At 39.5% G+C, this 144,179-nt stretch overlaps 2 protein-coding genes across 7 annotated transcripts; one reads left to right on the top strand and one right to left on the bottom strand.

Moving 5' to 3' along the window:
* The first annotated feature begins 28,619 nt into the window (after positions 1-28,619).
* Positions 28,620-68,463, top strand: adcyap1r1b (adenylate cyclase activating polypeptide 1b (pituitary) receptor type I). Of its 4 annotated transcripts, none has more exons than XM_040004077.1 (15): positions 28,620-28,967; positions 31,222-31,290; positions 50,195-50,334; positions 54,356-55,832; positions 58,151-58,264; positions 58,376-58,479; positions 58,580-58,677; positions 59,443-59,575; positions 59,693-59,846; positions 59,928-59,988; positions 60,075-60,144; positions 60,228-60,319; positions 61,484-61,613; positions 62,396-62,437; positions 63,471-68,463. In XM_040004077.1, exons 4-15 carry the CDS (start codon positions 55,775-55,777, stop codon positions 63,861-63,863), a joined length of 1,449 nt encoding a protein of 482 aa, XP_039860011.1. In that variant the 5' UTR covers positions 28,620-28,967; positions 31,222-31,290; positions 50,195-50,334; positions 54,356-55,774; the 3' UTR covers positions 63,864-68,463. The 4 variants fall into 4 exon arrangements, with proteins under 4 accessions (XP_039860011.1, XP_039860010.1, XP_039860008.1 ...); XM_040004076.1 differs by having other exon boundaries at positions 28,621-28,967; positions 55,736-55,832; XM_040004074.1 differs by lacking the exon at positions 31,222-31,290 and having other exon boundaries at positions 28,621-28,967; positions 55,736-55,832.
* Positions 68,464-68,847: 384 nt separating this feature from the next.
* Positions 68,848-139,877, bottom strand: ghrhrb (growth hormone releasing hormone receptor b). Of its 3 annotated transcripts, none has more exons than XM_040004079.1 (13): positions 139,467-139,877; positions 119,413-119,521; positions 98,189-98,299; positions 91,039-91,139; positions 87,791-87,888; positions 87,533-87,665; positions 80,865-81,018; positions 80,672-80,732; positions 79,091-79,160; positions 74,310-74,401; positions 74,065-74,194; positions 73,921-73,962; positions 68,848-72,677 (listed from the first exon to the last, which is right to left on the bottom strand). In XM_040004079.1, exons 1-13 carry the CDS (start codon positions 139,566-139,568, stop codon positions 72,471-72,473), a joined length of 1,410 nt encoding a protein of 469 aa, XP_039860013.1. In that variant the 5' UTR covers positions 139,569-139,877; the 3' UTR covers positions 68,848-72,470. The 3 variants fall into 3 exon arrangements, with proteins under 3 accessions (XP_039860013.1, XP_039860014.1, XP_039860015.1); XM_040004080.1 differs by lacking the exon at positions 139,467-139,877 and adding an exon at positions 119,902-120,398; XM_040004081.1 differs by having other exon boundaries at positions 72,603-72,677; positions 74,033-74,194.
* Between the last annotated feature and the right edge of the window lie 4,302 nt (positions 139,878-144,179).

Below are 144,179 nucleotides of genomic sequence, written 5' to 3'. Positions count from 1 at the left end.
ATGTATTGAGCAAGACACGCTTGCCGTAAAAACAGAGTTAATTCTGTCCTTGCAACTGCGGCATACACACGCTCCCTTAAGATTATGCAATGCACTGTGTGGCACACATAGTACATATCAAACTCATCAGTAGATTTTCACTGCAGACCGAGTCCTCCTCCTGCTGCTGCTGTCATGGGAACAAAAGCTTAGTCTGAATTGTTTTTGGTTTCCAGGCTTATGAAACCTTGAATGCTTGCTGTTAATTTATCTCTGCTCTTACCTGGTCTTATCACAGTCATTTCACTTTAAGAGGTATTTAAAGCAAACGTGCCAATATGTTATTATTGCTCCTGGGTAGTAAATAACACAATATAGCTTAAAAATAGGATAAAAAAAGAAGCTGATTTCAATTCTTTTGACATAAATAACCACAGACTAGTTCACAATTTAGTAAATTTAATCCTCAGTTTTTCTTAATGACAGATGCAATTTAGAAATGGAAAAAGAAAACCTTTCAAATGCTGTGCTATGTGTATTGTACAAATATTTTCAATGATTCCTGGCTGAATAGGTTGGCAGATTGTGAACTGATTGCAGTGAAATTCATAATACAGTTTTTCTTTGCTGGCAATCCGTAACATGGAAAGAATACATGGTGATGACGTGCAGCGAGAGACTACAATTGTGGTTAAGTTCATGCCTATTTGACCATCTTGATAAGACTTTCACTGTATGCTATATTCCTCACATCTAACTGCTCACATTAAATATGCTCTTGTTTCTCTGTCTCTCTCTCCCCTTCTCTGTCTTTGGTGTGTTTGAATAACACTGAAATTAGTTGAAATTAGTTGTCATTTCGTGATTGTCCCGGCCACATGTTTTAATGTCCTGTATTTCTTAAACAGTAAGTGTTGTTTGCACCCCCACTAAATTTCCTGCAAACATTTCAAGGTTTTTGGAGACCATTTGACTTCAGCATACCCAGAACTTTGACGGAGGTGAGACATCTAACAAGCCAGATGGTTCTGCACTCTCTTGGAAGAGACTATGATTCCAAGTTGATCAGTGGAAGTGAACTTCATAATCCAGCACCAGACAATTAGCCCTCCTTCACCTCCTTGACAGGTCTAAATTGATGGACTTCCCACAGTTCTGAGTAAAAGACTTCCTGCCTCCTCTGTCCACTGCTTCCTGAAAGTGGTTTTAAAAAGAGTTTTGAAAGGTTCAAAATTTCTGAAGTCTTGCTAAAATGAAGCTAAGAGCCATTTATTGATGATACAACTTGGTTTTTACCAACAGAGTATTACCAAAAAATTGATCACCTAAGTTTCTTGTCATAAAATGTGGAAAATGCTGTCAGACATAAAACAAAAAGTCCTTTGCCTCTATTAACCACACTCTGACAAATGTGTTTTTTATAGAAAACCCAACGTATGGACACCAGGACTCATCCATCTATCCATGTTCTTGTGCTCATGCAGATTTTGTAAATTATACTTAATTTAAAAAGTCTCAGAGTCATGTTTCCTATAGAGGAAAAATAATAATCACATCAGGACTAATCAAAACTGTGATATATTCGGATCACCATCAGTTATTAATATTAATTCAAGAAGATGGTCATAGCTAGCCAATGTTAGATATTATACTGGGTTTTGTATGTAGGATATATGGACCACACAGTATTGCAGATTTTAAACATGTAGCAGTGAGAAAAGCAAACATTCTCTCTGTTCTAATTGAAATGGGTGTCAGTGGGGCCTCTTTGTCTATGCTGTTTCAGTCTACCATGCAGCTTCAACAAGCCCCACAGAGAGTAGGTACAGTAGCAGTAAAGCAATCAACTAGACTGGAGCTCAGGGCTTGACAGGCACATCATCATATGGAACAGCATCGTCACTGGGGTGTGAAATCAACGCTATGTTGATTCTTCTGTTTAAGCGAGAAGAATTTCAGCGAGTAGAGAGTGCCCTTTAGTGATTCACTGGATCATTTTATTTTAGTCACTCTTCATACAGAAAACAGAACATATGTATGCAGAAAAAATAAAAACACTCTGCATGATAGCCTCCCTGACAAGTGTATTAAACATTATCTGGATGCTACTGTCACATGATCAGACATGATCACATGATTTATCCTGACCTATGTGTTTAGCCTGTCGCTTTTTTAAAACTTCTCTCTCTCCACCTGGGATTCTTAAATATTAATAATGTATATTATAATTATGTTAGTTTGAAATTTTCTCTCTGTTCATTTGCGACTTTGTTTATAGTTAGATTCCTTTCACGTCACCTATCTCTCTCCCACTTTATTCTGTTTCACCAGAATGACTCGTCACTGCAGCATCTCCTTAATTTAATTTGCACTCGTCACTGACCTCTCAGCTTTCTTTCGCCGCTCTAGTCTATGTTCACTGAAGGCACTTTACATTTAAGTGTCATGTCTGAAATTCATGTTCTCAGCCACGGGGCTTTGAGCTTGGTCTGTCCCTGCCGACGGACAGCACAGCCAATTTCATTAATCAAACAATCCACGAGAAAATGACCCCAGCCCAGAGGTACCTGAGTGAGAGGAGACGGTATCGAAACATAAACTGAGTACAACCGACTCAACTCAGACAAAACGACCATTTCTTTTCGTATAAAACTCTAAATTAGACTCTTTGTAATTATGAATCATTCAGTTAATCATAAGCCTTTGGTAGATATTTTAGAAATTGCACCCTTTGTTTCAACATATGCTTCACACTCATTATTGTACTATTAAATATAATTATTAGTCATGTCAAAGAGACATTTCTTTGCACTTTAAGATTCAATTCTTACATATTGTAAGTGTGGCACATGCTGTAGACACTATTTTGAGGACGTGGAACACGACAAGCCACAATCCTCCTCAAACCTGTTGTTTATTGAAATGCCAGCGAGTCAACATGCACTACCTGACATTTCCAGTGGCCGGTTCAGAGCATGTGGAGAGGAGGTTACAGCAGTGTCATCTTTCATGTAAAGTGGCCTTTGATGACCAAGGAAAGGCTGTGGATTTACAGCCATAGTGTTCACAGCGAGAGAGCTCATCCTTTTTCTCTGACCAAGCATGACTCTTGAGAAACCTTTTGTGTGTTAGAGATCAATTTCTATCCTGTCATTAAAGAGTTTCTACTTAAACACGGCTCAGTGTCTTGTTGTATTAGTTTATCCTGTTACAGCTTTTGCACATTTAATCTCATTGATAGTATTTTATAACGATAATGGTCACAAATCTCTCCTAACTGACTTACAAGACAGAAAGACTGAAAGCATTCTGCACAGTCCATTATTCCAATGAGATCAGAACAAAGACAAAGTCAAAACAAGACAGCGCAGGCAGCCTCTGCAACCAAGCAGACTGACAGATTATGTGTTTCATAATGTGCTGCATGTGATTTGAAGGAAATGTACCAGGAAGTTTAAGTTTGCATTAATGGATCAGTCACACTAAAGCATAAATAGGAAAAATCTGTTATTGTCTGGGGAGTGTACAAATTTTTGTTTTGCAATTTGCAAATTATTGCAAGTAGATGTGGTGAGCAACAGTTTTTTTTTTTTACTTTATTTTGCCACATTCTATTGCAAGGGGAGTGCACAGATCACATGATGGGAGGCAATCTGTCTTCTACTGTCTGTGCTGATGAGTGTGAAGCATTTTTGATGTATGTTTTTGGAGCAGGGGACTCAACTTGTAATATGGATATATATAAAATAAAATTGCTGAGCACCAATGTCATTTTGCAATTTAGTTATCATCCTGTGAATTTCTGTTTAATGTGGTTTCAGACAGACGGCAACTGATTTGTGACTTTCACAATCACAATTAATCATAATTAATTGGAATATTATCACAAACATATTGCATGTAATTGCCTACTCGCGTAGTCTAACAGCACACTAACATCTCATTGCTGTTTTATGAATGTCTTGATGCCAAAGTGGCTTTGAAGATGGCAACTAACTGCACATGGTTGTACACTTCTCCATCTGTAAAATGAGCATCTCAAATGCAACAAGAACGCATGTTCATTGCACACAGTTACAATGATTTTTGGTGTTTTCCCTAGTGTGACTGTGGCATTATCTATAGTGTGCTGTGATGTGCTGTGTTTTTTTTTTTAATTACATACATATTTGAATATTAGACATCATGCACCATTATTTCCTGAATGAGATACTAACTGATCCGGACATTCTAAAGATTACTTGGCCTTAAGTCTGTTTGGACTAGAGTTTAGAGAACTGGTGCATCACCTGAGGATGAGCTTCTTTGGGCAAATGGTTAGACCCTTTGTTGTTAGCAGTGCAGGACTGTTTTGTGCCTCGGGTTTCTCATTGGCTCACACTCTTATGCAGCCATAGCACGCACATGAATGAGAGGCGGAAGGCGATTGTAGTTCCTATTAACTGGGTATTGCTGACTATCCCACTAATTGCTGAGTTTACTTTTGTCTGTATGTCATATTTACAATTAAAAAAAAAAAAAATATATTAATCAAGTTGAATATTGATTGCTTTTCATATGGGAATTGATCCTGCAACATGAAATTTTGTATTGGAAGCATCGATATTTCAGGATCGCTCTGCACATCACTACCCCTCAGTCAGTGAGTGAGATGGTAGACAGTGGTGAAGAGGAGAGTTTGAGAGTGTCGCAAAAACGCATAGATATGACTGACACCTGTAAACGAAGCAGCATCTGGCTAAGAGGAGAACCTGCATCAGCCCATCCAAGCTGAATGTCAACTTCCCATCACTACTACGCAACACAGAAATACCTTAAACCTGTGTCTTATTAGCCAGCAGCGGTATAACTACTATAGTTACAAAGACGTCCAGCTTTATATAAGTTTACTGCCTGTTCCTTGGTTTCTCAATCAGAACCTAAGATGGTGGCAAAACTGCTCTGCTCAAGACTTCAAAGGTAAGACTTAAATAACCAATGGACAAAGTCCATTTTTATATACATTATATTACTGATAAAAATGTTTTCATTGAAGAGTTTCTGTCATACAGGTCCTGATGCATATATTCCAGATTGCTGGAGGTGATACTCAGGATGTAAGGCCACATCAATCTAAATGAAGATGGTAAATACAGCTGTACCTATCCTATATTGTTGTGACCATTACGGGGACATCAATCAAAAACACCAGGCCATTAAATGTCAGGGGACCAAGGTCATAGCATTCTTTAACCTTTGTCAGATGGTTCGCATGACAACAGTAACTGAAATAAACAGGAATTCAACACACAACCTAGACCTAGACTCATGTAGACACTGAGTGGAATTCCAGGTGTGCCATTGGTATGCAGTGTGTTTGGTTTGGTGAGGTGTGCTCACTTTAGCCCATTACAGTGGGGAATGAGACACAGGCATCACCCATCATTACTGTAATTGGTTAAATTGTGGCTACACATACAAGTATTGCTCTCCACCTGCTGCCAATTTAAAAAGAACATCCGATGGATTAAAAAAAAAAATCAGCATTTTAAATAAAAGTGTAAGTGGTAGAAGCATATGTTTATGTTCCACCTCCTAGAATGATAAACTTTGACAGCGTGTGCACTAGAAAAATGTGCTCCAGTATAACCCCAAAAATACGACTACTAGAGTAAAAAGTTAAAGGAACAACTTAAACATTTTTAACTTTGAGTTTCTGGTGTGATTTTGAGTACAGCCCTCAAAGAGTGGATGATTTTAGTTAACACTGTTCCTTTGTTTTGTTCTTTTGTTCTCAACAAATTAACAACAGTGTATTATAAATATAGACTATTTTATAATTGTGTAATTATATACAATTATAATTTTTGAATAACTGTCAATGTGTATTTTAAGCGTCCCTTTAATTACTATTATGTTACATATACGATGCTGACACAGGAGAACATGAAAGATAATAACAATTTAAAAACACGACTGAAGGAGACCATACATAATACAGGAATCATTAAAAAACTAAAACATTCCTCTTTATGTTTACTTAATATTTTAGTGCTTCTACCACAAACAACATAGGCTTCTGACATTATAGGAAAGAGAAAAAAAACATAGAAAGTTTGATATGCTCCTTTGAAAATCAAAACATTAGCCAACAGACCAAGACTACAAACCTACACAGTCAATATAGCTTTTGCACTTAAGAAAAAAATCAAAGCAGAACATTTCTGCATGCATTTAACTAAAGTAAACAATCAGTTTAGTGCATACACACACTCACTACTTCACACTTTTCCTCCCACTTGTAGGGCTTCTTCTCACCCATTGCGAGAAGTATGGGATCAGAACGATGCCACCTTGAAATGAAACCGAAAAAAAATTGTAACTGAAATAAATGTACTGAAAAATCTTGTATTGAAACTGAAAAAAAAAATTGTGGGATATATTGTGGGACAAAACACGCAATAAGAGGCTCGCGCTGGGATTCCGACCCGCATGTATTTGCATACATTATAGAGGCTACTAGTGCTGACTGTTAGGATGCCTGGGTCGTCGACCCAGGGTTTTTGAGTTTATGATATTATTTATACTGTCTAGTTTTTGGTTTCTTTGAGTTCTGTCTTATGGCTTAGGTCTCTGTCTTCTTTAGTTGCTCTGTCTCCCCTATCACCTGCATCCCCTTGTCTAGTTCGCGTCTATGTGTATCTTTAGTTCCTATATCCCCGTGTTCAGTCAGTGTTTTGTGTCTGCCCTGTTCCCACGTCTCTGTTCCCTTTGTAGTGCCTGCATGTGAGTCTGTGTCTTTGTTCAGTCTGTGTTATGCGTTTCCTGTTTTACTTTGAAGGTCTGTGTCTTATCTCAATGTGTTCAGTTTACGTTTCTTTGGTCTCGTCAGTTCTGATTTGTCCCAGCTGTGTTTCCCTCCTGTTACCCATTCCCTGATTGCTCCTTCTGTGTATTTAAGCCCAGTGTTTCTCTGTGTCTGTGTCGCGATCTACCGTTTATTTTGCTGTGTGTTTTGCCTGTCCACCGGTGTTAGTTTATTTTTGACATTTTCCAGTTATGCCATGTTTGCGTTCAGCATTAAAGCTGTTTTTGTTTAAGTTCTGTCTCCGGAGTCTGCACCTTGGGTCCTTTTCCTGTCTGCACACAGCCACACCTAACACTGACCAAGCTGCCATCTTTCTCTCTTCCCGTCTTTCAATGGCTGCTTCAATTGCTTGACCCTCTAAACCGCAGGTAAGTAATCATTTTTTGTCATCTTTCCTTGCTGTCGCTCTGGACTGGACATTAGTTTAGTTTTTTTAGCTACATCTGGTGAAGTTGTGGTAAAATGCTGGTATTAGCCTATTCGTCGTAGCAAGCTAGCCTAAAGCTAATATTTGCTAAATTTAGGGATACCCGTGTCTCTTTAGGAGTTGGAGGCCGTTGTTTTAGGAGCGGCACAAGATCTCATCAACAGGCAGTGTTGGGGAGTAGCGTAATACATGCACCGGCATTAGGTATTCAAAATACAAAATATGAGTAAATGTATCCGTTACAGTTACTGTTCAATAGATGATATTGAGAACACAGTTACTTTGTTGAAATAAATGGATTACATGGCGGTATTTTCCTGTTTCATATGTTAGGCCAGACCTACCCAAAGTGTGGGGCCGGGGGGGGGCGCAGAGCCATTGCAGGGGGGGCCCGGCATGAAAAGGGAAAAAAACAAAAAACAAAGCTTGGACACTGCTAGCACGGGGCGCCCACACAAACGCAAAGCAGGAGATGAAGCATCGCTGAATACGTTTCCAAACCAACTTCATTTTAAGCCAAAGACTAGAAAATATGGTGAAGCAAATCTTCCCTTTGGTTTCACCTGCACAAGTGCCGAGGTAGGTCTCCCCTGCAGAATTGGTTTTCCCTTCATCGGGAGCAGCGCTGGGCTCTTCAAATCACGGACAAACAGTATCCCACATTCTTGATTTTTAGTTCACAAACACTTGTTGTAATGACTAACTACTCCTGACATTTTGGAGATGTTAGCTCTTTATACAGTAAAGTTACAGCGGGATACAAATAACAGCAGGCTGATCCTGCCACAATTTGTTCCCTCGGTTCAAATCACGGACAAACAGTATCCCACAGCTGTTTAAGTTTTTAAACCCATTTTGCACAGAGAGGCCTTTTTTGAAAAATGTATTGATAGCAATGTTGAATATTATTACACAGGAAAAAAACAACTACAAGTAAAATAATTACACCGTGACGCCTCTGCCTTTGTAAATGGAGGGACAGTAACTGTGTGTGTAAATGTAAGCGTGCAAAACCTGAAGATAGAGACACTGTTACTGTTAATCTGACTATCTGCCATTCTGCAATTCATCTCATGTAAACAATAACGTGGCGCACAGCGTGACGTGAAAAAAGGCACATACCTTTGACGTTGCGTTGCCTGTATTCCTCATCCACACATAAACGCAAAAAATGAGTTTTAAAAGATCTCCGTTTTCGGTGATTCCAAACGCCGTTTACGTGTGGACGAAACAGCTGCGTTTTCAAAATCACCCGTGTACGTGCAGACGCAGCATAAAAGAGTTAGTAGTTTATTTTCTTACTACCTGCAGATTACTTGTATTTGCTTAATTGTTTACTAAATGTTTGAGGTGGGAAATAAACTGGAATGGAGCAAAATATGGGTGTGTGTGGTTGGAGGATGTGTGCGTGTGTGTGTGTGTGCACGCGCGAAGGGCGGGGTGGGGGTGGGGGGCAAATATTTTTCTTGTAAAACAAAGGGGGGCCCAGCAAAAAAAGTTTGGGAACCACTGTGTTAGGCTATGGTCTCTCTATTTTTGGTAATTCCACGCCGGTGGAAACCCAAACAATGCACACAATAAGAGGCTCTAAAAATTATTATACAAAAATGATTTAATATGAAGGCAATAGCAGAGTGTTACAGGCATCACCCTAAACAATGTAGCCTGATGGGCAGTGTAGTCCGTGCTGCAGGGAGAATGGACTGCCATACCCGTTATGTGTCTGTGAGCGAGGGAGGCAGAGAAAGGAAAAGTATGAGCTGTCACGGAGCAGAAACGGGAGCTGGAAGCATGTAAATATAATAATAACCACTGCAGCCAAAAAGAGTGCCTGACGAGCCCAGCTCTAAGTAAGCTATTAAGACTCGACTGTACACCGTGTTATTCCAAAACAGTAAGTTCCGTTGGAGCAGCCTTTCAACGCCTCTCTCTGTCTCTCTCTAGCAAAGCTGACCCAGACAACAAAGTAAAGCTAGTTTTCAGCCCAACACGGACCCGACGTATTAGCCAGAGGTCCCTTTACTACGGTTCGGAGCCGCGGACCTGTTTTATATACGCATGGAATAGTTTTCTATACGAGATCGCTGCAAAAAGTGCAGCTTTACCTAATGTCCACCTACTGTTACTCATTTATATTAAGATTTAAACATCTAGTTGGTGTTGGTATGGCGAGTAGCCTTCAGTAATAGTAATAAATCACACAGCAATAGTACATTCATGTAGTTGTAAAGTATTCAGAATACATTTCTTCTATAATCTTTGGTGGAATACATTTTAAAATTAACCTTCCCAACACTGTCAACAGGTTAGCACCTCATACCACAGTGCAGCAAAGCAGTCTCATGAGCGCTGGGAAGGACGAGCCCAGAGCCCAAAACAGACAGTGCAGGAGATGACAAGGTTAGTAATTGTATGGTGAAAATTATACTTTTAGTTATCTTGATTGGCAAAAGAAAAGTAAATACAAAATCTGCTTCTCACATATAGGACATTTCCAAGATTTTTTTTCAAAACTTCTTCAATTTCTTTCATTACAGCTGTCCTGTGCCAGATGTTCTGTTGACCCACAGTGAGAGGCATCATTTCAGAAACACCAGGAAGACTGAAACTCATCGCCGGGATCAAGCAGGGCTCGTGATCTTCACCAGCAGCTCCCTCACAAGAAGGATAAACCCAGCATTTCATGAACACTGATGGAGACCTTTGCTTTGTGTAATGTTAGAAGTACTCAGATAATCCTCAGAGGGTCTGGACTTTTACATAATATAATAGCTTTAAGTCCTGTAGAAAGTTAAATATATGTTGTGCTCTCTGGTTACTCTGGTATGAATGACTCTGAATTACTTTATGATAAATAACACACTATTGTCAAAAAACAGTGAAAGAATTCCAGATCACAAGTTTTTAGTTCAAATACAAGTAACAACCTTAAAAACAAAATTAATTTCAATTAATTGTTTTTCACTATCATTTTTTTTTTCAGTTTCAATACAAGATTTTTCAGTACATTTATTTCAGTTACAATATTTTTTTTTGGTTTCATTTCAAGGTGGCATCGTTCTGATCCGATACAAAGAGGTTAAGAATCTGTAGTGTTCTCACCCCTCCTCTGCTCTGGATTGATTTTATGTAGCGTTCCAAGAGGAGAGCGAGATAATGAGATCGCAGCATGCATTTTTCATGGACAGGATGAAAGTGCAACAGTCACGGTTCCGAATCTACATTTCAAATAAAACTGCAGCCCACGTCCCTCCCAGAAGAACCTTTGCCTCCGAAAATGAACTTATCCTTCAGCGTTCGGCCTCCAAAGTGAAGACAGTGATCTTTGCCAATGGCAGGACAAAGGCTGGAAGAGACAATGCTGAGAAACTAAGAAAATCCTTGTTTTTCTTTAAAATGGCTTGATTCGTAACATACAGGACAGAAAAGAAAAGATGTGACGCCAGTGCTAGCATGAGGAATGCAGATCTGACAATGCTTTATCCTCTAGAATGTAATGATCTAAATCCTTAACTAAGAACATGGGAATGTAATCCTCAGAGAGCCAATGATCAACATTTTGCCGGTGAAATAGTTTCATTTGTCTGTTTCTGAGGATCAGTTTAGACTATTCAAACAGAGAGTTCTAACCTGCAAGCTGCCATCTGTAGGCAGCCTAAAAATTGACTTGCCAACATTTCCTCTTGCTGTGTGACAGTGCAAAGGAGACGCACAATAACAGTGATTACATTCTGATAAAGGCAGTAATTTCATTGCAGTGGGCAAGGGCTGCTTTGTGTGTCGGAGCAGAGAGCATGTTTCAAAATCATCAGATGCCTTGATCTAAAGGTACGTCTCAGCACAGAGACACAGAGTGTGGAATCAGTCAAAGTTCACACAATTCTGCTTGTAGGCTTCACACTCCTCTCATGTAAGGATCTCAGCCAAACTGAAGCCTTTTACCCTTTTCAGTAAAAATGGGGAAACACAGTGACAGCTGCTTCTCCTTGTACATGTTTGCTGTGTACAAGAATACATGACAGCTGCTGAAGGATTTATGAGGTTTTTTACCTTTAGAGCTCCGGCAGTTGCTGAGCACTGATATAGTGCTTTATTTATCAGTTATTTCATATACATACACAACATATTTAAACTATTTTTTGTATTTTTCTTCACATCTCTCTGATGGTTCTGATGAAAAACTTGACAGGACCAACAAGAAACAACCAAAAATGTCGATTTCTATTTACATTTTTTGCAGTGGTTTATCACAGTAAGATTGATGAAATTGTAACAAGAAGAAACATCCTTTCATATAAGTAAAAGTAATTGTTTTTTAAAGAATCTGTGGTGGACTGTTACCATTACAGCTACATGTGCTGAAATAAATTTCCCAGCTTCTCATTTGCTTTGCTTATTCCCCCCCTTCTTTTTTTTTTTTTTTACAGAGATCATGATATTCTGGTCTCATATATCCTGAGTGATGGCTGACACATTTGTCTGTGCATTGCAAATTGCATATGGACATATTTTAAAAGCTAGAGTTTATAAGAATAGTAAATTACACAGGGATTAAATAGCTGAGAAAACAAACACACACACACACACACAGACAAATTAACTCTGGTGCCACGCGTTTCTCATTTCTCACTCTGGCCTGTCAAGCTGGGAGATCAGCTCTTAATGGAAATGTTGACTGTTTTATTTAAGTGCCAAATGCTCTTCTCTTTGTTTGGACTGTTAATGTCTAACTCTTCACTCCGCTTTGCTCTGACAATGTCTATGAAAGGTTTTCTCTTTTCTTTTAATCCAGTGTTTTAGCTTGTTTCCCATTATTGTGGTGCATTGGCTTTCTTCAAGTCACAGCATGAAGATGCACCAGATCTACACCCTAAGCAATTAAGAGTTATGGCCATACCAGTGAGGCAGACTTTGACCAGTACAGGGAGTGCAGAATTATTAGGCCAATGAGTATTTTGTCCACATCATCCTCTTCATGCATGTTGTCTTACTCCAAGCTGTATAGGCTCGAAAGCCTACTACCAATTAAGCATATTAGGTGATGTGCATCTCTGTAATGAGAAGGGGTGTGGTCTAATGACATCAACACCCTATATCAGGTGTGCATAATTATTAGGCAACGTCCTTTCCTTTGGCAAAATGGGTCAAAAGAAGGACTTGACAGGCTCAGAAAAGTCAAAAATAGTGAGATATCTTGCAGAGGGATGCAGCAGTCTCAAAATTGCAAAGCTTTCGAAGCGTGATCATCGAACAATCAAGCGTTTCATTCAAAATAGTCAACAGGGTCGCAAGAAGCGTGTGGAAAAACCAAGGCGCAAAATAACTGCCCATGAACTGAGAAAAGTCAAGCGTGCAGCTGCCAAGATGCCACTTGCCACCAGTTTGGCCATATTTCAGAGCTGCAACATCACTGGAGTGCCCAAAAGCACAAGGTGTGCAATACTCAGAGACACGGCCAAGGTAAGAAAGGCTGAAAGACGACCACCACTGAACAAGACACACAAGCTGAAACGTCAAGACTGGGCCAAGAAATATCTCAAGACTGATTTTTCTAAGGTTTTATGGACTGATGAAATGAGAGTGAGTCTTGATGGGCCAGATGGATGGGCCCGTGGCTGGATTGGTAAAGGGCAGAGAGCTCCAGTCCGACTCAGACGCCAGCAAGGTGGAGGTGGAGTACTGGTTTGGGCTGGTATCATCAAAGATGAGCTTGTGGGGCCTTTTCGGGTTGAGGATGGAGTCAAGCTCAACTCCCAGTCCTACTGCCAGTTTCTGGAAGACACCTTCTTCAAGCAGTGGTACAGGAAGAAGTCTGCATCCTTCAAGAAAAACATGATTTCCATGCAGGACAATGCTCCATCACACGCGTCCAAGTACTCCACAGCATGGCTGGCAAGAAAGGGTATGAAAGAAGAAAAACTAATGACATGGCCACCTTGTTCACCTGATCTGAACCCCATTGGGAACCTGTGGTCCATCATCAAATGTGAGATTTACAAGGAGGGAAAACAGTACACCTCTCTGAACAGTGTCTGGGAGGCTGTGGTTGCTGCTGCACGCAATGTTGATGGTGAACAGATCAAAACACTGACAGAATCCATGGATGGCAGGCTTTTGAGTGTCCTTGCAAAGAAAGGTGGCTATATTGGTCGCTGATTTGTTTTTGTTTTGTCTTTGAATGTCAGAAATGTATATTTGTGAATGTGGAGATGTTATATTGGTTTCACTGGTAAAAATAAATAATTGAAATGGGTATATATTTGTTTTTTGTTAAGTTGTCTAATAATTATGCACAGTAATAGTCACCTGCACACACAGATATCCCCCTAAAATAGCTAAAACTAAAAACAAACTAAAAACTACTTCCAAAAACATTCAGCTTTGATATTAATGAGTTTTTTGGGTTCATTGAGAACATGGTTGTTGTTCAATAATAAAATTATTCCTCAAAAATACAACTTGCCTAATAATTCTGCACTCCCTGTAGACTCTAATCCTTGAGTGAAGGTGAACGTGAGATCATGCGTTCATGGAAATGCTGACTGTGTTACATATCACGAAAGTGTTGCAGTAAAGGTATCCCATATGGAAAAGATATATATAAATTTTATAAAGTTTGTATCTGTCTTGTGTGAAACTTGTATGAAAAGCATATAAGAGTAAAAACAGATATAAGATCCCTTGAAAAATTATATAATGAAACTTGTATGTTTTGGATACTTACTAAAACAATGTATGAAAGTAATGAGAACGTGGCCACTTTCATGAGTAATCACATATAAGTTTATACTATTTCTTTTCCATATGGGATATGTCGTCATGTACTAGCAACTTGAGTTGATGGTGAGTGATAAGTTTTTGAAGTAGCATTTGTAGTTCACTCCATCCTCAATAACCTCTGTGCACAATACACCTCAGCGTTGCTAACTTTCTGCGGAGTCAATTGCTACAAATTTCAAAAAATTGAGTCCAACTCTTGTGACTCATTTTACAGTGGCTATGCTTATCCTATACATTGGGCATTGTAATACCCAGACCGTATCAAACTATTAGGTTATCTCAGACTGCCCATCTGAAGTCAATGGGTTGATTCAAACAGAATTAAGCATACATTATACAGCTTGTCCCTTTCAACCAATACTTGTTCCATAAAATGCCCAACAGAGTGGTTTTTGTGTTTTTTGTTATATTTTTTTGGGGGGTAAGACTTTAAGCACCATTTGGGTGCTTACAAAGTGGTTTTACACAAAAATATAGTGCAGCCCTTCTTCAACTTCAGTTGAAATATCTTCACCACAGTGCATAGAGATTCAAATAAGTGTTAGAAACAATACTTATTTCTTTAAATTCTGTTAATATCTTATTTTAACTTCAAAAGATTTTAAACTCTTTGCAAACTCTGAGTTTTACAACAAGTATATAAAGATGAAACAATGAAGATGAAAAATGGGAAGTGTCTTCTTACTACAGATGCCATTTTTAGGATATTTTCTTTCTATCTACCATAAATAAATTGCTGTTGAGTTTAATCTGAGTGACTGGTATAATCAGGAGTTCAATCTAGTTGGTTTAAATTTGTGAATGTGTTGCACACTGTTCCAAAAAATAGTAATGTCAAATTATTTTACTGTGTATTTTACAGTTGTGAGCTGTTTTTCTAGAATATCATTACATTTACATAAGTAGACTGTGATCTGACACATCAAATGTAAAATAAATTAACATCACTGTAAATGTAATAAAACACAATTTACTTGTTTGTTAAATATATTTTGTTGTACATATGCATATTTAGCCTACCAGCTTGGGGTTAAATAACAAGCTCAATCTCTTTCTGTGAGCTTCTTTGTTAAGATTTCTCTGCATGCCACAATGTAAAACATTGCACGGACACGCTGTGCTAATTATATATTTTGAAAAAGAAATAGTAGAGGTAGGAATTGCAATTAATATAAATAACATGACGCTAAGCATCGGCCAATGAATGTGAACTAACAACAAGGTCGCGGGTAACGCTGCGACCGTAGGAAAAAAAACCCTAATATGAAGGTATTTTACTGTGCATTTTACAGTAATGTTCTGCTCTTCTAGAGTATCATTAAAGTTACGTAAATAGACGTTGACTTCATGAAAGAAATCTCCGTCCCGGGTCATCCGTGGATCGGGTTTTCCTCCGAGGCGTGGGCACCTATAAGCAGAGTTTTGTCTTTACCCTATAAGATTCAAAATTATTAAAAGTAACACTCAGGTATGCCGTTCAGCAGGTTAGTTACAGCGCCGGGAGTAGCTTGGGAGAACAAGGAAACACAGACTGCCTCAGGTTGCTTTCCCAAAATCAACTCAAAGGTTTATTCATCATACAACAGTTTATATAGAGGAAAAAGGTTCGTGTGTCAGCAGATTCTCAGTTCAAACCGGTACAGATCAAATAAGGAAGCGTCTTCCTGCCCTCTGAGCAAAGAAGTATCCTTTGTATAGTTTATCAGTTCAGCTACAATTTATGATTATCCCAGCGAAATACACTCCTAGACATAGAATACAGAGTTCTTTCATTAGTGAATTCTGAAACAAACCACCTGGCCTTTAACAAGCCTTTTTCTAAGAGATAAAGAAGGGAGGATGGGAGTAAGGAAGTGATCTCTGTGGTATTTTCGACCTTGAGGTACCAGCCTGTGATTCTTACACATTAATTCTTGGGTCACAGAGAAAGAGAAAAACAACTAGTAAATGGGCCTTATTGAGTAACAGTTTTCCTGTATAATATCACTATAAAACAATATCCTGTAAATGCTACCATGGTATCAAAATATCACAACACTTCACATTTTGAATGTAAATTAACGTTTAATCACTGTAATGTAATACAACATAATTGTCATGATTATTAAATGTATCTGTCTGTACATATGCATATTTAGATTGTTAAAATACATTCACAAATGTATCATGATTTCACAAATATCTGTCCGTTATTTGAAAGATTGAACTGTTGAATTCAAATGTAATGCTATGGAAAAGTATATAACATGATCCCTATAAGCTTGTGTTACATCACATAAGTATTATTATCGTTGCCGGTTTGCGCCCCGGCTCGGACACTTTCCGTCGTTGTGTCCGTGGTCAGGACTCTTCACCTACCACCTACTAGTGATGGCCAAAGGGGCCGATGGTGCGATATGGCAGCCTCGCCTCTGTCCCAGGGCATGCAATCAATTATTATTTAAACCAACTGTTAACTGTATATTTCTGTACATTTACGTATTATGATTCATATTTCCACATTCAGTGACCTTGTTTATAGGTAATTTCATTGTTTGATCGCGTAAAAATGTTCCTAATTTAATGTCTAAAAGCACTTGGAAAAGGCAGAATCCCATGTCAAATTAGCGCAACAAACTCTATTTTCATTACTGAAAATAACCGTATTTTTATGGGACAGCTATTTTCTGTTATTTTACGGTCGTATTTTGGCGCCCCAGCTGCCGGAATATTACCGGTTTTTTAAGATGTTTTTTTCCCCTATTTATAGATGATTTCATTGTTTAATCACATTAACATGTTCCTGATTTAATGTTTAGCGGCACTTGAAAAAGGCGAGATCCCATGTCAAATTAGCGCAACTAATTGTATTTTCATTACTGGAAATAACCGTATTTTTATGGGACAGTTATTTTCTGTTATTTCACGGTCGTATTTTGGCGCCCCAGCTGCCGGAAGATTACCGTTGTTTTAGGATGTTTTTTTTAACAGTGCATATAATCTTTTGTCTTGTATAACCACTACAAAAATGATGAACCTTGTATGTTAAAACTGGCCTACTGGAGCAATCTGGAGATATCTGTTGGGTTCACCTGTTGCTGGCTGTATTTTATTACATTTGGGGACAAAAAAAGTTTGTCTTGTCAGGTTTGATAATTATTGTACAGTACCCCTCCTGTTTAGCTGGGCACAGTCACCCTGTTTTCCCCCTCCTTTGCACTGTGCAAACTTGTCCAAAGCCAGTTACCCACCACACACTGAGGAAAATGAAAGCCAACTAAAGTTTAGGACTTTTTTCAACGAGCCCAAAACACAAGAGATACAGGCAAGGAATTATGGGTAAAGGACTAAATAATAAAGGGGGGAAAGTATTTGATTTGTTAATTTTCATTTTGAATCACTGTGTATGCTTGTTCACTGGGAAGCATTGCATGTTTCTGACAAGTACCACCATGCAGCAAGACTGCTCATTAGAGTCTCCATGGCAATTGGGGGAGTGAGGAGGAAGAGTGGGGAGGCTTGTGAGGACCCATGCGGAGATCTCCATTGATCTGGACGAGACTAGCTGGAGAGGATGATTCACTCACTCGCTCAAAAAAGAAAACAAGACCACAGAGTGGTGAGAGATTATAAGCACAGCCCGGAGAACATTCTTTAAAGAAAACAGAGCCATGACTTTCTCAAATTCACACTTCAAATCACAGCTTTGTAACTGAAGACCTGACTGTGAAAGAGCCTGCTAATGAGACAGAAGGGCCATTTTATTAACACACTGGGTCAGTGTTCTTGTGCCATCCATACACAAGTTTATATGCATAAAGACAAAAAGTATCATTAGCAGCTATATTTTTAACAGGGACTTGACTATCAAATCATAAGATGTAAGGCTTCATGAATAGACACAAGCCTCCCAAAACTATTCACTTGTCTGTCTCAGCCTCTACATCTTCTTGTTATTGAATTTTAAATCCTTCTCATCATATTCATGGTCTTGAATAATGAGTCCCCGTCGTATTTTGAAGAAATCATTGTACTTCAGGTGAAACCAAACCATCCCTTGATACAATGTGCACTGGATGCTGGGAGCTTCCCATGATGCACTGTCTTTTCTCTACTCCCTCTTTTCACTCTTCATTCAATCATGAGCTATTATTAATCTCTGACTCTCTTCCACAGTGTGTCTTTTGTCCTGTCTCCCTCCCCTCACCCAAAATCCAATGCAGTAGATGGCCGCCCCTCCCTGAGCCTGGTTCTACTGGATGTGTCTTCCAGTTAAAAGAGTGTTTTTCCTTCCCACTGTTGCCAAGTGCTTGCTCATAGGAGCTTATCTGATTGTTGGGATTTTCTCAGTGTTATTGTAGGGTCTTTACCTTAAAATATAAAGTGATTTGAGACAACTGTGTGTGTGATTTGGTGCTACATAAACAAAATAGATTTGAACTGAAAATTTTGTTGAAAATTGTCATCTCAAACCTTCTCTTGGCTCAGATTTTGGTTTCCATTTTTGGTGTCTTCTTTCTGACACATGATAGCATTTATCTCTGCTAATCATCGACCCTATGTGTTTTTATTCTGAACAATTCAACCCCCATTTTCCATGTGCTAATGTATTTATATTTGCTTAACTACACTTCTACAGGAAGCTATGAGGTAGTTCAACTTCACTATCCCACCAAAATGTGGTAGGAATTCATCTATTAATTTATTTTTATTTTCACTTCTGTCCAATGTTGTAGCAATACTGCATATCATTTTTCCTTTAAAAATACCTGTCTGTTAGCCTTGGTGTCATCCTAGACAGCTTACTGTTCTATAAATCTCACATCAATGATCTCACCCGTTCTGCCTATTTCCATCTATGCAACAACATCCTTCTTTTTCCACCCAGTCTGCATCAATTCTTGTTCGTAGGCTCGGTACCGCTCACATTGACTATTGTGCTTCTCTCTTGCATGGTCTCCCTCAAAAATGACCTCCAAAAATGACCTCCGTAAGCTTCAACTGGTTCAAAACTCTGCTGCTCGCATTATTACCAGTAACCCCTTCACCAGCACATCACCCCTCTCCTTCAGGAATTTCACTGGCTTTCACTGGCTCACCCAGTTTAAATCTCAACTCAAAACATTTAAGTCTGCATATTCACTGTGATCGTATTGTTCATTTTATCTTGTGCACTTTTAAATAAAATGTATTATTTATTTATTTATTTTTTAAGGTTTCTCCCAACTAAACACTGGACCTTGGATAGATCATGTCTATATTTATCTGTTGGTCCAGCACCAATTCTGGACATCTATACGATATCCAAACTAGAAGCCTGCTCCATCTTGGAGATGTCTGCTGATCACTCTTCAACTGTCCAAAAATGACTAATGAACAACATCACCCTGTGCAGTGGTTAAACTTCGGAACCAAATATCATGTGTCCAGACTAACTAGCTGACCGAGGTGTTGTTGAAAGTTTCTGGTTGTCTTGATAACCCTACCTTTACCACTCTCATTGGTAATACAGTGGTCCTTCGCTATAACACGGTTCACCTTTCGTTGCCTCGCTGTTTCGTGGATTTTTTTTGTGCAATTTTGTATGCTTTTTGTTTGTTTGTTTGTTTTTTACAGCGCATTGTGTTCTGCATCCTGGTTGGCTGTAGACCATTGTCAATCAATCTCCTCCTTGTCGTGTCTCCTGTCCAGCACAGAATGCGTTCATTTTGTCAAATTTACATAAATCTTCGATCGCTAGCAGTGTGACTCTGCAGTGCTGTACTGTATGTTTGTAAGTTTTCTCCCCAACAAACACAACAAGGTCGACAAAACGTTTCGCACCGTCAAAGACACCTGCAGTAGCAACAAAAAGGCAGAGGAAGATGCTAAACATTGCACAAAAAGTTGGACTTCTGGACATGCTAAAGGAAGGTAGAAGTTACTGTATTTTCCAGATTACAAGGCTCATTAAGTGAAACAAAACAGTCAGATATGTCAAACTTTACTCAACTCATTCTTCTTGCTTCTTCTACTTCCATACCATTGATCCATTAATGTTTAATTCTCTGGCAGCTGCTCTATTCTCATGTTCTGGACCTGAAAACAGGGTTTGATCTTTGGTTTCATTCTATAATACTGGACTTATTTTTTTCTATGAAGGCTTGAGGGTATTTAAACAAGAGACAAAAGTGTGAAAATGTTCATACCTGTCTGAGAAAAGTGTATAAAGTGTGTAGTGAGGGGTTTTACAGCCTTAAAACATCTATAATAATTGTAAAAAATAAAGCTGGCTACTTCACTTTTACCCATCGTGAGTTATTTTTAGAACATAACTCCCTTGATTAACGAGGGACCACTGTAACTGAAATTGTGGAAAGTTTATTTTGGGTCACGTTTCTGCATGTTGCAAATAGTGTGGCTGTGAGGCTATAAAATTGACTTTAAAGTTTAAGACATCTTAAACAATCACAAGTCATCAGTGGTTCAGAACAGTGAGAGAACTGCATGGATGCAGTTAAAGCTTTTCTCAGTATTAGCATCAACAATGCGTGCTCTTGTAATCACAAGTCAAACTAAGCATATATCACACTAAACAAATAGCAGTATGTGCACCATGCCTTTAGAAAATATTGCATGTGAGCGATGATGTTAATGATAATTGGCCTACTTATATACTAAAGAATTTGAAAAAAAAAGTGATAATGATAATGATGCATCATTAATGGTATAAGTTTTCTTTTTTATATAGCAAGCCAATGTTACATTAACTGTTTCCTACACTTGTATCCATTTCTATTTAAGAGTTTAAGTGGAAGTACGTGGAAGAATGATCAAATATTTTGCTTTCTCATGGCCCATATGGAAACTATTAAAGAGATGCATCAATTCTTTTGGGAGAAGGCCATAAAATGAACACATACTACTACTACTACTACTAATAGTCTAATAGTTATAGACAAACAACAGAGGCAATCAGAGAAATGTATGAAGTACGCAGAGATTACCAGTTTTACTTAAGAGGATAAGTTATCTTTTGGTCGGAAATCTAAATTGTTTAGTTAAAAAAATATGTAAGAATGTCGGTTCCTGGCCATTTTCCAAAAACAGGGCACAACAGAAAACAGTTTTGGAAACACTGCTCTGGAATGACTCTCTCCAGAGGCACTCACTTATGTAGGTCTTTTATTCACATTGTTATTTAAAGGATTGGATATCAAGAAAGCATTATGTCTAGAATGAATATACCCAATGTAATAAAATACCTTTCTTCACAGGATCATATTATAGTAACTTTAGGATCTTGGTCAAATAATTATTTTATACATTTATTAGCGTGAGAATGAAAGCATAGCAGACAGAGACAGAGAGACAGGCGAGGACACTGAAGGAATTTTGCTGAAAGCTGCCTGGCCTTAAATGCCTCTGATCTTTTCAGCGTGGGAAACGGACATGTTGGAGATATTCCTTCCCAGACCTTCATAAATAACGGTGGATTATAACGCTCTATTTTTGTTCCATTTCTCTCTCCTTCTTCTTAGAGCTTCTCCTCAGACTCCCTTTCAGGCAGAAACTCTGTTGCTATGGTGATTTCAATCGCTGTTATTGCTACAGCATGATGAGGGGGATATGCTGGTGGAGCGGGAGATGCAATATATTTATATTCTCGAGCATTTACAAGCAGATGTCTCAGCCAGCATTTATTCTTCTGCTCTCTCTATAATTGCAACATTCCAGATCAGACATCAACACTGCAGGATGTAGAAATGAATAGGTAAAAAGAATATTAACCTATTCTCTAAGACATGAATTCATAAAACACTGGCCCTGCAACAAACTGTGGCAACCACTGTTGGGGTTGGTAAATTACTCAAAAAAAGAAATTACACATTATTCGTTACTTTTCTTAAAATACAGTAAGCTACTTAATTATTCACCAGAGAAAGTAATTTGTTACATTACTTGCTACATTACTTGTTACATACTTTGACCGGAAATGCATTGTCTCATAATACCACATACCAAAAAATAATAGCTTTATTTTAGGCTTTACTTATCAATACAACGCAAAGTTGACAACTAGCCAAAAGAGGCTTTAAAGTGTTCACCTCAATGATTCTACTTTAGAAACATGAAAAGGTACAAAATTCCACCTAAGATTCTACAAAGCTGACTGTTGTTGTGTTAGCAACACAATGCAGTTGTTTCTGTCCTGGATACAGTTTGCTTCTTGCCATTCTGCTCTCATCCTTTTGTGTAATAAAAAGAAGTAATTTCCATATCCACTCTATAGACTGTGCCATTATTTTCCTCCTCTGACATCTGAACTGAAATCTGCTGACTGTGGTGCTAGTGCAAGTGGAATTAATAAGTGGAACCGATAAGCAAGCAGACTAACAAAACCAAAGAATTGAACTAGTGGGAACTGTTTTCTACAAGAACTGGTTCTTGATTCCCATCCCTACACACCAGTCAAGAATTATGTCCCAAATACCCCCTTCCCAAGATAAGGACAAAATTTGTGATGCTATTCTACATGCACATAACTACGTGAGAAAGTGATTTTACTATTACTAAAGTGATATTATTAAAATATGTGATCAATACATAGAATAAGGGAATTTGCCACTTGTCACACTTGTAACAAAAGGTAATTAGCCATCAAGACACTCTGGCCCTTTGTTTCAGCCAACCCCTCATTGTCACAAGGTGTGGGGTAGGTTGGCCCTGTAGTTATCAATGAGGTTTCACAAAGAAAAATGTAATAAAAAACCACAAAAACAACTATTTCTTTTTTTCAGATCAGAGAAACCATACGATGCTTAAAGAATACAATATTATCAACATTACTCTGACTTGGTCTCTGTTTTAAGTCTTGATGCTTGCTCGATAATACAGTTATGGAAAGTTTCTGAGGTCTCCATTTTCAAGTTTCTAATCTTGATCTAGAAACCCTGTACCTCACTTACAAGTCACTTATGACAAATGCATACGCCTGGATTGCCAGGGGTATAATCTTTGCAAGATAAGTTTGTTAGAAGACACATGGAAGCCATACTTCCTTGGGCTGGCTGTTGGTTTATGGCTCAAAACAAACCATTCTGACCACTGAGACAACCATCCCCAAAAGCAAAGGAAAAGGCTGATCCGTGACACTGTGCACTGATTTACTGATGTAATAGTGGCTCTTTTAATTTAGAGAGGTCAATAAATGGGTACATGGGGTGTTTGTTCTTCTTGTGGATGTGTGTGACCTTTGGGTTTGCAGAAAGGTATGAGGTCAATTCAGTAGCTTCCAGCTGAAGGAAGCCTTGTGATTGATCCAAATCTCACTAGCTCTGTCTCCGTAATTTTATCACCAGCATGAGTATAAGTAGATTTGTTTCTCTGAGCAAACCAGCTCTTCCCCTCTCCTCTTTATATTACATCACACTGCAGTGATGGAGTTTTATCAGTTCTTTATACTGTACAATGCGGCATTCCTCTTGCTCTAAACTATTTCATTCCTCTTTGGAAACTCACAACCACCTTTCTGTTCACACATATTGAAATAGCCGCTACCAAATTTTTCCCACCCCAGCATCCTGACTTACCCCCAACATCCAGCAGCACTCCACATCCCCTTGCAATGAAGTGGCCCAGTTTCCATGGCAACCCCATACATCAGCATATTATTCCCCTTTCAGAACTCAAAAGAGGATCAATTAGTGATGATGTCATTGCGTCAAGAGAAACACTCAAAGCCCGATCTCGATTGCCTGAGAGCAGCCAGTCCCAGCCTCTGTGTGTGTGTGTGTGTGTGTGTGTGTGTGTGTGTGTGTGTGTGTGTGTGTGTGTGTGTGTGTGTGTGTGTGTGTGTGTGTGTATGTGTGTGTGAGAGAGAGAGAGAGAGAGAGAGAGAGAGGTTTTAATGGTACATAGTAATTTAAGTGTAAATAACGGTTAAAAAAATAAAAAATAAAAAGCAAGGTTAGATTCTTCCCTTTGCAGCTCAGGCTGGAAGATGAAGGCAGACTTGGGGTGCCTGAGTCACCACCACTACACACTGTGTGGGAGGCCTGGATGGCAGCAGAATGGAGAACAGGAGCAGAATGAAATCCACTGATTATCAGCATGAGGGTTAGATGAAAACGAGACATGGAACGAAGTAGGAAGCAACATGTCAGGTGCAAGTATCACATTTCTCCTCAAGGAAAAAGTAGCACAAAAATGTGCTCCACATCAACTAGAGACCTTGCTCTGCCATTTTTCTGATAGTACAAATTGATAAAATAACTCCCATCATAATCTTATAACTCTGCAGCAGCTCTTGCACCTTTTTCTTTCCAACACAAGAACAGAGAATACTGAGGAGATCTTTGGTGAGTTCATTGCACCAGTGAAACCAATAAGCCATGCTAACAGTGCGTGATTCCAGGTTATACATGTATTTTTTATTTCTCTCTTGAACTGGATTTGGGTTTGGACTCTTTCTTTTTCCAGTGGACTGACATTTCTGCTTGTTTTTCCATTTTTTGGCAGATGAGCAGAGTTTTACAACAACTGCACTGGGCAAGCCAGTAAACTTGAACAAATATACTTTTAGAGACACTCTTCTAAAGGCTCACTGTGGTGGAGGTGGGGTCTCTGGCTCTGCTACAGTGGAGGGGTGGTGAAGTGGGCTTGAGGGGCAGTGCCAGGGTGGCTGGCAGGGCAGCTGCTGCCACTCAGTAATCAGACTCTCCCTTTTCAGTGATGCTGGGGCTTGAGAGAGGAGCTGAGTGTGGACTGGAGAAGCAGCTGAAAAGAATTCCTAATGTCAGGAAAAAGGAAAAAATATTGTGGCAATAAACACCACAAAACTGTCACCTGAGGCTACGTAGGGTCTATTCATTTCACACTCCCCCTTCTACCTCCAAATGTCATTAGTAAGGAAACTGGATTCCCAAAGGCGTACATAACTGTGTTTTGCAAAATGGATTGGATATTGATTGTGATGTGCAAAAGTAGTCAGCGTCAGGCTTCTGGCTTTTTGATTTTTTTCAATAATTAAGTCTGTCTCTAATCATTGCCAAATAGAGGAATGTTTGTGCTGTGGCAAGGTACAACATTTGACCGTCACATGGTTAAAAGCAAAGCATAGAGTGTGATCATGAGACTGATCCCCACACTGTTCCACAAACTTATTAAACTGAGGTCAGTCCATCCCTTATAGCAAAGGCAACCTACTGCTTACAAGGCACATCTGGTTCTTTTGCTGCATGCAGCTTACGAGCCACAGGTTAGAATTAGAGTTAACCATACATATATACTTTTTTTGTTAGTTTTCACTAGCAGTCAAAAACTAATGTGTACACTTATGTCTGCATTTTTATTTTGTTAAATACGAACAAAATTATTGCAGAAGCTCCCGTGTGTCTGGCCAGAAAGAGAATACCAATGTGTTTGGCAGAAAATGTCTCTTTTGATGTTGAATATTGCAAAGGCCTGCCTTAAAGGGTGTGCAAGGCAGGAGCTAATCACAGCCTCAATTCTATGGATTTGCTCACCCATTCAAACATAAGTGTCAAAGACTGGTTGAAGAAAAAGAAAATGTGCCATCTGTGCAGCAAGTACAGTCGTGAAATTTCCTCACTACAAAATATTCCACAGTCAACTGTTAGTGTTATTATATCTGTGGAGGAGTGCGGTCTGTGGGTCCGCTACAGAGGGAGGGGTGGTGAAATAAGTTCAGAGGGCAGTGTCTGGCAGAGCAGCTGGGACCAATTCCCTAATCATGCTCTGCCTATTTCAGTTACGCCAATGGGGACAGAGGAAGAGCTGAGATGGAGAACAATTTTTGTTGTGTAATCACACTGAAAATAATCCATCACTTCCCTGCAAACACAGGCTCTGCTTGTGTGTATATGTGTATGTGTGTGTGTGTGTGTGTGTGTGTGTTGTATTATGTCTGTAACACAATTGTGTTACAGTAACAAAGTGGAAGCAATTGGGAACGACAGCAAAGCAGCCATGAAGTGGTAGGCCACCTATAATCACAGAGCAGGGTCAGCAATGCTGAGGTGCATAGTACACAGAGGTCAAGAACTTTCTGCAGAGTTCATTGCCAGATACCTCCAAACTTCCTGTAGCCTTGAGATTAGCAAAAGAACAGTGCATACTCAAAATGTGCTCATCTAATGCAGCACAGATAACATCTTGGAGAAGCTCAGAGCGGTCGTGAGTACTCAGACTATGCTCTTTGAACGCAAAATTGATAACATCTCGTAGAAGCTCACAGCTCTCCAACATTTAGATCGTAGTTTCTTAGTTTCAGTAAAAGAAACATAATTTTTCACTGTACCAAAACATTTTGGACGATTTCATGCTTCCAACTGTATGTGAAAAGTTTGGGGAGGGGTCTTCCTTTTCCAACATGACTGCCCACCAGTGGACAAAGCATGGCCCATAAAGACCTGGGTAAGTGAGTTTGGTGTGGAAGAACTTGACTGGCCTGCACAGAGTCCTGACCTCAAGCCAATAGAACAACTTTGAGATGGATTAGAGCAGAGATGGCCAGCCATGCCTTGCCATTCTCCAAGAATGTATATCACCTATCTCCAGCTTCTTGATTAAGGTAACCAGGTGAAGCAGAGTGGTGGGCCTAGGCAAGGTCCAAGGTTTTCCATTTCCTGGATGTGCTGCTCGACCTAGGCCTGCAGTACCGTGCCTCCAGCTGCCTCCAGTCATCTGTTTCTGGTGCATTGTGGACAGCTCTGCCACCATCTGTGTCAGTGCTTGCAATGGCTGTTATAGGCTGTGTTGGGCACCAGTGCAGTATTTTTGTGTCAGTGTGGGTTCCCTAACACAGACAGTCAGACACAACACTTTTGTTATACTTTTATTTATTACATTACACACTATCTTTAATGATTTTTTTAGACAATGCACAGTTCACTCAGTGTTATCCGTTGTTGCAGCTTCCCTGGCTGCCAGTCCAAGTGGATGTTGCACACCTCAGTTCTGGTGCACTACTACATGAATAGAAGTAATTAGACAATAGCTGGAAGCTGTGCCTTCCTTTGTCTCCTAGCAATGCCCCCTGTTCCTCTGTTCCACCCCTCCCCTTTAGCTGAGGCAAAACCACACCCTGCCACCAATAAATTAAAAAAACAAAACAAAACAGAAAGATCCTCTTTAAATATTGGCCTAAGAGAGGAGGTTTTGCAATCATCATCTGTTGCAGCAACCATTCTTTAGACACTGAGGCCTCAGAGGTGTGTGTCTTGTGTGGAATTTGCTTCCTCCGTCTCATTATGTCTCATTTTTCGAGCCTATCTCTCCTTGTTATAATGAGAGTGTATATATTCTCTCTGTCTCTCTCTGTTTATTTTTCCTTCGTCCTTTATGTCTTTGTGAACCCCAGCTTTATATCTTCCCACTCTGACGTCCCCAACAAATCTGTATCTCGTGGCTTTTCTTTGTGTTTTTGATTCACTTACTCAGTTCCATGTTTGCTGTAACATTTTGGACTATCAGCATTAAATGCTCATTTTGAGTTCAACTCGTGCCTTCTGTCCTTTTGGGTTCAGAATTACCAGCTCACACAGCCAATACATAACCCAATGTGGGAAAGGTCAACAAACATACAAAAAAGACATGTTAATTCTGTTTATAATTGAGGGGGTCCTTCTGAAATAACCACAGCATACTCATCTATATGTGTGGAGTTGTATCTAAATAAAATGCAAAACAGGTAAATCACCTTCACAGAGTGTGCAGTGCACAATCAGTATCAGAGAGGATTAACAGGGTAATAAGGCACAGAGAATGCCAGTCAGACACTGACGAGGGTGGGAAAAGAACAAAAGAGGGAAATAAAAACAGAGAAAATTATATGAAGAACAGGTCTTCAATTAAAACAGGAATCAAACTGAAAGAGGTGCCAAGAAAAAGCTGATGAGGCAAACTGAGAAACACACAAAAAATGGGAGAAGCCATTAAAAGCTACTGCCATTGTCTTTGCCAGTGTTCATCAAATGACTATCGTAATGCCACACCACCTCCTCCCAGTAAACACACCTTATAATCTTGGAATGGGAGACATAATTAGCCTGTTGCAGGAAAGGCAGCCAGTTACATATAATATAAAATGTCTTGAGCAGCTACACATAGTGTACTAACACACAGTGTCTAAAATCATCTTACAGATTATATGACAATTTCTCAAAAAATTAAGAGGATAGACTTTCCAAGATAATTTCCTCCAGACATTTTATAACGTGCAGATTTGTAAATGGACTTTTATTAGCACAGCTGCTCACCTGCATCACACTTTGATACATTTATATTAAAATGATCACGGTCGCTGTCCGGGGTTCTGATCTCTTTTGTTTGAGCTCTTTGACCCGTTCTGATGCCTCAGGAATAACACACACACACACACACACACACACACACACACACACACACACACACACACACACACTTTCTTCATGTTCCACCACATCTCTGTGTCTCTGTGTAGAATCAGATGAGACTAGATAATTTAACACACCCCGTTTATTCACATCCATCATGTAGAATTGGATTTCAGCTTCCTTGCGCGCATGTGTGAGAGTGTTTGTGCATGGATAAGAGAGAGTGAGAGAGAGAGGGAAGGGGGGGTTGATAGCGAGTGGACTAGTTGAAATGCGCGGCGCATTCTTATGTGGAAGACGAGACGAGCAGGCAGCAGTCCTTGGGCCAAGCGACATATCAGCACTTAATAACCGAACAATCTCCACGCACGGCACGGGAAACCTCGTTTCATTCCTTAATCTTAAAGCAAAATTACCGCATTCTTCCAAGCGGTAATTCTGCAACAAACCCAAACTGCACACCGGCTGGAAGTTGCATCGCCTGGAGCCACCGGGGAATCTTGTACCTTTACAGCTCCGCCAGGCTTGATTTGTCTCCTGTGGTGTGCGCGAAGGGGCCGCGGCGCAGGAGTTCTATTTGGAGCAAATTGATAAAATGGTAAGATTTGCGGGGGGAATTCGCAAGTTTTAAGCCGCATTTTAAGTGGTTAAACCTGCATGTAAAGGGAGGAGAATGGAAGTGAGCGTGCCGGGATCTTGCGGCATGTGTCGGATGATCTCAGTGAGGAGGTTGCTTCCTATCAGTGGCTGCCGGCAGCGCGCAGTTTGCACACTGCAAAGGAGAAGGACCATCACTAAGCAATGAATATGAGAAAACAGAAAGACAGGATATTGGAGCAGAAAAGCACCTATGTACAAAATAGCGCATTGTCTATATATTCGTCTGTGAACATGAGGAGTCTTTAATATATTCTGATTAAGTAATTCTTAAAATCAGAATATATTTATATATATTTAAAATCAGAATAATATGCATGAGCTCTTTTATGGATAAAAGAGCCCTTCTGTGTTATCCAGTCCTTCCTCTGTTATTAGAGTATTCAGTTCAATTACTCAAAGATAAGATTAATATTATCATCTATTCCATAATTTGGCACACACACACACACACACACACACACACACACACACACACACACACATACAAATATATATATATATACACACACGCACACATGCATATGCATATGCATATGTGTGTGTGTGTGTGTGTGTGTTTCTGTCTGTCTGAAATCCAGGCCTTTGGGTAAATGCTGTGTGTGACCTTGTAATGCAGCCTGCTGTCGCTGAATAACAATTGCGGCTTCTCTTCTTTCTTTGCCTGGCTGGTTTGGGAGGGTTAAAGCTACACTGAAAAAGCTATTCAGTCCCAGCCGCCTACATCTACACGTCTGTTGTGTCTGAATGATGGCAGAAGATGTGTTTCCTCTCAGCACTTGTGTTTCTTAATGTTGGGGGGAAATATGTGTGCGTGCAAGTCTGCGTCCCTCTGTTCCGATGACATTATAAAATGCTGTTGAGTTATTTATTTACATCTCGGAATGCTCAGCCGCAGCATCATTCATAAGACTCGCCACAAATGCGATAAGTAATGCTCTGTTTTTCCATCTGAACATGGGTGAGAACTGTTTAAATATCTGAGTTGGTTTATCCCAAAGAAAAAGTGTGTATGCAGTTCTAATTTGTTTAAATTTACAGGTCACATACAGCTCAGCATATCAGAGAAACCACAGAATCCTGTTTAGATTTGCTTGACCTAAGAGTAACAAACATTCCCATAATACCTCGTGCTGGAAAGTGAGGAGACATTTAGAGTGTAACAGCACAAGTAGGACCAGAGAGCTTTTCTGTCCTTTAGATCTCAGTGATGCTGACATTTAAATGACCCAATTAGCCTTGTTGTGTTGACTGGCCTGATCAGCAGAGGAAAGAGAAGAAAAAGTCAGGCAGGAGGAGGAGAAGATATTAGGCATTAGGCCCAGTCTCAGCAAGGCAGCCTTGTAACACACCCAGTGTCATGCATGAGCGAGTGCCATTTATAGTTGTATTGAGGCAATCCAGTTCCCATGCAAAAGGTTGAACACAATAAAAAGTAATGTTAGTTTTGAAATACTCGCCACATCCATGTCTGCAATTAATGGTATACGATGGTTGAACTGAATGGCAAAGAGAGCACATTTTAATGGCTACACCATCCAATCAAATAGGAGCTTTCTGGATGTGATGTGCATCATTTAATGCACACAAAATCCACAAAATTTTACATTTGAACTTTATAAATTTGACCAAACATGGAGCTGCCAGCAGAGTTCTTCATATTAGTACATATCATTCTGGACGGTAATTGTTGATGTCACTTTAAACAGATTATGAAGAATGGGGGAGGCTTGGGGGTCTGCATTTAGGGGACACATTGAGTAAGGGTTCTGGCAATTCTCCCCAATAAATTTCGAGTATTGGAGACTTATTTTTTTCTGCATTGTGGTTTAATTTATCTAAAAGAAAATCAATTTTTTAAAAATGTAACTAGGATATGCTGTTGAAATTAAAGGCCTTTCACAATGAAGACCTGGTTATGGTAGCAGCCATACATACACAAAATATTTTAAAATGTAATATAAATTTCAAGATCTAGATCATGATATTTGTTGTTGTTAGAAACATCATATTAAAAGTTTTGCAAGTTATTTCAAGTCCAAGGTGCAAAGTAAGAAAATAGTGTTTTACCTAGACCTGTCAAAACCCTTGGTGTAACTGTTTAAAGGCGTGTAGCTGATAACTGGAACTGTGACAGAGAAAGGTACACTGAAAGTTTATCCACTATCGTCTTTTTGTTTTCTATGTGTTGTCAGTGATGGCCAACCCACCAAATCATAAGGAATGCAAGGGCACAACTGACACTAGACTCAGTAAAGACAGTGGTATGTATATACACTCTATCAAAATAATTAATCACAGGAAGAAAAATATTATACAGTGAGGTTTCCTGGCATTCTTGATCACTTTTAAATATTAATTGTTAATTTCCCTCATTGGATGTTCTCCCTGCAGAATACAGATACATAAAAGCCTGATTTACCTTTCTGTCCTCTTTTGTGTTTGCCTGGTTTTAGACATGAGTGTAACAAATTGGCACTTCTGTCTAATATCAGGCTGATTTGTTTGGGGAAGTGACCTGCCTGAATGTGCCTGAATGTCTTCATCAATGAATTTATAAACCTCTCAGTTTTGACTGTGGTTACTATTTTGGGGGATTTTTTTGATCATTCTTAGGACTCATGTACATCTCTAGCCACAACACTTGGGCTATAAACTCCAAAAACAGAAATCTACAACTTTCCAAGATAAAATAAACTTTATTAGTCCAAAAGTTGGGAAATTCACATTGTTACAGCAGCAGAAAAAATGTTTTATAGTGCAGTGGTTGTGTGTTAATAACAGCAGGTATTGAGTATTGTACATTGAGATATGTACAAGATATGGCTCTTCCATGGTTATATAACTGCAGTTACAGTCATCACAAAAAATGTAGTGGTTGTATTCAATGAGATTCTTTTGTGTTTTTATTTTTGGTATGCAGGGGTTGCTCTAAATATTGGGAGGTGATCTTTCCAGGTCCCAAAACGACACATGTGCTTTGCAGTTCAATTCAATTCAAGTTTGTTAATGCTCCAGGAACCTGTAACTGTAAATGACACTGAAGTAATGTTACTATTTCAATACAATATGTTGAGCATAGCATTATTCCAGGCAGGCCACAAAGCTCAGCCACTATTACAGGAGATCAGCTGATTTTCTTTTACACATCCAATTGTCTGTTTCACATAGGGCGTTAGCTGTATGTCCCCAGTCGCTGCAAATCTGCAACTCACCACCCCATCTCTCTTTCTGTGCCTAACCTTTTAAAACCGGAACCAATGAAATAACTGCCAGAAATCTTTAATTTGTTGATAATACAGTGTTTGTTGAAACTTTAGACAATGTGTGTGTGTATATATATATATATATATATATATATATATATATATATATATATATATATCTACATACATATATATACATCTAGCAGACCTCAGAAGGTCTGCTAGATGATGTTAATGCAGCACTACGGACAATACCTACAACCACGATTACCGACACTAACAAGCTGATCTACAATACGGCATCAGTGAGATGCTTGGCTACAAGTTGAACAGCCACAAGGGGCAGTACCCTCCATGGAGAAGGAGGCTAGAGGGCAAGATCAAAGTAGCACGGAGGGAGGTTAGCCAACTAACGGAGTTGCAGAAAGGTGCGACAAAGAAGGTGCATAAGAAATACAGCAAGCTGTCCATACCTGAGGCCTTGGAAACTGCCAAGCAAAGACTCACAGCCTTGGCCAGCCGCTTGAGGAGGTACACCAGAGAGATAGAAAGCAGGAGAATAAACCAGCTGTTCTCCACAGAACCAGCAAAGGTGTACGCTCAGTGGCAAGGGACCAATAAGAGAACAGCACCACCAAGGCTGGAGACGGAGCAATACTGGAAGAGCATATGGGAGAAGGACGCAACCCATAACGGCAATGCTCAGTGGCTAGTGGATCTGAGGGCAGACCACAGCGACCTCCCTGAACAGGGTCCAGTAACCATCACAGTGGCAGATATCCAAGAAAGGGATGTAGAAGAGTTGAAGTTGAAGTATGAAGAGTTGGACAGCACCAGGGCCCGACATGGTTCACGCCTACTGGCTAAAGAAGCTGACTGCACTCCACGAGCGTCTGGCAGCACAAATGAACCAGCTGCTAGTTAACGAGAGACACCCGGAATGGCTAACCGAAGGTCGGACGGTCCTGATCCCCAAGGACCCCAAGAAGGGACCGGTCCCCTCCAACTACCGACCAATAACCTGCCTCAGTACTACATGGAAGCTCCTGTCAGGCATCATATTGGCTAAGATGAACAGGCACATGGGTCAATACATGAGCGGGACACAGAAAGGAATTGGCAAGAATACCAGAGGCGCAAAACACCAGCTACTGGTAGACAGAACAGTCAGCCGAGACTGCAAGACCAGACTGACCAACCTGTGCACTGCCTGGATTGATTACAAGAAGGCCTATGACTCAATGCCCCACAGCTGGATACTGGAATGCCTAGAATTGTACAAGATCAATGGGACCCTAAGAGCCTTCATCAGGAACTCAATGGGGATGTGGCGTACAACACTAGAGGCCAACTCCAAGCCCATAGCACAAGTCACCATCAAGTGCGGGATCTACCAAGGAGATGCTCTGTCCCCACTGCTGTTCTGCATAGGCCTGAACCCCCTCAGTGAGATCATTAACAAGACTGGCTACGGATACCGACTACGGAACGGAGCAGTTGTCAGCCACCTCCTGTACATGGATGACATCAAGCTGTATGCCAAGAGTGAACGAGACATCGATTCACTGATCCACACTACCAGGCTATACAGCAATGACATTGGAATGTCGTTTGGACTGGAGAAGTGTAGTCGGATGGTAACAAAGAGAGGGAAGGTAGTCAGAACTGAGGGGATTGAACTACCAGAAGGCAACATTGCAGACATAGAGGACAGTTACAAGTACCTGGGGATCCCGCAGGCAAATGGGAACCATGAAGAGGCCGCTAGAAAAGCTGCAACCACCAAGTACCTGCAGAGGGTCAGGCAAGTCCTGAGGAGTCAGCTGAATGGTAAGAACAAGATCCGGGCAATCAACACGTACGCCCTGCCCGTGATCAGGTACCCTGCTGGGGTAATAGGCTGGCCAAAGGAGGAGATAGAAGCCACTGACATAAAGACAAGAAAGCTCCTTACCATGCATGGAGGGTTTCACCCCAAGTCCAGCACCCTGAGGCTGTACGCTAAGCGGAAGGAAGGGGGCCGGGGACTGGTGAGTGTCAGCACCACAGTCCAGGATGAGACAACGAACATCCAAGAGATGGCCCCAACTGACCGAGTGCTCAGTGAATACCTCAGGCAGCAGAAACCCAAGAAAGAGGAGGGAGACGAGGAACCATCATGGAAGGACAGGCCCCTGCACGGTATGTACCACCGGCAGATAGAGGGGGTGGCTGATATCCAGAAATCCTACCAGTGGCTGGACAAAGCTGGACTGAAAGACAGCACAGAGGCACTAATCATGGCAGCACAAGAACAAGCTCTGAGTACAAGATCCATAGAGGCTGGGGTCTATCACACCAGGCAAGACCTTTTATATGCAGGCTGTGTAAAGATGCCCCAGAGACAATCCAGCACATAACAGCAGGGTGCAAGATGCTAGCAGGCAAGGCATACATGGAACGCCATAACCAAGTGGCCGGCATAGTGTACAGGAACATCTGTGCCGAGTATAACCTGGAAGTCCCGAGGTCAAAATGGGAGACGCCCCCAAGGGTGGTGGAGAATGACCGAGCTAAGATCCTGTGGGACTTCCAGATACAGACGGACAAAATGGTGGTGGCTAACCAACTGGACATAGTGGTGGTAGACAAACGGAAGAAGACGGCCGTAGTGATCGATGTAGCGGTTCCGAATGACAGCAATATCAGGAAGAAGGAACACGAGAAGCTGGAGAAATACCAAGGGCTCAGAGAAGAGCTCGAGAGGATGTGGAGGGTGAAGGTAACGGTGGTCCCCGTGGTAATCGGAGCACTAGGTGCGGTGACTCCCAAGCTAGGCGAGTGGCTCCAGCAGATCCCGGGAATAACATCGGAGATCCCTGTCCAGAAGAGCGCAGTCCTGGGAACAGCCAAGATACTGCGCAGGACCCTCAAGCTCCCAGGCCTCTGGTAGAGGACCCGAGCTTGAAGGATAAACCGCCCGCAGGGGCGTGCTGGGTGTTTTATATATATATATATATATATATATATATATATATATATATATATATATATATATATATATATACACAAATTTTAATCTACATATATGATTTTAGATTTTTCTGTTTTTGCAATTTAGTCATTAAAATGTGTCATGCAATTTATATCATTTTTTGAGGGTAAAAAAAGTCACGCTGATGATGTAGAAGTCTGAAAAACTCACAACACACATGTATTAAATATGATACACTTGGCTTTAAAGGGCTAAATATTGTATCTGGTGTCACTGTTTACTCTGAGCTGGGCTTTTGCTGCTCCACTCCATGTCTCCAGCATTCCCAGTATGGATGTGGAATCGTGAGGCGGTGTGTACAGTGAACAGACCCATACCAGAAAATGCAAGTTGCTAGAGGTGCAAATATCACTGCGATCTTTTGACTGGTGAACAGTCTTTGACCAGCATCAGGCTCATGGATGGCCAAGGCTCATTGATCCACATGGGTAATGAAGGCAGGGCCATGTGGTCTGATTCAACAGACGAGCTACTGTAGCTGAAATTGCTTAAAAAATTCATGCTGGTTCTGATAGAAAGCTGTCAGAATATACAGTACTTACCAGTTTGTTACGTGTGGGGCTGCATGGCTGCAGACCAGTAAAGGAGCCCATGGTGACCCTTGTCCACTGCCAAAAGCACCAACAATGGGCCTGACTGTCAGAACTGTTCCACGGAGCAATGGAAGAAAGTGACCTGCGCCACTAGGCCAGCACACACCCTCTCTGTCATCTTTGTGATGGCAGAGAGGGTGTGTGCTGCTCTTCTGTTGAAAACCTGGCACTAGGATGCACTATGGCCAGTGGAGGCAGTGTGATGCTTCAGTTCAATTCAATTCAGTTTTTTAATATAGTGCCAAATATCCACAACAGTTGCTCCAAGGTGCTTTGAGAATTTAAGAGGAAAAGACCCTAAAATAATAAAAGAGAACAGAGAAAACCCCAACAATCATATAGCCCTACAAGGACTTTGGCGACAGTGGGAAGGAAAAACTGTCATGGCTGTGTGCAGGCAGGCAGGGAGGAAGGACCCAGAATGCAGGACTCACTGAGGAAAAGTTGAACTCAAAATAAACAGCTTTATTGCGTGATAGGTTTGTAGCTTGAACCTATTCGCTGGAACGTTGAAGGCAATATAATTACACAGCAAGCAAGACACGAAGTAGGCAAAGTTCTTCATGTTACTCATGCATGAGGGAGACCTGCCTGGAGCCAAGTGTCGTTCCACCACTTGACCCCCGTCAGACTCTCAGCCAGGTTCCCCATAGCACTCCTTTTATTGTGGTTACATGAATATGCATAGGGTCATTAACATATGATGTCTACATACACACAAAGAGTACCTTGCCTGTGTGTGTGTGTGTGTGTGTGTGTGTGTGTGTGTGTGTGTGTGTGTGTGTGTGTGTGTGTGTGTGTGTGTGTGTGTGTGGGGTACTGCTGTTCAAAGGGTCATATAACATGAAAGCACAAAAGCAAGCATCCTTGGTCAGGAAGAGGGTAGTCTCCCCCTCACCCTAGATGGTTCACCCTAGATAACACGGTGAGGAAGTCCAGCAGTTCATCTAAACAAAAAGCACTTAGACTAGAACAGATGTAGCTACGTTAATCCTACCATAAAACAATAAGACAAGGTACGACCTCTCTCGTGCTCCTAGAGTGCTCTCTAATGCACACAAAGTTTGCAGACTATTAAGGATCAAACCTCTACCAATCTAAAACTAATTATAAAACTCTAAGCATATATAAGTAGATATTTCTAAGCATAAATGACAATCAACAATACAAAACCTAACATTGCGGGTTGCAGACTGAACAGAAGACTAACTATACTGAGGGAAAATAAACTAACAGGCAGGCAAAACAGGTACTGGAACACACAGCAAAACCTGAGGGTGAGCAGACATTAACGACACGACAGAGAGCAAAGGAAAACACAGGGCTTATATACACTGGGGAGTAACCAGGGAATGGGAAACAGGAGGGAGACACAGCTGGGAGAAATTAGACTAACGAGACAGGGGAGAAGTAAAACTGAACACACTGACATCAGACTGGGACTATCAAAATAAAATAGAAAACACAAAACAAATCACAAAGACTTGAAACTGAGAGGCAGTGGCAGTCCTAGCCTGTTTGGCGCCCTGGGCGAACACTCCCCCCCCCCCCACACACACACACACACACACATATATGAAGAGAGAGAGAGTGTGCATTGTATGCAAACGGCTACCAAACAGCCATCATAATTCATCATACAATGAGAACAGGACAAATCAACAATTGACTAATTAATATTAAAATCTGTAACATAATGTATTGTTTGGAGTTTAGTCTGTTACTGTTACTATTTTTACCATTTCTTCTTGGAGCAACTGTAACCCGCATAATGTCCTTAGGGATTAATAAATTATTCTGATTCTGATTGGTTCAGGATGACCTGCCATTATCCAATGACACATCTGCTTACCTGCATCTTTTGCTCGTTTTACATAATAGACCTACACCTTAGTTCCCAGATTCACTTTGTGTAGGGTTTATTTCTGGGATTTCACACAACCCAGGATTCAAATCATGAATACATAATGGGCTTGGATTTACAACATTATGAATGAAATGTGCTCTATTTGGAAGCAGCTGTCCCTCCTCCACTTTTGACGGGTTGTGTGTGAGACTTTAAATCATCAAACTGTAAATTATAAATTTTAAATTGTTCCCTTTACCTCGAGTCCTAAAGTGTATATTTATTTTCTTACTCTTCTTATATTTATTGTTTGTTTACTTGCACTGCTGTAACTGGAGCCTCGTCGTCTCTTCTCTCTATATACTGGACTGTATGTAGCGGAGATGACAATAAAGTTTACTTTGACTCCAGCAGCGAGCAGGCGCACCGAGGGCTCTCGTGCTCACTTTTCGCATATAGAATTTTGAAAAAACATCGGTGCAAATTATAAGTCTGCATGATTTCTTTTTTTTATTTTTTTTTTATTTTGCAAGTTGGTTATTAGATGCTGCTCTAGCCAGCCAGAGAATCCCCCGCCGCCCCGCCCTCTCCTCCCTGTGCCGCAAGCAGCAGGCGCACCTCGCAAACGGAGGGCGCCCTTACTCCCAGCAAATGGGAGATAGAAAACCGATCGGTGCCTATGACATTCCTACTATGCGCTGGCATGACGTCGGGGCAGCATGAGAATGAGCTATTTTTTTATTTATTTTTTTTTAGCCGATGCCCGTGATGCCGCCTCCCACCATGATGCCACCCCAGGCAACCGCCTGTGTCGCCCGTATCAAAAACCGCTACTGCTGAGAGGCAGACTGAAAGAATATAACACATGGAACCCAGGGACGACAGAGACTTAAAGAAGAATTAACATCAAACTAAACTCATGACCAGAACCAAACTGAAACATTGATTTATAATACTCATCAAAACAGGATAGCTAAAGAATCAGACATAAATCATAATACAGAAAAACACCAAAACATAAGAAACAGAAAATGCTGTGACAAAAACTTCCTTTTAACAACAAGAAATGATCAGCAGAACCAGGCTCAGGAGGGACGGCCATCTGCTGCGAACCAAGGTTTTCTCCTGAAAAACCTTGTATATACCTTGTGGATGTTACTTTGACATGCACCACCTACCTCAGCATAGCTGCAGACCATTACGGCCTTTCATGGAAACAGTATTCCCTGATGGCTGTGGCCTCTTTCAACAGGATAATGCTCCTACCATAGCAAAAATCATTCATGAGTGATTTGAGGAACAAATTGTTGGATTTATTGACCTGATCTTCAATCCAGTCGATCTCAATCCAACCAAGCATCTGTGGGATGTACTGGACAAACAAGTCCAATTCATAGAGGCCCCATCTTGCAAATTACAAGGTTTAAAGGATGTGTTGCTAACATCTTGATGCCAGATACCACAGCTCTCCTTCAGGGTTGTTTTGGCAGAAATCAACTTCAATATTAGGCATTCTGTCACAATATTATGCCTGTTATGAATTATGCCACACAGGAACCAATCAAATGCAAGGTAAATAGCTGTCTCTCTGTCTCATTGTGTTCACAATATTGTAATTTGAAAGTAATGTAATGTACTGGCTCCTAAAACACACCTGCCTACAGCCAGGTTTTTGTAGCCATGAAAATTGGCAATACAGTCAGTAACACTCACAGAGAATCTGGCTGTTTAATGACTCCTAGCTATGGTGCATTTTGAGGATGTTTTAATGTTATTTAAACTGTTACTTTCTTTTGCGCTTTAAAAAGCCATTGCCTCGGCCTTGTGACTGCATAATTCCCAACAGAATTGTGGGAAAAATGGGACATAATAGGAGCGAGAAACCAGGCCAGTTTTCATACTGTCTTTTCTTCTTTGTCTCCCACTCTCCATCCCTCTCTCTGTAATGCGTGAACCTCTCTCTCTATCTCCAAAATAATGAAGACTAAGTCATGTCTGTGTATATTAATTCCTCCCATAATTCCTTGGGCTAAATATAGAGCCAGAGACTTGAGTGACTTAGTGAGATATTCAGTGGGAATTAGACAGTCCGGTGGTGGATTAACACATGAGATAATTCATCTTGAAGCACAAAAAGAACATTTCATTTTTCTGAAAAGAGGAGTAAGCACCTCCTTGATTAGAGATAGAAAGAGAAGAATAGTTTTGGTTTGAGGTTCTCTCAGTGAGTAGAGGGGGATAAGCCAGTGCATGCCTCTTCTCCCGGCTACAACAGCTGTCAAAGCTTGACCAGAACACATCCTGGGGGGCTAGACTGCTCTAACTAAAATCAAAGGAGGCTCACGCTTTTTGCAATCCTGCTTTTTCCTCCCTGTCTCTTTTCCTTCTAATGATACATCTCATCACTGAGAAAGTGTCTCTTGGCACCGCAGCAGTGTTACAGGTGAGTGATCATTAGGATATCCTTGCTTCTCCTTTTCCTTATGCTGGAGCGAACCAATTCATACTCCCGAGTGAATAGTTTTTCTCAGCACCCACATATTCATAATGCAGCTCTTTTTCGCCAGCCTGCTCCCCTCTTACTTTCTCCATCCCTTCTTTGCTTATTCTCAGTCTCTTGGGTGAAACTTTACACGAATGTTTATTCAAAGTACAGACCGCAGTCTCCACATTGTGTGTATGTTTAGTTTAGAGAGTGACTGTGCCTCTGTGTGCATAAGTGTGTGCTTTTTTTAATTAGGTATGTGCTCTTTAGACGAAGCATCAAACATTACACACATCCAGGCTGACACTGTTCAACATGAAAGCCGCTGAGACTCATTAGGACACTGATTACAGCTTGGGGAGGAGAATTCTGAGCAGCTGCTGAGCTTACAGGCATACACCCACACACACTCATACATTCTCATTTTATGTGTGTTCATGGGTAACAATATGTTTGTTTTTAAGTAGGACCAGTTTGGTTATTATTTAAACAAATGTTTGTGAGTTGATCACTTTTGGTGCTATATAGACACAAATTTCTATCAGGAGAGTTTCTATAGATAACTTCACAATGAATTACTGCTTTCAATTCTTGTTTCTTCTGTTGGGTATTGGACAGCAGTATGTCTCCCTTCATTAATCGCAGCTATTGCTCCTTTGCTCCTTTGCCCCTGGCTTTCTGCTTCAGCTGCTACCACAGTTGCACTGTGTGGAAATATTGTAAATCAAATTAATTTGATCGTTAATCACAGAGTTAAAATGTTTTCCAGTAATCATCTTGCAAACATTTAGATCCAAGAGTTCAAGAATGAATATTAATGCTGTCTGCTTCTACTGCTTTTCAGATTTCTGTTTTCCTTTGCTCTTATTCAAAGTTTTTAATTTATTTTGTTTCTGTGAATCACTTTGTAACTTTTAGGTGAAACATTATAAACATTCTGTCATGAACTTATAGCTGTCCTTTCCAACTACGCTACTTATGTATTTGTGATTATTGACCACACCATTGAAAATGGTTCCAGATGGTCTTTAGGTGTTTTTGTAGACTGGAAATGTGTGGTTGGCCACAGCCATGTTGATTGATCATATATACTCACAGTTACATATATACAAACACAGTACATATGTAACTACAGTATATGACTATGGCAATGTACTGACCAGGAGATGAGTACACTGTGGTCATAAAGGGATGGAAATGGATATCAACAGTACTTGGGTAGTACTCAGTTTGTACTAAGGAGCCCTAGAACGTCCCTAGAAAAAATACCCCACATTATTAGGCAGGATGGATCCATGATTTCATGTATTTTATGCAAGGGAAGATGTTTCCAATCTTTTATTGTCCAGTTTTAGTCAACCCATGTATTTTGCTTTTAGGTAATGGAAGGGGAAACCCAGTATGGACTTCTATTGCTGTAGCCCATCTGTGTCAAATGTTGCCTTTCTATCATTTTGAAGAAGTCTGGCTATTCTTTTCTGGCCTGGAGATTTGTGAAATTTGTGTCTCCATTATTAACGCCATTATTACAGACTAACTTGTCAGCATTTATTTTAGACATATTCAAGCAGAAATGTTGCCATTAACCATTTTTGAACTACGGGTTGATTCTGTTCAACAGTACAGTCATTGCTCTCTGATGGGAAGAAGCAAAAACACTCCTTCCTCCCACGCATGATCATGTTTGTACTGAGAAACTGTAGGTCTGTTCTTCTATGGGTCACTCTATTTGTGGGAAAGAGGGGGTGGGGGTTATCTAAATGAATGGAGTTGTTGCTGTATGAGGCAAGGAGGTGCTGCAACAGCTCTGCGCTTAAATAGGATTTTAACCATTCATAAAGGAATAAATGAGGAACTCAATATGCAGAAATCATTTTTGCTATTTTTATATTTGTATTTATGTTTTTATACTGTTGAGCTCATTTATGCAAGCCACAAATAAATCAACATATCTACAATTATACTAGGATGTGACTTAATACAACTCCAAGTGTAAGAAACGTTGGAGTAGCAAGTGTGGAAGCAAGTTCCTGAGTGTGTTTGATGTCCTTTGTGATTGATAGGACAGTATGACTTAAAACAAATAAACAAAAAAATATAGACCAGAGATGCTGCTGACAGAAGGCTTTAATAGGGAACACGCCCACCGTTGTTCCAGTACTGAGGTGAAATGTAGGTCATATCTGGAGTCTTGTAAGTCAAGATGGCACCAGAATTTCCTGCATATCTCAATAATAATAATAATAATGATAATAATAATCAGTTTCATTTCTTAAACTACGGTTTATGATGTCAGAGGTTCGAAGCAGCGTCGGAAACACAACATGCTGATGGTGTACCAGCGCTCATGTCTATACTCCTCCTGACTGTGGAGGAAAACCTTTGCTGCACAGAGTGGGGCCTGTTGTTGCCACACTTAGACAATTTCCATGCGTACATGAATAAAGCAAAAACTCATTCATGAAACCGCAACTAATAAATCAGCAGACGTGATAAAACACTGCTTTCCTGGTGTTTAATTTCAAATCAACTGAAAAGAAAGACCAAGACGAGCGTATCAACTGCACTCGATGGAGCTGGCCTCAGGCAGTTCAGAGTGGGAGGTGTTGACAGTTCCGGGTGCCTAGTTGGAGTACTGGAGTATGGTTACACTGGCAGCAATCTAAATATTTACTCTATCTCTCATTCACTGAAACTGAAGCATGATTTAGGTTCAATGTTACGTATCAAATCACAAACATTTTTAATGTGCAGTGTGTTTGCTGTTTACAAAATCTCCCTAAATAGCCACACACATGGAGATAGGAGGAGATTTGAGATGCTGTAAATGTTGGCTTTTTCCCACTGAGTTTTAGTTTCTGGTTTCATGGACTGCATTGGCGGGGCATACAATATGTTCACAAGGTGTGTTCAGACTGTATGCAGTCTGAGAGACAGACCTATCAAGTCTCCAGTATAATGAATTTCAGCTGAACTTGAGTTACTTTATCTACAAAGGTTTTTCTAAACTGATGGGACCGTAAAGGAAAGTGTTCTTTAAAAAAAGAAAGATTGTAGGTGCTTTCCTAAACAATCCAGTGTCATGGAAATGAAACTGAAGTGTTAGGTTTTTGTTTTGTTTTTTGTTTTTTTTCTCTACACCTTGGTAATATATCATCAATGCTGTGATGCATGGTGTTGTGTAAAATAAATGAATTCATGGGAGATTGTGCTTTAGCACTTACCATGAAAGCTTTTCTAAGGAAGAGCATTAGAAGTGATTGAGGTGGCTTTGGCAATGAAGCAACTCCCATTCATGTTGAGTCTTGTCTGATGTGTGTGTGTCCTTCTTACTTTAAACTGCAAGTGAAGGTAGTGTTTGTGTGGCTGTGGTCTAACAGCAGGACTTAAAAACCGACTGATTTTAGGCTTTAATGATTCTGCTGTTTCTACTACGTTTTTTGGTGTTTATTGTCTAAGAGATAAATAGAAGCACATTAGAAAACTTAAGGGGCACTATTTACAGTGGAGCTCAAGAAGGAGCAGAAAGAGGTCCCAGGGCCACGTGGTCCACTTTAGATCCAAACTCAGCAGCTCTCTCAGCGGTTGCTCTTGACAACAGCAGAAGGAGGAGCTTGCGCTGGCAGGGCTTTGGTAGAGTAGGAATGCCAAGCTGCCAAGTTCTCCCTGTGGGATGATGCCCCAGGCCCAGTCCTGATACTTGGCTTTGTTCATGCAAGCCCTCTAAGCCTGCTGCGTCACGGTGCATCCATGAGGGCTCACACATGCATACACAAGAGCTCTTTACACGGACACAACCTGACCTGCTGGTTCATGTACAGTTTGAATACTCAGTCCTTTGATAGCAAGACAGTGACTTTGTAATGGTTCACAACTGATGCTGTAGGGGAAATAATATTCTTTTCTTGGTTTGCAAACTGCATTTCCCTATGAACTCAAAACAAATATTCTGAACATATTTATGTTCTCTCCTTCAGCACAGATGAAAGGATGTTCGGTGTTTTTTTCTCAAAACATTGCGTTATTTGTGTTAATAATTAATTTTCTGCTTGTGAGCTTCAGATTCAAGATTTTTAAACTACAGGGAGTGCAGAATTATTAGGCAAATGAGTATTTTGTCCACATCATCCTCTTCATGTTTACATTATTGTATTTTGCACAACTCTGTTGCTTGTGAAGCTCGCACACAAGAATTTCACTCACATGTGCTGTACCAATGTACCTGCACATGTGATGTGACAATAAAAGTGATTTGATTTGATTTGATTGATCATGCATGTTGTCTTACTCCAAGCTGTATAGGCTCGAAAGCCTACTACCAATTAAGCATATTAGGTGATGTGCATCTCTGTAATGAGAAGGGGTGTGGTCTAATGACATCAACACCCTATATCAGGTGTGCATAATTATTAGGCAACGTCCTTTCCTTTGGCAAAATGGGTCAAAAGAAGGACTTGACAGGCTCAGAAAAGTCAAAAATAGTGAGATATCTTGCAGAGGGATGCAGCAGTCTCAAAATTGCAAAGCTTTCGAAGCGTGATCATCGAACAATCAAGCGTTTCATTCAAAATAGTCAACAGGGTCGCAAGAAGCGTGTGGAAAAACCAAGGCGCAAAATAACTGCCCATGAACTGAGAAAAGTCAAGCGTGCAGCTGCCAAGATGCCACTTGCCACCAGTTTGGCCATATTTGAGAGCTGCAACATCACTGGAGTACCCAAAAGCACAAGGTGTGCAATACTCAGAGACATGGCCAAGGTAAGAAAGGCTGAAAGACGACCACCACTGAACAAGACACACAAGCTGAAACGTCAAGACTGGGCCAAGAAATATCTCAAGACTGATTTTTCTAAGGTTTTATGGACTGATGAAATGAGAGTGAGTCTTGATGGGCCAGATGGATGGGCCCGTGGCTGGATTGGTAAAGGGCAGAGAGCTCCAGTCCGACTCAGACGCCAGCAAGGTGGAGGTGGAGTACTGGTTTGGGCTGGTATCATCAAAGATGAGCTTGTGGGGCCTTTTTGGGTTGAGGATGGAGTCAAGCTCAACTCCCAGTCCTACTGCCAGTTTCTGGAAGACACCTTCTTCAAGCAGTGGTACAGGAAGAAGTTTGCATCCTTCAAGAAAAACATGATTTCCATGCAGGACAATGCTCCATCACACGCGTCCAAGTACTCCACAGCGTGGCTGGCAAGAAAGGGTATGAAAGAAGAAAAACTAATGACATGGCCACCTTGTTCACCTGATCTGAACCCCATTGAGAACCTGTGGTCCATCATCAAATGTGAGATTTACAAGGAGGGAAAACAGTACACCTCTCTGAACAGTGTGTGGGAGGCTGTGGTTGCTGCTGCACGCAATGTTGATGGTGAACAGATCAAAACACTGACAGAATCCATGGATGGCAGGCTTTTGAGAGTGTCCTTGCAAAGAAAGGTGGCTATATTGGTCGCTGATTTGTTTTTGTTTTGTTTTTGAATGTCAGAAATGTATATTTGTGAATGTGGAGATGTTGGTTTCACAGGTAAAAATAAATAATTGAAATGGGTATATATTTGTTTTTTGTTAAGTTGCCTAATAATTATGCACAGTAATAGTCACCTGCACACACAGATATCCCCCTAAAATAGCTAAAACTAAAAACAAACTAAAAACTACTTCCAAAAACATTCAGCTTTGATATTAATGAGTTTTTTGGGTTCATTGAGAACATGGTTGTTGTTCAATAATAAAATTATTCCTCAAAAATACAACTTGCCTAATAATTCTGCACTCCCTGTATGTCTTTAATGAAGACCTACCGTACAGTCCACTGTAATGTCTCTTGCTTGGTCTCCAGTACTTGGAATGAAAACGTCCATCACTTAAGCTGTGCTGGCAGACTGAGTCTCTTCTGCACAGCATTCACGATACAAGAGTTCTTCTCAATGATAATAAATCTGAAAATAGAACTGACTGACAAAACTGTGCTGAATATGGATGAGTGAAACCCTGACTCAGCAATTTAAATCCCACATTAACAACATTTGACGTACTGTAGAGATAATTTCTTTCAAATTGAAAAAATATATATATATCAAAATATATAGAGCGCTATTGCTCTTTGTGTTGCAATGCAGTGAGACTAAAGATATCATGTGGTTCAAGCAGGTTTTGTCCCTACAGCAAGATAAGTGTATTATGTTCAACATTTTCAAATTGATCCTCAGTGTAAGGTAAGGAAGAAAATTTACTGAATGATACTTTATTTCTTCTAAGAGAAGAAACGGTCTGTTTGATGAATACGACTCTTCACCAACTGAGAGAATTTATCTGAGAGCTTTGTTTGAGAACGCAGTGACACAGCTGTGGGTCTTTTGGGCTTTCTTAACAACAATAAAGCTGTAAAAACATACCCCCTTTCTCATTTCCCACATCTTCAGTTCTCATCTTTATGACTTATATCTTACTCTCAAGAGACACGAGTAGGGAGGAGTCCAGGCAACAGGAACTATGTGAAGCACCCTCGCCTTGCAGTCTCATTTTAAAATGCCGGTTTAATATGACATGTGGCACAACTGCAATAATAATTCCTTTCCCAACTACTGCTGCTCAAATATAAGTGTTCATTACTTTTTACAAATTCAGAACATGGTGTAATGTTACAAGATTTACCTTTTTAATGTTGCACACACACACAAACTGTGATGGGCAAAAGATTTTTATCATTATAAGTAACTAATGAGATTGCAAGACTAGGCTGACCAACCTGTGCAATCCCTGGATTGATTACAAGAAGGCCTATGACTCAATGCCCCACACCTGGATCCTGGAATGCCTAGAACTATACAAGATCAACAGGACCCTAAGAGCCTTAATCAGGAACTCAATGGGGATGTGCCATAAAACACTAGAGGCCAACTTCAAGCCCATAGCACAAATCACCATCAAGTGTGGAATCTACCAAGGAGATGCTCTGACCCCACTGCTGTTCTGCATAGGCCTGAACCGCCTCAGTGATGCGATTCACATTCTTATATACGCACCTAATCAAAGTCGTTGACAGGTTATGACAGCGTTCTTATGTGCCGGCACCGGTGTTTTAGCTAGCAAAGCGGCGTGGCTGATGTGGAGTGAAGCCACATTAATGACAACGTGTACAACCATTGGAGATGTGAGCAGGACAGTTGATGGAAAAAAGTTTCAGTTTCAGTTTCAATTTTATTTCTATAGCACATTTAAAAGACCCAGGTACATCAAAGTGCTTCACAGACAAGGCGCATTTGTGGGGTTACAGCAGTAAAGGAGCAGGAAAATAGAGTTATCAGCAAAAGAAAATACAGTTTTAAGATGGTGACGTGGAAACAAGCATGGACCGGGGAAAAGTTAAAAACTAAGTTGTTAGGAAGGCAAGCTTAAACAGGTGGGCTTTAAAACGTGATTTAAAGGATTGGATGGATTCCGACGCACGGACATCAATCGGCAAGCTGTTCCAGAGTTTTGGTGCGGTAAAAGCAAAAGCACGATCCCCCTACTCTTCCGTCAAGACATTGGTTGCATTAAGAGCCCCTGGTTAGAGGATCTGAGTGCTCTCGTGGGGATGTATAGGGCAAGGAGGTCGATTAAGTAGCTGGGTGCCAGGTTATTTAAAATTTTAAAAGTGTATAAAAGGATTTTAAAAACCATACAGGGAGCCAATGAAGGTTGGCGAGGGTGGGTGTGACATGGTCATGTCTTCTGGTGCCGCTTAAAAGGCGTGCTGCGGCATTCTGGACTAGTTGCAGGCGTTGGATGAGGGAAAGTTGGAGGCCTAAATAAAGAGAGTGTGGACTTTATACCAGTTTTTAATAGGCCACGTAAAACTGGAGTTATGATAAAAAAATATATATGCAATGCTTGGTTTTTTCCTATCATTGTTTATATTTACTGTGGGAAGAAACAGTAAAAACGGCGTTTTATAAGGAAAACGCTCAAAAGCACTCTCCGCCTGTGAGCAAAAACAGCCCCCCTCCCAACTCCCCCAGCCTTTCCTATTGGTGGAAAAATGTATCATGTGGACCAATCAAAAAATGATATGGCAACATGGCATTTAGTTGTTTAGGACAGGAAGAGTTTTAGGAGTGACGGCGGTGTTTTGAGATGTGAGAGATTTGCGACATTTAGCGCAAATCTTGTGTAGTTAGTGTGTAATGTAGTCAATAGTTTTGTTGTGTGTGTCAGAACAATGAGGCGACTGCTGAGTGTTACAGTTGTTACAGGAGTGATACATCTCCTGTTGTCAGGCCTGCAGGTATCAGGCTGCTGTTCATCTTTATCTCATAGTGGACAGAAATTATTTTTTTTAGTGGCACAAATAATTTGTGTGGCATCAGATGATGCAGAACAGCTGATTGTTCTGTAAATATTTTGAAATGTTTATTTAAAAAACTGCATTGGCAGCATTTTTAGGTAAACAGGTAAATAACTGCAAAACTCAATTACTTTTTTGAAGAAGTGACTATATAATTAACTGCCCAACATTGGTCATTATATACTGTATTTTGCAGACAAAGAGTTACAGGACTCTCTGCCAGACCACAGACTCATAATACAAGTCAGAGCTTTATAAAAGAAAAAAGAAAAAAAACAAGAAAGTTGTGTTTTCAAAATTGGAGTTCAAGTTATTTTTACTTCCAATAGTGTTAACATACTACACAGGTCATGAACAAGATTTGTTTTTAATTTTCATTGTAAGTGGGCTAAAGCAGTTAATTAAAAGTAGTCTAACATAAATGTAAATGCTGTAATTTGATTATTTTAATAAACCATGTAACTTGGATAGATTCGATGCTGGCGTGCACACATCTGCTGTTGCTCACAGTGGTTCAAGAGACCGCTCAGGGAGTTTGTGTTTTCGCTCAGACACATGAAAAATTAGAGGGAACATTGGTTACAAGTACCATGGGATCCCACAGGCAAATGGGAACAATGAAGAGGCAGCTAGGAAAGGTGCAACCACCAAGTACCTGCAGAGGGTCAGGCAAGTCCTGAGGAGTCAGCTTTATGGCAAGAACAAGATCCGGGCTATAAACACTTAGGCCCTGCCCATTATCAGGTACCCTGCTGGGATAATAGGTTGGCCAAAGGAGGAGATAGAAGCCGCTGACATCAAGACAAGAAAGCTCCTGACCATGCATGGAGGGTTTCACCCCAAGTCCAGCTCTCTGAGGCTGCATGCTAAGTGGAAGGAAGGAGGCCGGGGACTGGTCACAGCCATAAACTCTATATTTCCTTTATTCTTGGCATACACATTAGAAATGTGCAGTGAAGTGAAATCACTTTAATTCCTCGACTCACAGTGCATTGTGCACATGCAATACTGCCTTTGTAAAACATAATGGTTGTAAAACATAATGGTCAGAGGGTCAGAGGGCCCGGTGGCGCCAGTGTTCAGCAGCCTCACCTCTGTCAGTGCGCCCCAGGGTGGCTGTGGCTACAATGTAGCTTGCCATCACCAGTGTGTGAATGTGTGTGTGAATGGGTCGATGACTGGTTGTGTAAAGCGCTTTGGGGTCCTTAGGGACTAGTAAAGCGCTATACAAATACAGGCCATAATGGGACTTAACACTAAAACAAGTCCAAATATCGAGGATTTATTTAAAAGCAAAAACCTAAACCCTTGACTCCTGCATTAAGGGTATCCTTTGGGTCTTTCACTTTGTGTGGGGTCTTTTGCTGGTATGGATTAGGTCCATTTGTCAGTTTTTTTTCTGTTCTCATGCTAATTCTCTCTACCAGTGGACAGTGCCTCGAGGCATGAGGTCAGTGGCTTTTTTCATGTAGGTGAAAATGATGTCTTAGGGTGTGGTCTTTACAGTTAGCAGATCTCAGTTTTATTCAGAGGTTTTAGAAAGGTCTTTCTACCACTCATCAAAGCAATGTTCTATTGAAAGCAATCATATAAAACTATGCTAAGTGTCTGTCTATAACTAATGAGATGTAATGTAGACATGCTGTTTCATACTTATCCACACTTGTGATTTTCAGATCCCAAGGTGAGGTGACATCCCATCACGTTTAGTGCTGCAAGAAGAGCTTTTTGTGTAGAGGAAACTCCTAAGAAGTAAAAAATGTCTGGTGCAAAGATCAATTCACTGACCCTCACCCTACTCTTCCTTATGCCCTCGGTAAGTGTTATTTCTTTACTCATGTCTTATAAATGGGTTTATGAAAACGTGTGCAGCAAGGCTAACTGCTCATGTCAAAGTGCTTCTGAAACATTCTGTTTGCAACAGGTGGAGATTCACTTCAGCAGTGTTTGCATATTAGATTGATTTTCACACACTTGTACACTAATTTACTTAGAATAACCATATGGAGTATCTGCATCAATAATTCATTGATCAGCATGTGACAGGAATAATGGATAAAGATGCATCCTCATCATTTATTCATGGATTGTTCAGCATTATTCCAGCCTGTTAACTGTGTGAGGAAAGAATGGCCTCTCCTGTCTTCTGCGGTAGTTACAGCAGATGTATCATCATCTGGGCTGAGGTGACAGAGAAACTGACAGAATAGCTTTTTTCTTTGAGCAGAAAGTAACAATTAAGGATGAAATGGAGGGGGGGGATAAAGAGTAGTGGAAGGCAAGGGACACAGAAGAGAGTAGTTAATATTTACAAATCGTCACCATGTATGTAATCACTCATACCCACATACACACAAAATGAATGGTGTTTGAATTCACAGGTGTTTGAAGGAAGGGAAATGAATGGAGAGCTTACAGTCTTTAGTCGTGCTAGTAGTCCATGCTGCAGGGAGAATGGACTGCCATACCTGTTATGTGTCTGTGAGCGAGGGAGAGAGAAAAAGGAGAGTGGAAAAGTACAAGCTGTCACCGAGCAGAAACCGGAGCTGGAAGCATGTAAATATAATAATAACCACTGCAGCCAAAACCAGTGCCTGACGAGCCCAGCTGTAAGAAAGCTTTTAAGACTCAACTGTACACTGTGTTCCTGTTTTCCTCTGAAACAATAAGTTCCGTTGGAGCCTTTAGACGCCTCTCTCTGTCTCTCACTAGCAAAATTGACCCAGACAAAGTAAAGCTAGTTTTTGGCTATGAGCCCGACACAGAACCTGAAGTATTAGCCAGAGGTCCCTTTACGGTTTTATGCCTTTACGGTTCGGAGCCGCGGACCTGTTTTATATACGAGCGGAATAGTTTTCTATACGAGATCACTGAAAAAAGTGCAGCCTTACCTAATGTCCACCCTGTTAGTCATTTTATATTAAGATTTAAAAATCTAGTTGGCATTGCTCTGACGAAAAACCTTCAGTAAAAGCAATAAATCACACAGCAATAGTACATTCATGTAGTTGTAAAAAGCATGGTAATATATTAAGTAATCCAAAGTATTCAGAATACGTTACTCTCATTGAGAACACGTTACAAAATACATTTTGGGGCATGTATTCTGTAATCTGTACTGGAATACATTTTAAAAGTAACCTTCCCAGCACTGGGTATATGTGAGCACTTGGCAACAGTGGGAAGGAAAAACACACTTTTAACAGGACCGGGGTCATGGAGGGCCAGTCATCTGCCAGAACTAGTTGGTGGTGAGGGGAGGATGATGGGACAAAACACAGACTCAACAGGCCTTGTATCCTGTATCATGATAAAGCTACTACCTTGTGTGGATATCCAAAATAATTTACAATTGTTACAAAATTACCAAGTATGTGTTTAAAGTTATTTGAAGTTCTTTCAAACTAAACTTTGCAACTTTGTAAACATAAACCAGTGTTATGTTATTGGTACTGTTAGAATTATATAATAATGTACAGGCCAAGGTTGTTTTGCTAACATATATATGCTTTTAAATAATATATATTTCAATTTGTCTGTTAAAACTATCATAACTGTAATAACTCTCTTGCCAGATATACCAACTTTATTTATGGTCCCCTTTCCTTTAATTCTAAATCATACATTTGCAATCTTCAGTAACCGTTGTCTTATGACTTGATTGTTTTGCTAGTGTGTATGTTTTGCAATGATAGCTACTGCTAAGCTCAGTTTAATATCAGTCTGTTTCAAATATTTTATTAAGAAACATGTACAATGCAAGTGAAAACTTTTAGATTGAATATAGTGCTTCAGTTGTACAAGTCAGTCAGTGAACGATGCTGCATATGCCCACACAAACCAGCGCTAACCAAAGACGAGGAAATTTATTTAGCATCTTGTTCTGTATAACAGAAGACAGAGCAATGGTTGCCAAGTCTGTTCAAAACCCTTCATCTGGCACTAAGGACATATGGAATACAAATACAGGATTTAAAGGTTGACATGTCCTTTTTCCGCCAGAGAAGAATACAGACAGCGCCTAGCATTAACACAATACAAATCCATTCCCAACTCCCAATTCATTCACAATCCTTCCTGAGACAATTCATGTTTACTTGTCTCTGTTCTTAATGCATCATTAATAAATTATTATCATTATTAACATCATTAATAATATTACATGCCTTTTCAAAATGCAGTCTCTCAAACACAGGTTTAAATTATAAGCTAGCTCTTGTTTCATAATTATTAAGATGAGTCTTTAGAAAGTGTCTGACCTTCAAAGAAATCTCTCCTTGTCAACGTGTTTTTCTGCTGGAGCTGGTAAAAGAATGGAGACACTCCCTGGATGACAACCCCAATTCCCAAAAAGTTGCAATTCCGTGTAAAGTGAAAGTAAAAACTGAATAAAATGAATTTGCAAAACTTATAAACCCATATTTTATTCACAATAGCACACAGAAAACGTATGAAAAATGTCTAAACTGAGAAAATGTGAGGGAGGTATTTAGGTGTATTTAATAAATAAATAATATTTAATAATTATTTAATAAAGAATAAAAATCTCTTTGGTTAATTTAAAATAAATAAAATAAGTAATCTGTAAAATAGGGATTTAAAACAAATCCCTATTTATCCCTTTTTCCCCCAATTATTTAGTTTTTTGATGGGAAAAACCTGTAAACTAGTTCAACTTCATTCTGAGCTGTTGTAAGATTCACATAACAATACACTGAAATAAGAATAAAAACCCACGATCAAGTGTAGTCAGACAAGCAACATACTAATATTTGATGCTGATCTGATGCAGTGTGACCAAGGGCAGACAGATATATAACCACAGGAGGTAACAGAGCAGAGACATAAACAGAGGAAGCCGAATACACTGTATTTCTTTGCCTCTCAAGCCACTTATCATTTTAATACCTCTGCTTCCTATGACTTAGTCTCATATGCACTTAGAGAGCAGTCCCAAAGTCTAAAATCTAGAACAGTTAAAAGCAGAATGTGGAACTTGGCAGGGTGGATGTTTTTCTACACCTTAGAGTTTAATAAAATTCACAGCCCACATTTCAATCACGTCCCTACTGCAAGCCAATGCAGTCAGTTTAATGTCTGAATGAATGAAAATAAAAACATCATCTTTTAGTTAGATGCTAAATCTAAAACACAGAGAATCAACAGTTGTTATCCAATTGTGTGATTTATCAATACACAAAGGTTTGCTATATTTAGCAACAGCTGAAATGTATCTGTAGCCAAAATGCCCAATACAAGTGTTTCCACTTGTTTTACTAGAATAGATCTCTTCTTTTGATTAATGGATGTAATTTTCAGCAACTTTAATCTGAGTTAATCAGACACTAATTGAAACACATGAGTGGATGTTCTTGACATTTTAACCAAGTGGTTTCAATTTCCTTTACTTGAAATGTACTTTAGTTTGCAAATCTATCTATATAGTAAATGATTTTTGACCGAATCTATAAATCACAAAGCCTGATTATCCAAATTACTGGGATAATTATATTTATTGGCTCATTAGTCCATTATACATCATCTCATAATTACAAGATAAGGTCTGAAAATTTTGTGGGTGTACATGCAGTGCACTATTAGTACTTACATCATCAAAAATGAAGCATATGCTTAAGTTCAATGAGGAAGATCTTTAATCACTCATCTGCCTTCTGTCCCTGCTTTTCTGTGTACATGTCTACTGCTTTCCCACACTGTCGGTCTCAATACTGACGTCATTACTCTAGTCCAGTCATCTTCTTGCAGGCCTTCTTCGAGCCTGTCAACCTCCACTTTACATGGTTTAAATTTGTGCTCTCCGTCATTCTCCCTTTCAGGCTGTCATTCGTGCAACCCACCTCCTTCCCATCTCCACCTCACAGACACCTCAGTCAGAGCTCCATCCAAGCCTCAGTCTTCATCTTCACCACCAATCTCTAGACTCCACAGAGTACTGTCCTAAATCCTATCACTGCTGGGATTACATACTGCCATGATGGGTCATCAGAGTCTAATTGCCAAATACATTCATTTCTATCTATCTCTATCTCAATAAATCATGTTGGGTTCTTCCAAGTGATCTCTCCTTATTTAACTTGGTTTCATTAATATTCACATACTGCAAATCACCAACACTCTTCTTTCAACTCATCATTTACCATTTGAAAGCTTAAACAGTGTTTACTTGCCTCTGTCCTGATGTCTGAATACCTGCAAACCAGTGACTCATGAACATTCAAATGCAAGTTAGCTCTAATTATTACATCCATGTACACCTGTGTATATATCTGAGAAATCCCCATCTTCATTTTCAGTCAAGATCAAAGAATTGTATTTTTAATAGGCTTACAGTTTGTTTTCAGAATCGTCCTACTGACAAGTGACAGTTTGTTCCTTCTGATTAAAGAACACCAGCTTCAGCTTTGCTTTATAGACATGATGGCCTGAAAAGGATGCAATCAAACAATGGACAAGCTGTATAAAGGAAAGTATTAAGTATTAAGATAAATGAAGCTGAAAATTATTTCAAACCAATTATGCTACCTGGTAAATTAAGCTACAACATTTTTTAAAATAACATTTATGTTAAATCATCAAATCAAATAATAAATATTTATTAACAAACTGCACTCAGTGTATGCCAGATGTTTGAAGCTTATCCGTGTTATTCAGCAGATTAATATTCCTCTTGAAGCTAACACGTGGAGTCTCGTGGACTGACGCCAGCACAGAGACATGTTCATACCTTGATCCTCACCATAGGGGCTGTAAATGATGTGCCCCTGGTCATAACCTCCATGTCTGCAGTCGTAGCCATGCAGTCATCCGTGTCTGGATGTCTGGAGAGCACAATTATAAACTTCATGTCTGTGGTTCAGAACAGATGGGACTAAAGCTTGGCAACGTGTGGTGTGAAAAAGGCTCATCTTTCCTGACTTGTTTTCATTAGAGTAATGTCGTCCTGTGGGTCAGTTAGAATGGAGAGAGAGCCAGCAGCTCTGAAATGATTAGTTTAATTGGTTGGGATTTCAGACAGATCCCAGGACTTAGACCTCTCCCACAGTAGATTGAAGCACATGAGTGGCTAATGAAGCAACCAAGCACTTTACCTTTGAATCTTTTCTATGTGCTCTTTAGCTGCTTGACTCTCTCTCTCACTCACACACACACTCTCTGTATGTGTGTGTGTCCCTGTGTGGGTGTGTATTGTCCTCTAGATTTCAAGCCAACAGGTCCCCTCTAACTGTGTGATCAAGATGGAGCAGGAGAAATGCATGGAAATGATGGCCTTGGATTCCAACAATCAAGAATTTGGTGAGTCTTTGTTGCCTTCATGATAAATTTGTATTAAAACAGAAGCATCTTTGGATTCTTCGTGCTAATGAGCTGGTGATAACTCCACAAACTGTAGATGACTCACCTGATCCTTGGAAAATGTTTTTTAAAAAACGAACCTCACAGTTCATAGCCTCTGTGCTTGATTTGAAGCATCAGATAACTAATGAGGCCACAGGAAGACTGTATTTTTGGAGCAAGGGAGGGGCACGTGCTTTAGTTGTTAGTGTCTTGTGATGATGATTCTGAAAATGAAAGTTGATCAGTGAGTGACAACTGTCTCTCTGGCTGATTAGATGATGAATGAAGGGAATATTAAAACGATGGGCAACTTGTGTCAGTTCTCCTTTGTGACCTTAGTTTCTGACTTAACTCTCACTGTCAGAAACTAATGGTGAACTGTTCCATATTCAACAACCCTTTATCATATATATCCAGCCTTGCCTTTTATTTTGTCAAGAAAAGCTCACTGATTAAAGCAGTGCTTAGACTACATTGTTAGATCCTGATTCATCCCCCATTTCCTAATGGTCTGTGCTGTCTGTCTACTAGTCTGCAGAATATATTGTTAAAGCTAGGGCAGGAAGATGTTTTTGACATTCCTGGACTATTAACCTACTGCCTTCTAGCAAATGTTAATTCAACTGGTCTTTAGGTAGACTTAGTCCATATAAATTTTTTCAAACCTTCATACACTACCCTGATGATGTTTCATTTCATTAGCTGCATGTGATGGCACTAGAAATCATAGAAAAAAAATCTGTATTTCAAGTATTTCTCTGATTAAAATAACAGATTACTTTGGAACGTGTTACACCCATGAAGAAGAAACCTCTGGCAGAACTGGCCTAAGGCAGGGGCAGCACAGAAGAAAATGACTCGGGCAATTGAAACACACACAGAAATGGCAATTGCACTGAACTGAGATGAGCTAGAAGCCGTTGTCATCATGAAATTGGCTTCAAAACACAAAAACAAACTATGTAACCAGTACCACAGAACTTCAGACCAGTGCTAATATTAAAACTTTAATGATAATATAAGCATGGAATATAGAGCCCATTGTACTATTTGCAAAAAACAGTCACAACTACCACTAACAACAATGTCCTAAAAACAGAGTTTAAACCTGATGTACCACTTTACATGCTTTCTGCAGGCACCTCTCCATTTCTAACTCAAGGTCTGTTTTAAGTGAGCTTTAGACATTCAAACTGCAACACTAAATTATTTGCAGTGAAAAAAGGAGAGCATCTGGAGCAGAAGTTGAATGGCTGAGTTGATTGATTGATTATAATTCAAGCCAGGGTGTTGTTGTGCAGTTGCTCTGTTTAAAGAACCGTTCTTTATGTTGGTTCACTGCCCACTGTTCACTTTGAGGGGGCAGTAGAACACATGGGGACCAATTACTTAACATTTACTCACTGAGCTTCATTAGTTTGTGAATACCTTTTTTAAAAAGCACATTTTGTGGGGTTTAAATCGAGAGATTTAATTGAAATAAGTCTGTTTTTGTAGAACTTCCCTAATTGCAATGGGACAAATCATGGAACAGTATATATATCCTATTATATAATATATATTATACATTAATTTATATAACTATATATATATCTTACTGTATATATATATATATATATAATTATATATATATATATATATATATATATATATATATAAAAGCCCCATGCTGGACAAAATGGCAGCACAATCCCACAATAAATCTAAAAGATGGCTTGTCACTATCATATTTTATGACACAGAAGAAAAAAATATGTTTTTGACCAGGGACAAATTATTTGGTAGCTTTTCAACACAGCTTTTTAGTGTTTTTTGTTGGAATGTTTGACATCAAACACACCACATCATCAAATTAGGGCTTACCTCACCAATGTAACCACACAACAAATTATTAGTTATATTTAAAGCTAAAATATCCACTTGTTTTCCAGTTATCCTTTAAAACTGTGTCTAATTTAGAGTGACATGTAAATACACTCAAACAGAATAACAAATTAAAAGGTTACAAATCTATGAGACTTGCTCCTTGATTTCTGATGCAAACCGATCCCTGTATAAAAGTGTCGTAGAAAAAGATGCAACAGCAAAGACTATTTTTTACTACTATCATCATGTAGTAGTCTGATAATTGATTTATTTAGTCCAAAGACCAGTTAGATGGAAACAAAGAAAAGGTACCTGGTCAAAATGTAATTTGATATAGTAGCAGTGATATGAAATGAACATATGGCTTTTTGGACTTGAGCACTGAGCTTTTCTCCCCGTTGTGTCCCCAGACTGCCCGTGGTTTTGGGACAATCTGACATGTTGGCAGCCTGCCAGGCTCGGGGAGGTGGTTGAGGTCAACTGTCCTGAACTCTTCTCTCAGTTTATGAGTGAAGAAGACTACGGTCTGTTTCTATACATTTATCTTTATATTTCAGACAGCTCTACTGCTGTAGAATTACATTGGTGTGTTTGGCGTGTTTACTGTAAGTAAGTAAAGGGCTCTGTGTCTGCAGAATTGGGAAAGGTTAGCCGCAATTGCACTCAGTTTGGTTGGTCGGAGCCCTTTCCCCACTATCTTGATGCCTGCCTGTACGAGGAAGGAAACAGCACCCACCCTGTGAGTTAAACAGCACCTCAGCATCTGCAACTGTGTCTAATGCACAGTTATATTTGACATTTTCTACATGAAATGCTCTGTGTCTCTATCACCATTGTAGGACATGTATTACGTGTCAGTGAAAGCTCTGTACACTGTGGGCTACAGCACCTCTCTGGTCTCTCTAACCACAGCCATGGTCATCCTGTGCAGGTTCAGGTGAGAAATACTGTACGTCTTATAGGAGATAAGAATGACTTTAAACCAGATGAAATGCATCTGCTACAAGATCAAAACCACTGACGGGTGAAGTAAAGAGTACTAAGGACCTCGTCTTTGTAATGGAATTTTTCTGTGCCATTTATGAGTCAGCCTGTGGATGCTCAGTTTATGAAGTTGGTACAAATTGTTAGTGTGTAGGATCTGACAGACTTGACTGTATATAAAAGATACGGCATCCATAAACTCCACAGGTTAAACACGCAGATACCTGCCAATAGGTCTTTATTATCGCACTACAATACACTAAAATTTCACTCACCAAAACTGAAGCACAAACTATTTGAGTAGTCTGTTCTGCTTAGCAGTCCATATTAATTATCAGATAATGCCATTAAAATGTTTCCAAATACAGCAGAGAGGTCCAGTTCAGTGGTTCACAGTCAAAATGCCCACGCCCCTAACTTCAGATTTAGAAAAACCCAAATAGGTCATATTACTTGTATTACCTTTTGGACATTTTGCTATGGAAGTCTCTGGAGACTGACATGCTTTTGGAGCCAGCCTCAAGTGACTATGGACACTAATTAATGTGGCAGAAGTAGTAGTACTTATGCTTCTAACACTGGTATCCTGTCTATGTGTTAACAGTGAATCAGTGTTTTGCAGAACAACACTTGTGTGTGTTTTATCAGGGAAAAGAAAATATTAGTTACAAAGTAACACATTTTTATCCAGAGTGTTCACATTTATTCCTTCACACAGGAAGCTGCACTGTACCAGGAACTTCATCCACATGAACCTCTTTGTGTCATTCATCTTAAGAGCTATTTCTGTCTTCATCAAAGACGGCGTGCTGTATGCAAAAGAGGACAGCGAGCACTGCTTCATACACACTGTGAGTAAAACAAGCTGCACATGTGCCAGTAAAGCAGGCTGTACTCATGCTGGTGATGGTTTGTGGCACCTTTGCTGACACTCTCTTGCACGTTGCTTTTATCTGTCTCTCCTGAAGCTGGAGTGTCGAGCGGTGATGATATTCTTCCACTACTGTGTTCTTTCTAACTACTTCTGGCTCTTCATCGAGGGTCTGTATCTCTTCACGTTACTAGTGGAGACCTTCTTCCCTGAGAAAAGATACTTCTATTGGTACATCATAATAGGCTGGGGTGAGATGTCTTACATGCCATGCTGTCGTTGTATTCATATTTCCAAATGTCATGTTGTTTACTTGGTGATGTTGGTTTCAGGGACCCCGACGGTGTGTGTGACCATCTGGGCAGTGCTGAGGCTGCACTTTGATGATATAGGGTGAGTTATGAATAACACTGTAAGTAGAGTCTCACGTTTTTGTTGCATATGTGCTGAACATTTCATTTTATCATCTGCACTCTTAGCTGCTGGGACATGAATGACCATGCTGCCATCTGGTGGGTGATAAAAGGACCCGTGCTGGCTTCAATTATGGTGAGAAGCCAGGATGCAAAAACACAGTCTTTCTTTTGTCAAGTATATTTGTATTACTTTTATACAACTGGTTTATTCTACAGGTCAACTTTGTGCTGTTCATTGGCATCATCATCATCCTGGTTCAGAAGTTACAATCTCCAGATATTGGTGGAAATGAATCCAGTATTTACCTGTAAGTACTTGACGTTAACATAAAGTTTCTTATTAGATCAGTTAAGATGTAAATGCATTTTGTTTTGAATGTGTTTAATATCTTATTTGTGTATTTAACATAATTTTATACCATTTTGTGATCAGTGCTAAAACATAACAAGTGTTTCATTGTGTAATTAATTAACAACAAGTACTTTTTACCCAATAAGGAGAGCGTTTCTCCCTATCTATAAGTTTTGGAATTGTCATGCAGTTTGCTTCACTGTTAATGAAAACACATTATTAGCACATTATTATTAGCATTTACTTTTAAAAAATTGAGGTATTTTACTGTCGTATATCAGATCAAGTTTATATGATGTAGCTTTTTGATGTTCTGCACATTCAAAATAGACAAATTAATATAACTCATAACCATGTTTGTATAGCTACACTTACATTGACACTACTGAATACTGAATACTGAATACCCGAATATGAAATGTACTAAACTCATCAAGTTTGACAGTGATTGTTCAGGATGCTGCACATTAGAATTTGAAGTACTTGGAGACAAATTCAGTATTTCTGCATCTTAAAACTTTAACTTTGTCTTTCCATTTTTGTAGAACATATTTCACTTTTTACTTGACTACATTTAGTCACCTCACTATATACAATAGTAACCCCAGTGTCACAGACCCATTTGTGGATAGATCTGAATACATATGGATGACTATGTAGTCCAGCTGTCCATCCTTACATTTCAGGGGCACTGGAGCTTTGGACAGTCTATCACAGGGCTATCACCATTCACACTCACATTCATGCCTACAGTCAATGTAACATGCATGCCTTTGCACTGTGGGAGGAAGCTGGAGCCTTGTGGGAGCTTGGGTTAAGCTCCATGATTCCTGGAACCCTATTATTTATTCTCCAAGTTAAAGTTCTGATTTGCCAGCTTTTTCAGAGCTCACGCTGATCTGATTGTGGGGGAAAGTGTATAGTTATAGATATATAAGTTACAGATATGTTACTGACTGAATTTAAAACCTTGAAACCTTGAAATGGCATATTTATCCTCATGCATATATGCCCTACTGTAAATTTAGTCTTCTGTGTATGAGGACTGACACATTGGTAGAACAGCTCCCTCATTATGATGGTGATGATGATGAGTGTGTTTCATGCGTTTGCTTTACAGGAGGTTGGCACGCTCCACTCTGCTGCTGATTCCTCTGTTCGGGATCCACTACACTGTGTTCGCCTTCTCTCCTGAGAATGTCAGCAAGAGGGAACGTCTGGTATTTGAGCTTGGGCTCGGATCCTTCCAGGTAATTATTTCTCCTGCATAGCCTAATATAGGCAAGGATAATGCCTGTGTGAACTATTTTCAGAATAAAACTTTCAGTCTATATTGTGGCAGTGCATCAGTTTCTTTCTACTCTTTGATCTGTTTTTATAGCTGTTGTTGTTGTTTATGATCTGTATTTATAGGGAGACAACATCCGTAACCCCTTAGCAGTCGGACGTACCGCCCACGGTACGTCCGACTCCTAACCCTTTTAGGCAAAATTTGTAGGACTGCTAAGGGGTTAATATTAGCACAGAACCTCTGCCCACCCCCTATTCAAACTTTTTCTTTATGGGTGGCAGCCAGTCAGAATAAATTTGACTTAAAGAGAGTGAGAAGGAAGCTAAAACAACTTGTTTCAACAGAGGGTGAACTGAGGGGATGCTTCAAGGCCCAGTAAGATAATTAATAATAATTAATAATTTGAAGTCTTAAGTTACAAAATTCTGATCTAGTAGTGTCTAAGAATTAAAATCTGGAGCTGGAAATGAGCAAAGTAGGTCTAAACATTTTTTTACATTTATTTTCAAATCCAAAGTCAAAATTCAGAACATAATTTTTGCTAGCAACATTTATATACCTCCACTAGAAGGCAGCATCTTGCAGCGTGACTTATTCACCCTGCATATTCAGCCATCCATCCTGAGCTGAAACTGCCACATTAATGGTTAAAGTCAAGCAGAAGGATTCTTGACTGCATCGTGTTCACTTCAGATGAGTTAGTCTCTTTGTCTCATGCTCTGACTTTCTGTGTTTCTTCAGGGCTTTGTGGTGGCCGTCCTCTACTGCTTCCTGAATGGAGAGGTAAGTCTTTTTTATAGCAAGCTATCACCACAACACATTGGTGTTATTAAAGTACTTTATAACAGCACATAATCTCTCAATCCAAATATTTACACATGAGATTTGAGGTTTGAGTTATGAATCTCTGCATTGAACAGAAATGCACTTTATTTTTGGGGTCTCCACCAGATATTTCCTAATTAAGTCAATATTTAAAGAATTCAATTTGAAGTGAAAAAAATATCATTTACAGTCAAAACATTTTTACTATTAATATTCTTATTTTTTTAAATGAATTATGTCACCTTTCTGCAGCACACCGTGGTCTGTCTAGAGTTTGATGCCAATCAAAATGCTCTTACACAAACACTTTGCAGTTCTGAAAACTACATAAATAAAGGATAAAAAAGGAACATATAAATGTTAAAAAGTATCAAATAAAAAAGGACAGTAATAATAAAGTTTGATAAATAAATGACATGACATAATGGTAAACCAACAGCAGGTAAACACTGTGTGTTAGAGGAGAATAAATAGATGAAGTCTACAACATAATGTAGCAACACAGTGTAACAACTAATGTGGCAGCAACACTATGACTCAGTGTAGAAAAATGTTGTACTGAACAATATTTTTTAAGTGTAACTTTATCATTATTAATTAGTTCATGAAGAGACTTTTCCCTAGCTATGAATTGTGAAAGTGAGCACTGACCTCAGCAGAAAACATTGTCTCAGAGTGCCCTTATAATTTTAAAGATGTTGTGTGTCTTACATACACTTTCTTCAGTTTAACAGGTTGTAAAAAATACGAGGGGTAAAGGGAGTCTGGCACATTCGCATTTTCATCCCTTTAGTAGAAACTTTTTTTTGGAGCTCAGCACTTTCTTAGAATAGAATGCATGACTAATTTAACTGTGTGTAGATGTAAAACCATGAGACTGCATTTTCTGGTACAAGAAAATGACTGTTTACAGTCCACTCAGAAATGTAGAGCCTGAAGGCACTGAGCTTGTCTCTTTCCAGCGAGGTCCATTAATAATGACCTTGTGAAGTATATCCCTCAAGGTGCAATCGGAGATCAAGAGGAAATGGCGCAGCTGGACGGTGAACAGGTACTTTGCTGTGGACCTGAAGCACCGGCATCCTTCGTTGGCGAGCAGTGGGGTGAACGGGGGGACGCAGCTGTCCATCCTCAGCAAGAGCAGCTCGCAGATCCGCATGTCCAGCCTGCAGGCCGAGACTCCAGCCACCTGAGCAGCGCTCTCGGGGACGCCAAGTCTGATGACGACACTGCCGCCTCCGGACCTGATGCCACCAAACCTACAATCCTCCCAATGACCAGCCTCACCAACCCGTTCCTCAACCCCTACCCCAACCCGTACCCCGATGAAATCATGATGGAAACCCAACTCACCTCCAGCGACCCAGAACAGCCACTTGTCTGAGTCCGCATCCAATGAAATATGACCAAACCTGACAGGTGAATTGAATGACACATTCAGGTGCAGCCTGTAGGTTCACTCTCCCGTTCTGGAACCCCACTAAAAAGGCATGTGTGCCGGCTCTCTCTGTATATATTGTATTGGTATTCAGAATTGTCTGGTGTTGCAGTATTTGCTTTGCAACACAGAGGGACCAAATAGCTCTACAATACAGTATGTATCCCATCACACTGATCATTCCAGTCTGTCTGAGGACACTTTGGTCTTCAGATTTCACACTTTTCTCAAGATACATTTTAGATGACTTTACACTTAATTCCTTAATTAATCTCCTAGCGCCTGTGCCATGGAAAGTGATTTAACTGAAGAAAGTAAACACTGGTGACTCTGATGTAAATATTTTACCGGGACACGCCGCTGGATTTAAATATGAAGATTAGTTTCCTATTAGCTTGTACAAACTGTTGTCCTCCGTGTCCGACGCTTATCTCAACTGGGACTTTGGATTTTTTAACAAAACGATTGTGTTGCACACTGTGGAGATGTGTGAAAGATGAGGTTGAAAAAATAATAAAATAAATAAATATTAATAATAATTTGTGTCACATGGAAGTGAAGCCTGCCCCAATCTGAGCATGTAAATTAAGGATAAGTGCTGCTGCTACTCCAGTTTATTCTGGTGTGGGTCCCTAACCCTAAACACCAGGAGTAATCTTTTAAAAGAAGCTGTATATTTAATACCCTGAACATGAAGGAAAGTTTCTCTTTTTCAGCCTCTTTATCAGTGTTAATGACTGAAGCAGGGGACTCTAAAGCAAACCTGGCCAGTTTCATTGGCGTCATACTCGCATTCAAAACAATCCCTCTTTGTCTCCTCTGTTTCGGTGCATATAAAACACTGAAAGACCAATCCTCTTTTTTTCTATCAATGACTGCAGCACCCGCGATGCACAAACAGTGACTGTGTGTAAGCTTAGTATTATCATTCGCAGCCTCAGCTGTGACAGATTTAAAACAATATAAAGGTAGTTGAAGACAACTTCTGTCACAGAAAATTTTCACCAAGCAGTATTTACTAGATTATTATATGGACATATTTCTGTGTAATATGCCATTAAAGTTAAAAATATGTATCATGTTGATCTTCATATGTGTCCACAGTGCTAAGGTTTGCAAATGCGACCACAAACAGGCCTTTTTTTTAATCTCTAGAAAGTCTAAGAAGAGGACACTGATGTAGTCAGCAGGTCTGTAGTTTTAACAGCCGATAGTACAGAAAATGTCAATGAAAATGAGCACACGACTGAAATGTCATGAGTTCAGTTGCTTGCATGAAACTGCATTTATTGTCCACGTGGGTTGTTTGTGAGAATTCAGTGTTTTTTGGATGTTGTTTTTTATTTTTCTTAGGGTTATTAGTGTTTATCAGGCTGCTGTGGAGCTAATGTACTACATGTATCTCCTCCACAGCCTATTGCACGAGGAAACTGTATGAAACTATAATGGTCTAAGTGGAGATATAGACCATGAGAAACATCACAGCACTTCTTTTTCGGGCTAAAACCTTTGTATTTTTCTCCTTACAGAGGACCATTTGAAAAATCTGTTTGAATTATTTTGATTAATGAGGTTTTCTCCTCGCTTGGAACAGCTCTTTGTTACTGATGCTGTATGTGCTCATTCTGCTTAAAGACAAGTACGCTGAGATGGATGTTACTTATACCAAGATGGTAATTTTCTCATTCCAAAGACAAATGAATCGGCTCTTCACTGAGTATTTGCACGGCCGTATCTGTTTGCGATGCTCAAGTTTGCATTGCAACTGATGTCACTGCAGATTTTTCCTTTTGGTCTGACTCAGCTATCCTCTAAAACCCCATGTTTGACTCTACTTTGTGTCTCCTAAAGTGCCTTTAAGCACAAAATAAGTATTTTGACTTCTGTTGATGAGTTCAAATAAAAGGAGATTTGTCTTTTCTTTTCGAAAAACTAAACTGCAAAGTAAAGGGTTTTACAAAGTGCTTTTACAATGCTTCACACTAATTTTAACCCCGGAGGCCTTCAAAGTCCTTAAAGCATGTTTAAGGAGACACAGAGAACATGACCAGTTAGTGTTGTCAGTAAAGCAGTGCTACAGTATAATGGCTTCTAAATGTAGCGGCCATTGTACAGTGCAGCACAACATCACATCTACACACTAATAAATGGTTAATTTAGTGGGCTGTTCAATTTTGGGGTTGTTGTTTTTTTTTTCTGTTTTTTTTTTTTTTTTTGCTTAATGGCAGAAATATGAGAAAAAGTTCTCATGAGCCAGTAAAGAAAGGGGTTAATGATTTTTCATTTTGATTTGTTGTTGGGGGATTTGCAAAAAATAAGACATTTTTCTTCATTACAGGAGATAAACTCTATCTATTAAATATGAAAGACAGACACGACCTTTAAAACTCAAAAACTGATTAAATTCTTTGATTAGCATAATGCATTTTTGCTAAGTATGTCACACATTATTTATGACTGATAACAAAAGAAAACCACATCTCCTCAGTTCAGCATGTTATCATAGTTTGAGCTGTTTTCCATATCGGCTGTTTGAAGTTACACCATAAATATCGTTTTGGTGATTTACAGGTAAGAAGATGCCTTATATTAAACCCCAAAAGTTAAAAATAATAATAACTTGGACTTGGACTAAAATCACTTAAACAGATATTTTAAAGCAAAGATAACATTGTCCTAAACAAATGTATGTTTAGGTTAAATGCTTTGGCTCATTTGAAAGTATGACTAAAAAAAAGTAGACATCTAGGTTATATATTCATGCGTAGTCTTGTTAATGTTAAGAGGTTACAACTACAGGCAGTGGTTCTCTTAATAAACATAGAAATTCTCTACATGATATTAAAATGTAGCCAATAAATTCACATAGATACTATTTGTAACTGTAAGAGTGTCATTTTCCCCCCTAAACTTAAGGCGTCTTTGGACCTGCAAATATTCACATTTTCTGGGAGTTCAGACGAGTCAAAAGCAAAGAGAGAAAAGAAGGGCTGACCAGAAACTGTGTTGTCCTGCTAATCTGCTATGTATGCATTTAGTCTGAGCTAAAACAATACCAGTGCAACAGCAGCCATAGGGGGGTCATACAGGGAAAGGGCTGGTCAATCACCACCTCTGCTCTGGTTCACTTGGGGTCTTCAGTTGAGCTCATCACAAACATTTTGACAATCTCACCAGTCCAGTTTTAAACCATTATATTTATGATTTCCTTTAATGTTAAAATTAAAGTTAGAGCCTTATATTGCCAGTACTATGTTGATGTCAAACAAAGATGTTGCTGTTACTATAGGAACCTGTTGTTTTTGACAATGAAGTAGTTAGTTAAAGTGTTTGAAAGGTGTGTAATCAACCTTTGTGACTAAATAAACTGCAGTGTAATTGTGCAAGACAGAAACAAGCTGCTGGTGTACCTTGCAAAAAGTTTTTGTGGTTCAAAGTAAATAGCTGTCATTTAAAAACTGCGCTGTGATTGTTTTCATATTTTTATTTTTAGTAAATGGTGATTGTGTTTGCTAAAAGTATAAAGCCTCCTGTAATGCCTCTGTACTCCAATCGGCTGATGCATGCGCTTTAAAACGTTTTGATCTCATTTGACCAGCAGACATAATCACAGGGGAGGGTCGTGCTTCCATGCCATTAAGGGAATCTGAGCTGTGTCCTTGTTTTAAATCCCTCCAACGAGTGGGTGAAGCAATTAATAAGCTAGAACACAGATATTGGGTTTCAACTGTGAATGCTTTATCAGATTGTAGTTTAAGTCCCATCATGACCCATTAAATACTTTTCCTTTGAATGTTAATGTTCACAAACATGAGGAAAGGTACAGTGCCATAAAAACTGCTGGGTTGTTTTTTTGTATAGCATGACAACAAAGTTGATTTCTAATGAATTTCTTTTTTGACATATGCTGTCTCTTCAGTTGTTTTATTGTACTGATTGCTATGGGGCTCATCATAGATTCAGATTGCTGAATGTAAAATTAACTTCAAGATCTCTGCTATGAGTCTGCTCCTGACTGCTCATGAGCTCCTTTTTATTTGATCTCTCTTTTTTGGGGGGTGTGCACATTAGAAGGGTTTTTTTGTACATCATGTAAATATCAACAATAAATGTTTTTAACTTGTTGTTTCAATGTTGTTTGTTAATGCTGCCTTGTATTTCAAAGATGTAAATCTTTGAAATACTATTATTATTTTTTAAAAGACTGCTGTTCATATAACAACTGAGCACTCTAGGATTTTATCAGGGCAACATCCAGAGGGGTCAGAGGGTGGCACCAGCCCTCTTTTATGGAGTTTTTTATACATTACCCAACATTTCCTGTAGGATTAATATTTAGGGCCAAAGACACCACCAAAATTATACTTAATAATATTTCAGGGAGGTCCACTGTCATCAAAAGAATAATATTTCTTTCTGCACATTTACTACATGTTTATATTTAGTAGTATGACTCTGTTTGTTACACGACATTAAGCAGCAAGCAAGTATAAGATTTACCACAATAGTCACCTGAGATGAGTATTGTGGTTAATAGGTGCTATTTTAAAAAAAAACAAATGAAATGAAGTACTGTTGAAATAATTTGCTCTTCATTATCAGTTGGACGTGTAAACGAATATCAGCTGAGCCATCAGCTGATGTGAGCTGACACTCAGTCCAGCTGATCTGCTGGGCCTGCGGCAGAGCTTCACTTTGTGAACTAATGCTATGCTTGATTAAAAGCCAGCCGTATGCTTATATATCCCCTCCCTGTAGAAGCAAAGACCAAAGCAGAAACTTGCACACATGTAGTAAACTGGAACCTGCAAGAGAAACATTCACATCACACTTATAAGTAAAATGGGGGGGGCATCGTCCAATTCCTACAATGTAAATGAAAACAATCTAAACTGCAAGGTCCACACAACATACACAGCTTTTTTTCCTCCATTAGAATAAAAATTAACTTCCTAATTATACAATTTTCAACAGAGCAACACATTTATCACATAGCTCAGCAAAAGCCAAAAGCATGTGGTACAGTATCACAGTCTTACTGGGTTACACAGAGTTTGGATGCAAACCTACAGTCCAGCTGAACTGCTGGGAAACATCGAGCTATACTGCATGAGAAAAGGCACTATCCTGGTAAGTAGCTGATTAAGGTTATATGTCTTTCATGGACAACACTTGAAATGTATACACATGTACATATCTGTGTATGCAGTATGCACTCTACATACATGCGTAATTCCTATTGTGTCAAAAGACAGAGTGATACCACATCAGTACTCAGTTAACATGGTAAAAGCAGCCTATCAATCAAAATTTTTTATTAGAGGAAAGAGGTTCTGGATCAGTGTTGGCATTAGCATTAGCTTAGTAATTAGTAACTAGACTTATCTGAACCTATGCTAATAAATAGGAACATGTACACAAACACTTCTTTTTCATTTTCAACATTTTGTAATATTACATTATATAAGAATAAAAGTAAGTTACATGTATGTACAGTATGATACAAAAAATGCTGAATGTACACTGTATGTATTATTGTAGGGTCTACCTTACAATATAAAGCGCCTAGAGGCGTCGGTTGTGCTTTGGTGCTGTATAAACAAAACTGAATATAACTGAATAAACATCAACTTGGGAATTTTAAACATTTTAACTATCTTTTATTTACTATGGTAAGAAGGTCATTTAATGTGGTGGTTGTACAAATCTGTAAGTCGAACTGCAAGATCATAAAATATATGTAAACTCTATTTGAAGTCTATTTACATTCACACAGAGACATTAAAACAATAATTTCACAATAAATAGATTTTACAGTGTAGTGCTCCAGATGTGCACAAGTGCACTGTGCAATGTGTAATGTGTATCGGCCTGTCTCTCTGAAACTTGATTACAATACAATACCCAACATTCAACATGCCATTAATCACTGTTCACTAGAGCTCTTAAATGCCACAGTGAACATGTATGTGGGACCCTTTTAGACTTTGTCTTTCACATCCCGTTTAATCACAGACATAATTTAAGTTGAAGGTACCAAAAAAAACAAAAAAAACAAAACAAAATCATCTGATTGAGGATATATTTTATATTCAAAAAAATTTTTTTGAATAATTTTGAGACTGAGAAATTGTACCCCTACAAAACCTGCTTACATGAAGTTTTAGGGAACACATGTTTAGGTCCTCTTCTGATCTGTGGGCAAGGAACTCTTTATTTGTATTTAGTACATGAAAAACTCGAGGTGTCAAAAGTGTGTGCAACTAGAGTAGTGTCTTTTGTGAACATTTCCCCAGAGTTTTCATTTTTACAAGCAGCACCGCATGTCATGTGTAACAGCAAATATAACTGGCTATGCCTAAATTGGGAACGTGAAGCTGCTGAGCGAGCAAGTGTTTTTTACTGCCAAGAAAAAAGACTCTAACATTAGCCAGAGCTCTGTAATCAGTTACTATCAGTGTTAGCTTGCTAGTCTGGTTACTAAGTTACATCTAAATTTCAATGTGATGATTATTGTTGGATAGTTTAAATCAAAATGAAAAATCTGAACAGCTGCCTAATGTCTTCTGAGAAAGTGGCCAGTGTTTTAAGTCTTAATAAAATTTGAATTTATGTATCCTTGTACGATTGTGATGGGAACATTAGGGAACATTGGGGAACATTGGGGAACAGCAGTGTTCGGTAGTTGCATGCTGGCTTATTGTATTTAAACATAATAAATAAAATCACTTTTTCAAATAATTTCAGGCTGTACTTCAATACAGAAATCCTTTGTGTCTCTTACTTAATCTGTCATCACCAGAGACTGTATATAAGACATGCACACAGCCACCACAACAACACCCACTGGTTACTGAAGTCCTATTAAGCTTCAAGTTGAGCAATTTTACTGTTGCCATCTTGATGTTTCACTGACGACTTAGGAGCAGCTCAGAAATGAAATCAAGGATACCAGTGACTGACAAGCCGCTTCCAGAATAAGTCTTTTTTCTGACGCTGACAATGACTAACTCAAACTTGAACAAAATTAACTTCATATTTTAGTCATTGTGAGCTGAAACTACCGAGTCAGTGCATAAAGTGCCCCAAGAGGGAGCTAATTTATTTATTATTGTAAAGTCTACATTAAAATATATTAACCACCTTAGGTGATAAATAAAACTGAATTGAATTGAATTAAGCGTCATTCTCTCAAGACTTTTTGCAACCAGAGGAGTTGCCCCCTACTGGCCGTGAAAAATCCCAAATGTAAGGCACTTTTGCACTGGCATCACTTTTATACCTCAAAGCTATGTCCAGCATTTATATATAGTTTATAACTATCTAGTCTAATTAACATGTGTTATTGTTTACTTCAGCAGTGGTTTAAAAACTAACTATTGTATCTACAGGGCTTTGGTAAAGTCTGAGAAAGAAAACTCATTCATGAGCTGTGCTCACCTTAGAATTAGCAAACAGAAGAATATTTAGTAAAAAGTACATGGTCGTTTCATCCTTACCCTGTTTTCATCTTCTTTTCTGTCTCTCACTAACCTGTTTTAAAAACTACGTATGCTCTGTATATCTGTTTTATTTTATTTTATTTTATTTTATTCTGCTTTTCCTTTTTTTTCCATACACTAAACTGTTACAGTGTTGAATGGTCACAACGAGGTCACTGGCTGCAGAAGTAATCTACAACATAAGTGAGAGGAGATCTCCCAAATATGATCATCTGCTGTGAGGGGAGAGCCAATCAGATAAAAGGAGGAAGGAGCTTGTTTCAAACAGTGGATGGACAGCACTAAAGCCCAGTATAAAACAATAAGGATTATTTTGAACTGTCATGCAAAGCTATTCTAGTATTCTCCAAATATAAAATTATGGAGCTAGAAATGAGCGTAACAGGTTCAGTTTAATTCATGTTTTCTAATCAATAAATAGATTTATCAATACTGGACAACCACTAACAACTAAGCAAAAAGGAGTGATACAATTTTCAGAATTTTAGAAAGGTTCAAAATTGATTCGCCTGTAATCATACATTTAAAACTGTCTGTCTTGTGCCTGCTTGAGACAACAATGAATACATATGTATTTTGTTTTTTTTGCCCATTTCCTTTTAAGAGCAGGTTGGAAGAAAATAATGAGAATGAAAGCTAAATACTAAAACATTCACCCACAAAACTGAGCAGTTCAAGACATGGTTTTGTGATAAACAAGGCAAGAAAAAAATTTGGTGGTTGTGAGTAAGATGTGGAGGAGGGGCCCCGGAGCATAAAAACAAAATCTGAAAAAAACAAAAAACAAATGACCTCTTGTTCTGCCAACATGATATCTAGTGTCACCATGGAGAAAAGTTTAATGTGAAATGATGTATAGGATGTTATGAATTAATGAGCTGAACTCAAATTAGACTTAGTGTATGGTAAGCCTACAAGTCCCACACTTCTAAAAAATGTAGCATACAAATTAGGAGGTACCTTAAACGTTCAACAATCAGGCTCTGTGATTTAGTCTCTGCTAACCAGGCAGGTGTAGAAAAGGACAACTACTGGTGCTGTCGGCTGTTTTTCACACAGCCGAGACGTTGCTGTGTGTGACGGTATTGGTGAGGGTGTGTGTCTCAGAGCCTGGCTTATCTTTTGGGCTAGATTTGTCCAGGACAGATATCTGAGTGATTGTGCTGCTTTCAGTGAACAGGGTGCGCCGTCGTTTACTGTAGCTCAGGTAACTCTGAGTCTGCCACTTCCAAAACCTCTTCTTGAGCTCAGCCTGCACCTGAAATCAAGATGGAAAACATACATTCCAGATAACTGTTTTTAGAAGCAGGAAATACACAATGTACCTGCAGGAAGCTTTCCAAGTGTTTTTTTCTCTACCATATAAAAGAGAACTAAACTAGCCAATTTTAGCCTTTCCAGTATGCACATTTTGTTAAATATGCCTCATCTAGTAAAAGATAGTAAAACAAAAAGTAATTATTTCAAAACACTACAAGTCTTTCTTGTTGCTACTCAGGTGCTTTAATCTGATTAGTGCTTTTCTAAGGACGATGATTAAATGGCATCTCTAAATAGTCCTCATTGTTCAGGTGCCTATAGATTGTGAGGTTCCTGACATCTTATTAGTTTATTCAATTCCCTTCAGTTTTATTTCTACAACACAACAGTTACAGTAATTGTAATATAGTGACATTTTATGTAATACAGCAGAGAATCCCTTGTGTGGCATTTGGAAAGGAAGAAATTAAGCTTGTGCATTCAATAATCTGTAATCAGTCTTCCTCCTGCTTTCGCTGATGTAAGGCTGCTTTTCTGTTCTTTACATCCCTACTGCTTTTCCACACTGTCAAACTCAGTACTGTTATCATTACTCTACTCCAATCATATTCTTGCCTGCCTTCTTTGGACCAATCAGCCTCCACGTTGCATAGTTTAAAGGATCAACCTTCATTTTCACCACCACCAGCGTCTAGATTCCCAGGGGTCCTGTCCTAAATCCTGTCACTGCCATGATGGGCCATCGGAGTCTGTTGGCCAAATACATTCATCTCTTTATCTCAATAGGATTGGAAGAATTGAACATTATAATGTTCAATTCTTCCAAGTGATCCAAGTGATCTTTGTTTATTGAACTCTGGCAGAACTAGGTTTGGGGGGTGGTAGTTATTGACTGCGACAGGCTGTCGGGGGGAAGGGCAAAAAGAAGCAAAAAATGAAGCACATAGAGAGATTGTGCTGGTAATTCCACTAAAAGCTAGGTTCCTTCAGGATTGACTTGATATTGATTCCACCAACCCTACTTCAGAATACTGAATCTTTAATGAAACTTTCCACATTTAATTAAGGTTGCCGTACTGCAGCACTGTTTTGTGTATTTTATCTTTGATTTGCATCATCTGTGCAGTTTTATGAACCTTTTAAATGAAAGAAAAATCTACAGTCAGACTATATATGACTATGACTATGAAATAGTCGAGGCATTACATCTCCTAATGTTGTTTAGTATTTACTTTACTTACCTCACCATTCAAGAAACAGTAGAGCAGTGCCACCACAAAGCCCTTGAGAGTAGAGAAATAGTATTCAAAAGTATTACTTGTGCTTTCATGACACATATTTATTCTTTTTTACCTTTATATGTTGATGTGTATTTTCGGTTCTACCTGGAAGGAACCCACACCGAGCTCTATGAAGATGCGTGCCTCTGTCCCTGTGTTTTCTGGCAGGAAGGCAAACACCATGTAATGCATCCCGAACAGTGGGATGAGCAGCAGCGTGGACTTCGCCAGCCTCCTGCACACACACATGCAAAACACAGACACATTCTACACATGCAGATTCACAATCCCTTGTGACTTTGTATTTGTTGTTTATGCATTCACACGCAGCAGCATTTATTCTGTCTCACTTGAAGTGACTGGTATCATTGCCACCAACACCAGGAGACCTAAGCTTCTGGACCAGAATACGGATTACGTTGATGAAGATCATGAAGTTCACCTACATGAAACAAGTGGGAAGCACCAAATTAGTAATCTGTCAGAATATTGTTAACATTTAACTAGAGATGGAACATTTGGCTCTTAGGCTGAAGCTTGTTTCACTCTGTTGAAGCAGACTGGTCCAAAACACTGTGTTGAGGCTTCAGTCAAACCTCTGTGACCATATGACAGATAATGCTTGAGGCTTCATACGTCACAGTGAAACACTGGAAGTGAGGTGATGGGTTCAACTCTTTAACATTGTTTCATTTGTTTTAGGGAAATGCAAAATGTTTGGTGTACCTTCCCTGCTTTGTAGTGTTGCAACAGATCTTTTGTGGCATTAAAAGTTGCCAAAAACCTTCAATCATACCTCCAAAACACTGACGTTGAAATACTTATCATCTTACTTCACAGTACAAACCTGTCATAACAATTTAAATGATGTTTTAAGTAGCCTGATAACAGGACGACACATTAAACACTAGATTTGCCAGGTGGGGTCATCCTGACTATTTCCATCTAATTTCTTTTTGAATTTTAAAAAAGATCAATTATTGATTGATTATTGGTTTTAACAACTCACAGTTACTTTGTTATGTCTAAAAACTTTGATATGTTTATTATGCCTGTAGCCAGCAGAAGTTATCAAGGGGTTAGCCTGTAAAAAATATACCTGTTTTACCAGCATCTTCATAACTCTGCCTTTTACCTATTGTGCGAGCTACATTATAATCAATCTAGTCCCTTTAAGCCACTTCACAGTGGCATAATTATTGTAATTTCTGCTGCCTTTGAGGACAGATTTCTTTTGAAAAAGACATTTTTAATTCCATTAAGCATTTACTGGATTACATCTTGAGGGGCTAGCTCGAATAACCCCTTTGAGCGCAAATTCGATCACATCTTGGGGAAGTGCACTGCGGTCGTGAGTTCTCAGAACCTGCTCTTTGAGCAAAAAGAATGACAACATCACGGAACGTAAGTTTGGATAACATCATAGAAAGCTCAAGGCTCTCCAACAGGAGATTGAGAGACCAGTGTTGGACTGTTAGAACAGCTTTGAAATTCATATGAGTTGTTCGCACTAAAGTAAAAAGCACCATCACTTCATGTGGATACCCTCTCTGCGCCAGCTGCGGTTGCAAGGCTGGAGCTGAACAACAACACCCTGATAACGACTGTGTTTAGACTGTTCCTTCCCATTCCATGCAAGGCCACCTGGGTTGGCTGGAAGACTGTTTACTTAGCCTAGCAGGGCGAAGGACACTGTCTCAGCTGAACTCTGGACACGCACACACATACATATACACTGATATGCACACACTCATCCCCCCTCCCTTTCCAAACGCCTTCGACGCTTATTCCCTTCCGATGCTGACGGTGGATCATGGAGACCAGCGCAAAGGGTGCAGGCCCGGATGTACTGTCTAAGTCGGCTGTCTCTCACCTTTTACCCACCCCTGTTGCTTGTCATGTGTTTCTTTGGCGTATTTAGAGTTTTTTTCATGTGCTATGTGCAGAGGTGTTTTTTTCTGTTCTCAAACTGATCTCCCTATTGGAGCTCAGTCTGGGGGGAGTTATTTTTTTCTCCTTATCTTTCCTCATGTGGTGCATTTTCCATTGTTATACCTCTCTGACCTGTCTTCCCCACGTGATGTTTGTGTAATGTATGTATGGTCAGAAGGGTAAGTCGGCGCTGGCAAAGGTCGGCAGCCTTAACCCAATTTCCTTCGGGGTCAACCTTCATGATCAATAAAGTTTTATTGAATTGAATTGAATTATACCTGGATAAACAAAGAATATTAAAAAACTGACTTTGCCTAAATTGATTGCAGCTTCTACCCTGTGAGAGGAATGCTCTATCACCTCAAAATGACTTGATATCATTCATGAGAGGATGTTTGACGGGTTTGATAAGTAATAAATAAGTCATTTACAACAGTTAAATGCAGGAAATCATGTTTTTGTACTACCCATTCAGGCCTGCAGTAGCCTAATTATTAATCTTTTATCTAATTACAACCTCTTATATATATATATTTAAAAAAAAATCTTGTGAGTCTTTATGTCAAAATGTCTCTGAACAGTAAGTTTTGCTAGGCAACCCAGCATGCTGGAAAAGTGGTGTTGCATTAATTCCTACGGGGTCAAAATGACTCCATCGTGGTTCCAGTGTTAAACATTTTATTAGCAACTTGACATTTCAAAATGTTGTAGCACTTTCATGTGTGGTCAATAATTCTTAGAAGGAAGATGCTGCTGAACGACACAGGAAATCATTCCTGGCCGTGGCCGTCTCCCTGCAGAACTCCTCCATCGAATACACTGTAAACACAGCAATAGTTACACCCTTTTTTTTAAATGCTCTTTTCTACTCTGTAATATTCTTGTCAATATTCTTGATATCTATTTATAACCACCCCTGTTAATCCTTGATATTTATAATTGAGTGATTTTTATATATTGGTGCTATTTCTTAAATTTGCAAAATCTGTAACATATTGTATTGTTTAAATAGTTTAGTCTGTTACTGTTACCGTCTTGGAGCAACTGTAACCCACACAATTTCCCTATGGATTAATAAAGTATTCTGATTCTTAAGATTTAATTTATCTCTTTTGTTTTGGAACTGGAATCACTGAATTGTGTGAATCATTTGGAAATTTGTGGCTGTTATAATTGCACATGAGCACTAGATGTAGACAGATACTAGTAGTATCTGCCTTTGAGACTTTGAAGCTTTGCCTGTTTTTTCAGTACAATCAGGAAGAAGCCTCAAAGTTTCACAGCGCTTCATCCACCCGTCTCTACATGGATGTATTATTCCTTAGTATTTTCTGTTTTAAGTGTTTAGTTCAAGTTATTCTGTTTTACACTCGTATAAATGCCCCTAGATTTAGTTCATTCATGTGTCAGGATTTCCTCATTTAGCTATCATTCTCTCTTCCTGTTTTATTTTGGTAGCTGTACTTGTCTGTAGTGGTTTGCATTTACTGTTACATTCCCTGCTGTCTGGTTGTCTTGATTGTCTGCACCTGTTTTTCCCAGCTGTATCCCCTTTCCCTGATTGTCCTTCTGTGTATACATAGCGCTGTCTTCTCTTTGGTCCTTTCTGTCAGTGTCTGTTATTCTCTCCTGCATATTTCTTGCCAGTTCTGGATTTTGTTTATTCTCCCAGTGAATTTTTTGCTTCTCAGCTAAAGTAAAGGCTTGTTTGCCTGTCTTCATATGTCTGCATTTTAGTCCAAAACGTTGCAATTTATGACAAAACATTGGCACTAAACATGGACCCAGAAGATCTCTGGGGAGATATGAGGATCTTTAGGATTTCCTCCCCAGTTTAAAAATCTATGGACAAGCCTCTCTCAGTGGGTTTGTCAGCTAGTAGGAATCATTTCCAGCTGTCCTAAAATGCTGCAGTCTCGAACAGTTTCAAGCGTGTGTATCTCCATGACCCAGATGGAAAGACAATTGTAGTCAATTAATCTCACCCGGCCTTATTCACCAGAGTTCAATTCAGTCTCATCCCTTACATACCCTCAACTGCTGCTCCAGACAGCCAGCTCCATTGCAGACACCAAGCTGCCACTCACCAGTCTCAGCTCCAGCTGTTTCCCATCCACACAAGAGCAACCAAATAATGGAACATTTCTGCTGAATATCCCAGATGCACCACCTTTGGACACTGTAGAGCAGGGGTCCCCAATCCCAGTCCATGAGGACCGGTGTCCCTGCAGGTTTTAGATCTCACCCTGGGTCAACTCACCTGAATCACATGATTAGTTCATTACCAGGCCTCTGGAGAACTTCAAGACATGTTGAGGAGGTCATTTAGCCATTTAAATCAGCTGTGACGGATCAACACACCTAAAACCTGCAGGGACACCGGCCCTCGTGGACTGGAATTGGGGACCCCTGCTGTAGAGTCTTTCATTGAAAACTGTTATTTGGTTTCTGGATCAAGATTTACTGTTTATCACCAATTACGATGGCCAAAATCCATTTTTGTGAGGAAGTTGACACTTACTGAGTTTAAGGTCATTGGTAAAATTGCAAAATACATGTATGAGTGGTTTGGATTTGACTTTCATGGAGCGATCTAAAAATAGCAATGCTGGAAACAGTAAAAGAGAGACCAAAAAAGCCACTGCACGAGCAGATGCCCTTAAAGAAGTCGAAATATAATCAAGTAAGATTTTAGTGACTGCGCATGTGCAAGGAGAGGTTTGGAATCTAGACGTGATTCCCTTCAGTGGCAAGTCAAGGGCAAATTATATGAGTAAGAATTGAGAATTTGTACCCCCACTGTAAACACACATATACACACACCAACATATGATGCAATAAACTGAAACAAGTACCACAGTGTAAAGGCACTTTATAACACTGCAGAGAGAAAAAGTTATAATATGAACATATAATATAATAAATTCTAGAGTCAGGAGGGATATGAGAGCTGTAATAATAGTCTTAATGAAACAAACATAACACAATAGCAGGAAAACCAGATTTAGTCATTTCTGTTGACCTTCTGTGCATTGACCAGGTAGAATATGACTCAACTCTCCCTGACTTGTTATTGTTGCTCCTAGTGTGAAGACAAGATAAGTGTCTGCAATAGCAGCCACAGAGTCAAAATGCAGGACTGTGCCAAGATTGAGGACTCTGATAATCCAGCAATGGCTCCCACTTTTACTGTACTCACCAGTAGTGATGCCGTTATTGGAGCTTTTATGATCCACCAGATGAAGGCCACATCTGTGTCATCCCAGCACCTGAGACACACAACAGGCAGAAATGTGTGTTACCACTGGCTTACAAGGCTGTTTATAGTATCTTTGAACAATCAACAATATATATTAAGCTTAAAACCAACAGTAATAAGCTAATACATTTTTAGTACTGTGCAAATATCTTGAGCCACTCCACATTTCTTCATAGTTTGCTTCCAAGGAACCAGATTTTCTTATAATAATGTCATTTGTGAAGGTGGTATTGACTGCAGTCCTGACCATCTTCAAAATATTTTTTTTGTTTGTTAAGCCACTTCCTACTAACATGAATCATACAAGTATAAAAATACACATAATTTATGGGAAGAACTAGTGTTGTGTTTACATATAACAGACAACTTTGCAAAAATCAATGTTATATTACAAATGGAGAGACAGACACCCTATTTGCTTTTTTACACTATCCACAGTGTGTCTTTTGTCCTGTTTTAACCTCCTCAACCCAACCTATTGCTGCAGATGGCTCTCCCTCCCTGAGCCTGGTTTTAGCAGAAATTCAATAATGTTAGGAGGGAGTTTTTCCTTCCTACTGTCACAAAGTGTTTGCTTGTGTCATCTGATTGTTGGGTTTTCTCTGTATCGTTGTAGGGTTTTTACCTTGCAATATAAAGTACATTTAGTCAACTGGTGTTGTGACTTGGTGCTATACAAATAAAACTGAATTGAATTAAACCTTAGATAAGCTTCCCCTTTAGATAATTTGTTACTAGCCTGACACAGGATGTGAGAAAAGCATCAGCCCCTTCAGTTGAGCCATCTGCTGTTAACTGAAGATTCACCAGAAATGGTCTCAGTTGAATGTTGGCAGCCATTCTTAAGGAACAGAACCAGGAGAAAAGACAGGTATGCACAATGGCACAAGGACTGCACTGAAACTGTCAATATTAGTGTAGTGATGAATCATCATATTTCCATAAAGAGGAGGTCAGGGGAGTATCTACAGTCATTTGTAAAACATGGTGGACGCTCTATTATAGGTGACAGAGAATGCAAAAGCAGTCAATTTCCGAAGAAGAACTTTGGAGTGTTCTCAAAGAAGCCCGGAAAACTAATCCTGAAGTCAAAAAAAATTACAAGAACACTTGCCAAAGAGGTTTCAATGCTAAAGAATAAAGTCATAGCAAATATTCACTTTCAAGTTCATTAGAATTGTACAAACATGTTAGTTTTTCCTTGTATACTGTGTTTTCACTTGTATTCAAACATGTTCCAATAACTTTCTCCAACTATTTCCTGTTATCATTGCAAAAAATAAAGAAATGAGTCATCCTCGAGAGTTTTGTACAGCACTGTGGGTGTGAATTACTGTACAAATGAATATATTATCAAAAAGCCTTTTTTTGCCACAAAGACTAGATCACAAAATATGTTATTTTTGTTAACATTTTATGTTTAGTCTAAAGTTATTTGAGCGAGTATGTGTTATTATCATTTTTGATATTTAAATTTTCTCTAATTTGATATTGTCTTGATTTCCTGCAGCCGTTGCTCACCCCCTGTTGTCGTAGAAGTTTCGAGTTAGAATCCAAGCTGTTATGATTACCGTCGGGAGACCTGGGAGGCACAAACAGAGTGACCTGATCATTAGGAAAAGAACTAAAGTGGAGCAAGAGGAAAAACAGGAAATCACATGAAAGGAAACAGGGACATATGATAGACAGGGATGATGACAAGTGAGGTACCCACCCCAGCCAATAAGTATGTACCACCAGAAGTATTTCTTCTGGAAGACAAATGTGAGAGTGAGCAGTGTCTGCAGGTACATGCCCTCCACCAGCAGCCAGAAGTAGTTAGCCAGGATACTGAACTGGAAGAAGGCCACGGCTGATTTACAGGATGTCTGTGGGACAAAAAAAACAAAAAGATTCATGAACATCAGATTCATCTGAAGGGCTCATTTATCTACAGGGACAGCAACAATAAAAAACATCAATTTATGAGCCACAGTGATGTTCAGAATTATAAAAAACATAAGACTTTAGTGTTACAGGGAAACATCCATTTCCCTTCACACATGCTTGAAGTCATGGGTTTTACATTGTATTTATTTATACTCATTATAATTAATGATCAGTCTCATCCTCCTCTTACTAACACTATGTATTTTAATATTTCTGGAATGGTTCAAATATAGTTTATTATAATGGTAGTCAAACAAGACGGTCATATTTCACCTTAAACCTGCACCTCTTTAATAATCAGTAGGTGGCGGTTGCAAAAAGAAGTCAAGATGTATAGAAGATAATGGCCTTTAGCTTCCTCAGTAAACACTTTCCTGGTGGCTTTATGGTGTCAGTCACTAATTTTGAGTCCTACTAAGTATAACATGTGCCATTAAAAGAGTGAGAGGACTCAAGTAGTAGACCGGTTTAACTTCCTTATTAACAAGCAGATGAATGAGCAACAGGGATTAGACCTCCTGATTGAGGAAGGGGAGCAATGCCAGAGTATTGTATAAATCTGCAGGTTGTTTACAAGGAAGAGGAGATAGCAATGGAGCTGCATTCCAGAGCCACCACTTGAATCAAAAAGAAGGATAAACCATCAACTGTCATTAATATAAAAACAACAGGACTTTAGAAACAAGTGAGTGACATCATAGCGGGGACCCCCATCTGTAGCTGGGATTTCAGTTTCATTAACTAATCACAAAAGACTATTCACCTGAATCTGAATCCACCTGCAGCATCTACATTATGTATTGTCATGTTGCTCATTTTAAGATGGCATATCTGATTAAATTTGAATTTGAATGGTCACTAAAACACACTGCATGCATAAAATCTTTTGTCAAATCTAAAAGAACCGACTTAAAAAGCATGCTGACTTTGACCTCGAAGTTCTACTTCTACCATCATTTTTGGTGCTGACAAATTCTCCCACAGATTTTAATTCATTCATCGTGTCACTCTCTTGTAAATGCTCTTTTGCTATTCCAAAATGGAAATGGGCTTTTAATGGCTAATTGAAGTTTATAAATTATATTACCAATAAATTGCCTTTGTCTTAAGGGACTTATTAAATTAACTTTATTTTATACTTGAGTCTTAAGATGAGGACTTTGGGATATTTATTTTGCTTGTAAATAATATTCAAGCCTGTTACTGTTTAACTAAACATTATTGGATTTAGATTCCCTTAACTCCAGCAAAACTGGTACACTGTCTATATCTCAGAATAATTTTGATATTCTTGTCTTTTTCTGTTGCTGTGCGCTAAATGTCAGAACTCTGAAACAGCTGGCAGCCAAAATGGTGTTTGGGGAGCATGGCATCTGGGATGAAACGCTCAATGCATCACAGAGTTGTTGGCTTTTGAGTGTTGCAGAAATCACACCGATATGGAATTAAATAAAGGCTATGTGCTTATGTAATCCTTAAAATTTGTTAAATAATCCGGTTATGAAGCTTTGTGAATTATTTCTTTCTTTTCACTTCCACTGAGTGGTGAAAGCCACAGAGGGTTCTTAAAACGATGTGCCTGAAAGAAGCGTTCTCGTTGGGTATAGTGAGCCTTGACCTTCTGGTCAGTTGACAGCTGGTGGAGCAAGTTAGCTGTTAGACCAGCAGGAAGGGACTTATCTGAAAACACTGGAGCACTTTTACACCATGTCTTGATAAATCGAACAGATATTTGAAGTTTACACATCTACATTCTTGCCTATAAACATCTTAAAAGATTAATTTGTGCAACAGAAACAGTAATATTTCAAACATTACTTGTAGTTTTCGCTACTCTGTCATTGTCACCTTTCGGGTGTTGGACAAAATTTTGGGATACTTGGGTGAGCCCACTTCCTACTTCACACTATGAAAGCTGAAAAGCATGTTATATGCATAAAGCATATTAAATTAGACTTGTTAGCAATCTGTTGCCTAATTCCCTGTACGTTTTTGAAGAGTAACCCTCAGTTAGATAGATAGATGTTCTAGAACCATCTTCTTATCCATATCTAGCCTTGCCCACTGTATTTTTCTTTAAAACGTGTTTTTGTTGATGTCATGAGTAGGCTTTTTTTTTTTCTTCATATTACCTATTCATTGTGCCTCAAAGCCTTTCTACGAGTCATGCTGATGTTCTGGTGCTGGTCCCTCATACCAACACAAGAGGCACACTTAACCAGCACTCCAGACAGCCTCATCAGGAGAAAAACACAAAGGGAAACACATTTATGCTCTCACCGGCTCTTTGCTCAGCCATTCCCAGCATTTCAGTCTTGCTCCTTGCTGCTCTTATATTAAGTTATTAACCTCATCAGAGACGATATCAAGAAAACCAAACACAGCTAACCAAACTCATTGCTACAGTTTAAAGAAACCTTGCAGTTGAAACATGGATATTTTATCTCCCTTTTTTCCTGCAACAGATTTACCTAGTAATTGTAAAAAGAATATGGCTGGATAGAAACAATAATCTAACCTGTGCAGTTACAGTGGGGCAAAAAAGTATTTAGTCAGCCACCGATTGTGCAAGTTCCCCCACTTAAAATGATGACAGAGGTCAGTAATTTGCACCAGAGGTACACTTCAACTGTGAGAGACAGAATGTGAAAAAAAAATCCATGAATCCACATGGTAGGATTTGTAAAGAATTTATTCGTAAATTAGGGTGGAAAATAAGTATTTGGTCAATAACAAAAATACAACTCAATACTTTGTAACATAACCTTTGTTGGCAATAACAGAGGTCAAATGTTTACTATAGGTCTTTACCAGGTTTGCACACACAGTAGCTGGTATCTTGGCCCATTCCTCCATGCAGATCTTCTCGAGAGCAGTAATGTTTTGGGGCTGTCGCCGAGCAACACGGACTTTCAACTCCCGCCACAGATTTTCTATGGGGTTGAGGTCTGGAGACTGGCTAGGCCACTCCAGGACTTTCAAATGCTTCTTACGGAGCCACTCCTTTGTTGCCCGGGCGGTGTGTTTTGGATCATTGTCATGTTGGAAGACCCAGCCTCAGTTTCATCTTCAAAGTTCTCACTGATGGAAGGAGGTTTTGGCTCAAAATCTCACGATACATGGCCCCATTCATTCTGTCCTTAACACGGATCAGTCGTCCTGTCCCCTTGGCAGAAAAACAGCCCCATAGCATGATGTTTCCACCCCCATGCTTCACAGTAGGTATGGTGTTCTTGGGATGCAACTCAGTATTCTTCTTCCTCCAAACACGACGAGTTGAGTTTATACCAAAAAGTTCTACTTTGGTTTCATCTGACCACATGACATTCTCCCAATCCTCTGCTGTATCATCCATGTGCTCTCTGGCAAACTTCAGACGGGCCTGGACATGCACTGGCTTCAGCAGCGGAACAAGTGTGGCACTGCGGGATTTGATTCCCTGCCGTTGTAGTGTGTTACTGATGGTGACCTTTGTTACTTTGGTCCCAGCTCTCTGCAGGTCATTCACCAGGTCCCCCCGTGTGGTTCTGGGATCTTTGCTCACCGTTCTCATGATCATTTTGACCCCACGGGATGAGATCTTGCGTGGAGCCCCAGATCGAGGGAGATTATCAGTGGTCTTGTATGTCTTCCATTTTCTGATGATTGCTCCCACAGTTGATTTTTTCACACCAAGCTTCTTGCCTATTGTAGATTCACTCTTCCCAGTCTGGTGCAGGTCTACAATACTTTTCCTGGTGTCCTTCGAAAGCTCTTTGGTCTTGGCCATGGCAGAGTTTGGAATCTGACTGTTTGAGGCTGTGGACAGGTGTCTTTTATACAGATGATGAGTTCAAACAGGTGCCATTCATACAGGTAACGAGTGGGGGACAGAAAAGCTTCTTACAGAAGACGTTACAGGTCTGTGAGAGCCAGAGATTTTCCTTGTTTGAGGTGACCAAATACTTATTTTCCACCCTAATTTACGAATAAATTCTTTACAAATCCTACCATGTGAATTCATGGATTTTTTTTTTCACATTCTGTCTCTCACAGTTGAAGTGTACCTCTGGTGCAAATTACTGACCTCTGTCATCATTTTAGGTGGGGGAACTTGCACAATCGGTGGCTGACTAAATACTTTTTTGCCCCACTGTAGATTAAATTAAAAATCTATTAAATTGGATTATTAGCAGCATGCAAAGTAAGGAAATTTGCATTTAGTTTATTATTTCTTTATTGTTGCAACGGGTATAAATCTCATACCATTGGAAAGCCTGTTTATTTGGCTGACCTGTGACAAGTGCTGATTGAAGAATGCGATACCATCCCACTGCTTTAGTGTGTCCAGATTGTGGCCAGCATGAAGATGTGGTGCCAGGCTGATTCTGTGTATTGTTCTTCTACATGCTACTGAGACCCCTGTTTGTTTAATACATTGTTAAATTGCCAACATGTCTTGTTTCTTCTGAGAAGGTTTGACATGTAAAGTCTGAAGAAATAATTGACCAAGTTTAGTTACTTTTCCAAGATTACTTGACAAGTTCTGATTATAGCTTTAAAACATGGATACTTCTTGTGTTGCACATTTTGGAAGTCATTGTAATTGTGGTGCTGCCAAAATAAAGGGCTATTTTGAAAGGACCACTGCCTTTCCCCCCCAACTATATTCTTAAGTAGAAATTGGAGCACTTGTACAAGAAACCCAGAATTTCCTAGAGTATTTAAAGGTAGAATGGGAGGGAGAGCCTTCAGTTTTCAGGCCCCTCTTCTGTGGAACCAGCTACCAGTTTGGATTCGGAAGACAGACACAATCTCTACTTTTAAGATCAGGTTTAAAACTTTCCTTTTTGATTAAGCACATAGTTAGGGCTGGATCAGGTGACCCTGAATCCTCCCTTAGTTATGCTGCAATAGTTCTAGGCTGCTGGGGGACTCCTGTGATGCATTGAGTATTTCTTCTTCAGTCACCTTTCTCACTCACTATGTGTTAATAGACCTCTCTGCATTGAATCATACTTACTATTAATCTCTGGCTCTCTTCCACAGCATGTCTGTTATTCTGTCTTCCTTCTCTGACACCAACTGGTCACAGCAGATAGCTGCCCCTCTTGCTCATAGGGGGTCATATGATTGTTGGGTTTCTCTCTATGTATTGTTGTAGGGTATACCTTATAATATAAAGCACCTTGAGGTGACTGTTGTTGTAATTTGGTGCTATATATATAAAATTGAATTGAATTGAAGTACCACATTGACAATTAAGTATCATTTAATTATCTGCATCTGATGTGGATAGAAAAAAATGTTCCAAGCTATATTTTTTATTGAGTTTAATTCATGCTGCAGAAGTACAAAAGGGACCAAGCACTCTAAAAACTGAGGAGTGATATTATGCTCATTAGTTCTTCCTTATTGCAAGAATGGATCAGAGGGGGACCATAAAGAGCAGTCAGTGAGGTCAGTCCCGAAATAGTGGATGGTAGAGGATATGTGTACATATCATATTTTTATTGTTAGCTTGCTATTTACACAGGCACTGTTGCCAAGTAACAAAATAAAAAATATAATAAGTTGTGCAATTAATTATTTTCCACAAGGAGTAACCTTCCCTGTGAAGGCCAGCAAGGTGGTGCACTTTTATGTGGAGACTGCATATTTCTCCTTGTGCCTCTGTGGATTCTCTCTGGGGACTGCAGTTTTCTCCTCTAACTGGTGACTGGTGAATGTAACCCAGAATGGATGTCTGCATACCTGCCTAGGTTGTGCCTCCCTCTCAAACTATGACAGGACAGAGTCATAGTTTGAGAGCACCCTTGTAACCCTTCACTAGATAAGCAAAAGAAACAAAATACTTTTAAAAAGTGAAGTGTAAGCTGTAGTGCATTACTTGTTTTGAGTAACGACCCCAATCTTCAGGTTTTACTTTTAGTTAAGCTATGTTTCAGCTAGTTTATAATTTAAAAAAATAAACATTTTTTTTTTAGTTTTTAAGTTTCTGTATTAGTTTTACTATTTAAAATATTTAAAATAAGTATTTTAAATGGTCAATTTTACAATGTTCTGTATTGATGCTTCAATACAAATGAGACCTTTTGAAAACAGCTGACTCACTGACACATAGACACATCCACATATCCCCCCATCTATCTCTGTCGTGGGGGAACTGGAGTCTATGAGCTATATGTTTAATGAGAATGGAATATCTATATCATTAACAACATGCATCAATGCCTCCAAACCCTAAAAACTAAGTCAATCTCCCACTTTAGCTCATTTTGCAACCACATAATATAATTTCAGTGAGTTTTTTTTTTTGTAACCTAGTTTTTAATGTGTTTTTCACTTAAGTAAAGTAGTTTTATCACGCTGAATTTTAGTTTATTTTTAGATAACCATACTATCCTTAATCCTACTGCCGTTTTCTTAAGTAAATATAGTGCCTTTGATGGGCATGGAAGATGACATACTCACTGTAGACATAAAGCAGTGGTCCATGTTTTCATCAGAAAAAAGGATAGCGTCTTTGATAAAGACAGCACTCGCTCTCAGGATGAATGAGAAGAACAAGTTCATGTGGATGTAGTTCCTGGTGCAGTGAAATTTCCTAAAGAGTAGAAGAAAAAAGAACCTTCAATTAATCTGTTTGGATAAATGTTCATATACTATTTTATTTCAGAGTCATTTAGTCTAAAAGAGTCTAATATTTTTCAATGAGACCTCCAGCATTACCTGAAGACAGTGAAGACAAAAATAGCTGATATAAGAGAGATGAGGGAGGTAGCGTAGCCAGCAGTGTACACCTGTTTGAAGTTGGAGAAATACGTTGTCTGAAAAAAAAGAGAAGTGAGTGGGGGTTAAGGGAAGGGATCTCAAAACTGCACTGTAGGTGGCAGACAGCTGGTGTTGTAAGCCACCGCATTTGTTCAACAAGTTGTTCACAGTGGACATAGATGGCTTATTTCACTCCTCTTTCAAATCATCTGCCTTCTCTGTCCAAAATGTGAACATTGGCGTCCTCGAAAGAGTGACCTTTTCCGTTTTTCATCCTGTTTCTCCCTAATTTGTGCCTTACCTTCTTTCCTACCCATCTTTGCTGACTTGATGAAAGCCCATTTGGGATAACCATGCGTTTTGAGAGCTTTCTTTACATGTATGTGTTCTTTTTATTTCCCTTCTGGCTTAGTGGGAACGCTTTCTGCCCAGTGTTGTAGTGTGCTGATTACTCCATGTCTGTGCTCCAGAGGGTGGTGGGAGTCAAAGAGTGGATACTGGTCTGTGTGTGTGGGCTTGGGGTAAACTTAAATGCTGACTTTTCCATTCTCCCCAGTGTGCACAGCACAGTCCAGAAATGGCAAACTATTATCCTAAACAGACACGAGCAAGTATTAACCTAACGCTCATTCACAACCTTCAAGTGTTCAATAATGTGACGAGATAATGACCCATCTGCTGTTTTATTATGTTTGTCTTTATGAGTTGTTCATTGAATAATGCAGCTACTATATTTGATGCGACCTGAACCAAATTTACTGTAATGCAACCCTGGAGAAATCTGTTTAGAAATAGGTGGAGCAGTTTCATTATTAACACTGATGACCAGAATACCAGCAACTGCATTAATATATTTCACCTCTCCAGTTATCCGTGGCTACTTGATTAATTAGGAATCACATTTAAAACATGCTTGTTCTTGCAGTCCTGTGACGAAAACGTAAACAGCATGTTTCACAGGATACCACACAGTTATCGCCCAGATTGTTTGCACTGGCCAGCCCCCAAAATTTGCCACCCCCAGGGGTCTCCTACCAGAAAGACTGTCCTGTGTTGGTAATATTGTAATAAGTTTGCAGCAAAGCTGGCACCAATCCATGGACAGATCATTGGTGCAGCTCAGAGCCAAAATAGAGACCGGAAACACTTCACACTCTTAACAAGTTAACTTGTTCAGAGTGAAATTTTATGTCAGGGGCTGGGTCTGTGACCCAGCATTTTCAGTTCGCTCTGTATTTTTGAGTTCTTATGTTAAGTTTGTGATTATAAGTTCTTGTGTTATTCTTATTTAGGGTCTAGTTGAGTTTCAGTTCAGCAATTACTATCATCTGTGTCCTTGGTTTTTGTGTCCTGTTTCTTGTCCAGTCTGTCATGTGTTTTATGTCTGTGTGTTCCATATTGTCAAGCTTGTGTTGTCATGTTTACTTCCTTCAATGTTTCCTGATTTATTTTAAAAGTCTTATGTTTCTTTGTTCCATGTGTTTAGTTTTACTCTTCCCCTGTGGTGTCATTATGTTTGAGTCAGCTGTTTCCCCATGTGTTTGCACTTCCACAATCACCTCCTGTGTGTATTTAAGTCCTGTCTTCCTTTGTTCAGTGTCAGGTCGTCTGTTTTCCTTCTCTCCATGTCACATCAGGTTAACGCATTTTCATGATTCTGCTCAGTTCATGTTCATGTTTTCTCGTCATAGTTCCTTGCATGTATAATTATTTTGCTTTATAATGTTCAGAATTATTTTCATGTCATGTTTGTTATAGTCAGTCCTTCACAGTTTAGGTTAGTTTACTCGCCCCTATTCGCCTTGCTTTATTTTGTAATGATGTTTACTTACTCCACACACAGTCAGCTCCCACTGACCGTGACGCTTTAGACTGCTTCTGCTCAGCTCTGCTGAGAAATATTAAAGTGTTGGTTGGGACTTCTAGTCAATTGATCAGTCAGTTAAAACGTATTATGGATTTCAAAATCAAGTACCTGGTTTTCATATGTACATATTTTCAGTGGTATCACCTTTAATAGCAGGAAATTAACTAGACAAATTATTATTTTATCTTTCTCCTTTTTGCCAAACTTTTCAAGTAAACTATATTTGACAATAGCATAATAAAAATGGAAATTATGCTTTTGGTTATGCCACCTCAATATTTTTAGCTGCCCCAATATGGCGACCCCTATGAAAAAATTCTGGAGACTCCCTTATTTATTTTCTATAGATAAGGACCGCTCAATTATACTTGATAAACTGCAGATTTGACATGTAGTGCCATCATTTTTAATTACATATTAGACATACATGTGTGTTTTGATTGTTTCATATTGTGAAATGTCCGGCAAAACAAACTAAGTATATTAAATTTGTGTTACTCAAATGCTAAATGAAAATTATCAGTAGTTTTGTGCAGGATAAACAGGTTAGCTAGAAACATCTGCTGATATCTTGTTAAAGTAGGCTTTGTAAATCCAAAAAGCACAGCAGGTCACCTGATCACAACCTGTACACAAAGACAATTTACTGAAGCTCACATTAGAAAATATTATGAGTTGTGATTCGTGTCCCCACACTGAGCTACTACAAGTAGTCTTAGGGTTCACCCAGCTGCTGAATCCCACTTGAACTCCTTACTGTATTTTTCTGTTTATATGTGGAAGCAAAGTCACCCTTTACAATGTAGGCAACAGAAAATATTTCTTTTTTATTCTTTTTTTACTGCTTGTGTCTTATATAACAGATTCAATCTGACCACATTCATTAGAATTAGCATTTAGTTCAGTTACCCTTTGTACAAAAATATCTGGTAGAATTATTTTTCAAGGAGCTACTTTTAACTTTATTTCTCTGAGTACATTTCAGAGCTTGCACCACTTCATTCTCACTTGAGTAAAAAAAGTTGATTCGGTACTTAAACGTTTACCATAGTATTTTTATAGTATCTGTACGCAAGTAAAGAATATCTGCACTTTTGCCACCTCTGGAATCAACATAGTAAACTAAAATAAAATGAAAACAAACAAAACATAGTAAATAAATCACAATATATACCGACCCAGATGGTCTTCTGCAAGGCTGTAGCTGAAAAATGTGCAGGGTGCTAAGATCATTAAAAAATACTTTAATATTTTTATCACAATGAATTCTCTTAATATCAGTAGAAAAAAAATCCAGCAAATAGTCTTGGATCTCTAAGTGAGAATGAGCAATGTTTACCTCTGGTTCGATTTCTTCATCCTCTGGAATCTTACAGGCCTCTTCATAGGATGGGTAGAAGTCCGACCATCCTTTCTCAGTGCAGTTCCTATAGATATAACCTAAAACAACAACAACAAAAATACATGAAACTCAGCGGTTTCGGCCAAGGCAAATACCACCAAAGTGTGGTATTTCAAATTTGCTTGTTATGTACAGACAGAAGTCTCATTCAGCCCTTTTAAATAGGGTCTTTTCTTATTTTTTCAGTCATTCACATGTCAGTCCTAAGTGGCCTAACAAATGAAAAAATGACTGAGTTTAGTATTTTGGTTTTGCTCATTGTTATATTTTCTGCATAGTCTGTTCTTTATTTACATATTCTAGCTATAGTTTCTATTTTTTTAGTTTTCTGTGATGTTATATCCAGATTATGTTTTCTTTTTGAAGTTCAACTTATCACTTATTCCCAAAGGTTTTTTTTTCCGTGCCTTTCTGTGTTCTCTGTTTCAAGTCTGCATTCCTCTGTCCAGTATGGAGGACCAGAAGTACCACATGCATGAAAATAAAGAATGTTGTGCTTTAATAATGAATTGTGCAATAAAGTATGCATCAGTAAATTCATTTAAAATTTCTTTTTATTTGTTTATTTATTTAAACAATTGTCCATGTACACAAAAAGTCCATGTGAACAAAAAGGTTATTGTGCCAGGTGTTATTCTTGGGAGTTGAAGAGCAAAACTCAAACAGTGAATTCACTTTAGATTGATAAACTGGAAAAAAAATTCCAATATAGCTGGATGGGGGTGTTCTTTGACTCAAGACTTTTGCACAGTGCCGCTGTGCAAATTACCAGCAACCAACCCCCTTTCTTCCATTTGCCAACCAAAAAGCAAAAATGAAAAAAGTGTAAATGGACCGGGATTAGGGTTATATCCTTTGCTGTGTGCATCGGCACGTGCATTTTAAAAACTGGGACACAGATGCACAATAAGAAAACATTCATCCATCACTCTTATACACCAGCACCTCCCTATAAACACAGGAATGCACATGAGCACAAATATTCTGAGAGTTTATCAGAAGAGATACTGCACCACAGCTCTTAAGATTCAGTGGATTACTCCATCTTCCTGTTAATAGTGTGAAAATACAGCATGCAGGCACATGACAACCACGTGTAAACGCTGATAATATTACCACAGATACAGTACATAACTACTGCTGCTACTAAAAATTACACGTTCACCATTTGAAATTTTTTTGTCTTCCATTTCAGTTGTTGTACCACTTCATATTTTCTTTCTAAAATTTATAACTGACAGCATATGCAACTAGTTTTGCAACTTTTCCTTAACTGAAATTTAAAATGTCAATACATTTAAACAGCTGTGTGTTTCACAGCTAAAGCGGAATTACAAATTCCATATAGAAAGCATCTACCTAACTAGTCAGAAGATTCAAACTCAGGATCTTCTTGCTGTAAGGTGAGGTGAGAGTGCTAACCATTGCACTGTTGTCTTGCCATTTACCAAGCTTTTATTGATTCACCAGTTTACACAATATAATTCTACCCAGCAGAACACCATACCACAAATATGATGGGTTATGATATGTCACTTACATTTCTAGAGCTGTGAACATCAGGCTGCTGAATTAGATATATATGTATTTGAAGCTGATTCCCTGGTCACTTGCCACAGTAAGTCAGTTATAAATCATGCAATTCCAGTTCAATGTTTCTCTACTGACAATCAAAGTCAGCTATTCAGGATTCATACATAACATTCTATGTCACGCGTTGATCCATGTGAGAAACTATTATGCTTGCAGTCATTTTGGAGCAGAATCAGCCTTTTCTGTAGCGCCTTCAGTCTTTTGGGATTCTGTGGATAGAGTCAGGTATTTATGTTTTGTTTTTGTCTTTGTAACCATGTGTACACATGAATAGAATTTAAACAGTATGAGATTTTCCTTGTTTGAGGTGACCAAATACTTATTTTCCACCCTGATTTACGAATAAATTCTTTACAAATCCTACCATGTGGATTCATGGATTTTTTTTTTTCACATTCTGTCTCTCACAGTTGAAGTGTACCTCTGGTGCAAATTACTGACCTCTGTCATCATTTTAGGTGGGGGAACTTGCACAATCGGTGGCTGACTAAATACTTTTTTGCCCCACTGTACCTAAAAAGTTATGCAAATATGTACCCCTAACTTGTTTTTCAAAATATTAATAAAAGGGATGTGTCTCCAAACAGCCATCTCTTTCGTGACAATTCCCTTGCATATTCCCCGTGCATATTCTCTTACATATGATAAGTCAACATTGAAACACCTGCGGCTTTTAGTCAGGTGCGGCTAATGTATGTACAAAACAGGATTTTCTCCTGATTTTAGCTTGTGCGGCTAATATTCAGGTGCGCTTTGTAGTCCAGAAAATACGGTAGATTATTTGCCTTATTGTTTAATATAAATTGCCAATAAAGCAGTATAGTAAAAAAAACATATATATACACTGACTGTCCATGGATTTTAAAAAAGGGTCTACAAAGTGCATGTAAAAAGAAATATTAACTATACAGAGATTAAATATGATCTATGGCTACTTCTTCACTGTAGCCAGGCTGACACAAAGTCAAAACTCTGCTGAGCCAAGCATTCCTGTCTCTATTATTGGGTTACTTGCCAAAGACATTTAAGCTAATAATGGTATAAGTACTAAAGGCAATGATAAAACCATTCCTTAAAAAGGTATCACTCCATCCATCTGTCTTAGCTAATTATTGGACAATCTCAAACCTTCCTTTTATCGCAAAAATTCTTTAAAGAGAAGTTATAAAACAGCTAACTGATCAATTACAGAAAAATGGTTGATTTGAAGAGTTTTACTCAGGTTTCAGAGCTCATCACAGCACAAAAAAAAGCATTAGTGAAGGTTACAAATGATCTTATGGCCCCAACAGTGGAGTCATCTCTGTGATTGTCATCTCAGTGTTGTGTGTTGATTGTAATAATTTAATACAGCGCTTAGATCAGGCCATAGGAAATGGCCTGATATCACTCCAATAGAGCACTTCATCCTCAGACTGCAGGCTTACTTGTGGTTCCTAGGATATTTAAAGTAGAATGGGAGCAGAGCCATCAGCTTTCACCTCTTCTGTGGAACCAGCTCCCAGTTTGGATTAGTGAGACTACTTTCAAGATTACTTCCACTTCCAACCAATGTTCCCTCTAATTTTTCATGTGTCTGAGCGAACACACAAACTCCCTGAGCGGTCCCTTGAACCACTGTGAGCAACAGCAGACGTGTGCACTGTGGTCACGCCAGCATCGAATCCATCCAAGTTACATGGTTTATTAAAATAATCAAATTACAGTGGTACTGGCACATAAGGACACTGTCATAACCTGTCAACGACGTTGATTAGGTGCGTATATAAGAATGTGAATCGCATCATTGGCTGGACTATGGGATAAGGTGGCATCGTTCTAATCCCATACAGGAGCAGCCAGTCACTCACTGACTAACACTGCAAAACAGAATTGTTAACGTATTTATTTTAATTTCAATTCAGGTTAGATTTCTTTGTGCGCAACACAGATTTTCTGTGTGCAGAGACCATTCCAGCAGTGCGCACGCGCACAGCTTAGAGGGCACATTGCTTCCAATGCTAACTATATGCTTTTGATAAGCATATAGTTAGCGTTGGAAGTGGCCCTAAAGTGACCCTAAATCCTCCCTTCAATACATTGCAATGGGCCTAGGCTACTTTGGCTGCTTTGTTTACACTTTACACAAGCTTTAAACATAAAATTGTACTTGTAAGCTGTATTTTAATGATTTTGTCATTTTAGGGCATAAAAATAGCCCATTCCATAAGTCTGCACAGCGAGCAACATTTTAGTTGATTTCTATAAACTGTCACTTGCTGGGCCAAGCAAGTCAAAATCCTGAATAATCCAAATTATTATTTGAAGTCAGAATTTCTACTTTATCTAGTGACACAAATAATATTAGTCATTCCCTCATACACTTCATACACTAATACAATTGCTAATTTCTGCATTAAGTTAAGGTCAACATTATTAACTGCCTGTGAATCCAAGGTTACAACAAAAACATAATATTAGAAACGTTTTTATTAGATAACTGTAAGTATTAATGGAGATGATGCAGGTGAAGGGTGCAAATGCTGGATTTGAATTAGCTGAATTCAAAGCAATGTTCTCCCACCATTGCCTGGAGTTAGAATAGTGGAGCTCAGCCACAGTGACCCTTATGGAATAAATGATGCACACAAGGTCACCAGGTATATGGTGCAAGTTTGTGTTTGTGAGAGGAGGATACAAAGTTTACACTTAAAAAAAAAAAAATCTGTTTCACTATTTGAAAATGCCTGTCCGACGCTTAAGCGAGGAGAGTGTGGGTTTGAGTCGTGGGTGGATTTAGCGTTATCCAGCTGTATTAGCCTCAGTATAAAGTGGCATGTAGAGCCTGCAGGCCTGCAGCCGCGGCAAATGGCAGGATGTGAATGGAGGTTGAAGGCCAAGGCTCCAGGGAGGGCATTAGAGCTCACAATGCTATTCCTATCGAGCAGCGCCAACTCATTCCTGAAGGAAGGCTTATACAGTGAACTCTTTGATTTTCCAATTCATTATATTCTCCCACTGAAAAGCCTGGATCACCTGCACAGTTACAGAGCTGGACTTATCGGTACTGTCTGTGGAGGAGGAAATCCAGTGGGGTCCGAGAACCCACTAACACCGAGTTATGAGGTCATCAGCAGCTACCTCCGCCTCCTGATCCCTCCACGCAAAGTATACGCTTTCACTCACAAGCTCCTCTGCATTTTTTCTTTTTTCTTTTTTTTCATTTAAGCAGTGTTTTATTCAAGACTGGAAATTAGTCAAGTAAATCTTTTCTACACACAGCCTCTCACTTACTGTGCATGTTCTCTGCTGCAACTACTTATTCTGTTTAGCAACAATTTAGCAAAACAGCTGACACAACAAAAGGGCAGGCACTCAGTCAGCCAGTGATCTTAGAGCTATTTGATCAGTTCATATGAAAGTTTCATACCTTTAATTACATTCAATATAGCCACAACTCAACTCTTATAGTATGGACACCCTACAACAACAGAGCGAAAGCTCCAGCAATCAGACGACCCCGTGTGAGCAAGCACTTGGTAACAGTGAAAAGGAAAAATCTCCTTTTAATAGGAAGAAACCTTCAGCAGAACCAGTCTCAGGGAGGGAGGAATCTGCCGTGACCACTTGGTGGGTGAAGGAAGTGAGACAACACACATTGGAGAGAGCCAGAGGATGATTAATAATGATTAAATTCCAAGTGGTGTATAAACACAGAGAGGGAAGAAGACACACTCAGTACATCATGGAAATCCCCAGTTGTTTAGGTCAGTTGCAGTGTAACTAGGGGGGGTTCAGGGTCACCATATTTTAAACCTAATCCTGTAAATTTCTGTCCCCTAAATCTAAACTGGGAACTGGTTCCACAGAAGACAGTAGATTCTTCTGCTAAAAAAGAAAAAAAGAAAACAGGTAAAATAACAAAAAATGTGATTCAAATTTAGTTGCTCTTGCTTGTAAGATTTCTTCCTTTTGCACTTCTGTAAGAATTTTACAGCAATGTGGAGAAGCTTCTGGGAGTGCATTAGAAAAGTTGCTTATCTAATGTACACTGTTTTCAAAGTAAACTGCAAGTTTAGACATTGTTACGATCCATGATCATGTCCCATGTCTGTTTCCATGGTTCCTGCCATAAGAGTGTGTGTGGGTGTGTGCAGGTTTCCCTCCTCCCTCCTAGGTGTGTGTGTGGTGTGCGGTAGCTGTTGAGACAGGTGGAGACTGGAGAAGTTCCAGGGATTATCGGATGGCCTCTTAACCTCCAACTCACCTCACCACTCCCCTTTTCTCCTCTGTACCCAGTAAAGAGCCAGCTGTTTACCAGCTTTGAGTGTGTGTTGCTCACATTTTCAAATTCAAATTCAAATTTTATTTGTCACACACACAACCATACACAGTATGACATGAGGTGAAATGCTTGTAGCTGTGCAATGCAATGCCCGACCATTAAATGACAGTGGTTTTACAGTATTTACAATTTACAGGTTATACAAAATTTACAGATTTAACTTAGAAATTTACAGTAAAAAATGTGCAAATAGCAGAAAGAGATTATAAATTATAGGAAGTGTGCATGAAGAAAAACCAGAGTACGTGTGGTGATGTGATGTGTGTGGGAGAGTCCAGTCCCATTTTCTTGGGAGTAGCAGGAGTGGGGAGTCACACCTATGTTGTGTCTAGGTCTAGGCGAGGGTTGTAAAAGACATTTAGTAAAGACATTACATTTTGTTTCAGTGGCTTATTTTTACATCTCATGTCTAAATACTGATATCTTCTTTGTCATTGTTTATCTTTCAGATATCCAGAAATGCATGGGTTTTTTTTTTATTCTTAGTTGTGTCTGTATCTATCTGTCAGTGATTTGTTGTTATGAGAGACTGGAGAGAGTCTATTATGTTTTCTTTAAACCAGCCAGCTGGATGAGTCAGAGTTCTGGAAAAGGTGAGGGTCGTGTAAACAGTCAGGACAGCACTACTCTCTACAGTGTGCAGTCTAGAAAAATGTAGTTTTTGTAAACCACTCAGGGAAAACAAAACATTGGTGCTCAGAGATCTCTAAATATACCACAGTCAGTTGCTGAGCTCTGAAGTGAAAATGGACAAATGCAAAATTATGGTTTTTAGGTTCAAATCTTCCTTTTAGTGGCATCTAAAAAAAACAACAACAACATTCTTTTGTTGAGTTGGCTCACACACACACACACACACAGATAACATCAAGGAGGAAAACACTATACAGACAGAAGCAAGAGGATAAAAAGATCGCCATGACTGTTGGCAGCATTATTAATCACTTTGTTGCCCTGCCTCAACCAACGCTGATGTGAGTAGTTCTGCTGCAGTTCCTTGCAGTTTATATCAAGTTAGGATCCCTAACATAAGAACATTGTTTTTAGAGCATTAAAAAAACACAGCCAAGCATCCTCAAAATGTCAAATTTTGGTACAGTAGCAATTATTTAAATTAGCCAATTAAACCAAAGAAAACTAATCATTCAATCTGAGGTGAAATGGACTTACCTTGGTTATTAGGCAACAGCTGCCAGATGCCAGAGGCGCACGAGATATTGACCACCTGTCCCACCTCAGCATGATACCAGCACTGAAGGTTGTCCCAAACTGTTGGACAGCCTAACAAGGAAAGACAGTAATTACCAAATCTCATTTAGTCTCATTGAGTCTCATTTAGCAGCACTAATACTTTCACAGCACAGGTGAGTAAACAGAAACATTACATATGGTCAGACCATCATCAAAACAAAAATATACTTGCTGGACAAAGACACAGTTCTTGTAGTTCTGCCTCTGCACACCATCAAATGCTTCAAGTCAAACAATTGCAATGTGACTGAAGTGCAGATTTTTAGCATTAATTCCAAAACTTTGCATTAAAAGCTTAAGAATTACAGGTTACAGATTAGAAATGACAGATTTTCGAGCTGTGTTCAAGTGCTCAAAAATTATTAGACCATTGACTAATAAGCAGTTTCATGGGCAGGGAAGACCTGATCTATGAGCAGACATAAGTAGATATAACATATAAAGTTGATCAGATTGTTGAATTTTTATTTCACTTTAATTAGTAATATTAATCCTGCTGATCTTTCATCCGCCATTTATGACCTTCCATTTATTCACAGCTCCTCATCCCCAGATGAACTTGTTTCTCACTATAATGTCAACCTCCATAACCTTCTTAACACATTTGCTCCACTTAAACACCGAGCTGTCTCATTTTCCCGTTCAGCACCATGGTTTACTCTTAACCTGCGCCATCTCAAAGCTAAAGGACGCCAACTGGAACGTCTGTTCAAGAAAACCGGACTTACGATACAAGAAATGTATGACAATCATATCTTGTTGTATAAGGATTGCATTGCTTCAGCCAAATTTGCATACTATTCTGGTTTAATCAGTTCTAGTGAAGGTAACTCCAGGTCTCTTTTCATTGTTTAGTAAAATTACAAAACCTCCGGACTCATTCTCCTCTCATATGAACTCTGCTGACTTTTGCAACTCTCTTATATCTTTTTTCACTGATAAAATCGCTGATATCCGCCAACTTAACTCGGTAGGAGCATCTAACTGTCAATGGTCGATGTCAGTGGTCAATGGTAACTTTATTGTCCCTAACGGGAAATTGATTTGCAGTATGTCCATACAGAAATATAAAAAACAAACAAACAAACAAACAAACACACACATCACATACACACAAAAAATAATATAAGCCCTGAGAAAACAACCTAAATTTTATCATTAAAGAAAGTGCGATGTGCAATGGCAACAACACTTATGGTTTAGTGTTATTAACCATGATAATAGCAGTAGGTAGAAAAGACAATCTACGTCTTCACTGCAGGCACTTTACAACGACGACCTGAAGGAAGCAGTTGAAAATCATTAAAGAGAGGATGATCTGAACACAACAAGACAGAGGTTGCCTTCCTCAGCACCTGCCTGTTAGAAAATTTCACAAGCTGGACCTGAAATCTGACCAGCCACTTTAACCAGGTTGCTAAATCTGGCCTTATTATTCAAGGACATATTACTGTACCAGGCAATGATACAGAAGGTTAAAACAGATTCAATAAAACTTTTATAAAAAAAGAGTCATCATTTCAGATGAAACATTAAAACTTCACAACTCCTTAAAAAGTACAGTCTTTGTTGAACCTTTTTCACTGTAGAAGCAAGATGTGACTAAAAGGACAGAGCCTTATCAAGAACAGCCCACAAATACTTATAACTGTCCACCAGTTCAATGGCTGCACCATTTACCACTGTTAGCGCAGGATGTGGGGATGTCTTCCTGAAGTCAATAACCATGTCCTTGGTTTTCAAGGTGTTGATCATTAAGAAGGACTGATCACACCACGAAACAAACTCATCCACAACAGGCCCATGGGAATCCTCTTCACCATGAAGGAGGCTTACAATGACTGTGTCATCTGCATATTTAATGAAATGCCTGTTGGCCTGTGTACTGCGACAGTCTTTAGTGTACAAAATATACAGTAGAGGAGAGAGACAATAACCTTGTGGTGAGCCAGTAGAAGAGTTCAGTTGTTTGGAAAAACAGCGGTTCACACACTGAGATCTGTCAGTTAAAAAGTCTAAAATCCAACCAACCAGTTTAAATCAAGTTTAAACTGGTTAAGAAGTTTATCAACTAAAAGATGTGGCTGGATAGTATTAAAAGCTGAAGAAAAATCAATAAATAAGAGCCGAGTATGAGCTTTAGCACCATCGAGATGGCAATAAAGGAAATTCAACAGAGTGACCACTGCATCATCAACACCTCTACGAGGCCTGTATGCAAATTGTAGTGGGTCTATAAGATTTTCTACTTGCTGCAGGATCTCCTTCCTGACAAGTTTTTCAAAGGACTTTAGGAGGCCTAAAATCATTTAATGATGTAGGTTTTGTGGTCTTAGCAACTGGAGAAATAATTGATTTTTCCAGTGTGTGAATGTGTGTGTGAATGGGTGGATGACTGGATATGTAAGGACGTTTTTGGGGTCCTTAGGGACTAGTAAAGCGCTATATAAATACAGGCCATTTACCATTTACCATTTTTTCCCATACCTCTGGAACCTTCTGTTGCTGAAGTGATAAAAGAAAGATGTAATAAAAAAATACTGCATAATTGCTCAGTGCATGTTCCAAGCACCTGCTCACATATACTATCAGGACCTGGACTTTTATTAGTCTTACTCATTTTAAAAAGATTTCCCACCCTTCTTTCATCAAAGAAATAAGCGGGGGGGGGGCTCTGGTGCTCTCTATTAAGAAATCAAGTGTATTCCTAAAATTATAATTATCAATGAATCTCAAATAAAATCTATTCAGCTCATTGGCTAACTGAGAGTCTGAACTAAAACCAGGGAGACTTATCTTATTACAGTCACTGTAACAGTGACCAGTCATGTGTTTCATACCTGCCCAGGCAATCCTTAAGTTATTGCTACCCATCTCCGCCTCTACCTTATCCTTGTATTTTATTTTGGCTTTTTTAATTTCTAATCTGATCTCCTTCCTAATTTCTCTAACTTTCAAGATATTCCCTTCAATAAAAGCTTTTTTCCTTTCATGAATCAGCCTCATAAGAGCTTTTGAAGACCATGGTTTGTTATTAGGGAAAAATGCAAAACCTTTGAAGGGATAATCATGCCTCTGCAAAAGGAGATATAGCTGCAGACAACGTCAGTGAGTTCATTAATGTCTCTACATGATTCTGTAAACACCGACCAGTCTGGCCGCACCTTTTATGGAACTGTAACATAGATCCAGAGTCTTATTGAAGCGTGTGGGACAGTTCACATACTGATAAAAACTGCTCAGTGTTTTCTTCACATCGCAGCGATTAAAGTCCCCAAGAACAATATTAGGGGCCTCAGGAGAGAGATTGTAGTGAGTGGATGACGTTGGAGATGGTGCCAGTCGCATTCTTAGGATTCGCTTTAGGATGGATGTAAACGACGGTGACGTTAATCTGTGGGAATTCCCTCAGCAGATAAAACGGCCTCAAAGACACAGAGAGGAACTCAATGTCAGGCATACACACTTGTTTACGAACAGTAACGTTTTTCCACCATTTCTGATTTATATACAAACACACCCCTCCTCCTTGAGATTTCTGGGTGGCTCCGGGGTCTCGATCCAGATGTATGGGAAACCCGAAACCCTTTAATTCCAGAGAAGAATCAGGGTCAGAATCCCTGAGCCAAGTCTCTGTGAATGCCATTAGACATGTATCCCTGTAGTCCCGTAAATGTGCGACATTCAAATGCAGTTCATCCAATTTACTCCTCAGTGAGGAGTAAAGTGTATCGTATTTTCTTCCTCAATTGCTGACGTAGGCCTCCCTTCTTACCCCGCTTCCTTGCTTTGACTCTGTTAAAAACAAGAGTGCCCCTGTGGTTACCAGATAATCCAGAGCTGGAAAACACTGGAGGGTGAAACGAGTCCAGAGACGGGCCTTTCCACCGAAGATCCAGAAGAAACTCCCGTGAGTATGTAATTGTTTGTCAGTAGCAATGACTCCAAACAACCGTCAGGATTGCCAATAAAAACATGCGAAATAAAAACCCCATCTTCGTTAAAAGAAGTTCCACAAAGCACAAGCGGATGCTGTAGGATTTCCTCATGCTCAAAAAAATAAAAACATAACTCAAGAATGAAATTAAATAAGTTAAAAAACTGACACTGTCAGACAGAGACAACCTGCTGGTCGCCGCAAGAGCAGCGAAAACAAACTGTGAAGTAGACTTTGTTTTCCTCACTGTCTTCCTCCCAGTTATTTTCAAGTTTTACTCTTCCCTCCATAGCTGATGTATTAAATCTTATTCAAAAATCAAAATTATCCACTTGTCAGCTCGACCCTCTTCCCACTGTATTAGTTAAAGCTTGTCTTCCCTCATTGGCTCCTCTCATAACTAGTATTATCCACGCTTCCCTTAACACTGGAATTATTCCTCCACCCCTGAAAACTGCTTCTGTCGCTCCAATTCTCAAAAAGCCTGGTGCAGATCCCAATAACTTTGATAATCTCCACCCTATATCAAACCTCGCCTTTATTTCGAAAATCCTTGAGAAAGTTGTTGCCTTCCAGCTTCACTCATACCTCAACGACCATAATCTCTACGAACAATTTCAGTGCCCCTCCCGAAAATCTCCCGGAGCCACCATTCTCCCGAATTTCTCCCGATTTTCCACTCGGACAACAAAATTGAAAAACCATATCCCAGATTGGCTCAGGCAATTCCAGTTTCCAACAATGGCTACTACTGGTGCAGCTACTTAGTTTTAATATTACTCTTATTACTCTTTGTGGGTCACAAAATAAACTTTTAACATATTTTCAGGCGAGAATGTAGCTGTGTAAACTTCAAATATCTGAGCCGGGGAGAACAGCAAACTCCCGGCACATCGTTTTCAAACCCCCGCTGTCTTTCGCTACTCAGGTTAAACATGATATATAAGTCACTTAAATAACTTAAACATGTTATTGTTTTATGTGTTCATGACTAAATCAGTTTGGCTGAGATTAAAGTTATTAGATTAAATTAGATTAAATAAAACTTTATTAATCCCTCGGGAGGGTTCCTCCAGGGTTTTCACACAGCTGAGTAAACGTCAAACAGAGAACTGATTAAACAGAAGTCCAAGATGGTCGAGAATTTACGCCAGCGTCAGGTTATACTTTAGATCGCAAGGAGCAGACAGCAGAGTTTCACTCCACCAAGAGAGCTCATGACGTAATTCTGAAGGCTAGACCGTCCAATTTCACAGTCGCTCACTTCCGGCCTACTCGGCCTTCGGAGGACCCGGCCCACTTAGACCACGAAGGCTGGGTCCTCAGGTGGACACAGCCTGTGAATTTGGACACCCCTGCTGTTTCCAGCCGGACAATAATAACGGTGACATTTAACCTATTTACCCGATAAGTAAACATTGTAAAATTCAAGTTTATTGTGTATATACGTATATGTATACCACTCCCCCCCAACAGCCCTTTTGAATGTCTCCCTAATTCTGAGGTCTCAAGGTTGGCAAGTATGTTATTTGGTCTCCCTAATAAGTCCCTCCATAAACTTCAACTTCTTCAGAATTCTGCAGCTCGGGTCATAACTCGTACTCTCTTAAGATACCATATTACCCCAATTCTTCAACAGCCTCACTGGTTGCCCATAAAAGCCAGGATAAACTAAGATAAAATCTTAGTTCTCATGTTTAAGTGTATTCATAACCTTGCCCCTCCTTATCTCTGTGATCTGCTTCGTATCACCACAGTTTCCCGCTCTCTCAGGTCTTCATCTGCAACTCATCTTGTTGTTCCTTCTGCTTGCCTTACCACTATGGTAAGCTTTCAGTCGCTCTGCTCCTCGGCTCTGGAACTCACTTCCCTCAGCCTTAAGAAATGGATTCCCTTCCCTTACTTAAGTCACAACTCAAAACCTACTTGTTTAACCTGGCTTACTCGCTTTAATACTTGCTGTCCAATCGTGGGGGTTTTTTGTTTGTTTTTTTAAATTTGTTGTTTGTAGTTGTCTTTTGCTGGTTTCTGTATTTTAATTTATTAGGATCTATTTTAATCTACTGTTTTATTGATGTTGTTTTCTCTTTGTAAGGTGACCTTGGGTTTTAGAAAGGCGCCCTCAAATAAAATGTATTATTATTATTATTATTATTATTATCATCATTATTATTATCATCATCATCATCATCATCATTAGTAATTTTAAATACGAGTTCAAAAGAGATGCCTGTGCAAGTGAGAGGAGCCATCATTAGATTAAAAAAAACATGAACCATAAATCCATGAAAGAGAAAACATTTGGATTGGTCAACTCAAAAACTGATGTGTTCTTAAAAAGAATAAATGCCGACAGCATCAAAAAAGTGCATGATGATAGATGCATTTACATAGTAAAGAAAAAGCCTGCGAGTCATACAGTTGCATTCACAACTTGAAGTAATTCACTTGATCTTCATTAGTTTGAAACTGAAAGCTGGTTGTTTGTTGACTTTCCGGGCCCTGGTTGCCTTGGTAGCCCTTGGCAAAAATGTATTTACTACCAAGTAATATCTCAGTCCATGCTGACATTGGTAATCGCTTAAGCTGTTTGCCAGGAAGTTGAGAAAAGTTTATCACCAATTTGTGTCACCTCTAGCTGCCAAATGTCGTTCACTATCCATAGTCTCTGGTCACCACAACACTGCAAATCGTTCCCAGTAGGGTCAAAAGGTAAATCAAGAATGTTCTTGAGGAGGCAGGTGTTTCACTTTCAAAGTGTAAAATCAAGAGACACCATCCTGAATGTAAAAACAGGTTTGCAACAAGGTGCAAATTCCCTACAGCAAAATAACAGGATACTCTTCAATGGCAATGTCAGTCATCCTTCAGCCTAGCCCAGCATGCTTTTATTAAAAGTAGTTATTAAATATAAAATTGAATGCAGAGAGACCCACAAACAAGCAGCAACTTAAGGGAAAATAAAGGTTTGATAGACATCTCACGGGAGGAAATGCAGCATTTAGTAATGTCCATGTGTACTAGGTTTCATGTAGTCATCCAATGAATTTGGATTTTTATCCAATTATTAAAAACGATTTTATCTTTTAATATGATATTTCAAATCATGTGTGTTCATCCAATAATTTTGAGCCTCTGAAAATGTATATGTATAAACATTTATAAAAAGCCTATAATTCCTAAACCCATCCAGCCATTCGTTCTCTTCTGCTTATCTAAGTTGGGACGCCTTTATGATTTCACTTTACACATATTATTCAATTTTTTTAAACATGAGTAATAGTCTGTGACTAACCTGTGACTGTGGTAATAGCACACTCTAAAAGAGTGTTACAGTTAAGGTGAAGGTTTTGTTTTTCAGGGCTTCTTAAAGAGTAATGTGATACTTACCAGGTCTTAAAATGAGATAAATGCAATCTCAGCTGAACAATAAAGCATGTCACATTTCACTCTGTCATTATTTATTTAGCAGAAGACAACACAACATACAGAACCAGTGCGTGGAAACACTAAGCACACCGTTATTGCTCCAAGAGGAGTTAGGAGTGTAAAACAGCAGCCAGGTGCTGATAATTAAACGCACATGAGTAACTGCTCAACGGCAAGTGTGATGACCTTTATAAAAGTTGCTAATGTGGCTTCAGCTCAAACCCTACAGGTCTCAGTTAGTATGTTAAATATTAAAGTTCACGAGAGGACAATTAGAAAAAGATTAATCAAGTACGGCTTGTTGGTAAGACAAGACCAAAGTGGACATGTTTGACCATTATGCAGAGTGCCATATTTGGTGAAAACCAAACACAGCATATCTGCGCAAACATCTCATAGAAACTGGCAAACATGTTGGTTGAGGAGATGTAATTTTGGGTTTGTTTTGCAGCCACAGGACCTGGACACATTTAAGTCATCAACCGTGAACTCCTCTGTATGAAAATGATTCTATAATGGAGTGTGAGGTTGTCTACCCGACAGCTAAAACTTGGCTTGAATTTACAGTTAGTTTTTTACATTTTGATATACTTTGTTAATACAATTAACCTGAAATCACACAAAAACCATAAAAGTATGAAAAGGTTAGATTTTTTTCTTTTACTCTGACGAACCAACCAACATGTTTAACAAATCATTTTCAAAACTTGAAATGCAAATATATATTTTAATTTTTTTAAATTTATGCACAAATTTTGAACACAATAAAGTTACATACAACTATTTATATAACAATGCAGCCAATGCCTCGGATGTTTTTTGTACAGTCATTTAAATCTCTTTACAGAAACAAACACAACGCTATACACTGATTACGCACTCCAAACACACTAAATGTCTCACATTTCAAAACTCTCAATGTCGCTCTCGCTCTCTCACTTGCTCCAATCACTCCCAAAACTTTCCCCTTTTCCTATTAACCAAATGCCACATGTTGGCATACACTAAACGTAATGACAATATATCTGATTTTTCTCTTACAATTTAAAAACTACTTTGTAGTTTGAAGTCCACAATTTCAACACATGGTGAAATGGAGACTCAATGAAACAGGCTGCATCTTGCTGTTACGTCATCTTAAAAGAGTCATTTGCTTTGGACACACCGGCGCACCTGTCAACTCCAGATACAACTATGTATAAACAAATGCTCAATGAAGCAACATTTTGAAGAAGAATGGGCCAAAATTCGCCAAAAATGATATGATGGGGTCATAAAGTCATAGAGAAATGACTTCAAGTTACTGCTGCTAAAGTTGGCTCTGTAAGCTATTGAATCATGGGGCATACTCATACAAAAAAAAAATGTATGTAACATGAATGTTCCAATGTGTCACGTTTGTGCCATTCCATACAGTAAAATATTGTATGTCCTGTTGTTACTCCTGTAGCTTTGTTTTAGAAGTTCCTTCATTAGAACATTGAGATTCTGCAGGTACTACAGGATTCAGGATTTCCCCACTATGGGAAAGTGAAAAGGCATTTCATTTGGTGTCGTCCTCAGCCCTCCTCTCTACCCACACTCTGCAGGGAGAGCTCATCAGGCAAGTGAGGGGAACAGCAGAGACAGTCTGCATTTCTCCAAGCGAGGGAGGCATGGAGAGGGTGGCAGAGTTTAAAAGAGAGCAGTAATGAGGATTCAGTCTCTCCACCACCACGTCTCATACATCAAAGCTCCTTGCTCCTGTGTCAATTAAAAGAGCTATGCAAAAAGACACCCCGCCACTCATTCATAATAAAACACAGCTCTTGGCTAGTGCTGGAAGATTGGCTGCCAAAGCAGTGATGAAGCAAACATCGGACCCCCATAACCCCCACCACACCCACCGGCTTCTGCATCACAACTATTGTCCATGAACACATTAACTTAGACTAAGCATATGCTATTTTGAAAGAAAACAGCATGTTGTTAATGTAAATTCGTTAATGACCCTCCAAGTAATGAACTGCCACAAAGAGACTAAGGACTGGTTGGTACTAATGAATGCAGTGCTTTTATTCAACTTGGCGTGTGTAACTGCACTCCATAGGCAGGATGGAACCCTTCATATGTAGCAATAAAAGCATTACAGGATGACACAATAGATGAATGGCTGGTTCTTCTTACTCAGTATTATTAGTTGCGATTTGTGTTCTATTAGCAGAAAGTATCCATAGCAGAAAGACCTTTGTTTTTTCATGCTGTCAGTAATTACTTCCATCAGAGACTCCATAATTCTAGTAGGATCAATGGTCTGTGTGACAGATTGATGTAAAGAGCATCATTATGCTCACCATGCATGAACATCTTATTGATGCACACCTTTGCACATTTCAGCATAATAGGCCCTATGGCAACAAGGCAAACAAAGTCTCTGGTTTCTAGGTTTGTGTCACAGTTTTTTTTCATTGTCAAACAATGTGATTTTTCTTCATCATAATAATGCATTCATACAGGGCTGACATAATAAAACAAAACAAAACAAAACAAACAAAGACAGATCCTAAGAGATGTGCACATGATTAACAAGTTACCCACAGCCTTAGCGTAATATTTTGTTGAACATTTGCAGAGATTAGTTAAACACACACACACACACACACACACAGTAAGGTGGTGAGGTAAAGATTTGAATTTTGTTGCTGTGTTTTCTTAGATTTGTGGATTGGGATTTTTGTAAAGCGGCACCCTCCAGGGCTAAAGTAAGCTGCAGCGGGAAGCTGATAGGCTTCACCTCTGCTAATTCAAGTCACTCAACTTGACCACTTGACTATGTTTGGGCTGTCTGTGCCTTTTGGAGCATTTCTAAGGAAAGTATGTGGTGATTATTAAGGCCTACTATTTGGCATCGGCCATCCAAGAAGGTTGTCCTGCAATTTTTATGAGTGAATTTCTAACTTTTATTTAGTCTGTTACTAATTAGCAGATGTGGAACTATGTGTTTTGCAGTTTTACAGTTCATAGATAAAGCCTACTAACCAAGTTTGCTACAATTAACTGATAAATATGCACTTTAAGCTCTCATGGGCACTTATGGCTCAAAACACAAGGGTAAAAAAGATCAATGAGAATTCAAAAAGCATATACAAGTAAACAATAACTGTCTGGATTAGCCTGACGAAGGTTTAATCATTTCTGACGACAGCTGAAGGAAAATTACACTAACTTAGTGTCAGTTAAAACATATTTCCTGTATATCCCTTACACTGTCTTTACAATATCTCGAGATTATTCCTATCTGGCTACAACTACCCCCTGCTATAACTGTCCAGTGTTTCATGGTTCAATAAAAAGCATGTACATTGCTGCTGCTGTGACAGTACTACTGATATTACAAAAAAGGAACCTTTGATACATGTACCACAATATCTGCCCTTTATTATCATTGCATTGTGATACAGATTAAGGCATAAAACCTTCATGTAATGAGTTTGCATAAATTTAATGTGTAAAGAAAGTACCTATATTTCCCAACAGTTTTCACTAGCATTTTCATTTGCAATAGCGGTTCATTGCATGAAAAACAATTTAGCTACTATAATTCATCATTTTTACACTTTGCAAACCCACAGTTTTCCACATCAGTAAACCAACAGTAGCTTCTTGTGTCAATATTAACACAATCAGATTATTTTGACTGTTAATAATTTAATAATGAATTTACTAAAATGTCAATGAATAATGTCAATCTGACAATCGGGATACTACTATTACTAAGACATATGAATGTATTTTAGATTTAGCTACTCAAATTTTCTGGAAAATTAAAAAAAAAGAATTATTTGGAGAACTCTGTGAAAGTAAGGAACATTAGTGATTGTACAAGAGTTTATGCAATAGAAGTATTTTGGCTGTTTACAGTCTGAAGCAACTGAGCAGCATGGTGTAAGTGTATCAAGGTAAGAAATAGGACAGGGCTCCAGAGTCTAAATACTGGTGGTTATGATTACACTTAACAGATGGCTCACAGAGACTTTGAGTAAGGCTCTGTACCTCCAGGAAGAGATGTAAAACTGAGAGTTCCACAGAAAACGGTCTGAATAGTGTAATAACTGGCTATAAGAAAATTGAGAATGAGAGGATTGTGCAAAGGTGGAAGTGACAGAACAGAGAAGCAGGAATAGCCCAAACATCAAGCTATGCAGACAGACATCAGGAACCAGATCATGTAGATTTTTTTCCCTTTAGGCTAACTGCTGTAGTATTAATATATATTTTATGAATAGTATATAGCAAATTTAAACTGTACACCAAGCCTAAGCCGAAGTTTTAGAGGAAAACATTTAGGGGGGGGGTAACAAAACAAAGTTTAAAATTTCAGCTGCCAAATCTCTCTGCCAATGGACAGCTGAAAGAAACAGAAAATGGTTTTGGTGTGCTTTACATGTCCTGTTTTAACCTTGACGGCCAAATTGTCACTCTAATGATTACAAACCCTTTATTTATTCATTTAGGAGCCCCTGCCTGATGTTCTGGGTTTTTGTAACAATGTAACACAGTGCATTGTTTCTAAATCTCTAATTCATGACTCATATTGCAATGTGCTGGCTATTTGCACTCCCCACCTGATTTAAACCAAATTTGTACATCAAACGTTTAATGTAGCATCACAGTGTGTATTTTCTACTGTCAGATTAACTCACTACATGTTATAACTTAAATCTTCTTCCTTTGGGTTGTTGAATATTGATCCATGATTTCTATTGTTGTCCTATGTTGCTTTGCCAAGAGCTTTTCTTTTTCATGTGCCTCCTGTGTTCGCCTCTCTGCCACATTGTTTGTAAGAGTTCAGTCTCGGTTCGTCTTTTAGTTTATTTCAGTTTTACTTTAAAGGGTGGATTCTGATCTAGACAATGGATGTAGCTACGACAGCTGCTTTGTGAAGTAACATTATGAGGCTTTGATATTACCATCTTAGTGTTTTAAAGTCAGGTGTGATCTGATAGTGGATCTGATAGTGAAACCCACATGCATACTGGTTTGTCAATCAAGTCATTAGCCAATGTGGCTTGGATAATCTAGGGTCAATCAGACTCAGTGTTTTACTCATTATGATCCAAAATGAGTGACTGAGCCCATAAACTCAGGAAAGTGATCAAGTCCGAAGGCTGTTTTCACATATTCTATAATGCCTTCATAAGACATGTTCTGTTTGTGTGAGATATAATAGAAAGGACTACTTAATGGTCACGTCTTTTGGTGTCCATATCTGTGCCTGCAACAGTGTATAATAAAGGCTTAACACTGCAAGTCTTTCTGCAACAATGTATAAGGTACCATCTTGATACAGAGTTATAGTGGTACACTGGTCCCCATTAAAAATAAAATAAAATCAAGTTTAAGTGAAAATATATAAATGCCAGAATTGCATACTCAGAGAGTAACACTAACCATTAAGTACAGTCACTGGCTACACACATTAACAACAGCACTCCACTAAATGATCTGAGCACTTGGTAAATCGCTAAGACATTTACTTCAGTGGCTTTAACAATAGCCTCCAAAGAGATATTCATTTTGGGGCTAGAATAACCTGTGAGAATGATTAAAACTGTATAATGACAATAAACTAATTCAAAAAGTTAATATTCTCCATTTAGGCTTTAAAAGCAGAAAATAATCAAAGACTGTTGTGGAATAACTACCATGGCATTTGAAATGAATTAGTATTGTGAGTGATCTCGCCTAAAAAAACAACCAACTCCCTTTTCTGACCATGTAGAAAGAAAACCAGATGTGGAAGTACCGACTCTGTCCAAAGTGCCCCTAAGGCAGGGCTCTAGAGTGCGACCAAATTTTTCAGTGGTGCGACTAAAAAAAAGTATTTGGTTGCACCTGTGCGACCAACTGTTTTGCTGTTTTGCTTCCACGACTATTAAAATCACACTCCATGCACAGCTAGCTCTCTCTCTATCTCTCTCTGTACTTCAAGAACAGGTTCCCGTCTCCAATCTCTGTTTTCTGTATTATTCATTTGCTTATTACCCACCAGTCTACCGTTGTTTACAGCGCTGTCGGCTGCTGTCTTTTTCTGTTCTTTTTTTCACTTAAATGACTTCGGACAAGAAAGCCTATTTTTTCTGTTGTTCAATACTGAAGAAATTTTAACTTTATATGCAGAACATTGTAGAATATTTTTAAGGTTATCTGCTATAAAAAGCCAGACCAGGAAAATCTCCTTCATGTTTTTCTGTGTTTTATTCTCAGTTACTTTCACACAAAGGCATCTGCTGTGATGTTCACAATTCTGATGAAGTCAGTACTGATAAATGATCAGAATTATAATATTTCTGACTGTCTGAGGCTAAGTTGAATCGAATCGGGACTTTGAAAACCAGAATCGAATGGATTATAGAAATCAGTGATGATACCCAGCCCTAGTGAGCAGCCTAGGCACGACAGAAGTGGATGTAGCTGTAATAGGAAAAGAACTATTGCTAACTTTTCTGTTAAGTTAAGGCCTGATCCTTCTGAAATTCATAGCCAGTGCTCTGACACGGTGTCATCAATCTTTGAATGCTGAAAAAGCACAGTGTATCCAGAAAAACACATTATATTATATCAATTATTATAAAATTTGTGTGCGCCTCACTTTTGTGCCGGTACGCCTAACTTTTTAAAATTAGGCGTACCGGTACGCCCATGGCAAAAAGTTAGTCTAGAGCCCTGCCCTAAGGTTTACATTTCAACATGGCAATCTTAGCAGAGAAGAAGAGATTTAAACTAATATTCCATCCACAGCTCTTTGAATATGTTTAATTCTCCTACAAATTATATTTCATCTGCAAATTGGGTATAATCCTTTCTTCAAGATGATCCCACTCCTTACAACAAAGTGCAGAATGAGAACAGCTAATACCTCACATTTTATATCTTCCTTACAGACTCACTACTCTTGGGATTCTTTCCACTTTGTCCACACACTGCCTTTTCGTTTTCGAGAATGATTTATGTTCCAGTTTTGTTTCTTTCCTAATATCATTTGTTATTCTTATGTTTGTTAGGATTTGGACATGCTGGGGTTTGTTTTTTTCTCCCTCTCCAAGATTTCTGATTTCTGTCAGACTTCTGGGTTCTCTCATCGAGCCACCATATTTCAGAATCAGCTGTGGCAACAGTTCTTTGCTAGATCATTGTCTCTGCTATTGTGGTAACGTGACCTGTTCCTAGTGACTTCAGATAATGCATTTCTTAGATTGACAAATCTAAGTTTCCTTGTTGGTCTCCAGTATTCCTGAGAGTTACATTTCACCCTCCAGAAGAATTGAGCCACTGCCAAACACTTGCTCACCTGCTTCTGATCTCACTTACCTGGACTCCGCTGTTCCACCTGTGCACCCGCCAGCACATTCTCCCATGCTCAACAGCCGCAGTAAACATAGTCATGCCTACAGTGTGACAAGTAAGCTTCACCTCCCACTATTGATGATTCAGTATTTGTTATCAAGCCCGGCCTCCTTTTAAAATTTGGTCTACCTCCTAATGCGCTATAATCATCTGATAACAGTTCATATGATGGGAAGGAAATGGTGGAGTGGTCTATAAATTTTAAGGAGCTTAGTTATGGACATTGCTTTTTATCATCACATTCTTGTCTTTTGGTGAGACAAAAATAAAAGTAAACCGTGTCCAGAGCAAATTTGACATGTAACCAGTGTAATGTAAATAATAAAAATGGCAATAATGTACTTCAGTTCATTCATGATGCATTTCCTGTGGACGAGAAGCACAGAAAGAAGTGCCTGGTGACACTTAATAACCTGATTAGATGTCATCTAAACACATGTGCTGGCTTGTACAAGAATCCTGTAAATTGCTGTATTTATTTATATGTTAAATTGTATAAACCATGTCTTTAGTAATTACATTTAATATAGGAAAAACAAATGTGAAACAAGCTACACTTGTTTTTATCTCCACAGCATGTGCTCAGTTTGTACTGGACAGCTAGACCAGCTGTGTGTGAAGGTTCAAATGAAAGAGCAAATCTCCTTATTCACTTGCTCATTTCATTCAGCTCTGCCATTACTGAATGATGGCTTGGGGATAGAAGCTCCTCTGATATTTAACTTTGACTCTGTTTTTAATCTCACAGTTTTTTCTTAATTGTTCTCTTTTCATTTTGGCTTGTAAGCCTTAATATTATTATTATTATTATTATTATTATTATTATTATTATTATTATTATTATTATTATTAAAGTGGCTGGGTGTGGTTTGTGGCTCAGCTACAGGGGAGGGGTGGAGCAATGGGTTCAGGGTGTGGCGTAAGGGAAAGCTAGCCCACACGGCTGTTCTCCATCACCTGGTCATTCCTCCCTATAACAATAATAATAATGCTAATAATATATTGTGTATGCATGGGGCTTCAATTAATATACAACCCTTTTGGTCTATCTAAACTTTTTGCTCTAGGTAAGGACGCTCAGCTAAACAAAATTTTACAAATGGTCTCATCCTTCCAAACAATAGTAAAGCTGGTGACTTTTATTTATTTATTTTTAAATCACCCTTTTGCAGTATTTCATTATTACTATTAGAATTGTGGCTGCTTAGACTGACAGGTCTGGTCACTTGTGGGATTATAAAAAACAACATGTTGGTGGCACAGAATGTTAATTTTGAAGCTTTGAGATGAGATTTTCCTGCCCTTTGCAAACTTAGGTGCAAAAAAAACAAGGCGTGTCAGCTCCAACCATGATGCCACAGGTCATTGGCTAACAACTTGTGCTGACAAATTGTTGGCCAACGAGTGTTTCATACCACAATCAATCCATCATTTTGAAAAGATTTACAAAACAAACTGAACTATTTATTTAGTATGACCCCAAACAAGAGACTGACCCCATAACATCACCAGCAAAGAGACAAGGTACTTTCGCATTGGCTTCATTTTTCTGACTGAGAAAGTATGTCCATGTTTTATGCTTTATGGTGAAATGCTAGAGTTGATGCTTAAAAGTGTGAATTGTGTAATTGCAAAGGATAGTTTATTCCACGTAACTTAAGCCCATATTTTATAATTAGTATCTATATGGAAAGTACTTGACTGCGAAAACAGTTCTAAGGACATTACAAGATCATCCTTATAAGTTCCCAATTGGAAGCAGAACATGTAACTCTGAACTCTTTGAAACAACACAGCCATCTCTGACTCAGCATTGCGAGCATCACATGGAGGATTGATTTGGAACACATGCTCTGCCAGAGGATGACTGAGGATGACACCCTCTTTGACCTTCCAGATGTCAACTGTCTTTGAAACTATCTGTCTCACTATAAGGAAACAGCAATCGAGAAAAACCAGAAGACAACCACTAACCTCAAATCACTGTGTGTTGCTTCATGACATTATAAGACAAACATTGACTACGTAAATCAACAGTACTCATTTCCTAAACGGAAAGAAATTCCAGCATTTTCTAAAGTCCTAGGGTGGGAAAGGCTCCACAGAAAAGACCAACATCAGAAATGATCATTTTCATTTTTTTCCAGGTTCTTTCAGATTTATTTTGACAAGACTTTCATCCCACAGCTGCTCAGCCACATGCTTGAGAAGTAGATGCCTATGCTCTATAAGATCTCTCTCTCTCTCTTAATTTACATAGGAAATATCACAGTATGCAGTCCATAACACCACAGACCACTGGTATCCTATACTATTCTTTTCGAAATACATACTGCATAGCAGTAATTTTCTTGTTTTGATTTTAACACAAAATTCCTTAACTTGAAAATAATTGATTGTTATTGGTAGATGTTATCAGATTAAATGAAAATGACGTACATACTTCATAACAGGACTTCAAATAAAATTAGGAACTTGTAATCTCTTACTGTATTAAATTAAGACAAGGCTGAGGAAAGTGCGATTTTCTTGTTTTGAATTTTTTTCCCCCTGATAGTACAGCGCTAAAACTTTGTGTGCAAGTGTTTGCTTAGTTGAAATAATTGCTTAAAAATAATTCCTTAAATATAATTATAGATTTCAAAACAGCTTTGACAGAGCAATGCTTTTAAGGTAATGCTAAGGTTTTTTTTTAATAGCATATCATAAATAATAGTTAGATATTTAACACACAGGCCGGATCTGTTTTATCTATTTAACAGTCATAAAACCAGTATCCCTCACAGATATGAATCCATTAATCTTCTCTTGCTCTGTTGGATTGATGTATAAACATATAATTATTTAAAAAAATGTAATATTTTTAATAATAATAATAATACCAACTTAAAGTAAGTTTACATTTCCAATTTAAAAAGTGAACTACAAAACACTCCTTTAGCCTTAATTACCTGAAGTTCTAACATTTAATGAATTTTTGATCCCTCTTATTTTTCTGTTGTTCTTCAGTATTAAATAACATTATTACTTAATTAGTGTTTCCGTCTGTCTGATGACATCACTACTGATATTTCCACATAAGATTCATTGTGTCAGTTTTTTCGTTCGAGGCTTTGGTTTATTTTGTAAAGTTCCAGCTGTTTTTGAGTAATGTGATGTTCTTGGAGTCCTGCTACACAGCCGGCATGACAGAATAACGTGACGACTATGGACCCAGCAGCTCTCAGCCCCTCATGATTTATGACAGGATTTATACAGTGCAGAAGTTGTGCAATGATTGGTTGAAAAGCCCCAGTAAGGAATACCAGGGGGCAGCTCATCACAGTCTACAAAGACTGGTTTCTGGCCTTCCTTGGTTATTGGATTTGCTACATCAGTTGATAAAGATGAAGGATTTTGTCATCAAAACTTTTCACCTTTGTCTACCTGCTACAGCTGCCCACACCGCTGGCCATCTCCTGGAAAGGAGGCTTCAGTCTCTGAGTTCATCATCATGGCAGCCATTGCTCAGCTCTCCAGCCTCGACATCGCCAGCCTTGACGCTGTAACTGCTCCATCTGCGCCGCTGGCCACACAGTTGGCATTCAGACTATCATCGTCTCCTCTGCCAGCCTCAGACTCTAAGTTTTGAAGCCTGGACAATCACTTGAAATATGTTATGTTTTAGACTGTTTTGTTGTTGTTGTTTTTGTTTGTTTGTTTGTTTTTCCTGGACATGCAGTCCTGCACAGTATATACGTTGGCCTAGATATCAAATAAACAGTAAAAGGAACCAATTTTTTAAATATTGCTTGATTAAAAAAACAACATCTCTTTCATCTTTGGATTTTTACTGTACAGTAAAATCAGTATGTATGTTTAACAGTGACATCATGGAACATTTCAAATTGTTCCCAGGATGGCTATAATTTTATGTGACATGACTTGAGCCCATTTGGCTTCTGATGGCCCCAAATGTAGGTGCTACCAAGGAAAAGGGACTGTCAAGCGTAATGCTTGTTTTGTGTTTACACTTGTTTTATTTAGGGGGTGGAAACGGCAATGATTTTTTTTTTATTTTGTTTTGAGGTGAGAAAAAAGAAAGACTATGTAATCCTTTCAGTTTGTTTGTTTGTCTGGCTGCCTGTTTTTTGGCAGTTTAATGTCCACAGTTTTTAAGATATCATGCTCAGATTTTGTGTAATGGTAGATACCAATAACAGCTCAAGGTCAGTCAGGTCACACCAAAAACCTTAGCTTATCCACAATTTTGTATGGGTCTTCTTTAAACTTTACAACAATATACTAGGTGTTGGGGGACATGAGTACCTAGGTTGGCTAAGCATTTGACCTTGACCTTCATCGTAGGTACCCAAGATCAAAGCTGACCTTGGAAAAAAATCTCCAAGAACCCATATTTAGTAATGTATCATATGAAAGGGCATGGAGAGAGCTCTACAACACACTTTTTATTTTTTTCAGTACAAAACTCTATGACATTAGAATGATCACAAAAATACACACTGCATGAATGCTTAAAAGCTCAAAATTCTCATGTAATGATTTTGGCCAATTATTTTAGCCAGTTCTGCTTTAATCATGTGGGTAAAGATAACAAAATACCATTTTAGTATGTAATGCTTCACAGTCATTGGTCAAAAGTCAGACATCAGCATGTTGTTATAAAAGCAGGCTGACGTCAGCAAACGGTAATAAAAACATTGTGGGGGGGCTGTCGAGCGCTCAGAGTGCTGTTGTTGTAAATGGTTTACATACAGTTAGCCACATATATATTTGGTCACTGACACAAGCTTTGTTTTTGTTTTTTTACCTGTTTACTGAAACATCCAATTATAGTTGTATAGTTATAGTTATATATGGACATAATGTGTCTCAACTTTCATTTGAGGGAAGTTTTGTCATGGTTCTGGGTCATTTTGACCCATCATTTTCTGTTTCTTATGTTTTTGTGTTTTTCTGATTATGATTTATGTTCTGATTATTTAGTGATACTGTTTTGATTATGGTTATTATTATTGCAGGTTTAGTTCCGTGTCAAGTCTGTCTCACTCTGTCGAGTCCGTGTCTTAGTAAAGTCTTGTTTCCTGTTTTACTTTGAAGGTTCATGTTCATGCCTGATGTCAATGTGTTCAGTTTTACTTTTCCCCTCGTTAGCCTAGTTTCTCCCAGCTGTGTCTCCCTCCTGTTGCCCATTCCCTGATTACCGCCCTGTGTATAGAAGCCCTGTGTTTTCCTGTGCTCTCTGTCGCGTCGTCTGTGTTACTCCGTGTCAGTCTGCATTACTCTGTGTAACCCGGTGTTCATTCTGCGTCTCTCTGCCATCTTTCTCTGTGCATTTTGCTCCTCCTCCCGTGAGTGTTTGGTTTCAGGTTAGTTCTTTAGTTTTCCCCAGTTTAGGTTTGTTAGCTCCCCGCTCTGCTCTTCCTGTTTTTGCCACTTCTGTAAATAAACACTCACTCGCACCCCAGCCAGTACCTGCATTTTGGATCCTTTTCTCAATACACTACATGACTGCTGCCCCAGCCGTGGCAAGTTTAGGAGTTTCAGCTCCTTAACCTGTGCATGTTACACCCTCTTTTTAAAAACCAAAAGTCAACCAAAAGTGATTGAGCGATTGACTCAAAGGCAATTTTATGCGTGGATGTGGGCAGTTCTTTTGTTATATCTTAATCAACTAAGCAGATAAAAGGCATTGGTTTTGGAGAGAAGGAGTTGATTTGGTCAATTGTGAGAATGAAAGAAAGCAACTCAGCAATGAAGAAAGACCTGGAAGTCCACAGAAGACAACAGTATTTGCATGGTGAAGAGAAACCCCTTAACAACAGCCAACCAAGTGACCACTCTGAAGGAAGTCGGCATATCCATATCCAAGTCTACCATAGAGAGGAGACAGCATGAAAGTAAATGCAGAGGGTTCACTGCAAGATGCAAGTGACAAGCCTCAAGAATAGAAATTATGGATGCTAACAACAACAACAACAAAAAAAAATCCAGCAAAATTCAGAAAAAACATTCTTTGGACAGATGAAATCAAGCTCAACCTATACCAGAATAATGGCTAGAAAAAAATGGTATGGAAAAGGTGTGGAACAGCTCATGGTTTAGGTGTAACTCTATAAAACATTAGAGCATGCTGTGTCGTGTGAAATTCTGAAAATGTAGCAGTATTATAAAATATAACTAAAAAGGTGTTTTGGTTATTCTTCTGAAAAGTTTGGAAGCATCACAACATATGGCTTATCTGCCTTATATGAAATCTAAAGAATACCATTCTAATGTAACACTATAGTAAGTGTTAGACCTCGTTGAGACTGTATATTTGTCCCCAGTGGGAAGTGCTTTCTACCATGAAAATATCTGTTCCCATTGTGAGATTAAAACACGGGCTGACCTGTCTTAGCAGAGTGGTTGTTCTCCTCCTGCTTGAGGATCTGATAACATTCTTCCTCAGCCTTCATGTGCTGAACAACCAGAGCGCAATCTGGGTGGATGGCCTCTGTCTGAAGGCGAGAAAAAAATCTTTCATCACAGTCCAGTAACACAGAAAGACACACAGAAGTGCAGAAATACCATAATTTTCTTTTACATGACATGATAATGGCAAAGATAATGTTATTAATCAGTAGTTCAGTAGTGGTTGTGTTTTGGACTTTGTTATACTATTGACCATATATTAAAGAAATATCATATGGAACCTGTTGTTGGCCTCTCCCAAAAGTATTACTTATTTTTTATTAATAAAGGCTTTAATAAGACACATTGTAATGTAATATTCACCACAGAACAATTCTTTGAGTTATATATAAAAAAAATATTCAGTTTAACTGTTGTAGCCTATAGTAACCAAACTGGAGCTTCAACATCAGGAATATGTGAGCACCTTCTTCTGAGATGATAAGGTGATGAAAGTTTTCCATATTTGCATCTGTTGTCCTCTCTTTGTCTGCCCTGTCCTTTTAGAAACAGGAAAGAGCACTATTACCCTAATAACCCTGGTAACAACAAAATTGTCCGTGAATCAATTACCTTATCGTGGTGGTGGAGGGGTTTGTGTGTTCCAGGGATTTGAGGGGCTATGTTTTCGGTGTACCTTTGCCCCCATGGTAGGGTCTCCCATGGACTTTGGACTGCCTCGAAGAGATTCTGGCAAACTGTCAAGCGACTCAGGAGAGGAAAGCAGTGGTCTACCTGCACTGTTCATAGTGTGGGTGAAGCACTGCTGACTTCGACTGAGAACATTGTTGGGGGGTGGAAGGAATACTTCGAGGACCTTCTTAATATGGGTGGGTTTCAATAATTGATTTATCGATTAAAATTGATTTTAGCTTTAATAAAGCAATATTGATTCATTAAAATCCTGAATCGATTTATTTATATATATATATATATATATATATATATATATATATATATATATATATATATATATATATATATATATATATATATATATATTTATTTATATATATATATATATATATATATATATATATATATATATTTGTATTTTGCCAGAAATGCTAGAATCTCAGCTTAAACCTCACAAATTATTTAAACAACCACCAAACACAAAATCACACTTCCTGCACAGCTCTCTTCCCCTCTCAATGTACTTCAAGAACAGTTTCCCATTTAAAAATCTCTGTTTTCTACATTATTCACTTGCTTTTTACACACCAGTCTACCATGGGGTACAGACAAGAAAGCCTCAGTACCGAAGAAATGTAAACTTTTTAAAATTATGACAAATTGCAAAACTCTTAGCTGTGACTCTAATAAAACCTCTGTAACTTTGCACTGCTTCAATCAGGTAATGTTCATATGATGATTCATGGTTTTCTTCAGTTTTCTTCAGGGTCTTCAGATGAGGGGGACAACCTGTCTATCTCTGGGGGTGAGATCACTGAGGCAGTTAAACAACTCCTTGGTGGCAGGGCCCCTGGGGTGGATGAGGTTCACCCTGAGTTCCTGAAGGCTCTGTATGTTGCAGGGCTGTCTTGGTTGACACCAATGTTCCCTAACCCTGCTGGCACGGTCTCTGCACACAGAAAATCTGTGTTGCGCACAAAAAAGAAATCTAACCTGAATTGAAATTAAAATTAATACTTTAACAATTCTGTTTTGCACTGTTAGTCAGTAAGTGACTGGCTGCTCCCATATGGGATTAGAACAATGCCACCTTATCCCATAGTCCAGCCAATAATAATGTTTTTATTAGTTTTTATTGTGTTGATAAGCCACGTAAACCCAGAGTTATGATAAAATTATCTGCAATGTTTGGTTTTCTTTCTGAATACTATCGTTGTTTATATTTACTTCAGGAAGAAACGGTAAATACATTTTATAAGGAAAATGCTCGAAAGCACTCTCCACCTGTGGTCAAAAACAAAACCAAAAAAAACCCCCACCCTTTCCTATTGGTGGAACAATGTACCATGTCGACCAGTCAAAAAATGATATGGCAACATGACATTTAGTTGTTTAGAAAGGGGGAAGTTTTAGGAGTGACGGCGGTGTTTTGAGATGTGAGAGATCTGCGCAAATCTTGTGTAGTTAGCGTGTAGTGTAGTCAATAGTTTTGTTGTGTGTGTCAGAACAATGAGGCAACTGCTGAATGTTACAGGTGTTACAGGAGTGATACATCTCCTGTTGTCAGGCCTGCAGGTATCAGGCTGTTGTTCTCCTTTATCTCATAGTGGACAGAAATTATTTTTTGGAGTGGCACAAATAATTTGTGTGGCATCAAATTTGATGCAGAACAGCTGATTGTTCTGTAAATATTTTGAAATGTTTATTTAAAAAACTGCATTGGCTCCATTTTTAGGTAAACAGCTGCAAAAAACTTCATTGTTTGCATAACTCAGTTACTTTTTTGAAGAAGTAACTATATAATTAATTGCCCAATATTGGTCATTATATACTGTATTTTGCAGACAAAGAGTTACAGGACTCTCTCCCAGACCACAGACTCATACTCATAATACAAGTCAGAGCATTATATAAAAAAAGAAAAAAAAGAAAGTTGTGTTTTCAAAATTGGAGTTCAAGTTATTTTTTACTTCCAATAGTGTTAACATACTACACAGGTCATGAACAAGATTTTTTTAAAATTTTCATTGTAAGTGGGCTAAAGCAGTTAATTAAAAGTAGTCTAACATAAATATAAATGCTGTAATTTGCTTATTTTAATAAACCATGTAACTTGGATGGATTCAATGCTGGCGTGACCACAGTGCACACGTCTGATGTTGCTCACAGTGGTCCAAGGGACCGCTCAGGGAGTTTGTGTGTTTGCTCAGACACATGAAAAATTAGAGGGAACATTGGTTGACACTGCTCTACAAGTTGCGTGTATATCAGGGGCGGTACCTCTGGATTGGCATACCGGGGTGGTGGTTCCCATCTTTAAGAAGGGGCATCATACTTCTCAGCCTTCCCAGGAAAGTCTATGACAGGCTGCTGCAAAAGAGAGTTGGTCCGGTAGTCAAACCTCTGATACAGGAGGAACAACGCGGTTTTCATTGTGTCATGGAACACTGGACCAGCTCTTTACTTGCTTGAGGACACTTAAGGGTGCATGGGAGTTTGCCCAACCAGTCTACATGTGTTTTGTGGACTTGGAGAAGGCATTTGACCATGTCCCTCTGAGTGTCCTGTGGGAGGTCCTTGGGGATTATGGGGTGTCTGGCCTATTGCTACAGGCCATTTGATCCTTATACAACCATTGAAAGAACTTGGTCCGCATAGTCAGCAATAAGTCAGACTCGTTTCAAGTGGGTGATGAACTTTGCCAGGGTTGCTGTTTGTCACCAATTCTGTTTGTAAAAAGACAAAATTTCTAGGCATAGCTAAGTGGTGGAAAGCTTTCAATTGGTTGGTCTCAGAATCTCAGCTCTGCTTTTCGCAGATGATGTGGTTCTGTTGGCTTCATTGTGTGATGGCTTCCAGCTCGCACTGAAATGGTTTGCAGCCGAGGATGAAGTGGTGGGAATGAGAAACATCACCTCCAAATTTGAGGCCATGGTCCTCAGCAGGAGGAGTGTTCATACCAGGTCAGGGATGAGTTCCTGTCCCCAGTAGAAGAGTTGTCTTGTTCGCAAGTGACAGCAGAAGGGAGCGGGAGATCGACAGATGGATTGGTGCCACAGCAGCAGTGAAGCGGACGCTGTTCCAGTCCATTGTGGTCAAGAGAGAGCTGAGTGTAAAAGTGACACTCTCAATTTACCGGTCGATCTATGTCGCTATCCTCAGCTATGGTCACGAACTGTGGATCAAAAAAACATGATCACGGATACAAGCGGCAGAAATGACCTTCCTCCGAAGGGTGGCTGACATCTCCCTCAGAGATAGGGTGAGAAGTTCAGCCATCTGAGAGTGGCTCAGGGTAGAGCCTCTGCTTCTCAACATTAAAAGGAGCCAAGTATACCATGCCCAGTCTCTTTGGTACATAGTTGGCCTTTGGTCCAGATGGAGTCTGGAAGAAGATGACAAGGTCTCTCCTCACTGTAACAGCACCATGTGATGGATCACTGCCACACCTGCTCTCAAGAAACCACTTGAATAGGACCTGCCAGACAAAGTGGAGTAAGATTCACAAAAGCCAGATATCATGCAGCAATCCAAGGAAATTTAGGAACAAATGAGGAACAAAGTAACTGAGATTTCTCAGGTTATAAAGCTGTTTCTAAAGCTGTGGGACTCCAGCAAACAACAGTGAGAGCCATTATCCACAGATGGCAAAAACGTGGAACAATTGCGAACTTTCCCAGCCAGCCAAAATTAGCCCAAGAGCGCAGCAACGACTCATCCAAGAGGTCACAAAAGACCCCAGAACAACACATCCTCACATGCCTCAATTAAGGTCAATGTTTAGAAGGGCCTGCATCGCACAGTTCCAAGACAAAAACCACTGCCAAGCAAAATGAACACAAAGGCTCGTCTCTGTTTTGCCAGAAAACATCTTGATGATACAATCTAAAAACAACATTGTTAAACAAACATAGCACAGTAATAAAATAGCAAAAGTAGTTGATCAAAAATAGCACATTACAATGCAAAGGATTCAGTTTGATGCGGAAATGTTTATGACATCTTATATAGTGATTATTGTATGTATTTGTCACAAAAAGAACTGTTGTACAGTTTTATGGCAAACCATAGTTTTTTAAGGGAATCCTTTATAGCAGCTTTATACCTTAAATAGGTCTGAGAGAGAATTGTAACAGATTATTTGTCAAGACGGAGAAATGTGAATTGCATGTGACAACAGTGTCTATCCTGGGCTGTATCACTAAGCAGGGCAACCTCAAACCTGACCCAGACATGGTCCAAGCGGTGGTGGACTGGCCAGAACCCTCTGACTGGAAACAGCTCCAGCGTTTTCTGGGCTTCATTAATTTCTACTGTTGTTTCATCCGAAACTTTAGCCAGATCGCTTCACCTCTCACACACCTAAATTCTTCTAAGGTGCTTTTCAGTGGGACTAGGCTGCTCAAACCATTTTCAGTAACCTCGAGCAATGCTTTGCCTCACCTCCTATCCTGTCTTCACCTGTCTCTAACCAGTTTATTGTAAAAGTGGAGGCTTTAGACTCGGGAGTGGCGGCTGTCCAACAGTATGAAGGTAAGCTTCATCTTTGTGCCTACTTCTCTCATCATCTCTTCCCCAAAGAATGGAACTATGATGTAGGGGACAGATTGCTCCTGGCAGTCAAACTCGCCTTGGAGGAGTACCAGCACTGGCTTTATCGTCTGGACGGATTACAAGAATCTTGCCTACCTTCAAACTCCTAAATGGTTAAACGCCCGGCAAGCCAGGTGGACTCGGAAAAATGGAAATGAGTAAAAAACAATCACCTATAGCACCAGGTCACACAACATCTAGCCCGAAGCTCTGTCCCGGCAATTCTCCTCCTTAGAAGGAGCTCCAGAGGATTCTCTGATCCTTCCAGCCTCCTGCACCATCAGGGCGATCCCTTGGGAGGTCAAGTAGGTTTTTGTTCAGAACCAGACCCCAGGACTGTGCTGCTCCACTCCAACCACAATGAGCGCCCAACTCGCCTGGGTCGAGTATGTCCACAACAGCCTCACCTCCTCGGCGACTGGGTTATCTTCTTTTGAAGCGTAGCTGGCTTATCAACCACGGCTCTTTCCAGCAGTCGATGGTGAGCATGAAGTTCCTTCAGTTCAACACTATCTCTCCCGGTGCCGCCATCTTTGGAAGACAAACCTGGCGGACCAATGTCGGAATCCTGCACCTCCCTACAAGCCTGGACAAAAGATGTGGCTCACCACGAGGTATGTCCTGGTCCAGACCGATTCCAGGAAACTGAGTCCTAATTTATAGGGCCTTTTGTGATTGGCCCAATGGTTAATCCTGTCTCTGCCAGCCTAAATTTAACGTGGAACATGCAAAGACCAGAGGTTTATCCTCAATGTGCAAGTGGAACCAGAAAAGGCTGCTAGCCTTTCAGCCTGATAAGTTCAGGCCATTGTTAATGGGACATAGACACACCGGTGAAATGGAGACAAGCTGCAGTTTCCAATGGGATCCAAGCCAAGCATGCTTCCAGTGACAATAGCCAACTGCAGACACAAGATGGCAGTGACACAAAGGATGGGTGGAAAAAAGGCAAAAAAAATTATAGAAAGAGAAGGAAGGGATTGCTTTCACTTTTATACATTTTAATTTGTATGTTTTTTATTTTGGATGAGGCAAGGTTTCTAAGGGAACCCTACTGATACTTGATTGTGTGAGTTTTTCATGAGGTCAAACATAACTGGACTGGCTTTGATTTTTCGTTTTTATGGGCCGATGATTTTTTTTTTTTTTTTGTAAACGTATAAACAATGTGGTGGCCGGGCCTAGCCCGAAGAGGAGACATGGGCCCATCCTCCCGCAGGCCCACCACCCGCAGGAGGCGCCATAGGGGTCGGGTGCATTGTGTGCCGGGTGGCGGCCAGGAGTGGAGGCCCTGGCGGACTGACCCCCGGCTGCCAAGACTGGCAATAGGGACATGGAATGTCACCTCTCTGGTGGGGAAGGAGCCTGAGTTAGTGCGTGAGGTTGAGAGGTACCGGCTAGATATAGTCGGGCTCACCTCTACACATGGCTTGGGCTCTGGAACCAGTCTCCTGGAGAGGGGCTGGACTCTGTCTCAGTCTGGAGTTGCCCCTGGTGAGAGGCGGCGGGCTGGGGTGGGTATTCTAATATCCCCTCGGCTTGCTGCCGGTACGTTGGGGTTTTTCCCGGTGGACGAGAGGGTTTGTTCCCTGCGCCTTAGGGTCGGGGAACGGGTCCTGACTGTCATCTACGCTTATGCGCCGAGTGGCAGTTCAGAGTACCCAGCCTTCTTAGAGTCCCTGGGGGGGGGGTGCTGGAGGGTGCTCCACCTGGAGACTCTGTTGTCCTGCTGGGAGACTTCAATGCTCACGTGGGTAACGACAGCGAGACCTGGAGGGGCGTGATTGGGAGGAACGGCCTCCCTGATCTGAACCCGAGCGGTGCTTTGTTATTGGACTTCTGTGCTAATCACAGTTTGGCCATAACGAACACCCTGTTCGAACATAAGAGTGTCCATAAGTGCACGTGGCACCAGGACGCTCTAGGCCGTAGGTCGATGATCGATTTTGTAATCCTATCACCAGACCTGCGACCATATGTTCTGGACACTCGGGTAAAGAGAGGGGCTGAGCTGTCAACTGATCACCACCTGGTGGTGAGTTGGATCAGGTGGCGGGGGAGGACGCTGGACAGACCTGGTGCACCTAAACGCGTAGTGAGGGTGTGCTGGGAACGTGTAGCAGAGACCCCAGTCCGCGAGATCTTCAACGCACACCTCCGGCAGAGCTTCAACAGCATTCCGAGGGAGACTGGGGACATTGAGTCCGAATGGACCATGTTCAGCGTCTCCATTGCCGAAGCTGCTGCATTGAGCTGCGGCCGCAAGGTGGTTGGTGCCTGCCGTGGTGGTAATCCCCGAACCAAATGGTGGACACCAGAGGTGAAGGGAGCCACCAGGCTGAAGAAGGAGTCCTATCAGGCTTGGTTAGCCTGTGGGACTCCGGAGGCAGCCGACAGGTATCGACAGGCCAAGCGGAATGCGGCTCGGGCAGTGGCTGAAGCAAAAACTCGGGTGTGGGAGGAGTTCGGAGAGGCCATGGAAAAAGACTTTCGGACTGCCTCGAAGAGATTCTGGCAAACCGTCAGACGTCTCAGGAGGGGAAAGCGGTGCTCTACCTGCACTGTGTATAGTGCTGGCAGAGCGCTGCTGACGTCGACTGAGAAAATTGTCAGGCGGTGGAAGGAATACTTCGAGGACCTCCTTAATCCCACTGACACGTCTTCCGAGGAGGAAGCAGAGTCTGGGGATGAGGGGAATGACCCGCCAATTTCCGGGGGCGAGGTCACTGAGGCAGTTAAACAACTCCTTGGTGGCAGAGCCCCTGGTGTTGATGAGGTCCGCCCCGAGTTCCTGAAGGCTCTGGACGTTGTAGGGCTGTCCTGGTTGACACGCCTCTGCAATGTTGCGTGGAGATCAGGGGCAGTACCTGTGGACTGGCAGACCGGGGTGGTGGTCCCCATCTTTAAGAAGGGGGACCGGAGGGTGTGTTCCAACTACAGGGGGATCACACTCCTCAGCCTCCCTGGGAAAGTCTATGCCAGGGTGCTGGAAAGGAGAGTTCGTCCGCTAGTCGAACCTCGGATACAGGAGGAACAATGCGGTTTTTGTCCTGGTCGCGGAACACTGGACCAGCTCTTTATCCTCTCGAGGATGCTTGAGGGTGCATGGGAGTTTGCCCAACCAGTCTACATGTGTTTTGTGGACTTGGAGAAGGCATTCGACCGTGTCCCTCGGGGTGTCCTGTGGGAGGTGTTGCGGGAATATGGGGTGTCTGGCCCATTGCTACGGGCCATTCGATCCCTATATAACCGTTGCAAGAGCTTGGTTCGCATTGCCGGCAATAAGTCGGACTCATTCCCGGTGGGTGATGGGCTCCGCCAGGGCTGCCCTTTGTCTCCGGTTCTTTTCATAATTTTTATGGACAGGATTTCTAGGCGCAGCCAAGTGCGGAGGGCTTTCGCTTTGGTGGCCTCAGAATCTCATCTCTGATTTTTGCAGATGATGTGGTTCTGTTGGCTTCATCGGGTGAGGGCCTCCAGCTCGCACTGGAACGGTTCGCAGCCGAGTGTGAAGCAGCAGGAATGAGGATCAGCACCTCCAAATCTGAGGCCATGGTTCTCAGCCGGAAAAGGGTGGAGTGCCCACTCCGGGTCGGGGATGAGTTCCTGCCCCAAGTGGAGGAGTTCAAGTATCTCGGGGTCTTGTTCTCGAGTGATGGGAGAAGGGAGCCGGAGATCGACAGACGGATTGGGGCTGCAGCTGCAGTAATGCGGACGCTGCACCGGTCCGTCATGGTGAAGAGGGACCTGAGTGTAAAAGCGAAGCTCTCAATTTACCGGTCGATCTACGTCCCTACCCTCACCTATGGCCACGAGCTGTGGGTAGTGACCGAAAGAACGAGATCGCGGATACAAGCGGCAGAAATGAGCTTCCTCCGAAGGGTGGCTGGCCTCTCCCTTAGAGATAGGGTGAGAAGTTCGGCCATCCGGGAGGGGCTCAGAGTAGAGCAGCTGCTGCTCCACATCGAAAGGAGCCAGCTGAGGTGGTTCGGGCATCTGACAAGGATGCCCCCTGGGCGCCTCCTAGGTGAGGTGTTCCAGGCATGTCCCACCGGGAGGAGGCCCCGGGGCAGACCCAGGACACGCTGGAGAGATTATATCTCTCGGCTGGCCTGGGAACGCCTTGGTATTCCCCCGGATAAGCTGGAGGAGGTGGCTGGAGAGAGGGAGGTCTGGGCCTCTTTGCTTAGGCTGCTGCCCCCGCGACCCGGCCCCGGATAAAGCGGATGAAGATGGATGGATGGATGGTATAAACAATGAAGGGTGGTGGATTGGCCAGATGCTGGCCGATGTGTAAAAATAACTCAGTTGTTTGGTGGTGGCTATGGCGGAGCTTCCACAGAGGCCAGCAGGTGGATGAGGGAAAGGGGAGGCAGGTGGAGGAGAGACTCGAGGCGGCCGCCGGTCCGAGTGTCAGGTGAACTGAACTTCAGGTAAGAAGTTATGACCTGCAGTCTATCTGGGTCAGATATAAACCAAGTTTAGGTGTAGTTTTTTTTTCGTTGTGCTGACTTTTTACAGTCAGTTACAATAACTCGCACTGCGTACTAGCTAGCATGATGGAGTTTCTATACAGCTGGGTGGGTGCTATGATGTTACTGATAGTGACCTTTATTTTAGTCATAAGGTTAGTTAGTAGAGTTGCCAACCGTCCCGTACAAAATGGAATCATCTGGTATTCAGAGAAAATATTATGCGTTTAATATTGAGCTGAGAAGGAAGACAGCTAGGATGGAAAAAGACACAAAGCTGGATTTATTCTGTCGTTATGCTGTCAGCTGCCTCTTCTTCTCTCATTCTCTCCCCCTCCCTCTCCTGTTGCTACTTCAATCATGAAACTGATCAATGATCAGCTGATCGGCTTTTCTGATGCAAGTCCTGTCTCTCTTGTTTGTTTATCGCCCACTTTGCGCCAGAAAGAGGAAACCAGCGGATGCTAAACAACAGCAGCACGTTTAAGCTTGATCAGCTGTTGTTAGAATTTATTTAATATTAATTTCTAGTATCAGCTGATGTTTGCTGGAGCCACAGCTGTAAAAGCTGCTGGTCATGATATCGGTTTCGATATGTGGTGAGAGGGAAACATGAAGATGAAACCAGGAGATGTCCTTACTGAATCATCAGAGCTGAACAGGTGATGGAGAAACAGGTTTACCTTTTAGGTGACATGAATGAGTTGAAGGGAAGTTATGAACTGTTTCTGAGAGACAAATAACACCAATATCATTTTCTATGTAGCTGACAGCTGGTAACTGTGCAGGGGCGGGTCTAGCAAAGTTTTGCCAGGGGGCCAGGTAGGGCATTAACAAGGACAGGTGGGCACAAGGAAATACTTTTCTTTCTTATTCTCATTTAAAATGTCTAGCTCTTATTAAATAATTATCTGAATCTTACAACCAAATTTTTATTATGACCTAAAATGTATAGAAATCATACATATACCAACAAGACAGTGTACATCACTGTCACAACAGTGTTTGTTTTCATTCAAAGGCTTTATGGCTTTTCCTAGAATACCTGGTGGGCCGGTCTCTAGTCCAGCCCTGAGGTCAAGCTAGAAGATTTAATGAATATCTCACCAGCAGAGTTAGGCAGATTTTGTTTTTTGAGATTTTGGTGACAAAATGAAGTGTCAATTTATCTTTTCACATGGTTTCAACATTCTTCTTCCCAGTGCACATATTTACTTACTGTGACGGCTTAGAGAATCTACTATTCAAAGTCAAAGTGAAACTTTATTGTCATCGCTGCTATATACAGTACAGGATATAGAGAGACGAGACGACTAGGCTCCAGTTCCATAGGAAGAGTAAGAAATAAATATACACTTTAAGACTAAGGTAAGGGGAGTGTTGCGGCTACTCCAACCAATGGCCGCGGCAGGCTAAACATGAGGACCCTGATGACGCGCAACAATAAACGCATACCATACACTTCTGTATCATTTGCTTCTTTATTTCCACATGCAACCGTCCAATATATACATCGGCACATAGGATTAACTACTAAACAAACGCACAGATTGCACAAACAAATAACTGCAACTTATCAATAACTGCACTAACTATTATGTCAAATTACAACCTGGTCTATGGCATCAATTAGTACTCAAATATACAAACACCATCAAGTTACAGTCAAATATATCAAATCATTCAAGTTGCGCTCAAGTTGCGGTATGTTGCGATATGTTGCGGTCAACAGAAAGTTTTGCCTCGTGCTCACCCTACCTTCTGCTCATCACATCAGGTGCTGTGAACAAGTGAGTGCAACCACATTTACCTTATACCACACCCATGAGACACGCCCCACACCCATGCACCAATACAGTGAGTCCATTTAAACCAACCCACTTAGTCAGACGGAAACAACTCATATGGCTCCTACAGGGAGTAAATATACACTTTAAGCTAAAAAGGATCAATAACAGTCTAACTTTACAATTTACAATTGTAAATTTACACTAGCCTTGAAGTGGTTTAAAGTGACCAACGTGGCAGCGTTACAGTTTACAGTATGAGTGATTTAAAGTGACCTTGAGTGAAATAAAGTGACCAACATGAACAATATTCCTAAGTGTAGGATTGTCCATAGAGCAGCATCTGTATTTACAAAGGCAGTGGTATGTGGAGTGCAATAGAGTCAGTTAATGGTTTGTGTGGGTATGTGTGGTGGGGGGGAGTGGCTGAGCCGGTAGTGAGTTCAGGACTCTGATGGCTTTTGGGAAAAAGTTATCTCGCAGTCTGGATTATCGGGCCCTAATGCTGTGATAGCATCTGCCAGATGGGAAAAGGGACAAAAGTTCTGTCAGGGGTGTGAGGGGTCAAAAAAGAATACACCATTAAAAAAAACACTGAATTTGCCAAAGCGCTATCAGCCGCTGCCTGCTCGTGGAAGCGCCATGAACCGGAAGTCCTTTTTTATTTTGGATGAGGCATTCAGAGGTTGGAGTCTTGAAATGAACCCCTGGGATGAACTGTAATGAGCACCCATGACAGCAAAAAATGTGGGTGTTTGACGTCCTCTCAAAGCATTGACATTTGCTGCCAAGGCTTCTCTATTTTTACTTATATTCACGCCTTCTCAGGAATGTGAACAGGAGGACGTCAGAAGCTTAGATCTAAAAAAAAATCAGAGATTATAGTAACATGTGCCAAAAATGTAGATTCCAACAGCATCTGGAACCTGTGGTTAAATTTGTGTCATACTTTGCTATCAAGTGAATATTTTTTTTTTTTGTTTGTTTGTTTTTTGAATGTGTGTGTGTGTGTGTGTGTGTGTGTGTGTGTGTGTGTGTGTGTGTGTGAGTGTTTGTGTGTTTTGTTTGTTTTTTTGGCATGCAATTGATTTCTTCGGATGTGTTTGATTCAAATTGTGTGAAGAAACTCTAGTGGAACACCTGCCTGTAGATCAGATGGTGACACTGCAGGGGAGTGTGACATTTAACCCAGTGCTCTCACAGCAACCCAGTGACCTAAATTTTTTCCTTTTTTTTTCTCCAGTTTGCATAGCAAAAATCCTTGGGCAAGATACTAACGCCAAGCTGCTCTCGAATGCATCCATCAGAGTATGATTGTTTGATAAAAAGCACTTATGTAGAGGAGAAACCAAGCATAGAAAATGCTTTATAGTTCTGTAAGTGCTTTGAGGGGTTGGAGTAAAACAATGCTATATAAGAACTAGTCCATTTACCATATAGAAAATACTAAGATGTAGGGGGAAAAGTACTTGTGTGAATGAGATATGCTATATAAAGTGTTTCAAATTCAAATTCAAATTCAAATTTTATTTGTCACACACACACAACCATACACAGCATGACATGGGGGTGAAATGCTTGTAGCTGTACAATGCCCGACCATTAAATGACAGAAGAAAAGTTTTACAATATTTACAATTTACAGTTTACTACAAAATTTACAAATTAACTTAGGAATTTACAGTAAAGAATGTGCAAATAGCAGAAGAGATTATAAAGATAAGGATTATAAATTATAGGAATTATAGGATTATAGGAAATAAAGCACTATAAGAAGAACCAGCCTACTTATTATTTTACAAGTGTTTAAAAATCTACATTTTAAGGCCACCAGATGGCAATAGGTTGGGTTGGTTACATGATAGTTCTCGATGAATACAAGTAAATGGTTCGAGCCCCGGCTCGGACAGTCTTGGTCGTTGTGTCTTTGGGCAAGACACTTCACCTACCGCCTACTGGTGATGGCCAGCTGGCAGAATTATTGGAACAAGTCTGCCAGAGATTAGTAATATCTTCCCCACTCGCTGTCTGAGGAGGGTGCACAGTATCCTGCGGGACCAACATCACCCTGCGCGCCACCTTTTCCACCTGCTGCCCTCAGGGAGAAGGTACAGGTCTATACAGGCCAGAACATCCAGACTGGCCAACAGCCTATATCCACAGGCTGTGAGGCTCCTGAACTCTCTGCCCCCCTCTCACGGACAATAACCATATCCAACTTCTTAATAGCACTGAACTGGTCTGCATTGGTGCATCATATCTTTATTCTCTTTCCCCCTCCTCTTTCTTAAATAGATAACTATCATATCTGACATCATATCTCACAGTACAATAATATTGAATGGGTTGCATTGTTGTACTTTGTCATGTTTCTCAGGTCTTTGTCTGAATTTCTTATGAACATTACTTGTCATGTTCTCATGTTGTTGCTAAGGATTGTCTTATTGCACTGGAGTCACACTGGGTTAAATATTTACACTTGGGTTTTAAGGGGTATTTATTATTTTCTTCATTATTTTATTTACGGGTTGTACGGAAGCCCCAAACGCAATTTCATTGTTCTCTGACAATGACAATAAATACTTAAATGTCAAATGTCAGAGGGGCCGATGGCGCGATATGGCAGCCTCGCTTCTGTCAGTCTGCCCCAGGGCAGCTGTGGCTACAACTGTAGCTTGCCTCCACCAGTGTGAATGTGAGAGTGAATGAATAGTGGAATTGTACAGCGCTTTGAGGTTCTTGAAAAGCGCTATATAAATGCAATCCATTATTATTAATGAGGTCAACAACAGAAGCTTACACGATTGTGTATATAAGAATTCCTCGATTGTGGAGGTTGAAGGTAACGTGTGTCAGGACACATGCCTGAAAGTAAACTGGTGCTCTGGCATGAGCTCCCTTAGATGTCAGACTACAATCCTTGTATAAAAACCTTCTTGTTATATTCCGTCATTAATAAACATAGAAGGCCATCTTTCCACCAGCTATTTTCTATTTTAAGTACTGTTTCTATCAGCCCTTTAAACATATTACTGTACACGAGGGAGGAGAATTTACAGTGAAAATATTAAATATTCCCGTAACGTATTCCATCTGGGTGGCCTGTTAACTCCTACATCATTAATAGTTCAAATGTCCGGGAGTAACACGTGAGTGCGCGTGGCTGAAGACTTGATCTGGCAGCACAGCCTCACTGTGACACAAGACAGTGCTTTCTTATCTACCCTGTAGGCTTATAGAACAAGCCTCTTTTATACAAGCAAGATCGTAACATGACATACTGTCTGATGGAGCAGCACGGGGTGTCACTTTCGAATGTAGTGATGCGCAGTGAACCTGGAATAGCTCATATGAGCAACACAAGCTTGCTGATGGTTTCTCTCCTTTAACAGATGCCGAATAATAGACTCACTCAGAGAGAAGAGCGTGAGTGCCATTTGAGCAGCACTTTAATTATTGTAACTCTCCATCCTATCTGGCAGCAGTTTATGCGGCTGTGGTGTCATTTAAATCCAATCACTGTCTAAAACAGGTCGTTATTGCAGGCACCTCCAGCCAATTTTTAGTCAGTTCCACTTGTTAGCATTCCTTTTTTTTTAACATACACTGGTCCCTGAGTCTGTCTGTCTGTCCTCTTTGTTAAATGTCTCACATGTTGGTAAACATGCATGTTTGCCTTATTACTAAGGGTTCATATTCATGTCTGTACAGCAGTTAATTTGCTCATGTTAGCACAAAGACTGTAAATGAAACAGCAAACCCAGCTTCATCTAAAGCTAACCCATAGATCCAGAGACCAGCCCTTGTCATTTTCACTTTAACACTTTGTAGTTTGTTTAAGATCTGTAATATTTTGATAGAAACCTTTCGCTAAAATTGTGATCTAAGGCTTTGGGAAATACTTAAAGAACTCCAGCTCTATCCATGCACTTGTAGTTGATAAAAGAAAGTCGAGGTGCTTCCTTGCCTCTGTGATGGTATTTTGATTAATGTGAGTTATATTTTACTCCGTTGCTAAGGTCAAATAAAAAAACTTGAAAAGGACACATGTTTATCTTACTGTAGGTTCCAGAGGAGTGCATGGATTAAATCAAATTTTAAAAAATCTTTTTATACTTTTTACATTTTTAAATTATCTAAATTGCTGGCGTTATATACTTTATATATATACACTTTCTCTAAGATCAGACTTTCTTATAAGATACAAAAGAGTGAACCATCTGTATGCTGAAAATCAACTGTGAAGTCAATCTTTTCATTTCAAGGCACAAAAGCCCTTCCTGTCTTTTTAGCAGCTGAGTTAATGTCACTCATTATTTGCCCCCAAAAATCAATTGACTGCCTTCGGTTTCAAAAAAAACCCGCAGCCATCAGAAGGGCACTAACAGGATGATGGCACATTTCCTCATGTTGGCTTCTCTGCACTGGTTACATGTGGCCTTTAGAATTGATTTTAGCATTTTACAGCTTGTTTTTTAAGGTAGAGCTTGCCTTGGGCTGCAGACAGAGGGTAACAGGTTATTTGATGTCTAATGGGAGAGGCTTCTGCAGGTGATAGGAACGTTACAATCTATAACTACAAGTTGTTACTCAAGACCTGCTATTAGGATATTAAAGGTAGTTCTATTTGTATTTTTCAAATAGAAAAAAAATGAATTGAAATCTCCCTCCATGGCATGCAAACGCCACTTCTCTTCTCCTTGGTCTTTAGTGTTTGTATGTGGCCAGTCTCTAGCCACATCCAAAAAATGCAGAATTCATCTGAAGAAAAATGTCCTTCCTGACCACTGTAAATATTAAATATGGAGGCTTCCACAAACCAAAAACCTGCTCCTATGTTTTTTTTAATGGATTAACAATAAGTTTGTCAGAATGCATCAATTTCTTGATATAACAGACATAATTACACAGCAATCTATGCATATTTATGAACACAGTATACTTTTTTTTGTGCTGTCAGCGTTAATCTCATTAAAATGACATTAACGCCATAACCGCATTAACGCGGCAAATCTCTGTTAGCGAGTTAGTGCGGATTGGCCCATGCATGGGGCTGCACAGCATCAATGCGTTAGTGCAGTTAGCTCGTTAACGCCGTGCAGCCCCAAGCACGGGGCGATCCATGCTAACTCGCTAACGGAGATTTTCCGCGTTAATGCGGTTATGGCGTTAATGTCATTTTAACTAGATTAACGCTGACAGCACTACTTTTTATATTAAATAACCTAAGAATTTATTGAACCCACCTTTATGAACTTGGCTGATACATATCATTCTAATATAGCAGCTTTCTTCTCCATCAGTTAAATGCAGTGTTGAATTTTCTTGGTAATTTTAAACCTTCATTATTTACGTTCATGTTTTTACCCACAACAGGGAAGAAGAAGACAGCTGTGGTTGTATAACTCCCTTCCTTGTTATGTAGTGCTTGTAGATCAGAGGAACCGTGTAAAGCCATTAGTAGGGATGTCTGTGGCCTCACTGGTGTGCACATGCACTCAAAATGGGAATGTAGTATTGAAAAACAACTTCATGGAGATCAAAAACTAACATTTCAAAGCTGTACTATACTGTACTGTACTGTATGTGTGCCTCCTATTATCAAACAAACTAGGAACAATTACCTTATTCTGCACTGGGATATCTTTATGATTTACTTTTTAGTCCACCTTATTCCCATTTTGGTTCAGTCAGCATTCTCATAAAAATCTCTGGCTAAAATTTTCATCTGTTATAGAGACAGACTTGCTGGATGACAGAAGAATCAATATTGGACTTACACCAGAACACCTCTTCACCTAAAAGCTATTGCCTGGTGCACATGTACTGGTTATGGTTCATGGTAACACCTTGCATGATGCTAAAACCATTTAGACTTGTGCTTGAGTGCACTCAACTTGTTAATGTACAAGTTACAATTTTCTCTGGATTTTATGTTATTAATTTTTCTTTTCATTTTTTAATTGCATCATATGGCTCAGTAATGTGTATAGACAGTGTTTGGAATCCAGGGACAGCTGCAACAGTACAAGTTCTGACAATGGGTCTGAGCATTATATCTCCATACCTAACAGCATTTAGAGTATTTATTGGCTAGCCTATGGAGGTTTATGTCCTTCAAAGACATGCCTCCTCAGGACCTCATGGCAACCTCTCTGAGTCTGTTTCTGTCTGGTCAGAAACATGCACACGTAGCCTACTGGAGTTTTTGTAGGTCAGTGCAAGTGGCAATGTTCCTCCTGTTTTTCCTGGTACAATTCTGCTGCTTGACTGATGCCCTTCTACAGCCCTGTCCAGCTCCCCTAGTGTTATGACCAGTTTTCCGATATTTCCTCCACACACTTGAGATTGTACTGGGAGACACAGAATACATTCTTGTGACTGCACTTACGAATGTGCAGGTCTGGAAGGCGCTCGACTAGCTATATAATCTCAATCGGATGCAGGCGCCATCTCATGTTTGCAGACTAAATCAAGATCAAGTGTTTCCATGTGGTCAAATGTTTTTCGACAAAAGCCTTTGAGTCAGATATGGATGGCAGTGATTTTGAAAGAGAAATATGAAAAACCCAGTGTTTTAAGTAAAGACTGTTACTGTACCTTACACTGAAAACATCAGCAATAAAGTAATAAAAGGCAGTCATTTTCTGTTGAATAAAGTTTTCCAGCTGATCAGTAACTCACAAGAGATACTGATCTTGCTGCCATCTATAAGGAAAAAGGGGTTAAAGGCATCTTGAGTCCATGACAATCTGATCTTTTCATCTGGAGCAAAGAGCTAATAAATGAAGAGGCAACACAGGATTATTATGAGCATTCGGGATCAGGGAAAAGACACAAATCACTCCATAACACCAACAGAAGAAACTCCACAATGGTTTTGAATCAAAATTCATATAAGGACAAAATGCAAAAGAAATGTGCTTCACACTAAATTGTTTACGCCATTTGAATTTCAAACCCCACATGCATAGTAGAAATGGGGAAAAAGGGAGAAAATATTTCTACGTTCTCATTACTGAAAAAACTTTTTGAAGCCAAAAGCAGAGAAGACTCAAGTGAGCAATGAGGGTTAATGGAGTCACAGGAGATACTATTTATTCAATATTTATTTGAACTATACGAGTTTGTTCTTTGAAATCCAGTCCTCCTCTTGATGGCTGAGGTACATCTCAAATTCTACTTTTTCGTTATAAAGGAAAGAAAAAGCAAAGCAGAAAAACAAAAGTCAGACAGACATGCAATGCATGCATGTATTGGTTCTTAAGTCACATGATCTGTGGCGATTTGTCACCACTGGAGACAAATTAGTCATCTAGCAAGTAATTATCATCCTAGTTCGAATCAGATGTGCCAGACAAACATGAACGCAGCAGGTCAATATCAGAAAACAACTCCTAATCTACACGTTCTGTGATTATGATGGATGCGATGTTTCCACCTTAAATTTTTAGAAATACTCATGTAGATATTAGTGATTTTCACATAAGATCATGATTACGTTGGAAGCAGAAAATTATTATAACAATTTAATTTATAAAATTGTTTAAAATATGCTTTTCTATTTATGACAAAATAAATGTTAGATGTTAGAATATTGATGCAAATGTATACAGTGCAGAGTTTGATTTTAAAAAAAAATTTTTTAGAATTTAGATGATGTTTCTATTACATTAATAGTTTAGCTCTTTACAAAAATGCCAGCGTCATGTATAACTCACCATTTGCACAAAAGTCCATCTAATGTAAAATGAATTTGTTTACAACAAAATATGGAGGAATCTGCTCAGGTAACATTTGGGGAGAGTTAACGTATATGATGGTGTAGCAAGTAAAGCTCCCATTTCAACAGCATTTAACCATTTAACTATTAGCACTTACTCAATAGATATATCAGCCATCTGTTTTCATTGAGGTAGTGACTAATGGCTAATTGCTAATAATAAAAAGCATTAGGCAGCAAACCTTATCAATCCTGCCTGCCTATAATAATAAGACTAAAATGTGTTATGTTTCTTTTAAACTCCCAGACTGAAGCTGAACAAGAGAATCTTAAAATGTCACAAATATAGATTGTACAGTTACTATCGTTTTGGGGTTTTTTTTATTGTTCATATTGTATTTGTATTCTAAGCTTTACACACACAAAATGTCTGTTAGTCTGTAACTTCTAATTTAAAGGGGCAAAGATCCCTAATTCCCTTTCCTCAATGCTCAAACAAAGGCTACACTCATGATAAACCCAATGTACAGTCCCACTACTACAATGAAATAATTCATAAATGTACAAAGTGAATAAAAGTAAAAGTTAATAAAAAATAAAAAAAAAGTAAAAGAATTGATCTTATTTGATTGAAAAATAATTTTCAAATCTTTTAAGTCATGTCAGTATAAAAACAATGTGACTGAAATCGTGTTAAAATCACCCACACAGACACATTACTTCATGTTCCAACTCTCCTTATGATAAGATAGATGAGGTTAAGCTGTGCGTTTGGACTCACCGTTTCCCAAACCGCCGACTGCATGAACAGACCCAAGTAAAGAAATGCGTCCGTCCATTTCAATCGGGAGCTTCCAGTGATAAGCATGCTGTGCGATGACATCTATGCTCGCTTTGCAAAGTGCATGTAGAAAAGTAGAAAAAACAGATTACAACAAACTATTTCCTCCTTAAATTTCCACGACTGTCAACACCCAATGAACTGAGCAGCCGGCTGACAGTTCGCCGGTATTAATGCCGCCCGGTCTCTCTCCAGTGTCCGGTGAGTGAGACAGTGCGCATTTACACGCAGAGAGGAGCCGGTGCTGGACCCAGCCAAACAGTTTGCGCTCCTCCCTGAAATGGAGCAGAACACACAGACGCAGATGCGCCCTGACAAGAGGGAAGACAGCGAGTGGAGTCTTCACGAGCAGGGAAAACGGTGTGTTTATAGGTTCGAGGTTTTTACTCTAATTGCATAAACGGATAACACAGGATAACTTTCAGGCTCTGTACTGCCATGCAGATGTAGCTCCTGAAAAATGTATGCACAAAAGTTTAAACCTCATTTTGCACTGAATACCTGTTTTAGGAAGGGATAAACATGTATTTAGAGTTGTTAAGATTTAAATTATGGTTCTGTTTAAATACCCAAATAGTACAAAGGTTTTGCATCAAATTGTACTCCAAATACCCAAAAAAAAAAGTTCTACAGAATCATATCCATAATATTACTGAATCATAGTTGCTTTTTGAGTATTGTGCGTATCACTTTACAATCCCCATTCCAAAAAGGTAGTTCAGGCTGTGTGGAATGTAAATAAAAACGCAATACAATGATCTGTAAATCTCATAAACCCATATTTTATCCATGATAGAACATAGAACGCATATTTCAATCAAACGGGGAAGCACTGTATACAACTGTGCCTCTAGAAGTACAGCAGGTTGTTTACTAACTGGACTGATGGGGGTTCCAGCCCTGGCTGCTCCAGTCTGCCTGCAAAAGTGCTTCTGTGCATATCAAACTGTTACAGACTGCCAAAATCTCACTGCTTTTATTTTGTTTGTGTTTTGGTTTTTTGCTTTAGCTTGTGAAATGGAACGGTGATCATGTCTGGATTCCATCTGAAATACAGACCTGAAGACAAAAAATTACAGTACAATATTAAATATTAAGTAAAACACAATATATACAAAGTGTCTTTGCAGAGTATGAGATGCAAAAAAAGTTTGCATGTATCAGTGTTTGGATAGTTTTTTTCGTCTTTTTTTTTTTCCTCATTTATCGATTTGTTTCATTATTTTGCAGAGATCTAGTTTCTTATTCAGTCTGTTCCTGGTTTCAGTTTATTCCTTATGTCCCCTTGTATTCTTGCTTCCCTTATGTTTCCGTATCTGTCCTTGTCTCATCTGTTTTGTCCTGTAGTCTCATGTGTGTAGTCAGTCTTGTGTGTGTTTACCTTTTGATGTTTAGTCTGTGTTTCTATTTCCCTCAAGTTTAGCCATGGGTCTGTCTTCTGTTATTTTCTGTAGTCATTTGTCCCTCTGTCTCATCTTCCCTGATTTGTTCTCTTCTGTGTTCCTTGATGTCTTAATCTCATCCATACTTGTCTGTCTCCCATTTCCCTTGTCTAGTCCTCCTGTTCTCATCTGTTAAGTTCACCATACTTTCTCATTCAGTCATGTGTTTTCTGTTTCCTCTGTCAGTCATGTCTGTTTTCTTTTTTCTCTATATCAAGTTTGTATGGATCAGTCTCTGTCTCAGTTTTCTGTATTATTTTAATAGTCCCTCATACTGTGTGCACTGTTTTCAGTTTAACTACCATTGTCTCGCCCCTGCGGTTAGTGTCAGCTTAGCTCCCACCTGTTTCCTCTTCCCTTGTTACCTGTATGTATGTGTCTCAGTCTCCCTTTGTCCTTTGTTGTGTTTTCCTTCATACCTATATACTGTGTGTTCCTATATCCTGAGGTTGTTTTTTTTTTCCTTTTTTCATTTCTAATTTCTGATTTTTTCCCTGTAGTTTCCTAGTTTCTTAGTCCTGGCTTCCTGTCCAGCTTGCATTGTTAGTTGTATAATTCATAGATAGCTAGAATCTTTATTGATCCCACAAGCAAAAATGTGGTACAGCAGCATGATAAAGAGAAAAAATGTACAGTCTACTAGTACATAACAACACCTGCATTAAGGTATAATACAAAAATCTGTTTAGGATCTTGGAAAAAGAAATAGAAGAATGTGATTCTCACAATGCCACCAATACCATCCAGGTGAAGAGTGAGCATGCTGCAACAGGTATATAACAGTATCACCTACCCCCACAAGAGACTGGCAGGCAAACTGAAGACTTCTTTTGCAAGCTAGGTCAAGCAATAAACAGTCTCCCCAGCACCTTCATGACATGTGACTTCAAAGCAACTGGTCTGAAGTCATTAAGGCCAGAAGAGGTGGCTTTCTTTGTCTTCCATAGTGCTGGTACTTTTTCCTGCAGTAGACTCAGGTTTGATTGCTCAACAGGTTTTTGAGAAAATGGTGAGAAGCTTATTTATTTATGCCTCCTGGGGTACCGGCTGTAAACAAGGGCCCTCCCAAAGCCTCTGTCTTGAGCCATTCGGTCTCATGCAAGGTGTATCACAGTTGCTCGGTATCCCTTTTGGGGGCATCTTCACCATGCATTCTTTGGCCTTTCTATTTTACTCCTTTCTTTCAGGTTCTATGTTAGGACTTGTCTAGTAATGTTGTTGCCTTGTTTCTTGACTTGTCTTATCCATCTCCATCTTCTCATCCGATCACTTCCTATGGAAGTACTTTGCTTTCTTTCCCCCTGTGACTGCAGATCTTGAAATGTTTAAATATGAAGCATTTATGTGGAACAACAATTTTGTTAATGTTTTGTTGTTTTCCTCCTGATTACCTTTTGCATGTCCATCTTTATTTTGACTGTCATAAATCACAACATGTTGGCACCCACGCAGAATACATCACAACTCCTGAGTTATATACAGAGTCAAGGCAGACCTTTTTACAGTAAATTATAATATCTGTCATATAGACCTGCATTACTAAATGAAAAAATGACTGGGCCAAAGTTTTTGTCAGCCATGACAGCCATAAGAGGTGTGGCCTCTTTTGGAATCAAGTTAACCAGCAGCGCAGACCGATTACAGTCATTTACCTGCAGTCATTACCTAAATGAATGTTGCCTTTTATTTAATTTGGGTGTTGTTTTGTTTTGCTTTAAGGCCTATTTTCCAATTGTTTAAGGGCTTAAAAATGAAACCCACCTTCCTGGAACTCCAGTGGAACAGAAACAGAAAACAAAAGCTCTGAAGGACTTCAGTGATCTGACAGCAGCATAAAATAAGAGTCTCACTGTTTTGTTTTGTTTTAAGTTGTTTAAAACTCTATATGCAAATCAAAGAGTGCTAAAATTCATTCTGAGAGATGTGAGTAGACTGGGCGATGTCTTAAGGAGCAGGGTAATGTGATCCTTTTCTGCAGGTTTCTTAGTGACTTTTTATTGAACTACCACAGTCTAAATGGCTTTTGATAAATGTGTGAATAAGTCAATGAAAGAAAAAGAGAAAAACAACTTGTTCTTCGTTGATTCAGAATGTCAACTGAAAGGAGATTTTAACAGAGTTCCAGTGCACAAAGCCTTCTTTGCAAAGATGAATGCACATTTGAGAGTTCAGTGATGTAAAAAGAACAGGCACTGGTCTGCATTGATGTGGAGAGCACATGAGGCAACTCAGTGGTTTGATAAGTGCAAACATAATGCAAATCATATATAGTAGCCTTCAGAATCTAGATCTCACAGCTAAAACAAAAATCTAAAAGGGAATGGTTAGATTGTTGTCTCCAACATCATTGGAAGAATGGTGTTTAACTCACTGGGATGGACACTCAGAGAATCAAGGAGGACTGAATCTCTCTTGACTGAGACACTATTTGTATTTTATATATTTATTTTAAATTGTATTTTGGTTTCTACATGTTGTAATTGAGTCTTATGTTATCCTTCATTACTGCACAATGAATCCAGATGGTAGAGTAACACAACTCCAGAACAAAACTAAAAACCCTGTGTCAAACAACCAGGACCCTGACAAAATCGGTTACGAAATATGGGAGAAATAAACTTGTCTTATTAATTTTTATCAGAATATTCTTGCAATTCCAAAGCTAAAAACTGAAACATTGAAAGTGAATTTTCATGCCAAATTTTCAAAATACAGTTTGAAAGCAAATTAGTGCGCATATTGCTCCCACAGCATGTTAATGTGGACTTGTCGACTTCTCATGTGGACCGTCATTGTGTATTCAAAGCAATGACTGAATGGAAGCTCAAGCAGTTTAATCAATATGATTAAATGCAGTGTGGCATAAACACACATAGCCCTTTTCCACTAGTACCTACGCGGGTCTCTGTTTTTCGGGTTTTCAATTAGGTGGTAGTACCTGATACCAGCTACTTTTTAGTGCCTACTCAGCCAGGGTTCCAGTGATCTAAGTGATCTGAAAATTGGGCAACAACAGATTGCATGCCACTGATTGGCTAATCAGTGGTATTACTTGATGAGTCATGAGACAGACTGCTTGACGAAAATAAAAACCACTGTCAATCACTGTCACTGTCAAACCCAGCAACAAGGGAAATGGCTACATAAAAATTGACACCATGATCCCAGAGTCTGACAAAAAGCAAAACACCATGCAGCAGTTACACCATCG

The sequence above is a fragment of the Simochromis diagramma genome, unplaced genomic scaffold, assembly GCF_900408965.1.
Source record: "Simochromis diagramma unplaced genomic scaffold, fSimDia1.1 OVJJ01000477.1, whole genome shotgun sequence".
NCBI classification, from domain to species: Eukaryota; Metazoa; Chordata; class Actinopteri; order Cichliformes; family Cichlidae; genus Simochromis; species Simochromis diagramma.
Note: the sequence above shows the minus strand (reverse complement) of the source record. Positions and strands in the feature narration are given on the sequence as shown.

Coding starts and splice junctions, on each gene's coding strand:
- adcyap1r1b (XM_040004074.1), top strand. CDS start 50,278: ATGTCTGGTGCAAAGATCAATTCACTGACCCTCACCCTACTCTTCCTT. Junction 50,335..55,735: donor TACTCTTCCTTATGCCCTCG/GTAAGTGTTATT, acceptor ATTGTCCTCTAG/ATTTCAAGCCAACAGGTCCC. Junction 59,576..59,692: donor AGCACTGCTTCATACACACT/GTGAGTAAAACA, acceptor TCTCTCCTGAAG/CTGGAGTGTCGAGCGGTGAT.
- ghrhrb (XM_040004079.1), bottom strand. CDS start 139,568: ATGTCATCGCACAGCATGCTTATCACTGGAAGCTCCCGATTGAAATGG. Junction 87,889..91,038: donor ATGAAGAAATCGAACCAGAG/GTAAACATTGCT, acceptor CTTTTTTTTCAG/ACAACGTATTTCTCCAACTT. Junction 73,963..74,064: donor TCGGTGTGGGTTCCTTCCAG/GTAGAACCGAAA, acceptor TCTACTCTCAAG/GGCTTTGTGGTGGCACTGCT.